Source organism: Lytechinus variegatus, chromosome 2 (assembly GCF_018143015.1).
Source record: "Lytechinus variegatus isolate NC3 chromosome 2, Lvar_3.0, whole genome shotgun sequence".
Taxonomy (NCBI): domain Eukaryota; kingdom Metazoa; phylum Echinodermata; class Echinoidea; order Temnopleuroida; family Toxopneustidae; genus Lytechinus; species Lytechinus variegatus.
Genome location: NC_054741.1, coordinates 80,006,136 through 80,115,575, shown reverse-complemented (window position 1 = coordinate 80,115,575; position 109,440 = coordinate 80,006,136). Strand labels below are relative to the sequence as shown.

At 35.0% G+C, this 109,440-nt stretch overlaps 4 protein-coding genes across 5 annotated transcripts; 1 reads left to right on the top strand and 3 right to left on the bottom strand.

The window, feature by feature from the left end:
• The first annotated feature begins 11,351 nt into the window (after positions 1-11,351).
• Positions 11,352-22,725, top strand: LOC121409198. Its single transcript, XM_041601051.1, has 8 exons — positions 11,352-11,916; positions 14,384-14,546; positions 15,266-15,400; positions 15,703-15,869; positions 18,560-18,710; positions 19,240-19,431; positions 19,868-20,034; positions 22,121-22,725. Exons 1-8 carry the CDS (start codon positions 11,658-11,660, stop codon positions 22,123-22,125), a joined length of 1,239 nt encoding a protein of 412 aa, XP_041456985.1. The 5' UTR covers positions 11,352-11,657; the 3' UTR covers positions 22,126-22,725.
• A 4,012-nt stretch (positions 22,726-26,737) lies between these two features.
• Positions 26,738-45,368, bottom strand: LOC121409197 (protein rolling stone-like). Its single transcript, XM_041601050.1, has 4 exons — positions 44,551-45,368; positions 29,603-29,785; positions 28,604-28,745; positions 26,738-27,914 (listed from the first exon to the last, which is right to left on the bottom strand). The coding sequence occupies exons 1-4, from the start codon at positions 44,650-44,652 to the stop codon at positions 27,400-27,402; spliced, it is 942 nt and encodes a 313-aa protein (XP_041456984.1). The 5' UTR covers positions 44,653-45,368; the 3' UTR covers positions 26,738-27,399.
• Positions 45,369-53,865: 8,497 nt separating this feature from the next.
• On the bottom strand, positions 53,866-70,245 carry LOC121409195 (cyclic nucleotide-gated cation channel alpha-3-like). Its single transcript, XM_041601049.1, has 11 exons — positions 68,195-70,245; positions 67,553-67,611; positions 65,603-65,664; positions 65,011-65,099; positions 64,365-64,467; positions 61,815-61,969; positions 59,857-59,937; positions 58,918-59,014; positions 57,921-58,048; positions 57,289-57,490; positions 53,866-55,017 (listed from the first exon to the last, which is right to left on the bottom strand). Exons 1-11 carry the CDS (start codon positions 69,112-69,114, stop codon positions 54,832-54,834), a joined length of 2,082 nt encoding a protein of 693 aa, XP_041456983.1. The 5' UTR covers positions 69,115-70,245; the 3' UTR covers positions 53,866-54,831.
• Positions 70,246-75,489: 5,244 nt separating this feature from the next.
• LOC121409194 (cyclic nucleotide-gated channel cone photoreceptor subunit alpha-like) lies at positions 75,490-87,940 on the bottom strand. Of its 2 annotated transcripts, none has more exons than XM_041601048.1 (12): positions 87,081-87,940; positions 85,175-85,233; positions 83,762-83,823; positions 83,178-83,266; positions 82,158-82,260; positions 81,408-81,562; positions 80,316-80,402; positions 79,721-79,817; positions 79,063-79,208; positions 78,574-78,751; positions 77,737-77,874; positions 75,490-75,863 (listed from the first exon to the last, which is right to left on the bottom strand). In XM_041601048.1, the coding sequence occupies exons 1-12, from the start codon at positions 87,512-87,514 to the stop codon at positions 75,732-75,734; spliced, it is 1,680 nt and encodes a 559-aa protein (XP_041456982.1). In that variant the 5' UTR covers positions 87,515-87,940; the 3' UTR covers positions 75,490-75,731. The 2 variants fall into 2 exon arrangements, with proteins under 2 accessions (XP_041456982.1, XP_041456981.1); XM_041601047.1 differs by having other exon boundaries at positions 75,491-75,863; positions 86,676-87,939.
• Between the last annotated feature and the right edge of the window lie 21,500 nt (positions 87,941-109,440).

The following is a 109,440-nucleotide window of genomic DNA, read 5'->3' as shown; positions in this document are numbered from 1 at the left end:
AGGACATGATAAATTGTCTTTTTATAGACGAAATCGTGTTTCGCCCGAAAGAGGAATTGCTTGCACTAATGGGGTTCATTACATGCATGAGAGGGGTTTAGCCTATAGAAGAGTATGTAAGACCGTCGTTTATAATACGAGGATTTACTTTTTTAAAGATTTTTTATATTGCAATTACAAAACAAATGGAATCAATTGAACCTAATCATGTGAACTTCTATGATTCTAAAAAGCGGAAAAGATTGCAGTGAAACATGAGGGCATACCTGCCCCAAAAAAGGAAACTCGACATAAATGGTCTGAAAAAACTTACCCTTAGGTCGAATAAGAGATCATAAACGACAGTTTGTTAATGATGGAGGTGACGGGATGAACTAGCATTTCCGATTTGGTATTATTGGTATAATCAGTGATAATAAATAGTCTTATACTGGCATGAATTTGATAGATATCTAATATTGATTATAATATATATTTATGAGAAAATATTGAAATTAAGAAAGAGCTATTATGATTTCTTTATAAGAGTTGTAATCTTTTTATGCTGCATCAATGAGGTGCCCTGGCCGAGTGGTCTAAGGCGCCTGTCTATGTTATTATTATGTTATTATTATTATTATTACTTATTATTTGTACTGCGCTTTCCCATTACAATGAATTAATTAAATGTAATAGGCCTTTAATCTACCATGCTCTTTTATCCTGCTTTCAAATGAATGGAAATGCTATATGCATTATTTGTTACGAGGTGTGATCTTGTTTTAAAAAAAAATCAACAGCTGAAATTTAAGACACTTGATGAATAACGACACCTCCATTTGTGTTCAAATCAGATGTGTTCTTTTAAAAGCACTTTTTTCTCTAAGACTCCTTGCCACGACCTGACCAAGAAATCTTCCTTTTTTAGTGCGAACATTATCTCAGGAAAATAATTTATGAACAAAATGGACCTTTTAAAACTGCCATGAAATCGTAGTCTACGAAGCTTATGTCATATCAATTGTCTTGTATAAATGTTAATTTTGCTGTTAACCATTGTTAACATAACTTGCACATTAATTGGAGAACGCTTACTTTCAATTTCTTTGCAGGCTTGATATATATTATAAGTGTTTATCGATGGAACATTGTTCTAGTTGAATAAAATAACAAGTTATTTTATGAGATCTTACTGACTGGAATGAATTTAATTTACATGTTTGAAACATTTTTTTCTCATAAAACAATAAGCCGATAATTATATCGGAACACTGTAGGCTGCAATAAGAGAGTGCCTTTTCTAAAAACCCTACTCAACTCATTCTTGGATGGATTTGCGGTGGCCAAGTAGCATACTTGCCAACATAGAAGACTTTTAGAGTGGTAGTAGGCACGGCTAGGGAGCGGATGGGTGGGGGGGGGGGCCTTGGAGGGGGAATTGGCCCCTTCCCAGGGATATTGTATAAAACACCCACCTTGGGGTGTTTCATAAAGCTGTTCGTATAGTTACGAACGACTTTAAGCATGACTGTAACATGTTCTCATGCAGTGGCGTACCGTGGGTCACGGCATTAGGGGGGCACCAGCAAAAATTTTGAGTCACTTAGTGAGCGCGCTTAGTTGTCAGGTATTCTGACCTAATAGAGACATTTTAAGGAAGCACTTGTATAGTCATTGTAATCGTGAATAGCACACACATCTCGGTAATCAAATAGTGCGAGCGCGAAGCGCGAGCTGAAAATCTTTTACAATCAGACCTAAAAAGGGATTATAATCGAATTTTTAAAATCATGATACGTACCTGTCTCGCTAAACAATGCGAGCGCGAAGCGCGAGCCGAATTTTGTATATATATTGACTTCAAACAGGGAGATCTTATGGACTATATTTTAGGAATCCCTTATAATATTCATATCTCACCATAGTCATCTAATGCGAGTGCCAAGTGCTTGCTGATTTGTTAGAATTACATTTGAAGCACTTGTAGTCATTGTAATCGTGAATAACATACGCATTTCACTAATCAAATATTGCGAGCGCGAACCGCGAGCTGAAAATTTAGGAAATTCAGACCTGAAGAGTGGTATTTTAAGGCTTGTTTGTAGTAATTCACGAAACCATACGTATTCCACTAACCAAATGATGCGAGCGCGAACACTTGCTGAAATTTTTGTATTTATTGACCCCAAACAGGATTTCTTTTATAGAAATCCACTAAGAGTATACATATCTCACCATATAGCCATGTAATGCGAGTGCCAAGCGCTTTCTGATTTTGTTATAATTACATCTGAACACATGAAGCACTTTTGTAGTCATTGTAATCATGGTTATCATACGCATCTCTCTAATCTAATATTGCGAGCGCGAAGCGCGAGCTGAAAATTTAGATAATTCAGATCTGAATCGGGGCATTCGAAGGCTTTTTTGTAGGAATTCACGAAAACCATACGTATTTCACTAACCGTATTATGCGAGCGCGAAGTGCGAGCTGAAAATTTTTGGAGATAATGGAGATAATCAGATGAGAAAAAGGGACATTTTAAGGACTGATTTTAGGAATTCATGGAGAGCAGACATACCTCACCAATCCACTGATGCGAACGTAATCACGGACAGGAAATGTTTTATATTAAGACCTTAACATGGGGCAATCACTTTAAGTAGTCATGAAAAAGAAGCATAATTATGTCACTACATAAAACAATAATATATTTGGTGTATATTGACTTGAAAACGGGAGGTTTTCGTACAACAGATTTATATATCTCGTTAAACAGACAATGCGAGCACCAAGAACAATGAAGGCATAGGCCCTGAGCGAATTATGCTTCATGAAGTTAAGAAAAAATGTTTCCCATGTAATATAACATTACATAATTATAATATAATATACCATTATAATGCATAATAATTTCTTCTTTCCCCACTACGTTTCTCTTCCTTTCTCCCTCTTTTTCTCCTTTTCCTCGTTTTTTTTTGGTCAGCCGATGGGGGGGGGGGTACGTGCCCCCATGCCCCCCCGTAGTTACGCCACTGTTCTCATGTAACGACTCAATTACAAAGAGATATCACATAGCGTAAGAAAGGATCACCAGTCGTGCGTAAAGTCATCGTATCTTACGAACAGCTTCATGAAACACCCACCCGCTGTACATTTCCTGCAATGACCGTTTATTGTAGATATCCCCGAGAAATCCAGAATAAAATACGCGCATCTAGTTCCAATTCTGTTCAGGTTCATTTAGTTCAGGTATAGACTGCATCAGCCAGATAGTACAAAGCAAGTTATCATACGGCATAATTATACGGTATTTTCAGGTTTATTTATAATAACAATATAGGATATTCATATTGCGCACGTATCCACCTTGTTAAGGCGGTTTTCCACTAGGGCGCGGACAAGACCAGGAAGGGTTGCGGAAGCTACTTTTGTCATTTCGGCACCCTGTCCGCAACCAAATTCCGTAAAAGATTATGCAAATGATCTTGTCCTAGGACACAACCAGGACTGTCTGCGTATTGTCGTAGGTCATTCCTGGGACTGTCCTAGGACAAGATTATCTAAACAAATTTGTCGGCGTTCGGTGCGGACAGCATGCAGATCGTATTAGGACAGAACCGGAGACATTTAGGACAACGTCACGAGTGGTAAATTCAAGGACTAGGACAATCGGACAACTTGCGAATACTCCATGAAAATTATCATCCATATATTTTTTTTTTATGAATTTAGGGGTGTTATTTTGGTTTTATTCGACTACAAAGACTATATAGGATTTTCTTTTATTTCAAATCAAATTGCATACATTGGTGGACATCCCAGGGGGACAGGGGCGACGCGTCCCCTCACTTTTTGGAAGGGGGGCATTTGATATCAAATGCCCCCCTCCCCAATATTTGGAACGAGAAAAAAAATAAAAAAATGGAAAGAGAGGGAAAAGAACCAGAAGGGAAAAGAGAAGAGAAAACGAAGAGGAAAAACAAGAGGAGAAAGACGAGTGAATTATATAAGATGGGGGGGATTTCATGTCACTATGTTAACTTTTCGCTCAGGCTTTGTGCCCGCATTGCCTAATCTATGAGATGTATAACTTGCTCAATAGACTTATATTGAGCTTAAAAGATCAAGTTTTGGGGTGATTCCATACGTGTCGTACGAGACATTTAGAGAACATTTGACAGTTTTTGACAAGAAAAAACAAAAAATATTCCAGTAACTATAGATGATCATCAAGTACTACCGGAGTGTTAGAAAAACCAAGACTTAACATGACTTGAAAACACATCCTGTATAATACAGATTTAAAATAGTAATGTGTCGTACGGACGCAGAAAAAGTGTCTTTTTTAGAAACCTAAAGTTTGTACTAAAAAGTCTGTGAGTTGGGCAGATAAATTTCATAGAAACTGAACTCAAATTGACACTCAATTACCCAAAAACAAACACATTTATAAAAGAAAGCAAATTAAACATTCATGAATAAATAAAACAAATTATAATTTTCGAGAACATTGTGGCGTACGGGACATTCAAAATGTGTCGTACGGGACATCTCTAAATTGAAGCCAAACTTTCTTACTTTATGTCATTTTGACTTCTTCAATCACATTATTTGGCTGATGATAATGATAATCCTATCAAACTAAGACATTCATTAGGTAAGAAACCGCTATTAGCTGAATATTTCTGTCAATATATCATAAACAAAATAATGTGTCGTACGGGACAATTGTGTGTCGTACAGGACACTTCTGTGTCGTACGGGACACATGTGTGTCGTACGGGACACTTGTGTGTTGTACAGGCACTTGCATGTTGTACTGGGCAGCCTGAATAAAAAAAAGAACTTTTTATCAATCAGAAGGAGCATTGCCCCTAAATTCTTCATTTTTTATGAAAAATCTTTTAATAAGTAGTCATTCAGGACAATATAATTAAGTAACCTCAATATATACAATTTGGGAGCAATATGTTATAATTTTTTTCATGATAGGAAATGTACAAGTGTTCACAGCATTTAGAGCTGAAAAACTTGAGGTTTGTGTGAAGTTTTTTTAAAGGTAATTAATTGATGATTTCCAAACAGTATTTAAACAATGAAAGAATGAAACTTTGTGTAACTTATGGGGCTAAAATGTTATAATTTTTTTTATATAAAATGTATATCTACATGATATATGTTACAAACGTCACTTGTAATTCCACAAAAAAAATTCTAAAGAAATGCGGTTCTACTTTTTCAAACCCATCTGCATTTCATGAAACCATATGGTTTGTCTTATTTTCAAGATTTTTTTACAACTTGAAAAAGGTAAGGAGTTTCAATACTGTATATAAAAAATAGTGATCATCAATGGAAGTCCAAATAGATGATCATGGTGATTGATATGTATTTTTTTACATCTTATAATAATTCTACATTAGCATACAAGAGGAAGTCATCTTCCAGGCTAGGTTGAAATAATTATAAAAATTTTCTTTTCATGCTCAATGAAAAGAAATTAACCTGCTCTGATCAGTGAAAATCACCAGTTTAGCTGAAGGGATTCACAAAAGAATAAGCCTACATGAAATTAATTAAAATGTTTAGAATCACCTATTTCATGTTCTATGGAGATAAACAAAGTACTTTTTCAGTTCATTTTATGTTAAATCAATTAAATGAATTTAAATATGCCTACTATTTATGGTTTCTGAATCAAAATCCTGCAATTAAATACATTATTATATTGTGTGTCGTACGGGACATGTCCCGTACGACACACGCTGTGTCGTACGGGACAACTTTTAATAGGACAATAATTGAAAAATGAAGGGGAGTAATTAGATCTTTATGGGATAAATCGATCACCCATGGGTCAAACAAAGAGAAACTGATTTTATGAAATTGCATCATCAAAAATAAAATTGTAGGAAAAACTTTTGCATTGTCATGTGTCGTACGGGACATTGCCAAAAATAGGTTCAGAAAAATCAGGGCTGCCCCTATTATGGATCATGAAAATGTTGTAGATATTATTTTGAACCATCAATGATATATTATTATATTGACCTGCAATATTTTCAATCTTCTCTTGCTTTGCAAATAATTGTTTCAGGCGGTGTTTGTACTAGACTATTCAATTAGCAAAATTATTGAAAATTTTAAATTCCATTGTTTCCCGCAATTAAAACTATATCTGTCTTCACTTTCGGTTAAAACTCTTAATTTTCATAAAATTTAGGTATCATAGTAAAATATTACACTACTTATGACTTATTGAAAGCATGTTAAAATTTATGATATTTTTGAAGTTCTAGTGTGGAATCGCCCTTTGAAGTAAATATACAAAACATTTCTCGGAAATTAAGTTTTCAATTTGTTTGATTTACAAATAGATTTTATAGTTTTCTATAAGATGACTATATTTTATGGTCTAAATATGTACATTTTCCGCTCGCGCTGCGCGCGAGCGTTATTTGATTTGTCAAAAAACTATTCTCTTCGTGTATTCCATTTTTTTTTTTAAATATCCCTTTTTAGGATGGTCTGATTGTGAATAGTCAGCTAAAGCTGCTCGCTTGCATTTTGATTGGGGAGTTATTTATACCTGTATCAATTGTAACAAATTATTTTAAATTCCTCTTTTATGACAGTTTATTAAAATTTTCGGCTCACAGTTTGCGCTCGCATTATTTTTGTTAAAAATATATCAACCCATGTATCCTATTCATGATTACAAAATGTCCAGTTATCTGACCTTAATATAAATTTCGAGCCCTCATTTGATTAATAAGTCATGTAACAATATTTTCATGATTTCCTAATAATCAGAATGGAATATCGACAAGTTTCATATCTCGCTTAGGAAGATAGTCATCATAGTCATTTGAAGACAAAAAATGACCTTAAAATGTCCCGTTTGCTACTCAAAATATATGTAATGATAAAAATATAAACTTGAGCTTCGCACTCGCATCATTTATTAAGCGAGATCAATATCCAATTCGTAACTGCGCTTAAATTCTTTTTTTTTAGATCTGAAAATCAAATATATTTAGCTCGATCATCGCGCTCTTATTATTGATATTATAATAAAGAATGTAATTGGAAGTTCCTGATTCTAGGTCCGGATCTAAACACACGCACGCATGTTTATTTAGATACGAATCTTGTGCCAGTTTCAGATCAAATTACCAAATATTATTATTAATGTAGGAATATTATCCATCTATCCAATTATCCATCCTTTTTCTGATTTACAAAACGTGATATGTCGAATTTCGTTTCGGCTCGCGCTTCGCGCTCACATCAAGTGTATAGTCATACTCCTCTCCTGTTCATGCTTTTAAAAGGTGCTTAGAATGCCCAGTATTTAGGTAGGAATGTAAAAAATGTTCAGCTCGCGCTTCGCGCTCGCATTATTTGATTGAAATGTGGAGGATAAAGGAAAGTGTGTTAGCGGTGTAATGTAGTATTCACTTTTTGAAAGCAGATTTTTTGCATTTTTATACATAACAATAAATTATCTCGGATCTTGATTTTTTTCAACTAAGGTAACTTTAAAAAGACTGCATATGTTCATAGCAAAGTCGGGGCTCTCTTTATAACATTACTTTCTTATAATTTTTTTACAATTTAATACATGATTATATATTACAACAGAGGAAGAAAGCAGGAAGTTAGGATGCAAATTGCATTCGACAGGCACATGCGGATCAAGGGGTGAGGTGGTCTTGCTCCCCCTTTAAAAAATACAAACAGAAGAAAAATAAGTGAAATGGAAATGGAAACTTAAAAAAAATGATATAATGGAAAAGAAAAAGGGGGTGCCGTGCTGATGCGGCCCTCCTCTCCCTGCTGCTGGCTTACCCCTCCCAGTATTAAATAGATATACAAACAGCACAAAAGAAATAGGAATAAACGAAGGAGATGAATGAAATAAGGTGAAATAGAATCGAGGAAAAAAAATCGCGATACTGAACAGAAAATAATTGGTCGAGATTATGAAAGTGTAAGATTAGAAATATCAGTTTTAATTTATAGACGAAAATGTGAATCCAGTGTCTAATCGCCTTTGCCTCCTCTTGTACCAATTGAAATAGACTAAGTAAGAAAATGTAAATGGGCAATTCCAGGAGGCCGAATGCGAACGCTACTATTGACTGCGTAAAAATAGGAAAAATGGAGTAACCAAAGAAGAGGGGGAAAAAAGGAAGAAGAGTGAAGAAATTGACAGACCTGCAGACGGGGAGAATATCTGTGTTTCAGCTAGTTCAATTTGTAGAAAATAATGGTCCATTTCACGCTTCATACTTTCAATAGTTTAATCATAAGAAGATTGTGCACGCTGTTCATTTTTTACGAAAAATACTTAGGTCTTTTCTTTTTCGTCCTTGATGTTTGAAAGAAGTGAGTTCGCGCTTCGCGCTCATATTTCATGTTTATGAGAAACATGCTCTGTGCACGACTTTTTTTCAGGAAGGCCTATTTTTTGTAAAGAGTCGTGGTGTAGTGGTTCTGACTCCCGCGGTCTAAACCGTCCTTTGACAAGACGTATTGCATACCTTGCCACTCTCCACCCAGGTGCTAAATGGGTACCCGGTTGGAAGCGAAAGTTATTGTATGCTTGAATTTGCCAGCGCAATTTTTAGACCGGGATAAATGCAAGGAATGCTTCCCAGGGTGTGGAAATTGTGCACTTTTCATGCGGGATTGAAATGAATCCTGGGGTAAATCGTTTTGCCCCTGCTGTAAATCGTTTTGAGCCGTTCTGATAAAAGCGATATTTATAAACTTGCTACCATTTATTATTATTTCTTATTAATGACACCTCATTCATGATCAAACAAAGTGCTTAAAATGTAATAGGAATATACACTTGAATTTCAGTTTTGAATCTACACCTGTATTATTAATTTTGTTATGATATTTGTCCTATTTGTAAAGTCAAGCGCTGCCTATAAGGTCCTTTTTTTCAGTCGAGTACATTAAAATAATCTAGTTCATAATCAAACGTTGCATGAAACATCTTTTTATGTTCAGTACAGAATAAAATAATCTGCTCACATCATTGCCAGTTTAACTATTGCAAGAAATATTTTAAAAGTCCACTTTTCAGATCAGTAGAAAATGCTTGAAATATCCTTCTTCAAGTCTGTAACCCCCCCCCAAAAAAAAAAATCAACTCGTGCTTTGCGCTCGCGTAATTATGTTTAAAACACTGCTTGAAATACTAGGTTCTCAGGTTTGTTTAGTATATACTAATTAGGCCCCTTGACCCCGTATTTCTTTACTTTTGTAATTTTCTTGTCTTGTATTATCCCGTTGCCCCATCTAGTGCTTTTGCAAACGGTTTTTGCTACTTGTGTACTCGTTCCATACATATTAGCATTGGATCCACACATTCCTGAATCACTCCGCTTGCCTTCCTATTCCAGTCCGAACGTTCCTGAAACAGTCCGCTTGCCTTCTTATTCCTGTCCGCACGTTCCTGAAACTGTCCGCTTGCCTTCCTATTCCAATCCGCATGTTCCTGATAAAATCCGCATGGCTTCTTCTTTCCTTCTTGAAGCTGACCTGATTGCGGATGGTTTCCGGAAGACGCGGAAGGGTTTAGGAAGGGCAGGACATCATCAGGACATCGTCAGGACAGGGTCCCGAAGATGTCAGGAATTTATTATCCGCGTCCAAATTTTGGTCTCGACCAAAATTTGGATGCGGACAAATTTTGATTTCCCGAACACCAGGAAGGGTTTAGGACAGCGTGCGGACACTCCTAGGAATGTCCGGACAGGTTGCGGAAGGGTCGCGGATTGTAATCATTACATTCCGCGCCTTGTCCTGACGCTGTCCTGGCCCTAGTGGAAAGGGGGTTTTAGGTGCTCAAGGCGCTCCTATATTACCCGGCTAAGCTAGGCGTTCATATAGCGCACACAGCTTCAGGCTTAAGGAATTACTTCCTACCGGTACCCATTTACCTCACCTGGGTTGAGTACAGCACATTGTGGATCAGTTTTTTGCTGAAAGAAGTCATGGCTGGGATTCGAACCCACGACCCTCTGTTTCAAAGTCCGAAGACTAATCCACTTGGCCACAACGCTCCACAAGGATCATACTTAATATTTTCCTGTATTAAGTTTGATAATATTTCCAGCCTACATCTTTCAATATTGTTGGAGGTGAATCAGGGCCCTGGGAACGATTTTTTTTACTGGGGGAGCTGAAGTAAATTTGACAAGCAAAAAAAAAGGGTTTCACTAAAAAATATAGGTAATTTTGGCTACATTTTTCATTTTTATCACCTACTGGATTTCCCGGGCTCTGCTGCCTAAGGAAAATAATACATGCAACACCCTAAGGCAAATTTAATCTTGGGGGTGCCTCAGCACCCCGCTTCCCAGGACCATGGGGGTAAATCATAACTGATTATCCCTCATTAAATAACCCCATCTGACCGGCTTTTGTAAAGGAATTTGATTGAGAGAAAATTTATAAACAAATGTGGACCAGAGTGTGTAATGGAGGAAGAATTTTCCTAAGTTTCATCAAGCTTAGAGGTACTATTGTCGACTCTGCGACTGCATTAGTGTGTAATCAATGTCATAGAGTGTACTTATTAAAGAGCGCACTGACGAAAATATGTATTTTTCATACTTTTCTTTCTCCCAAAGTCTCGTCTTCCTCATTTTTGTCCAGCAAATGGAGGGGGATAACCCTTCAAGAAATTGTTTTGATTCATATTTTGATCAAAATTTTCATTTTTTTTGTTTGCATTATTAGTCATTCAGATTTTTTTGTGATTGGTTGATTATTTCGTTCCTTGATTTATTTATTCATTTATTGGCTAATTTTTGCTAACCTATCTGCTTATTCATTATGTATTTATTATTTACTAATAATTAGGCTCTATCTCTTTACCCGACCCCAGATTCAACCTCAAATAACACGATGATTTTATCATCGAAATCGATGCATTACACATTTTAAAAAAATGTTATGCCTGGTGTCTATCTCGGCTTATCTCATTTGAATGTTTTGTTTAGTTTTGTGTTTATGTTGGTTCCATTTGTCTAGCTTATTTAAAAAAAAAAATTGATACATATTTGTTCTTCATGCTGCGTTTTTAATATGTCTTTATTGATTACATCGCTCGTTATCGATCATAACACCCTGGTGAGTGTTTCGTGAAAGGACTTGTCGGACGTTTTATCGACAGTTACTATGGTAACAGTGACTCTCAGCCAATCATTATCAAGGAAAGTTGTCAGATCTGACAGCTTGTCGGACGAAAATGTTGATGAAACGCTCCACTGGTCAGCTGACTCAGCTCGACAAACAACATGGTCAAGGGGGAAAAGGGGGGAATTCCCTTCAGTTGTCGAAAGTCTATGGGCAGCAGTCTTACGCTGCGAATACTGTGTTTTAGAGATCACCCAATATCATTCATATGAACACATTAATCAAAATATTGGATTGATAAATAATCTATAAAAATTAATTTAAGTGACGAACATTATTTGAAACCTAAATCAACTCAATATTTTCATTCGACTACAATATTTTTTATCCACTAGCGCAACTTGAAAAACATGCAAGCGTTCCATACAAGATCGCAGGCGAATTGCTGCCCAAGTCACATAGGATTAAGGCGAAATTTTAGGTGATTTCCTCAATAACAGTTAGATAAATCACCATGGAATTGAGTTCTTTAGAAATCAACGAGATAGCGAGTCTAATCGACATCAATGTTATTCGAAAACTTGGATTGCATTTTGGTTTTGAGCATGCAGAGATACAACGTTACGAAAAGACGAATAACCAAAACCCTTCACAATGTATTGGCACCGAGGATATGCTGGTTGCCTGGCACAGAAAGGGCGGGACAAGGGAACAGCTCTGCAGGGCACTCAGAGCAGTTGATCAAAGCAGATTAGCCATCAGGATTGAGAACGGTGAGTAAAATAAATGCTGCATGATGTCTTAGATAAATAATAATTAAAGTTGGCCCCACACTTTATTTTTTAAAAATCAATTTTACATGTATGACATAAACTAGAAAAAAGGGAAAGACTTCCATATGTCCCCTCCACTAATTTTAAAAAATAGTTTCCCAAAACCCCCTTCTGTCTTTCTCTTTTTTCTTCTTTTTTTTTCTTCTTACTTCCGGTGGGAACTTGGATTCGAACCTCTCGCTGCAGAACGAAGCATCTCCAGTCTGTCGCCTTACTCACTGAGCTAGCAGGAATAGTTGAAAGCCATGGGTTTCATAACAATTATCAACCGATATTTCCATATTTTTTTTTTCAATTTTAGTGGAGGGGACATATAGAAGTCTTGCCAAAAAAAGTACTTGGAAAGACCACTCATTTGTTGGGCCTTACCTAACCAGTAGCCAGGAGGCTTCTAGAGAGTAAAAATCATTTACTAACGTAAGCTTGCTCTTGCTCTGGGGCCCTCTGTGCAGGTGAATAGGAAGGAAGACCTGACTTCGTTGAGAGTAAGCTTACGTTAGTATTTAGTAAATGATTTTTACTCTCAATGAAGCCAGGTATTCCTTCCCATTCATCTGCGTGTACCGCCAAAAAGCCTGAAACTTTCGCCCCCGAGATTTCTACTTTCCTTCTAAAAGATCTAGCCCTAAATCATGTACATGGGATACAACTTCATTTCCGACATTTCTACGCTATCAATTTTATTTTTAAACATGTTAAACAAGAATTCATAAAAAATTGAATAAAATATGAAAAGACGGAAGAGACTTGCCCGATATTTACGCCGCCATCTTGTTATCTATTGTTCTTCCCCGACGTTACGCGAGGCAAGCGTCCGTATCCTGTATTTGTTTAATAGTTAACTCCCCCAGAAAGCCGTAGGATGTCCAGAGACAGAGAGAAAGAGCATGAGCCTTTTTTAGCCAAGTTTTAGAACTCCCCAAAAAAACTTTATTTGAATAAATAGAAATATGTGTTATATAAGAAAACAAAGAGATGCATTAATGAATAGAACAACCTCCCCTTATGTGGTAAAAAGGTCATCAGTAATTGTTTTAAATACAACTTGTTATAATTTTGGACTTCAAGGAAAGAGATTTGACCCAGGAGATCCTTTGATCCTTTGCTTGTCCTTGTAGTTGTACTAATACAGCTGACATCTTACAAGCAATTTGTATATTTGATAATAAACAAGTTCTTGACTAGATAAATGATGTTTCTACTTGTTCAAGATAAGTTCAAATCATTCTTAACATTATTGGAGGAAACAACTAAAATAAGTTTATATTTTTGAGTAAGATTAACAAATTATATTAACTGGCTTTGAGGGGAACATCAAATATATTGCCCACAACAGAATCATATTGGCCCAAGTCCTTAAATGAGGGCAATATGGTTCTTTTAAGGGCAATATATTGATGTTCCCCGATAGAAAAGCCAGTCAATATTATATAATTATCCAATCATACATCTTGAGCAAAAATTGCTCAAGAAGCCAGGGTAATAATATCCAAGTCCTTTGGAAGCGCATAGAGACGTTATTTACAATGTGTTATGCGCTATACAAGAACTGTCTATTATTATTATTGTGAAATTCTGATCTTTATGGATAGCATTCTATTGTGTTGTGTTTATATCAGGGTCAAGGCTCTGCACATTACCATTATTACATACTTGTAACTTGGAAGTAATAATCGTGTTCCTTGGGGTGCATGCATTATGACACGTATCTCCTTCCTCGCATCCTCAAATGCCCGGGGAAAATACGTATATTTTGCGTCATCTCTGCATGCAAAGTCAATACGCACATATAGATCAAGCAAAATGCAAACAATATACCTATCCCTCCCTGATATTCATGAAGAGCAATGCTGTTTTTTTTAATGACCAGCTCAGATGTCTGATATGGTTAATAATTATAATTATCCATAAAATGTTAAGTATTTTTCTTTTTTTCCTTAAATTTTTTCCACCAAATGTAAATCATGAGGTAACTCTCTCTATAATAATACAGAATTGCAAATTATGTTTCAATCAAGAAGTTAAAAAGTAATTTATACTGCCATGTACAAGTACATGTAAGCTTATAGTGATGATGATCACTTTAAATTCAAGCAGTGAACATATTGTTCAGGTGTCACCCCCCCCCCCACTTTAATAGTATGATATCATGTATTCACAGTGTTTTACACCTGTGATGGGGTTGCAGCCCTGCACACCTATGAGATTGGATGTCTGCTCGAGTGCTAGTTTTAAACCCTGCATGTATTGCAAAAAGAGTGATTGATTCTTTGGCTCAAGCCCCTCTTTCTTGGGCATGCATAGAGAACATTCAAAGCTTATTGTTTGGTACCCAAACTTTCAGGAATGAAGTTTGCATTTTATTTTATCATTCTCTACAACCTGGGGGATTTCTTATACAATGCAGGTGAGTTTCGGGTTGCACCAGTTGCTGCACCAGCACCAGCTTTAGTATCAGGACCATTACCTACACCTTCAGATATGCCCAATCCTCTATGTACAGGCTTGAAGCAACAGACTGGAGAGCCTGAGGCAGCTTTACACGCACAGTCTTCCAATAACAATGATAAGTAAGTGAAACAGTGTGTTTCATATGATGTTACTGTATTTCCAAATTTTGTATACAGTATGCCAGAATTAGTTAAATGACCCTGCAAGCCAGAACAACAATGGACTTACCAATGTCAAAGTATGAAAATGCTGGCTATAATTTTCTTTGTACCAGCACCAGTTTTGGTACCAGGACCAGTACCTACACCTTGTACCTCGACATGTCATGAGAACAACTGGGAACTTCTGCTCACAAAAGTTTTTTTATGAACTTTTGTGGGGTTTCTCTTTTATCTAGTACATGCCGTTTCTTTTCCCTGTACATTATACCACTTTTACACTGAGAAAATAAATAGGCCTACATTTAACTTCTGAACTCAACAGCAGAGTTTAGTCAGTAAACATTGAATGGTAGCAAAAAATTGCTTACAACTTAAAAATTTTGTGCAATGTATCCACATTTGAAAATTGGAACATTCCATTACACCTGGCAGATTTTCAGATAATGGTACACATATATAATATATCCAAAAAGGAATTCAATTATTAAATAGTTAATTAGCTGAGTAAGGATTAACCACATATAGATACATGTACATGTAGTACAGCTTATTAAATATTGTCAATTTTCATCATGTTATTAATTCTAGTAAACATGCCATAGGACTAAAAATGCTGTATTTGAAATATATTATAGAGTCATAGGCTATTAAAATTCTATATCTTCTGCACTGTACAGGCCACATAGAACAGGAAAGGTAGCAGAAAGTGTTGATCTTGAAAAAGTTATACCAAATATTGCACTGGATATTCGGCAAGATCAAATTAACCAACTTGGGCGTGCTCTTGGTTTTAGACAAGCCGAAATAAAAAGGTGAGGAAATATAGTGTTCGTAGAAGAAAAATAGAAATAATAATGATAATATTAATGATAATGATAATAATAATAAGACTCAAATCATGCTAAATCCACTTTGTAGAGTGCTCAAAGAAACTTTTTTAAATGATTGCTAGATGTCTCTTCATTGAGACTTAAGAGTTATAACGGTAATGTTAGAAGAAATAGCATTCTACTTTGCTGACGTTGTTCTCTTTATTTTTCATATATGGCTTATTCAATATATTACTTTTGTTATTGCTGTTATTATCATTACCATGGTTATTTGAATTACACAGATATGAATCAACAAACATCATAATGGGCAAAGTGACAGTGACAGGTACCAGAAACATGCTCCATGACTGGAAGTCAAGAACGTCGATAGCAAAGCAAAAGGATGAGCTAAGGCATGCACTCGTGGAATCGGGGTTGACGGAAGTTGCAGACGAGCACCTACCACTGGGTGAGTGTTGAGATGGCATAGCTCAGATCTATTACATAGAGTAGTGTGGCACATTTTATTTGATACTGTACCATACATGGGAGAAAAAAAAACCTTGACACAAATCCCAATTATATGAAAAAAATATGTCATGAACATATATGGCCTGAAAGATTGAAACACCGAACGTAGAGATGTAGATTATAGACCTAGGAAGGACAAGGAAACTATACCAGACAGGGTTTTAACAAAGAGAAAACAGTAACTTACGTTCCGGGGGGGACTTCCATTGATGAGTGGGTATCATTTTAGGGAGATATTGTGCACAGGAGTTCTTTGCTTGTCCATGTACTAATTCTGTAAAGTGCCATTAATACAGTGTTCCCGTCAGAATTCTCCATCAGATGTTAATGAGAGCCAATAAGTTCTTAAATTTGAAGGGAAAGTAAACCTTGACGATAAGTTGGTTGAAATTAATAAAGCTGAAAAATTAGAGAAAAATGTTGTTGTAAATCAGTTTTGTAATGTCGCCCATTAGCAGCGCATCCATATATGATATGAATTCCCTAAATGCTGTTTTCACAACAAATCAGTGGTCATTTTATTTGTGCAGTAGATCATCAGACACATCATTTCATCTTGCTAACAATTCCCTGCATCATGTTCTGTTAAAAAATGGAATTTATTGCATAATAATATAATGTGTATTATCAAGGAGATATCACCTTTAAGAGGTGATATCTCCATGGTATTATATATGGTGGAGCTGCTCTCATATTCATCAAAACTGAAACATTTAAAAAATCAAAATTTTCTCTTTTTGTTGAAATTGAACCCCCCCCCCAAAAAAAAAATTGAAGACCTTTTATTTTTGTATTTTTGCTTGTCAATTTTTTTGTGGGTAGGAAATGTCCAGACTGGTAGGGAAGACGACATTTTATTTGTGTTTTTTTTTTGGTGGGGTGTCAGCATTTCATTCAGCTTGAACCCCCCCTTTAAAGAAATCCTGTGTACACTACTGCTAGAAAGGCTACATCGAAGGTACACAACTGACATCACATAAGGCTCACTATTTTCTTCTTTTAAAGTTAAGTATGATAATAAAGAAGCTCTTGATTGAATGATGTTTCTACATGTTCAAGATATTAAAGCTAAAACCATGCTTCACATTATTGGAGGAAAACAACTGAAAAAGTTTTTATAGTAAGATTAACAAATTATACTTATTCATTAAATGTGCAGTTCATTTTATCCCCCCAAATAATGTAAATCATGGGTTACCTCTCTCGTGAATACCGGTAACACAAAATTGCTAATTTTGTTTCAATTAAGAACTTGAAAGTTATCTTAATCTATACTACCATGTACAAGGAAGCTTTAACCCTAAAGAGACTGGGCTATTTCGACACCTAAGAAAACTGGGGGGGGGGGGCTGATTCAGCTCCCCCTTATGATCTCGGCCATCGATCGTATGATCGCGACGAAAATTGGCACACGCCTTACCCATGGCATTATCTACAAGACTATCCATCAAATTCTGCAAAAAATCTCAGTCTCATTAATTATGCTAATTTATGCGTAAAATCATAAGTTTGCTCTAATTAATAAAATAATGCCCCTGAAATGCTAATTTTTGTTTCACATACTCTAGATAGGCATCTGATCAAATTTATTCAAAAAAATTTCAAACATCACATTTATTTTCTTATGTATTCTATTGTTTTCTAAATTTCTTATGTATTTCTTTGTTTTTTATTGTTTTTTCAATGGAAATTGTCGGGGACTTTATTTTGACCATAAAAAAGATAAAATTAATTGATTTTAAGCAGTAAAAAGAAAAATAATGATACATTTATGAACTTTGGCTAAAAACACTATTTGCATTTGATTTGTACACAAATTCACGTCTTTGAGTAATTTTGGAACCACGTTCCCGGGTTCACAATTTCGGTCTCAAAAGTTACGCGAGACTTGAAAGTAAAAAGTCAGCGAACGACACGGTAAAAAAATTTCGCGCGGCGGATTTATCGTGGAAAATGTCGAGGGGGGGGCTGAATCAGCCCCCCAGTCTTTTTAGGGTTAAGTATGATGATGTTCTCTTGCATAAATCCATACAGTGAACCTACATGTATTGTTCAGAAGGGATGAACTATAGTATTGTGTCATCCCACCCCCCTCCCCCTCTTGAATAGTATGACGTCATGTAATTATGAACGTGATGATGGTGCAGCCCTGCATACATACATTTATGAGATTGAATGTCTGCTCTAGTTCTTAACCTATTTTGCAAAGAGAGTGATTTATTTTCAAAAGAATGACACAATACTAAATTGAAGACAAAAATAAAGAATAGAAAATAACATTTTAATGAACAGAATATGTTTTGAGGTGTTGCACCTCATCATCATCCTGAAAAATTATAAACAGAGTAATTGGTATTTATACAGTTAGAATGTCAATTAAAATTTCAAGAATGTAGTTACATAAGATTACAAGGAATGAATTCAATTGTAAAATGGAGTGATGACTCCATTTAACTTAAATAACTCTGTTAATAATTTTCAGAGTGATTTATTCCTTGACTCCACCCCCTCTGTATTGGGCATGCACTGAGAACATGGTACAAGGCTTATTGCTTAAACTTTCATGAATAGAATCCACATTACAGTTTATCATCTCAACAATCCTGGGGGATTTCTGTTCCAATGCAGGTGAGTTTTATGTTGCACCAGTTTTGGTACCAGGACCAGTTCCTGCGCCTTCAGGTAGGCCTATGCCCAATCCTCCATTTACAGCCTTGAAGGAACAGACTGGAGAGCCTGAGGCAACTTTATATTCACAGTCTTCCAATAGCGATGATAGGTAAGTAAAATGATGTGTTTGACAAGCCTGGTGTTTGATATGTTTTTTTTTTTTTTTTAATTCAAAGCCAGAATTAAAAGGTCAATTGACCGTACAAGCTAGAACAACCATGGACTTTACCGTAAGAAAATGCTTGGTCACAAAAGTTTTTTATACACTTTTCTGGGGTTTCTGTTTTTGCTAATATCTTAAAGTTTATATACTGAGGGAAAAAAAATGAATTTCACTGAATTGAACAGCAGAGATTAGTCTGTAAATATTGACTGGTAGCAAAAAATTGCTAACAACTTAAATTTTGTGCAATGTATCCAGATTTTTCTTATGAAAATTGGCACATTCCGATCCACCTGGCAGATATTCAGATAATGGTACACATATAAAATATACATGTATATCCATACGGGAATTCAATTATTTTAGTTAATTATCTGAATAACAATTCAATTATAGATTAACCAGATAGATACATGTAGTACAGCTTATCAATCTTTTATTATGAATTTTATTCAATTCATTCTTAACTTTGCAGCTGGATGGAAAATACATTGGCCAAAATGGAGTCTTTGAATACTTCTGCACTAAACAGGCCACATAGAACAGGAAAGGTAGCAAAAAGTGTTGATCTTGAATTAGTTATACCAAATATTGCAAAGGACATTCAGCAAGATCAAATTAACCAACTTGGGCGTGCTCTTGGTTTTAGACAAGCTCAAATAAATAGGTAAGAAAATATAGGGTTCGCAATTTCATCACCCCTTTCAAAAAGTCATTTTTTTTGTCAATTTCAAAACATATTTCATATTTTGGTACCATTTGGCTCTAATTACTGTAATATGTAAATCTTTTAGTTTTTTTTAGAATTACCTTTAAGTGGTTAGGCATTTAAATGTTGAAGCTTCCAGTCTATTGATAGAAAGTCTGTAGAGTGCTCAAGATGCTAATCAAGAAACTTTGGGTAATATGAGTATTTACAATGAGTCGCAAATCAGCATTTAAGCTACTTTTAAAATGATTGCTAGATCTATGTCTCTTCATTGAGACTTAATAATTATAATGTTAGTGATAGCAGAAATAGCATACTTTGCTGTCCATATTATGGCTTATTCAATATATATATTCAATTATATATATAAATATATCTTATTGGAATTACACAGATATGAATCAACAAACATCATAGCAGGCAATTTTACAGTGAAAGGTACCAGAAACATGCTCCATGACTGGAAGTCAAGAACGTCGATAGCAAAGCAAAAGGATGAGCTGAGGCAAGCACTCGTGAAATCGGGGTTGACAGGAGTTGCAGATGAGCACCTACCTTTGGGTGAGTCTTGAGAAGGCATGGCTGGGATCTTACATAGAGAAGTGTGGCAAAGTTAATTTGATGTTATACTGTGTGAGTAAAAGAAAACTTGACACCTCACAAGTCCCCAATCAAGGAAAAAAATGTCATGAACACAAAGGCCGGAATTCGCAAAGGTGGTTTTGAAAACCCATGATTGAATCCATGGTGTATGCAGATTTTCTGTATAAATTATGCTTAATATAGCGCGTATCGGGTGCGTGTATAAAAAATGTCCAATGCTAATGCACGCTTTTGTCAGTGCGCCAATTTGACGCCGTTACCATGGTTAGATACGGTACTCTCTGAAGATAGGACTCATTATTCAAAACAGTGGACTCCTGAATAAAATAGCGTGGATAACCATGGCAACAGGCGTCAATTTAGCGCACTGTACAAAAGTGCACACCAGCATTGGAAATTTTTCAATATATATGGTAAAATAAGCGTACTAGTAATTTTTACAGGAAATCTGCATAAACCATGGACTCAACCATGGGTTTTAAAACCACCTTTGTGAATTTGGTCATCTTCGTTATGTTCGGCCGGAAAGATTATCTTCTCCCAAATAATCCAATACCATATTTTTGTGGTGTTTTTTATACTTGGATAATAAGGAGGTTTTTTTACTGTGATATAAAATTTGATTTGTACCAAAGTTAAGCAATCCAGATGCCAATGATGTCATTATCCTATATGAGTTAGTAAATGTATTTGCGAATCCCTTTTCAATGAATTTAACTTGAGGATCGATACTAAAAAATTTTAATTGAATAATTCTAATGTTAATTATTGAAAAGGTTTTTAACTGTTTTGCAATGGATACAAATGCGACCATTGTAGGATTATGACATTATTGTCATGTGTATTCATTCATTGCAGTCATGTCTTACTTTCACACAAATACAAATTTACGTCACTGCAAAGAATACCTAATTATTTTCCAAGCGTTTTTCACATACCACATATATATGATATCAAATTATTTGGGAGAAGATACTCTTTCCAGCCATATTTTATCCTCAATGCAAGTGTGCAATCTTTCAAAGAATGAGACAACAAGAAAAAACAAAATTTACCTTTTTTAACGTTTTCGAGCAGCAGCAAACCCTTTGATTAGTCTTTTCGATGCTCTTCTTGGTTGGCAGACAACGATGGACGGTTGTTTGATTTTTTATGCACCATTTCATTTAATTACAATAAATGCTCAATTTAATGTGGTCTTGATTGAGTTCTTGAAAGTTTTTAAGTCATTCTGTATGCAGCCTATAATTAAAGGACAAGTCCACCCCAACAAAAACTTTATTTGAATGAAAAGAGAAAAATTCAACATGAATAACACTGAAAATTTCATCAAAATCGGATGTAAAATAAGAAAGTTATGAAATATGAAATATATTTATTTTCTCGTCATTGTCATGTGAAATAAAGTTTCATTCTTCCCTGAACACGTGGAATTCCATTATTTTAACATTTTGTGCTTCAGGCAAGGAGGTCCTAATCATCAAATTCATAAAAATGGAAATACAAATTGTATAATTCAAACAATAAAAAACACAAGAAATAGTGAGTGAGTGACATCATCGACTCTCACATTTGGATGTAACTGGCTTGTTCATTTAACTAATTTGTTAGAAATAGGCGAAACTTTGAAATGTCATAACTTTCTTATTTTAAATCTGATTTTGATAAAATTTTCAGCATTGTGCTTGCCTGATTTTTCTCTATTGATTCAAATCAACATTTTTCTGAGGTGGACTTGACCTTTAAGATAATGAAATTTGGCTAGCTAAAGAAATTGTTTCAATTGTCTTTACTGCTACATGGCTGCACTGATGTTGGATTTCACAGTTGCCTTTCCATTCCCTATTTTTAGTGTTTACAGAATATTGAAGATTAGAAGAGTTCTCAAGCAAGACTTCTGCTGAAAGAAGTGGATGCAAGACTGACTTTCGATAAATATATCTTACAATATTACATACATGTAATGCGACATATTGTTTTGATAAGACTAATGCCTACTTGTCAATTATTGTTAATCTAGTTTTATTACTTTTTTTCATTTCAGAATAAATGCTCGTAAGATCAGAATCAGAGACTCTTCTCAATGGCTACCAGCAATATTTGACAGTCATGACCCATTGGAAGATCTGGTCACTAGGTACACCCGCAAATATCCAATGTAGTCGTTGCTGACAGGCTCGTCATGAAACTGACCAAAGACATACTTGGAGACTTGAAAGAAGACAAGTATGGTTGAGAATCTGAAATATTGCACGGGAAGTCAACATGGATCTTCACTCGTTTCCTTCCAGTTGGAATGAACCGTAATATTTAAGCTACTAGTGTCAGATGAAGGATCCATGTATTATTTGTGAGTTCTACAAATTTGAAGAAGCCAGAAACACTGTAGACTAAAAAACTATCTTTACATATTTTTAGTTTTATTATTCTATTACTGAGTATCGTCATCATAATCTGAGCATTGCATTTGCATGATTTTTAAAAGACAAAACATTTAACCTGCCACGGTATGGTAACTTTGATCTCATATTGCAACTCAATGAAAGTGATGGTATAGTTAAACCTTTCGTACTGTACCTGAATATATATTTTATATAAGACTATTTCAATGCTCTGTTATCTCAAATGATTTTTTTTTTATATTTCATTATAGCCCAATGAACCAAAGGTTGTGGGTTCGTTGAGTTCACCCTGTGCAGATGACTGAAGCATGCATATGTGCCCCTTCTCCTATTTCATAGATGCAGACTATGTTACAGTTGAAATCACTCCATCCGTCGGATGGGACGTTAAGGAACCCCCTTTTAAAGGAGAGTAACCACCTTTGCAATGTACTATTCATATAGAGTAGGGGGAAACCCTGGTGTATTGGTCCACCTGCACAATCCCAATCAGTTATATCAGGAGGAGAGACCTGCAGGTCATAATGATTCGGTTCACTTTCTGCCTCCCTCGCATGGATTATGCCAAACAAAATGATAATAATAATTCAAAGTGTTCCGTCTGTTTTACTATGTGTTACAGTTAGGTTATGATGAGTTCAGAGTGTTTTTGCTAAAAACTCTCAAAACATATTTAATACCAAAGCTTGTCACCTGCCTCGTGGTAACCTAGCAATTAGACCATGTTATTTTAGCTTTACAGAAGAAAGACACAGCTCTACTGTTTTTATTCATGAGACCACTCTTTAAACAGTGGACTTATGAATAAAATAGCGTATCTAATCATGTTAACAGGCGTCAATTTGGCGCACTGTGACATAAGCACGCATCAGCATTGGAATTTTTTATACACGTGCCCGCTACGTGTAATTTATACAGGAAATCTGCATAACCATGGATTCAACCGTGGGTTTTCAAAACCATCTTTGCGAATTTGGGCCTTTAGGTTTGATGGAGGAAATGATGAAAGTAAAAACTACTTTCTTCAACATACGATCCTGTCTTAATGCTGTATGATTGTAGCAAATCATGCATCATTAACTAAATATCCTAAAAGGTCAAGTCCACCTCAGAAAAATGTTGATTTGAATCAATAGAGAAAAATCAGACAAGCACAATGCTGAAAATTTCATCAAAATTGGATGTAAAATAAGAAAGTTATGACATTTCAAAGTTTCGCTTATGTTTAACAAAATAGGTATATGAACGAGCGAGTTACATCCAAATGAGAGAGTCGATGATGTCACTCACTCACTATTTCTTGTGTTTTTTATTGTTTGAATTGTACAATATTTCCATTTTTATGAATTTGATGATTAGGTCCTCCTTGCCTGAAGCACAAAATGTTAAAATAATGGAATTCCACGTGTTCAGGGAGAAATGAAACTTAATTTCACATGACAATGACAAGAAAATCAAAATATTTCATATAACAAAATACAAAAGAAATAGTGAGTGAGTTATGTCATCACTTCCCTCAGTTGCATACCGACCGAGATGTGCATATAACTGTTTTGTGAAATGAAGCGAAACTTTAAAATGTCATAACTTTCTTATTTTACATCCGATTTTGATGAAATTTTTAGTGTTATGCTTGTTGAATTTTTCTATTTTTATTCAAATCAAGTTTTTGTGGGGGTGGACTTGTCCTTAAATGTCAATTTCTTCCAAACTTGATTAAAGTGTGTTAAGTGCCTTTTACACAACTGTAGATACATGTCATAGGTTTCTTTAACAAATGCTGCCCTCATTAGGAGGATAATGTACTTGGCAAAACCTAGAATGGATGTTAAATTTCTTGACAAGGATGTATCTACCAATTACTTGAATATAACCTTGAAATCATGATCTAGAAATTTCTATCATTTTAATCAGATTTACAAACAGAGCAGAGGGTATTTATCATTACTGTCATATGTACTGAAAATGATATACATACATGTATATTTTTTAAAAATGTCTTTCAAAAATCAATATATTTTTATATAGAAGTTGTTATAAAGTGAATTATAATCTGAAAATCAGTGGATGAAAATATTTCCCTTTTATCAGTTTATATTCCTTAGGAAAGTGCATTTATTTTTTCTTATTAATTTTTAAGGAAATCATGGTTTATTTCATTTTATTCTTAAAGAATATATTTTTTTTTATTTTTTTTATTTTTAAGGAAATCATGGTTTATTTCATTTCATTCTTAAAGAATATATATATTGGTATTTTGTTATGTGTTTTTAGATTATTGCTTTCCATTGCCAAGCCAAGGTACTCAATTTAGTGTTGTGACTGTTGTCTGATATTTCAAAATGATGAGTATTTTCTTTTAGAACAAAATTTATTCTAAATTGTCTTTATGCGTTTGTACTCAAATCATGTAATAGTACTTGGGATGGATATCTGTATTTTTATTACAAACGATTTTATACTGTGCTTCGTATTAAATTTATATTTGGAATATGCAGGAGGAAACGCTTATCCATTCATGATGCAATAAACTGAATGAATGTAAAAATTTACTTTATTTTATTGCTTTCTATCTAATATTTGACAGAAGTGGTATATAGCAAGCAAACAAAAAAATTATCTGAAAATATTTTATTACATACACTTGACAATATAATGTATACCTGTATACAGACAATACATATGGGATACACTTCATAATAACATTAATCACTATAGTATTATAGTGCAAGAAAGTGAGTATCAGCCAGCAATACTAATTTATAAAAGATCAAAACGATAATTTATGAAGCCTAATGTTGATGAAATAGATGCATTGATTGAATACATTTAAATAGAATGCGGTTGAAGCATTGGTATTAAATACATGGGGTAATGTGAATATTATAGAAATGATGATGAAATTTAATAGTAATGACAAGTATAATCATTATGACAATGACGAGCTTTGTGAAGGCGATGGGGAACAGGCAGAGCAGAGAATGATGGAGAAGAAAGAAGGGGGTGATTGAATGAAAGATGAAAGAGTTTAAAAAACCCAGATATAATGCCAAAGGAGGAAAGGTAGTGGATAAGCACGGGTGATTATGACCTTGATTGCGATCATGATTGAAAGATAAACAGTATGATGAAAGGTTACAATGTCGAAAGAGACGATGCTGGTGACGATGAGAAGGATAGCTGTAAAAATTCTATTATATTGTACATCCAATTTTTCATTTTCTAATTCTGCTGTAATGATAGTGAAGCAGTCTAAGAATTGATTCCTCATTAATGTTTTCAGCACATCATAAAAAAAAACTATGCATCATACTTACTCATAGTAAATTTCAAATCTTTAATAACTATAATTGGTAGAAAATATATACATTTACATTAAATGATCCGAGCAAGGCATATTTGCAGTATAGTTTCACTCGATGATATACAAACATGATAAAGGTGAATGTTTCCGTTATAACGGTAAAAATCCTAACTAGTTTAATTCATTAATGTGAGGATATTGATGAGGGAAACAAGTGACGGCTAACAGAATCATCAAATTCCAATTGATATCATAAAAGACCTTTGTTGTACATCTGATGAAGACTTAGTGCTTGACATAGTGGCCCGTATTCTGAAATCGTGTTTCATTTAAACTCTGGTCTAAAGTTGTAGTTTATCTATGGATAGCCAATTATGACAGGTATCCTACTAGTACAAGTTCAATTTAGTTTATCTATGGATAGCCAATTGTGACAGGTATCCTACTAGTACAAGTTCAATTTATCAGTTCATTTGACATCAAAGCATTCATAGCTTTCTGGGAATAACTACTAAAATAGTTTTCTTCATCATTAAAACATGAGGAAAAAAACACGTAAAGGTAGGAAAGAGGGAATGTAAGTATAATTTTGAAATATTTGGCTTTCCATAACTTTAACTGATAGACCATGACCAAAGTGAAACCGGACCTCGGAATACGGGCCAGTGCTTTTCCCTTGTTATAAAGTACATGTATTTCAAGTTAAGTCACGAACTGCCACACATTCATGCAGATCAGTAAAAAAGGATATAGATGCCAATGAATTATTATTATTATTATTATCTCATTATATGTAGAATAAATTTGAGAAAATTTGTTTAATTATTATATAGCACATTATAGCAGAGGCGGATCTTCAACAATAATAAGGTTACCGCACAGGCACAGATTTGCTGCAACCAATGTTTAAGACATTGAATTTACTTAGATGATGATGAATAGATTTTTGTGAAACTGAGGGTCACTATGAACATCGAGTATGACCCAGTGAATTAACAGAGGTTGTCTTCAAAGCATAGCAGATATGACACTTTGCGACTGAGCTTAATTTGAAGTAGATGATTCTAATCCCTCTAGCTTACTAAATACGCCATATAGTATTTTCCAGAAACTAGTATTGGATATGGTTCTCAAAACCTCATCCTACCAATTCGAAAGGGTTACTTGGTGCCTGTAGGTCGAGTTAATGACGAAATTGCCATTTTCATTACACTTGACATATTTGTGATTGCCTCATTTCATTGTTACCTTTAAAAAATATTTAGAATGTTACTTCATAATTATTTTTATGATTATGCACGGACAGTTTGTGCTATTTCAAAGATATTTCGCAGCATTATTATATACACAGAATCATACCCTAAGAGCGTTTACCCTCACTTGATCACGATACCTGTGCCATGCAAACACAGCAATCCAGCGCAAGAGCCATTCTTTTTTTTCTTTGGAAGCTGATCTGCTTTAAGTAGAAGCCATGTAAACTGTTAACTCTTTAGCAAGTATATGTAAACATACAGAGTCATCATTCCGTTACTTATGGTTCGTCTTCTCTTAACTCCAACAACAGAAATTATACAAGCGTTTCTTGTTTCCTAAATTCTATGAATTGTCGGTTGTTCAACAGGGTGACTCGACGAGCCCTTGGACTAAGCCATCTTTCTCGTTTCCGACCAGGTCCAGGTCGGGGTTCATGCCGCATTTGCTGGCCAACCAACATCGAAGTCTGTAAAACCCATACATAATACCCTGAAGCACCAGTAGGGAAAGGATCATCCCGAGTGACACTCCACCAGCGGTGCCTGGCTCGTTGCCGTAATCAAGGAATGGCCAGATATATGGCTCGCCCTCTGCGTTGGTTCCTCCGCAAGCCCAGTAGATGACGGAGAAAAAGTCAAAGATGAGGTCGAAGGCGATCGGGTAGATGAAATGCCAGAAGCGCACGGGTGTGGCTGTTATGAAGAGTTCAGTGAAGCTGAGAAGCATGGTGATGGCATGGACTTTAGCTTTGTTGACGAGATCAGGGTCATTTGGAGTCATGTAAAGAGTCGTCCAGTAGATGATTGTGACTAAGATAGACATTGGCACGGTGGTATTAAAGAGGAACCATTGAATCTTGTAACTCAGTGGTGTTTCTGTTGACAAAGAAAGGATATAAATGAATGAAACTTGTACGAATGCAAACATGATTTTGGCAACTCTTTCATCACAAAAGTAATCAGACGATTTTATGAAATAGGAGATCTTTGCATATGCCTGTGCTCAAAATTCCTCGGGGACTGTCATCTATTTTTCTTTTGTAGAAGATGGCAGACATCCTATTTCACTAAAATAACCGACTCTATGCATGTCGTTGAAATACAGAAGCCTACGGAAGTAACAAACTTTTTAATGACGTCGTATAGTGCACCAGCACTTACGAAAAATGTTCAAGTGAAAACAAACCAGGCAACACAGTAGTCACTACGCTCGCTCGCCGAAGTGTCCAGTCGATCCAGTCATCCCCATACACATTATTTTCTTCTTCCAGTTAAGGAAATTTGATAGCTCGCTTCACGCTTTCGCATATTTTTGACATGCATGATCAGCCCAACATTAATTTAGTAGTCTAAAACCATTGCAACAGTCATCGAAAAACATCCGTGATAGTCCTTAACTGTCAACACCAAAAGCATGGACCCTACCAAAAGTAATAGATTTACCGCGCTTTTCACAGTCCTCGATGTGCCCCCCCCCCCCACTGCTTGGACCGGATTTACACCACTGTTGCACTTTAATATCATAAAGCTATATGTAATAGCTCTATGTTAATATAATTTCATACCATCTTCCTCGTCTTTCTTCTCTGCGATGGTTTCCTTGGGTTTCTTCTTGAACTTCTTGATAAACCTTTGGAAGACACCCTGTTTCTTTCGCTCCTGTTCCTGTTTTAATCGTTCCAAATGATCCTTTCGCAGACTCACGACCTTCAATGAAGATAGATCATTTCTTATATTGGATTATTTTGTTTATAGACAAATAAAAATGAAAAAAAAGAAAACAAATGAATAGCGACAATGAATGGTAAATATGTTTCCTAAAATGATGTTTACGACTTGAGATATCTGAGGAGATGATACAGATAATAGCCGAGCTCATCAGGCATGTCAGGATCAAATAAATCAAACCTTATTCAGCCAGTAATCAGGGGTCGGTATTACTTATATTAATATGCTTTATAGTGAGTATCAATCGAGACTGTATGATATGCTTTTTTTGGAGGAGAACTCAAAATTTTATTGCGAAAGAACAATTTGATACACCCCACCCCCGCAAAAAATAAAAATAAATAATGGCCATCATTGTATGCACTAAAACGTCCATGCCTATTAGGATAACGATGTTCACTACCGCTAGCACTACGATCTTATCATCATCGTAGTCGTCATCATCAGTGACCATCAATTTATCGCCGCTCTCATCACTCATGATTGTCGTGATAGTCAGCATAATCACTATCATCGTCACCATAATGTTTATCAATTGTCGCTCTAATGACCTGTGTGGTCGACTTGATCGTCACCATCATAACCACCACCAACATCAACATCAGGATCGTTATCATTATCATCATCATCATCATTATCATCATCATCCTTATCATCATTATCATCATCATTATCATCATCATCTTCTTCTTCTTCATCCCCATCCTCATCAACACCATCTTCACCATCATCATCTTCTTCGTCATCGCCGTCATCATCATCCCCATTATCATCCACCACCACCACCACCATCGTCATCACCATCATCATCATCATCATCATAACCATGCACTCACCAGGTTAGCAGTAGCGACGGCGAAGTAGCAATCAAATGCAAAGTTCTCCCATGTGGAGAGATAGATGAAATGGCGGCTGCCATTCTTGGCGATCCCACACACCAAGTCGTATATGAAGTAGGAGATGACGTAACAAGTGGAAACGATCCGGTAGCTGAGGAAGAACCAGACTGGAAGACGCCACTGCAGGGGAGAGGGGCGAGAAATGTAAAGATGTGTTAGGATAAAGTCAGGAAGAAATTGTGCTTTAATTTGGAAAAAGAAACATTACTTCAAAGAGAATGAATAATAGATTTTATGCACTTTTAGGGATTTCAATGATGATTTCTTTTTTTCTATCTTTCGGGTTATCGCGCATACAAAAAAATTAACGGGCGAACTGACAGACAGACACCGAGCGTGATTCCATAATACGTCCCCAAGGACGGGCGTATGAAAATGAAATATTGTATAATTCAAACAATAACAAGGAAAAGAATAAGTGAGTGTGGGACATCATTGATTCTCTCTGTTGCATGTGACTAAACTGTGCATATAACTATTTTGAGACTATATTGATTCAAATCAATATTTTTCTGAGGTGACCTTTAATCAGTTGTCCTGTAAACGACCATACAAGTAATAAGAAAGGTATATTATCTAGGGCAAAATGCAGGAAAGATTATTGGTAATGTTGAGGATCGATGATTCATCTTGAATCTCTCATAAGTACCAATAAAGTTAATGGCACCCTGGGATCCATTGCTGAATCGTCGATATACCTTCATAAATTTTGACACTTTTTGCATGACACTTTACGGAAATGCTCCAATATCCTAAGACCATATACTGAAGCCAAGCGGAGAAGCGTTACATCCTCTGCAGGTTAATCAATTAGGTGGCTGGAAATTGATTGAGTGTGCTATACTTCGCAAGCATCCTCAGTTATTATTTGAGAAGTTGCCTTGGTATGATCTATGTTTGAAATATTACAGAAAGAATGTGTAAAGATGTTGATAATGTTGAAAAATGAAAAATTTTGAACACTATAGATTTACCGATTATGCATGGTCGTGTGACTTTTTCTTGTCTCATTATATCGTATTTTTCTTTTTACTATTTATTCTTCTTTCCATATCACAGTAAACTATTTTTTTTAATGTTATCTAAAGTGTCATTACTCTTTAGGAACAATACTTTAATATCATGGTATATTACAGAACGCAACTTATTTTCCCAGGGTAGCGAGGTATGATCTGTTCCCCAGCAGGCCCCCTGCATAACACAATAATCAGCATCCTTCTCCATTCTAATAAGTCGGGCGCCTGACAATGAAACAGATGGTCCCATTTTTAACATGTTTGGTATGGCACGACCGGGGATCGAACCCCTGACCTCTCATTCGTAATGCTCATTCGTAATGCACTGAGACCATGTTTGAATACTGTCTTCATATTTCGACATATAAGACTCAACCTATTTCATTCCCACTGGACCACTCAGTTAGACCAGTATAATTTTAACTGGTAACTCTGGAAATTGGAATATCTGTTTACTGGTCTAACTGGTCATACTGGTCCAGTTAAAATTTTATTGGTGCATGCAGTTAAAAATTGTTTTCTGGTGGTTGTTACTGGTCTCACTGGTCTTCATGGTATCCAATTTCAACTGCATTTTACTGGTATTTTCTACTGGTCCTGGTCCTCAAACTGGTCTTCGTACTGGTCTTGCTGGATCAATTTATTACGTGTGTATGTGTGTGTGTGTGTATTTGAGTTTTGTCAGACGTGTATCAATCGGATATGATTATTTACGTCTTGGACCGACCTTTAACGTCACCATCCGAAAGACGTGACCAGGGCTCGAACCTCTGCATCAATTTGTAACTTCCCCACAGCTTGGATTACAGGCGCACGCCACAACGCCCAATTACATGCATTTGGTTTGTTATATACCATGGTCAGTGAAATGTGATGGAAAAGATGGTTAGTAAATTAATCTTTTGCTGTTATTTTAAATGTGATGTATGAAATTACACATTTTCATTGTGCATTAGTTCACACACTTATTTAGAAAGTTATTAAACAATGATTAGTGTCATTGCAAGGACATATTCCATTCTAAATCCTGATTTTCTTTTAAAAAGAGGAAATATGCAAATGAGGAAAACCACGTGATCAGCATCATCAGAATTACTGGTCTTGACCAGTTCAATTTCATACAATGAATTACTTTAGACCAGTCGACTCTATCAGAGGAATATATCTTGCTTTGATCTCAATTATTTAAAAAAGGAAATAATTATTTTAATGATAATGTTAATACTTGATAATTATGATCATATTAATAATAATAATAATTACAGTATCAATAACTATGATAACAGTAATGAGAATGATAACAACAATGATCATAATATTCATAATAATTATGATAATTATATAAAAAGAATGATAACAATGATAAATAATAACGGTAATAACTTTTTCTGAATTGCAAGATTCATTTTCCATAATCCTTCATGTGATCTGACTTGAAATAATGTAATTATTTATTGGACCAGTACAACACCAGTTTGATGAAAAACAATTTAACTGGTATTACTACTTTGTTTGAACTGGTCTCCAGTTGATTTTTACTGGTCCAGTTAAAAATCAACTGGTCCAGTAAACATATATTGATAACCAGTAAAAATCTATACTGGAAACCATTTCTTGGACCAGTAGCATTATAGTTTGATGAAAAATAATTTAACTGGTATTACTAATTGCTTCAACTGGAATGCAATTGTTGGAACTGGTCTCCAGTTGATTTTTACTGGTCCAGTTAAAATTCAACTGGCCCAGTAAAAATATACTGGAAACCAGTAAAAATATACTGGAAACCATTAAAAAAAATACTGGTCTAACTGGTTTTTCCTTCTGGGTTGATAGGTTTCATTTCATCTGTTCTCTCTTTTTAAAAGGAATATTTTATCGAATATTCATGCTGTTGCAGGTGTACAGCTTTCCCGTTTTCTTGTCGTTTTATTCTCTAGATTTTCCAAATTTCCTTTTTATCATTTTCCTCTATCAAAATTAATTCCGTTGCTAATTTAATCGATTATAATACACAACATTACTTTTCATATCCCTATTTATTTCCATTGTTCGATTCATGAACATGTAATAGTCAGTTAATTGGAATATATTCATTTAAGGTTGAAGGTAGGTGATTTTACAGCCAATCATTTTCTATATTAGGATGCGGATATAGGCTAATTTGCATGAGATTTCAGAAATTGAACGTCCGGAGGAAGGGATAGGTCTACACCATGTCCACGCTGTCTGCTTTAAGAGGTACTCGGGGCTGAAAATAATCATATTCAAATAAATAGAGTAAAATTCAATGAGCAAAACACTGAAAATTTCATCAAAATCTCCTTACAAATAACGAAGTTATTGCATCTTAATATTTAACCATATGATTTTGAAAATATTTAAACGGGCCTTTACACGGCGTCATGAATATTCAACAGATGCGCTCAAGATGTTATGTCCCCACCCTCTCTTTACATGAAACCATATTTCCATACGTGCGTGTATGTCTCTATAGGAAAAAAATAAGTTGCAGCAATAAAGGTGTTTGTTCTTGGTCATGTTGGTGGTCCAAATTATAAATAAATATCATTATCTTATGAAAAACAAAATGACTAAGGATATGACATCATCAACTAGCTCAATGCATATTCATGAAGATATGCATAACCGACCTAATGCAGACCTTTGAAATGTCAAAACTTTGTTACTCCTCAGCAGATTTCGATGAAATTTTGTTTGTCTGGTTTTACTTTATCTGTTCAAACCATATTATTTTCAGCCTTTAGTATAAGGCCTGAACCCGGACCTAAATGGTTTTGATATCTTATAAACCTTGCCTGAATTACATCGTGATTTTACAAAGGGGGCAACACAACTGATTTACCACAAGCTGTACGTCCAATGAAAACGAAGGAAACCAATATTTCATATATTTTTCGTGAGAAAAATATTCGATCAGTGACAATAAAAATACTATATGCTTTCACAACTAATAAGCATTTCAATCATACTTTTGCATAACATTTTCGGAACTATTGTGTTTACTAATGCACATTCCTATATAGAGAACCTAATTAGCATGATTAGGTTACCTTTAAACTGCAAATGAATTGTTATTTCAAGCAACATACTTTTTATTTTCTCTGATGTGAAATTCGTGTTCTCTCTTCTTCGATACAACCTGTACATACATATCAAGAGAAAAATCCCATGATTTAGCTGCGTTTCTTTTAATTTTCTAAGGGAAAAAATGATAATAGAATAAATAATAATTCTGACAACGATAAAGAGATGACCGCGAATGAATATTTTTCCCTCAAGTAACGAACAATATGATGAAAATCTCTACCACCTGAACTCAATTCAATCCTCTCTAAGACAGAAATAGAAGATGACTAATTTCAAATCTGCTCATGGGCAAAAATCTTGCTTTCCTGAGAAACCAGTGAGCTGAGGTTAGATGTTGGATGAAAAACCCCAGGAAGTTTGTGGTTAAGGGGAAAGGGAAAAAAGTTGAAATATATTAAGGAACTAGATTATTTAATGTACAATTAGGAAAATAATTGCGTCGTTTTTATTTACTCGCGTACCTAGGAATTTATTTTAAACGGCTGGGAGGGGGGCAAGGCAAGGGAGCGAAACAAGGGATCATGAAAAGAGTGTGGACCGGGATAACCCTGTCCAAGGTAAAGCTATTTTTAACATTGCGTGGAATTTGAATTGTCTGTAACATAAAATGCAGAGTAAGAATTAGGAAGACAGGTATAGGCATACAACAACCTGGAGGGAGGTTTTTGGCATGTGAGGGAGCGTACTGATTACCCGGAGCGATTATTATTATTATGACAATGTACTATAGGTCAATGCAGTGAAGGGGCGAATGAAGGCTATGTGTTTGAGACGGAGCGTAATGACCTAACAGCATTTTTATTTATTTGTACTCCAAAAAGGTTTTTTTAAAAACGGACACAAGACCTTAAAATGAAAGGTGCATTTTTTTAAGTTTTCGCCGATGAAAATGAAAATAATCACTTTGAAGCAACAAGATTATATAAATTACGAAAATCCAGTAAATTGATTATATTCCTAGATGACGTATTAGGTATAGCGTAGCGATACAAGATTATTCGACTGTTCTTTTTTTTCCAGTGAAACTTCAACTCGTTGAGACCACAACACATTTTTTCTTCGTATTATACTTGTCTTTTTTTAAATAAAAAAGGGAGAAGTCACGCCCCGCCCATGGCTACTTCAGTGTTTATTTTACCGATCTACTATCATGTTAGAGTCAAATCGGACTAGAATTGTTTCAATAATCATGAATAGAATAGAGCAGTGATATCATCGGCGGTGTACCGGGTGGGGCGTGTCTCTCTCCTCGATTTTCAAATTGTGTTCAACATAATTATGAAAGAGCCCCCCCCCCCTCCCGACCAAACATCTTACGAAATTGCTGCCTATGAGTGATATTAATACATATTTCACTGATGCCAATACGACAAACCTGCCTAAGTGCTCATAACCGATACAAAATAGCAACTCGACATTTAACTTGGAAATCGTATATGTTACTGAAATACGTCATAATAAGGACCCCCTGCGGGCATATCGACTTGTAAATGACGACAACATATCAATTTGCCATCATATGCAGGCTCGACTTAAAAAACAGCATTGAAGTCGAAGTTGCCAAAAAAATTTGGTCAGAGAAGTTACAATAATTAGCTCCTTTCCTTACGTCCAGGACAGGTAATAGGTTTCCTGATGACTGATATGGTGATATAATATAAAGAACGGAATGAAAAAGTAACATTCAGCTCCTCTTTAAGAAAGAGTCTCTTCCTAGTGTTACAAAAAACGGAACCGGATATTCTCACAGGGGAGGGGTGGTACAAGAACTCTTCGATAAATGATCAATTGGTAAGAAAATTAAATCGAAGGGGGTCATCTAACATATTTTTAAGGTTATAATCTGTAAAGCATTAAAAAAAAGTAAAAAAAAAAAATAATCAACCAATCCAAAGAGCATGCCAAGAAATGCACAAAATTAATGGGAAAATGAAGGTGCCCTCGGATTAGAATGCAACCCGTAATAAACAGAAAAAAAATTAGAAGGGAATGACCTTTACACAGAAGTATTCATGGGATTGATGTATCGATAGACCAACGAAGAATGTTTGACGGTTTATCTACAATGTTATGTTGATAAATTTGAACTATCATTTTATAATAGCATACAAATATTAATTTTGAACGGTCGTCTTCCGGTATTTTCTTTTTACAAAGTATATGGAAAAGGGGAGTGAGGGAAGAAGAGAGAGGGAAGAAAAAAAGAGGGAGGGTAAGGAAGAGAGAGATAGAAAAGGTTGCGCGTGTGTGTGTGTGTTAGGGAGAGAGGCAGAGATAGTAAAAGAGAGAGATATCATGAAGGGCGTTTATCGTATTAAAAATTATGCCTTTGGGCAAGGAGATCCAACCCTTATATTCAATGCATCCCAACTATTTAGGGACTGCACGTGACGACAATTGCCACAATGAAAATTACCCAAAATAGGTTTATAGATCTCGAATAGATCCTTGACCTTAACGTTCTACTGACCGATATCGATCAACACTTTCAAAACACGAGAAAACAAAACTTGTTTGGACTCTATGAAATAAGATTACACGAATGTCAAAGAATTAGGATATTGTAATATCAACGATGGTAAAGTGGTTGGACGTAGTTACTTGAATCAATGGTGTTGTTGCTTATGTTTTGAGGCCCAAAGGAAAGAATATCCGCAATAAATGTCAAATATAAATGATATGGATGAAACTTTGTTATTTTTCCATTCTTTTTTAACCCTTTCCATGAGGGAGGGGTGGCGTGCAGCCAATCTGTGCAAAGATAGGTGACAAAAACTGTCCCCATTCACGTGCATGACGTGAGGATATATTCGAAATGAACAGATAAGCAAAAATGGCGGACGTCGTCAGACCATGCATCCTATGTTCATGATAAAGGTTTGTTTAGTTACGATAGTCATCGGCGTGACACCATTTTCGCAATTTTGACTACAATCTATTTCCTTTCTACTAGCTGGCAAAGAGACAGTGAAATGAGGTAAAGGTAAAAAACGTAGAAAACACGAGAGAGAGAGATAATGTTTTCACCTAAGCCATGAACATGTTTTAAGCTCTAGTGCCATGAATCATAAGGATGAAGGGAGCGAAATCCAGTTTGTATTTGGTATTTCATGTTGAATAACTAAATCGGCCCCTCGTTTTGACCCCTTAAACCAAAATGATTAATTTTCCCTTAATAATAATAATAATAATATTAACTAACTAGCATTTAGTACTCTCTCCATAGTTAACTATATCACAGCGTTTACAAACGAGTTTAAAACAAAAGTACATAATAATTACAATACAAATACATGCAAAAGAAATTAATCGGAAAAGAGGTATGTTTTTAGAAGTTTCTTAAATTGATCTGAAGAGTTTGATGATTTAATGAAAGTGGGGATGTTGTTCCATTCTTTAGAAGCAGTAACACTAAATGTGCGATCACCTGTTTTTGTTCCCTTGAATTGGCCTGAACATGATGTGTTATCTGAACACACATAATGTTAGATAATTTGCTCCCATTCCCCATGAACTGCAATCTGGCAGTTTTCATCATTTTACATTGGCATGTCGGTCCGGTCATTGTGACGTAAGTCGTCAAGATGTGGCGTCAAGATTTCGGATGTCATATCTACTCCTGAAAATGTCACCATCGTGAAAGATGAAACGCTTTGTTATGAAAACTGGGAATTGTGACCAACTTATAGGGTAAGTTTATTGTGAAATAGCAGAAAAAATAATTTAAAAATATTGGCGAATGTTTGAGAAAATTCCATCAAATAATAAAAAAAAGAATATCAGAATTTTTATTATTGGATTTTTGACGTCATATGCGAGCAGCTTTTTTACATAATCGTATGGTAAACAAAAATCAATGAAATGTCATTTTTCTCAGATAAGTTAAAATGTTTTTTTATTGTGCCTTCAGTATATCAATAAACAACTTATTTCAGACCCACTCCTAAAAAGAAAATGAAAAATAAGTCATCACGAAATATTTAAAAAAGGTAAATTTTTGCATAACATATTACATAACATAAAGGGCAGCTGCTTGTTTATGACGTCAACAAAAAAGAAATTATAATAACTTAATCTTCAATGGATTTTCCTCAAACCTTCACCGATAATTATTCGCACACTGCATGTGTGTATGTTGGAAAGCTCTGATTACGTCCTATCTTGTTCCTATTGGAAGCGATGTGGCTTATACTGTGTAATGTGATATAGATTTGACGAAATGCCTTTAAAGTCCTTTCCACATTATGCTGCTAATTTACTTTTTGTGGTCTCTATCTCTTCTGAGATGTTTCATGTCATGATATTTCATACTTATTTTGTAAATATATATTTCAATAGAATGATACCCCGGTCATACTTACAAGAAAATTGATTCATCCAAGCCTGCAAAAGTACCAGCGTTTCAAAAGTTGCAATGAGATGCTTAAATCAATGTTACATTACCTTGATGTGAATCGATTTTTCTCTAATAGTGATACTCATCATAAACGCTATAGGAACATCATGAAAATAGAAAAGTTATGCAGGTTTCTTTTCCGTGATAAATAGAGCAATAATATAGGTATTTAATGAAAGCAATAATTTCAAAATTGATTCATTGCCCTTGTCTGAGATCAACCAATCATACACTATGAGACATTCTAGCACTTTAAACATTTTTTTTCTTAATTTCATTTCTTTTTAAATTCCTTATCAAGTTCCTTCAGAATATCATAATGTCGTATTACCATCGCCATCATGCTCTCGGTTCGATGGAAATTTGAAAGAGCAAAGAAGAAGAGTTTGATGGCCCAAGGAAACATTAAAACTCTCGCCAGAATTATATAGATTAAAATGCATACCGCAGAGTTGGCTGATGTCATAATGGTTCACAATATATTTTCATTTTACGACCACCATACCTTACTAAAAATACTCCCGAATCTGAGAAATCACATTTTGATTGACTATTTTTCATTATCAGACAGGATAACCTGTGCTAAGCATGTTCTAAACTTGGCCTCACTTAACTTATATTTCATAAACTTCTGACAACCGCAAGTCCAATGGCCTGGTAAAAGGATTATAGTTCTTCTGTGACCAAGCAATGATTTTCAGCCAGTGGACAGTGTCGCTATAATTTAATTCAACAACTCCTCCATAATTCCAATCAAGGATTCACAAAGTGAGGTTTTTTCCCTCAATTTTTTAAAGTGTCTTCACTTGACAGAATTACACCACATTGTTGAACATCATTTTTTAATCAGAGAAGAAACTGTCTCAAAATAACGAAGTATTCTGAGCAATATAGGACCCTTTTAATAAAGCTAAACATTGTGCCTTTCATCTCTGATTTGGTGGAAAATTTGCAATGATCTTTTTCTCCCAATGATATTCCCTCCGCGAAGCCCATTTAAAATAGTGATTGATTTAAATTATATATAAACGAATAGCAACATTCCGAATATTATGTTCGACTTGTATCTTATGGCCAGATGAAACAGCCTCTATTATGGAGTGATTTTGTGTGTTTTGCTTTTTTATTTTTTATTTTTATTTTTTTAATTATCATTATCATTTATCTATTATTTATTTGTTTATTTATTTATTCATTAATCTGTTTATTTTCATTATTATTATTATTTTTTTTTTTTTGGGGGGGGAGCATTCCGTCATTCCTGATCAACTGTTACTTATCATTAATGATGATGACACACCTACATTGGCCCTTACCCCCTTCCATTTACCCCATGGTTTCAGTTTTAAACTTTCAGTTCATGTATAATATGGCTTGGTGCCCCCAGGCTTGGTGCCTATTAAAGAGCACTCCAGTATTTTTTTGTTCAGCTTCAAATATCGACTATGCATGGAAATTGGAGGAAGTTTGAGCGCGGGAGACTTGATCCATCGAGGGTGTGCCGATGTGTGGTGCTCTGTCACCTATATCGTCTGATGACTCAAACATGAAGATGAACTATCTATCCAGTAAGATAACACCTGCCAATCAGTATGTACTATATGTCTACAGTTCCAGATCCTGGTGAGAAGGGACAGGGGAGGGGGGAGGAAGGGGACAACGGGGTGCTTATTTAGCCCGTTACACTTTCAATGTTCACCGGCTGTGACCTAAGATATTCCGGTCATAGAGACTGAATATTACAGAATTAGATTACTCTAGGGTGTAAAATAATGGTCTGACTTACTTTATAGCATTTATAGCAAGTCCAGATTGACAAGAAAAGAGGAGAGGGCGAAAGAATATTGAAGTAAAAGTTTATAAGGGAGAAGTTATCGCGAGAGGAGGGTAGATGAAAGTCGCAGGAATACGGAAGGGAAGGGGAAAGGGGGAGGTATCGAGGCTAGACATGATGTAAGAGAACGGTTTAGAACGGGAGGGGGTATCACTGATCTACATGACTTCCACAAGTTCTATTTTAGGTATATATCACTGAGGTCAAAGTTGTTTTACAATACACGTTCAATTCGTCTGTATTGGCTTAACAGTACAGAACGCCTATATATTTATCGAGAATTAAAAACAAAGCATTTGACAGAGTGATTATTTTACAATATAATAAATAGGCCTACACAAATGAATGAATGATAAATATCAAAGGCTGACTGGTAGGAGGACATAAAGAAAGTAACAATCTCTGATAGAAAACAGAATGATTATTATTGGTAACTGTAATCCCTATACGAAAGTCTAGAGGGGGAAAAATCGAAATTAAACTTCATTCGGGCAAGCCGGGCAGGGTCCTCTAAAATGAATAAATATTCAATTTAAAACAATAGATCTTTCCCTGGGAAATGCGAGAAGGATCGATAATACCTTTTTGGTATTTTTTTAGAAAGAGAAATATACTTCACGCTAAGAACAGTGCGAATTTTATTTCAACATCTTTCCTAAAATCAAAATTATTATCTATTTCTTTTTCATGTTTTTACTATTCTTGCCATCAGCCTTTTTCGATGCTGAACAATACGAATTTGGCTTTCTCTATATCTTTTGTAAAAAAGACCCCTGATTCACATATAGTCACTATTTGTTGGTGGATGTTATTTCAATATTTTAATGATTGAATGGAAACTTTGATAAACCTAAGTCCGAAAGCATTTTTCAATATACTGATTTGAAACTTTCTTTTTGGATACAAAATGACCTATCATTCTGAAACACAGACATGTAAAATTTGAGCCAAAATTACACAATTCTAGTATTTGACTAGATCCAATTTTACCACCTAACACAAATGTTATCTTTGTATAAAAAAATGATAAAAACATTAAAGAATTTAAAAATGTATTTGACACGAAAATTGTTAATATTAGCTTGAGTGCTGATGCCGTATGGTTACCAGGTCTGTAAAACCCAAGTTGCAATGAAGCATTGTAAGTCTGGAAATAGATCCACAATAATTTCTTATCAGATTTATGGTGGTGTTTTGAAAGTTTACCAGTTTCAGCACGTGAATCCGGAACCAGCCAAAAATAGACTGATTTATTTTAAGCGGATTGTGTCACTCATGAGTACAGGGGAAATACTATTTATTTCATCGGCAAGATTTCAAATCTTATAACTCAACGTCATGTGTCTCATTATTTGAGTAAAATAGGTATTGTTCCATAAGATGATATTGCTCACATAGTAAATAAAAAAAATGTATTCAATCATGTCTTTATATTATTTTATTACTTTTGAAATTTCTCCCGCCATTTCCCCCCATCATTGGATAAGAGATTCGTTTCAGTTTACACATGTTACACGCATCGTTTCGTTATAATTTCTTTACTTTCAGCGTCTTCTATAAATGATACAAGAGCTCTATATCATGATGTTAAAATACTTTGTTAGAGCAATTTCATTTCATTTCACGCCATTTTTTCATATTTCTCGTTTGACATTTGTTTCACAGAAAAGAAAGCAACAACAATAATAAATAATATGAAACTACAGACAAATAAAAAAGTATACTATTATTATGATACAATCAGTCAAGTAATAATTTAAGTCAAAGAAACGTAAAACCAAGCCTGTAGAACTGCGGGGCCCTGCAATCACATAACATTTCTACCTTACCATGAACTAACCCTTATTTACAAATTGAAGTATAAATTTTACAATGGAAATATAATCAGTACAGTTTTTCTTCTGTCACTTTACCAAATGAAACCGTAAAGCAGCATGTCTTAGTTCTGATTTCGTCAAATTTATTTCGATATTTGGTCGATTTTTTTCAATCTTTAATTCCACTCTGGAATTTGGAACCCTCCGATTTAAGAGTTTAAGCATGTTAAAGCTCCTTTATGATTTTATTGTTTTTTAGCTAGTTCGTCATTGAAGATATTCTCCAGAAATCACCTTACTGGCAATCTATCCTCACTCTTTATATACTGTACGTATTATAAAAAAATGTAGCGTAATAGATATGTATTTCATTATCTGATGAATTTCTTGTAACCTTGGGCCAAACTTCATCGCACATGATTGGTCTGTGGCATCTATTCATTTTTTTATATAACAAATTATGATGTAAACACTGGAAGTTGGCACCCTCAGTTCTCACCATACATTAATACTACAGTTAAAATCAATTACTATTTCATTTTTCCTTACACTGTTACAAATATAAATAATCTTTACGTCCAGCTACAATTGGAAACCAATCATGGCCTTTACTCCAAATTCAAAGGTTGCAATTCCGACAATTCCGAAATAGGTAACTAATTCTCCAATTAAGAAAATCATATTCGTTTATATTTTCAGAAAATTTGCCAAATGCGATTTTTTCCCCCCAAAAAAACTGGATCATGTAGATAAGTCGCAATGCAGAGGCCTAATACAGCACAAACTACATGGCCTGGTGCATGGTGTTTCATAAAGCTGTTCGTAATGCCCCTTTCACGATTGGTGATGCGACTGCTTACAACCGTTGCGATTGTGTGCAACATATATTGTGACATGATCGTAAACGATCGCACTAGCAATTATTGTGAAAGCCCCTTAAAGTTACGCACAACTTTACGCACGACTGAAACATGTTCTTAGGTCATACATCCATTTTATATTCGATATCACATAGCACAATCATCAACAGTCGTGCGTAAAGTCATTCGTTAAGAACAGCTTTATGAAACACGCATCTGAACCTGTATACCAGGGGAGCGTTTCATGAAAGGACTTGTCGGACGTTTTATCCGACAAGTCCTGTTTTATCCGGCAGTTACCATGGTAACAATGCCTCTCAGCCAATCAAAATCAAGGAAAGATGTCAGATCTGACAACTTGTCGGACAAAAATGTTGATGAAACGCTCCCCAGGTTTTTTTTTTCGCGCCAAGATAACGTGGTTTTAATGATTCAGAATGAACATTGTCTTGAGTCAGACGACAACTGTCATGGTAACACAACCCTGGGAATAATGTTTTTCAACATTTTAGAACAGAGGTTCCAACTAAACTTTGAGAAACTCTTCCTAAGCATCATTTAAAGTGTTGAAAATTTTCCATGAAATAATTTCTCCAACAATCAATATTATTGGCGGAGTGTGAGCTGCTGTACCAAGGAATTTGACTGGCTGAGATAAAAACAAAAAGGATCTTGTCATTAAAATATTTATCATCAATAACAATATTACAAGAAAATGAGGAATGGTAAACAAATAGGAGATGTAGGGTACGAGGAAGAAGGTAGATGGATAATAAAAGAATACTATACAAAAGAAAATAATCATCAAAAGATGACGGTGTACTTCTGATTGTTCTACTGAAAAAAAATGAAGAAGCAAGATCGGAAAATAGAGTTGTCGAAAGTGAAGAAATCTATCTCAAATATCACCATCATCCATCAATGGCGTTGATCACGTGATTGTTTTGTTAAATGATTCATTTTAATCCTCTTCACAAGTTTGATGTAGGGCCTATAGTTGGTTATAGGCTTATAGATGGATGAATGTAATAATGAGTGCAATGTCAGTGGACATGAAATAGAAACAAAGTGACCTCTAATCAATTGTGTAAATTCTGTAAACATATAAAATTTACATTTATAAAATTTACATTTAAGTATGACATTAAATGACCCATTGTATTTTTTTTTACAAAAGTAAGAAATTAACATGATTAAGACATCTAAAACATTTGAAAATCATGATTAAGGAATGTAATATCAAGACATGACAGTGGACTATTCATTAGATAAGCCTAAGTTTAAAGTATGTGCTATCAAGCGTAGTCTGGTAACTTAAAGGACAAGTCTACTCTAACAAATGATGGAACTAATGGCATCACTTACTATTTCTTTGTATTTTCTTATATAAAATATGTATTTCCTCCTCATTGTCATGTGAATCAAAGTTTTATTTCATCCTGAACATGTGGAATTACCATTGTTTAACATTTTATGGTTCAGTCAAGTTCGTCCTTATATGTCAAATCTGTAAGAATTGATATATTGTATAATTCAAACAATAAGAAAACAAAATAATGAGTGAGGGACGTCATCGATTCTCTCATTGGCATGTGGCAAAATTGTGCACTATTTTGTGAAAAATATGCGAAACTTTGAAATGTCACAACTTTCTTATCTTACGTCCGATTTTGATGAACTTTTCAGCATTATGCTTGTCTGATTTCTCATACTGATTCAAATCAACATTTTTCTAAGGTGGACTTAGCGCTATAGTATCAAGAGTAGTTTCGTTAACCAGAACTATAATAATACAAAGAAGTAGGTCAAATTCCATATTTATGAACAAATGAATCAGAGTGATCTTGAACTTACTTGTGGCTTGTAAAAGACCTTAGGATTCTCGTGTTTCAAACCAAACCAAGATTTCTTCACAGGAAACTTCTTGGCAGCAAAAACTTTAATAACAGCTTCCATATTGGCTGGCAGAGTTAAGTACAGTCCTTGAAGATCATAAAACTCCCTGATCAGGCCGTCTTCATTCCGAACCTAGACCATCAAAGATAAACCGTGTTCCAGTTTCAAGTAATCTTGATAGATGGTCCACAAAAGTACACTTTCGATGATCCTCCAAGCTCTCAACAGGCTTTCCTAGTGTGCATGGAATTAAATTGAAATCCTTCGGTTGGAGTGAGAAGAAGAGAAGTAGTCAAGGCTCACATCGTATTCAGCTCGGATTCTGGTTAAGCGTGTTAAGCAGGTAAGTAGCAAAAGGAATCAGGTTCAATTAACGCCTCCTAACCTTCACCTCTCAAAGAATGAATGCCTCGTATATCACGTGCTTCGTGGACAGTTATGGCCCTTGTGAAGCCGTGGATAGATGCCGTTCATATCACAGGCAGAGGTGTGCTCGTATCGTGTTAATCCCCCTTGCTAATTCTTAAATCACTCCACCTGGTAGACCGGACGGGTATGCAGCAATGGGAGCTCACTTTCTTTGTAATGGCGGTTCAATCAACGGCTTGACTCTCCAGGCCTCTATACATCCAAAGATTAATCGCAAAGTAAATGGGGGAAACTTGGGGTGAAGTAATAGAATGTGTGTCTCTTGAATAAAACAGTAGCACTTGTAGGAAGTAGTGGGTGCCCTCAACTATCCTCCAGAGATTGTGGTCGGGGAGAATGAGCATCCCGGTAAACCACCATAACCCATTTATATCCAACTACACCCCCTCTCAGATTATATAGGAGATTGTACCTATTTTATACTTTCAGAGTTGAACGTAGCCTCCTGGACAGTCCGCGCTGGGTGAATTACTCATCGGTCAATCCTCGGCTTGATTCATGACAGGATTAAAGAACAACTGGTCGAAGAGACTACTTGGAGATGATGGAAGTGACTTTGGAAAATATTACCCACTTCGTACCCCCAAAACGGTTAGTTCTAATTTGTTCACTGGTGTTTGGATGAATTCCATGTCTACCATGCCAGGCTAGGTTTGAGATTGATTTTAAATCCATCTAGTTCTGAAAATAGCTGCTCTTCTAATCCCCTCAATTATTCCTGGTTGTGTGAAAAATGACATTTCAAGCCAAGCTTTATCCTTTCGCTTCAATCATTTGAACAGAGATCTAGGTCTCAATGAACAATAGGATTCCTCATCATTTCTACAGAATAGTTCATAATGCAAATTCTTAATGTGGGTTTAGATTTAACCATTGTTTATTGAACTGATATAGGAGTAGATGAATAAATGACTAGGGTTGAGGTCAGTAATGTTTCAACGTAATTATTTTTTAGTCAAAGCTCTTTTTTTTTCATTATTTATTTTGAACGATATCCCCCGATGTCACATGATCAAGAACCCTGGTTGGTCAATTTAACAAATAACTTTGACGCCATGATACAGGTCCATTTAACTTAGCGGACAGAAGAGACTGCAAAGCAGAGACGTGAAATCAGTAATCTTCTGAAGAACTGATTTTATTTTTATTGTAGAGAAAACCAAACTGAGAAGTCGAACTAAAAATCTTGATACTTACCAGCTGCCCATATTAACAGTAGTATAGCTGTATGGTGTTTTAACAGGGGATTTTTAAGGGGCACCAAAACAAATTCTGGAGTAGTCCTAATTGAATATTTTTCGTACACCTTAGCTTTATTCTCTTAAAAAGATAGAAATCTCATAAGCCCTAAATAAATAATGCAACCACGAAGTCTAGACCTGAAAGTTAAACATTTTCAGCGTTGTTTTTGTAACGGAATGGATTATTCGATTCAGAAAATAACCGAGAATCTTTAACTGAACAGCTATCCATCCAATCACGACGTTAGGCTGTACAACCTTTTTTATTGCACCGATTCTACGTCTCCAAGGTGATTCTTTTATGTGTGACGGTGTGTGTGTGAGGGGGGGGGGAGAATTGATTTCTTGACAGAATCTAACGGTTGATCGATTGATTTCATTTTTTATTTTCTTCAGAGTTTGATTATGAATGAATAAAACAAAACCCTATTTCCAATAACATTTCAATACACTTATTTCCCTAAACGAACAATACAACAAATTTGTCAATAATTAGGATGGAATAGAATATGGAATAAATGAACAATAGTATTTAATGTAATTTGACATGACAATTGTCAGAGGCCCAGCAATAGTCATTTTTCTTTTGGAGAAATTTTGGACATCTGCTGATACACATCCGGTTTTATAACCGAATTTGTCAAAGGATGATCCAAAATAGTAACAGTTAATCTGTGGATATGTAATTTGTCAGCTGCATGGTAAGGATTAGTAAATATCAGGACAGCACTCAGAAAAAAATACATATTGTTCGACCATTTATTCGTTTCCGTTTTCAATGTTTTCGTTCGTTTTATGCCAGTATTAAGTGTTTATCATTTCAACGAAAATGTGCCATCTCCTCCCAATATCGGTAGTGCTATTAGTCAGAGAGTTAGCTCATGCAATTCAGCACTTATCGCTTGCTTATCACAAGCAGGTTGAATAGGATGGAAGCTGAAACAATAGATTGGGATTAATTTGCATTTTTTAAATGTATATCACTGTCTATCTTTCTTTGAAAATCAATTGAATTTACCACTAAACCACTGAATACAAACATATCATGATGATTTCATGATATTCATGTGATTTTGAGATTTCATGTGTTAAACAATACAAAATTCCAGGTGCATTGATCTAATTTCTCTCCAATATTAATTCAAAATCTATGTCTGTATAAAAGCTTGACGCACCTAACGGACGTGTATACTTATCGGTTTATATTAATTCACTTGAACCACACACTCTTAAAAATGTTGGGCGACACACTCTGTCCACCCAACAATTGGTTGATATTATCCAATTCTGGGTAGTTTTAAACCAATAATGCGTGCTTTTGATGAAAACTACACAGTATTGGTTGAAAACTACCCAGAGTTGAATAATTCTTTTACCGATTGTTGTGTGGACAGCATGCTGCTCAATCAATTGGACCACTTCTCATTGCAGATAGTCCAATACCACAACAGGACCAGGGCTAGACCCATTTGGTCTACTATCAGTACACTTGGTATACCAACTTGGCAGATTAGTCTTATCAGGGAGTTGGGAGGGTCTAATTCTCATAAGTGTAATTCAGTCGGTCTATAATTTCCACATATAAAAACTATACTAATAAAATAAAATTTTATTAATTCTATTAACCCCTCTACTGTTATTAGAGTATAATGATATTTAACAACATCGAACATATAAAGCATAGATAAAATAAACATGGAATAATAATTGAAATAAACTATCCACACATGAAGAAAAGGTTAATTCCATTAAAATGTAACAACCTTGACACAATGGGTATTTTTAATCACCTTCTGTGCAAAGTGAAGCATGATTATTTTACAAATTGCACAATGTCTATAACATACGAGGAATTACAGGGGTTGCTAAAGAAGGTGACCGCCCTGTAATTTCTCTTTTTAATTTGATGGCGAGGAGAAGAAGGAAAAGAGAAACAAAATGAAGAATTATTTGATTAAGAACCTATATATACACTGGAAAACAGCTTAGTCTTTTGATCCATCCATCAGTATCCATCAAGCTGGCCCATAGAGGAGTCCATCGATGGCGGAAGATGGGGACTCGTCCGTGGTCACTGCGAAGTTCCTCCCAACGGACAACCAACAAGTACCTAAAAATATCATATCAACAAGGCTATCGGAAACACTGAATTCAAAGGAAGATAAAGACCCTAAATAGAAACAACACTATCTGATAAACAAAAACATATTTAGACAGAGGTATTTTCAAACAGAATCTCTTTCAGCTGTGTTGTGTATCAACATAACACGTACTTAACACGCTTAAGATGACCAACATATTAATCGAAAAGATTCGCTTATGCCTTAGCTGTTGCCTGATAATTTCTCTTTAAAGTGTTTGGATTTGGTCAATTTTTTTTAGTCCAAACAATGAAATGCATATTAATTAGAATATAGTATCTTTTAGTTTAAAAAAGCAGAATGCATGAAAAAAATCTTTTCCAACGGAACCTATTTGGACTTGGCAGTCTCAAGCATTTGACATCATTATGAACTACATGTACCCCCTTTCTTTCATCTTTCATTATTCATACATGCAATGCAAAAACTCCGGTGTTGATTTAACACCAGACTGGAATCTATATATGTCCACACTCGAGAAGTGTTAAACAGCACCAGTTTCGTTTTGGTCCAACACAACACCTATTAGTATTAAAACAGCATCGGTTTGATTCTCAACTGGTGTGGACATAGATTCCGGGCTGGTGTTAAATCAACACCGGAGTTTTTGCAGTGTGTATACTTACATATTTTTCTCTGACTACCAATCTTTGTCCTCTCTTTATCATTATAATTATAGTGTTTATCCTTCCTCAATCATTCACTTCTAATGTTTCTTTACCTCCCTCTTTCTTTCTCTCTCCTAACCTTCTTCACTTTTCTAGCTCATTTTCCCCTCTTAACTAGCAATTTAAACTGGGACATGATAATACAGATTTAACAAGAGCGAACATTTTGACATTTTGAGAACACTTATTCAGATTTCCTCTTGCAATAATGGGGGGGGGGGGGGTAGGGATGCAGTAGTCTGTTAAGATGGAACAGATATAGGGTGAGTCAGACACACTCAAAGAATGAGCGGAAAATCATGTTTTCCTAAATCAAGCCGAAAATCAGATTATTCAACGAAAGTTCACCTGAATGCTGAATGTTTATGAATATCGTTTTTACCTTTGTCTTGGGACATATACAAAGTCACGGGATAAAATGGAATTTATTTCCGACTGTCTGTACATTCTGAATAATGTTTTATGCAAAACACGAAAATAAAATAAATAGTAAAATATTCTATTATTGAAAGTATGTACTTATTGTCTCCCCCCCTTACAAAACCGAAATAAGATGATAAAAATGAAAATTAAATGAGTCGCCTTTTTTAAATATGTATTATTTGCTTATTTGACTCCTGAGACAAGGAAAACAAAATCATCTTTGTTTTCACAAAGATGTTTTTACTCTGAAAACAATATCGATGATTGACCTTTTACAACAGCTACGAAATAGCCAATTAGCTTAATGTATTAATAATTATAATCATGGATGTTTAAATTTTGCTGGAAAATTAAAAAATTGCTAAAGTCATAAGACCTAAGTATGTTCGCTTTCTACGGGTAAAATATTGTGAGAGTTGTAAAATGTATGTTTTCATGCATGATTATAAACTACAGAACACACCGAAAGTCTAAACGGCCTGCCCAAAGTTTAATTAAAAAAAAGACTTTGAGCAGATTGTGATTTCGACTATCTGCAAGAGTGTAACGGAACGCTAACAGTACTATAAATAATTTATCTTTAGAGGGAGAGGAATAACAGAGAAGTCAAATCAAGATGTACTAATTGGTTTGATGGTTTCCTCTGATGGGTGTTAATTGGTTAGAAACCAATCGGGAATCCTATGACTTCCTACCAAAGCCTGACTGTCAAAATGGGGGAAATTGATCTATTACTGAGGTGGTATTAAAAGGGTGTTAGATCTTTACTAATTGGTTTATAATTCGTTGAGTGATCATCATTTACACCCTCTCAAAACAGTGGGTTAATAAATGACAGGTGTATTCAGGATACAGGTGGCTGTGTTCAAGTCGTCGCATTATAAAAATCCTTCGCCCATAAATCTTCTTTTCCGCCCTGATATCAAATTGGTTTCAATAAATAAACAGAAAACTATTTAAAAAAAAATGAAAGGTTGACGAAATTCATAAAAAAAAGAAATTGTTTATGTTAATTCGTTTCCCATAGACCTATCTAAACTTGATTGATGCTTTTTTTACGTTAACTTTTGTTGACCATGTGAACTTGGTGTACAAGTAGATCTATAAAATAAGTGGTGTTATAGACCAATTTGATATTAGACGAAATTGGTACAGCCTAATTGGAAATTAGATCACATGGTAGTTGAGCTAAATGACAATAAGACAAAACTGGTTTAAACGGAGAGTATATAAGCGGCTACAGACCAATCATCGATACCTTTCATGATTCGTGATGACTGAATATATTACTCTCACAGAAGCATTGGTGGAAAAAACGTATCTGATATCTAAAACCATTGAACAGGATGAATGGATGTATAAAATCAATTTCAATTTTCTCAGAAAACTGCTTTTTATGGAATTTATAATTTTATCACAAGACTTATTATGTAAGCAGCTCCAATATGTGAGGTCATAAATTTGACCTTTGAGATGGATTTTCACCAACAGATGTTGGTGAAATAGCCATGTTATAGCCATGTTTCTACTTTTACTTGACGTGGGTGATGGGGATGCTTCAGCATCCAATAAGACAAAGGGGTGCAGATATGTTATACACTATAGGCAGCATGCTAAAAAGGATAAATTTGACCAAAATTACCATATTTAGAGCGAAACACTTTTTGCGCTTATCAATTTTTTTTTGGGAAAACCAGCACCCCTCTGCAAAGAGGGGTGCTGGTCAGTGCCCTGACGTTAACTGTCTCAGACTTGTCAGAGCAATGAAAAGAAAACTGAATCTGTGAAGCGCTTATAGAGACGTCGTTCCGATGTCATAGGCTATTCAAAAAGAGGAATATTATTACATCTTATGTTTATGTATATTTCATTTCTACGAACATATATTTATTGAATTGGGACTTTAACCTGTTGAAAAAGCTGAACGCTTAAAAGAAATAATCTCTCACTAGAGCAGAGTCCTTGGTACCTGGAGGAGGTAAAGAAAGACAATACAGCTCTGTTATTCCCCGACTCGGATATTGACGGTGATAGGTACATCCTGATTGTGTTTAAATCGAGAACCTAAAACACTTGCACTAACCACAATGTTATAATAGGGATTCAGAAATGACATTTCTGAGATACTGACATCAGGTTATGAACATTGAGTTTGAAAATACCATACACCCTCCTTTTTGTCATGTTTGTAATACCAAACAAACTGCAAAAAAGTGGATTTAGAGATTCATGTAGCACGTAAAATTTACATGATTTGTTTACATTTTAATCATATTATAGCGGTCTACCCTATTATAAGTAACCCTTTAATGAATTTATAGAATTCAGTTGATTTGCCAAATTAATGGATAAAAATAGAATCAATAACTGAAGCGAGAAAAAAGCGAGATAATTAAAAGAAATAACAATAAATGAGAAAATTCGTTCAAATTGGATTATGAATTTTGCTAGATTTTCGCTATTTGAAGATCCAAATAATTTGATATCACTTGTTTTTCCTTATTATATCTTCATTTAGCTCGATGTCTTCCTTCCGATGATGATGGTATTTTACTTTTTGGCGATTTTATTAACTGCAGCATACTAGCGCCCTCATCCAAAAATATGTCATTGCTTAATGTAGTGTTAGTTGTGAAATTGAGAGGAACAATCCAGTAAAACGCGTTAACTGCCAAAGTCTATCAGTTTCAACTTGTACAGATCACACACATTAGTCTAAAGTGTTAACCAACTTTCATACAGAAAAACTCAAACAATATCTAGTTTTTGTATTTGTATTTAATTACAAAACCCCAAGTTTTGCGTAACCTACACGTGTTAGACCTATTAACAATAACAACAAAACAGTAAAGAAATGAAAGGATGATCGAGGCAGCACAACAAAGCATAGATATTAAGAAAAAAATATTAAACAACAACATAAAAACAAAGAAAATACTATTTCCCTAAACAAGCATAGGGTTTCTGAAAGGACGATCTAACAATCTAATATATACATTACATTGGGTGGGCTGATGATGTCATATCCTCACTTTCCTTTTTCTTATGTAATTACATGAAATCATAATTGTTTCATTTTTTCATGAATGTGTAAATGATGCGTTTCCATTATGATGAAGAAAGTTGCAGTAATGAATAACTAATGCACTTAATCAATTGTCAATCCAATTATTTCTGTTCTTGGTAGAAAATTTTGAATAAACCTGATCTCATACATTAATAAAATACAAAAGAACAATTGGGATATGACATTATCAGCCAACCTTATGAATATTCATGAAGACATGCCTAGAACAGTGTCACTGGAATAATGCAAATCTTTGAAATTCAATTACTTCGTTATTTTGTTATCCGATTTCGATCAAATTTTCAGCATTTTGCTTTATGAATATTCTATCAGCCCGTAGCATCTCTTTAAGTTTATACATGACATGTCGATCCTGACTTGACACAATGTAAAATTCAAAATAACATGGGAACTTCTACATGAAAATCCCCTCTTATATACGATACCGAAGAAACGAATGTTAGCATTTTATGAGATTTCTGAATTCGACTTTATCTGGTTTGCAGAGGGCGGTAGTTTGAATTCACTTAGGGTAGACATGGTAGATGGAAGTGGAAGCGTAATAATGATAATGGCTTTAAATGGATGCTCCGGGCTGAGAATATTATATCTAAATAAAATTCACAAAGCAAAATGCTGACAATTTAATCAAAATCGGATAACATTCAAATAACGAAGGTTTTGAATTTTTAAGTTTAGCAATATTGTGTGAAAACAGTTATAAACACGTCGTAATGGTGACCTGATGATGTCACATCCCCACATTCCTTTTTCTTATGTTATTAACATGAAATCATAATTGTTTCATTTTTTTCATACATGTGTGAACAATGTGTCTCCATTATGATGAAATAAGTTGCAGCAGTAAATAACTAATGCATTTAATCAGTTGTCAGCCCCCCCCCAAAAAAAATGAATAAACCTGATTTCATATAATAAAATACAAAAGATTAAGTGAGGATATGACATCATCAGCCCACCTAATGAATACACATGAAGACATGCCTAAAACTGTTTCACTGGAATAATGCAAATCTTAAAAATTCAGTAACTTCGTTATTTGTTATCCGATTTTGATGATTTTTTTCAGAATGTTGCTCTGTGAATTTTACTCTACATGTATTTATTAAGATATGAATATCTTTCAGCCCGGAGCATCCATTTAGCATCCCTTTAAGTTTATACATGACATGTCAATCCTGAAATGTCACAATGTGAACTTCAAAATAACATGGGAACCTCTAGAAGAAAATCCCCTCTTTCGATAACCGAAGAAATTTTATGAGACTTTTTTTAACTTCGACTTTATCTGGTTTGCAGAGGGCGGTAGTCATTTAAAGTTTGAACGCACTCATAGCTGGAATTAGAAGCAAAGCTATGATGAGGGTTTAAAGCACAGAAAATGTATGACCTTTTTCGGTGACTCGGCATTTGCTCCTGTGACATTTTCTCCGGTCTTAATATCTCAGAAGGCATAGGATTAGAGTTAGGATTGTATTATAGTTTTTGGTTCAGAATAATGCAAAGATATGGATTATGGTTTATTTAGTTTTTGAGATTAGGTTTATGCTTGGCTTAACCTGCAGATTTTCCTTCGGAGCAATTGTCGCCGGAGCAAATGTCATGGCACCTCTTTTTTACACTAATAGTATCTGCGCTCTATCAATAGTCTGCGAACACAGACTCATATTCGACACGTTAACGATAACAGTTCTAGAGTAAAGACTAGACTCAAAGACTCTGTCTGTTACAGCCAGTCACAATAAATAGTGAATCTAGTCTCACTAATTCAGACTCTACATTGTGCACTATGTGAATTGCGAAAACCAATTGGTCTGTGCCTACAGACTACTCTATCCAGGTGGAATATTTAATTGATGAGATGCTGACGTCACCAAGTGGTATTAAAGCAACATACAATCCTTTCACTTAATGTTAAAAAAATATTATCTGCTGTGTCTGCAAACTTGTCCTGGGTGTTGTTTTTCGTTGGCCATGACACCTCAGTGAACCTGGCCATTATGCAAACACATATAGATTTGTGGATTTTTTTTCTTCTTTTTTTGCATGGAAACTCGAGTTCTATTTCATGATACGAAGTGTCACTATCTTTGAAATAAGTGTAATAACATGAGATGATAATATCCATTTAATCAACGAGAGAGGATGTGTTCGTGCATGGTTTGTTGATAATAGGCGTGGGGGTTGAGAAATGTTCGAAAGGACACAACAGAGAAAGATTGAATAAGTAAAATAAATAAAAACTATCGCTATGCATCAGAAGTTTGAAAGGAACTGGTCGCTTTTAAAAGAGCTTCTAATTCTTGATTTCGTTTCTCCAATGCTTGGATGTATGATGCCTTTGATTCGTTCTCTCGTCGGAGTACTGATATCATCTGGACGTGGGTGTCGACCACTGTCTCTTTCTTCCGAGCGACCTCACCAGCTGAAGAAACCTGTAGTGTGAGATATATTAATCATAAAATTAGAGAATGAGAATGTCAATGATGAAGGTGGTGATGATGATGCTCGTAATAACGGAGATGATGGAGATGCTGCTGATGATGATAGTAATGATGAGGATGATGATGATGGCGATCGTGATAACGGAGATGATGAAGATGGAGAAAGAGAGGTGATGATAAGGGAGTTGACGAATATAACGAGGACGATGATGATGGTGGTGATGATGGTGGTGATAATGATGATAATGGTGATGAGGATTAGGATGACGATGATCATGAATATGATGATGATCATGATGATGATGAATACAATGATGATGATGCTAATGATGGTAATAATCATGTCGGAGAAGGAGAGGGCAATGGTGATGGCTATTACGATGATCATTATCATCATGGATATGGTAGTGACAGTTATTTTGATCGTGGTGATGATGATGGTCCTCGTGACGATGGTGACGTTGATGTAAACTTAACCCATATTCATTTATTTATTTATTTATTCATTTAAAAACAGGGAAGCCCATTCAACAATGTGTTGGTCTCCCATGGGGCCCTGTGACAATGTTCATAGCATAACATAACAATTATAACAATTCTTTTACACAGCAATTAGTAAGTACATGTGAAGGAAAAAAAAGAAACATACAATTAACAATAAAAATACAATGACTTAAAAAGCAGATGACGTGAAAGTAACAAGACGTGTATTGCTACAGTTACAATTAGCCAAAATCTGTAAAATTAAGAAAGTAAGCTGAAGTTGTGAGTCGAACAAAAATATCAAAATAGAGGGCCGAGTGTTAATTATGTAAGTAAATGAGGTACAGCTTGAAAAGAATATGGTCGGGAAATTTGTGGTACAATTTTAAAGGGCCAGTGAGAGAAACCTTTTTTGAGCATGTCAATAAATTGCACAAGCCTTGGACATAGAGAAGTTTAATAACTTCTTATCCTTGTTAACCTACAGGTTCATTGAGGTTACCATCCTGATTGAGTGCGTGTCCTCACACCATTCCAAGCTAAGGTCACACTCTTTGTTTATATCTAGGGTCCCGCTCGTCAAGAGGGATTGTCCTTCTTACGTAATGATAAGGAAAATCTCTCAGTCGCGTGCGACCTCACCCTGCGATGACAGATCTATCGCGTGCGTCCTCGTCTGACCTCTAGCTGACGACATGTCTGTTATTTTATAAACCCAGGGTTTCCCTCGTCACAAGAGTCTGTCTGTCCTTGTGTTACATAACACATCAACGACGCTCAGTCGCGTGCAGCCCCTGGCTGAAGCTGAGGACAAATGTTGTTCTTGGGAGAAGGGTAACAGATGGACATGCTACAGTGTACTACGTCCATGGGTAACACTGTGACAGCCATGGACCCTAGGACAACTTAAGGATACTTTGCTCAATGGCAAGCAGCATGGAGTTGGGGGATGAGCTTCCTAAGCTGGTTAATTCGAGTACGAAAAGAAAAATTCTCTGGACCTGCAGTTCATTCCTATATTTCATTACAATCGACTGTTGATTTGTGTCTTTGAATTTCTAATGAAACGTCGGAAAAGGCATGTTTAACTTTAAGAAGTAGTTTAAGTAATTTCTTCTTATTATTTTATACCTGCTGCCATGTGAGAGCGCAAAGATGCATGCGGAGAATATTTTTTTACATGACTAGTGCAACTTGGTGGGACTTAAATTTTGAGAGAGCAAGAGAGGTAAAAGAAACTTAAAACTTGGAGATTTGCAGACACAGTGCAATGAGAAGTGACGAATGAACAATGATGAAATCATTATATTTATATTTGTGCAAGCTTATACTTAATACCCCTTTTCGGGGTAATTTTTAACCCTTAGCAACAGCATGTATACCCTCTATCAAATCTGTCTTTGCAATTATAAGATGGCTAAATGAAAGGGAGAAAGCATGCTTCCATTTCGCCTAGTGTCTCCCATTTCCTCCCCCATTTTCTCTTCTTATTCTAATTGTTTACTGGATAGATTTTTTGAGGGTACTGGTGCTGTTTTGACGAATGTTTCATAAAGCTCTTCGTAACTAAACGGATGACTTAACGCACGACTAATAACCATTTTGGGGGCTAAATGATAGCATTCTTAACTATGTAACTAGTTTAATCATTTTACAAACAAGTCATGCGTGACTTTATAAACAGCATGTCAGGATATGATTTTTGAGGAGCGCTGCCCCCCCCCCCGTTGATCTGCCCCTGATCTTATTTCAACTGATTTCCAGTGTCCCAGTACATACTATTTTCTCCAAAATAACGCCTTGGTCGTCTGGTTGCCTCTCATCTATCACGATATCGGATAGAGTCGAATAGCGAGCAGACGAATTCCGGTTCTTTGCTTTGATGTATTTGACCGTCTTGAGTATCCGTCTGGTCTCGTCGGGTTGGAGTGAATCATTCTGAGCTGAATCTTTCCCCGCTTCTGGATAAATATTGGCACCTCTGCTCAGTTTATGAAAAAGACAAGGAATTTAAATAAGACGATTTACTTGGTACCTTTCAACGTTTCAAGTTAAATCCGAGTCAACTGTAAAATTTTACTTTAAAATCTGAACAAAATATTGGCTTCCATTAATAAATAATTGTATCTTGATAAAACTCACTTAAATCAATATCACGTTCGTCCCTCATTCATGTCATTACGATGAATCACTAAATTTTTTTAAAAAGTCAAATAGATTTTCACAAGCTTATATAGGCCTAAATAAGTTGGCTTTTTAGCTATAGAAAAAAAAGATAATCAAATCAGAAATATATACATGTAGTATGAGAAAGTACACATCCTTTGTAGTATTGCTTTCAAATAAAATCAAGTTAACATCTCCAGAATTTGTTTTCTACACTGTTAATAAAAAAGATGTATTTCATTTACCTTCTTTGAGCATGACTTTCGGTTCTGGTACGGTATCTTTCGTTATCCGTTCCATTGACACCGGTACAATCAGAATCTTTCGGTTGTAATTTGCTAAGTTTGATTAGTGCTTCCTCCTCAAACATACTCTGTAAAAAACAACAAGGCTGACTTAGTTTATTTTTTTCATGTCTCCATCATCTAATGCATCGAAATTTACACTCATATACCAAATGATTATCCTGAGAAAAAATATGCAAAAAAAAAATCAGACCGCTCAATGATAACAATTCTGATAGATTCGTACAAGCAATCAGATAATAAATACCTTTCAGTTTTATGTCGTACAAGCATTTCGAGGGGCGGGGTGGGGAAGGGAGATTAGAGGGCAGCGAGAAAAGATTCTCGAAGATAATTCATGACGGAGCAATGATGTACACTATCAACTGGTGACAGTGAATTACACGTTGTAGGTCTATACTTGGAATACCCATCATTATAATTTTTTCTCTGCAGCTTCAAGGGTAGATCCATGATGTCAGAATGAGGTGGGGGCACAAAATGTTATTGATATTGAAAAAAATTTTTTTTTCTAAAGGAGGTACTAGAGGGGCGCACTCTAAAAATATATTTGGTTAGAAATGCTCCATAAGGGTCATTATGTGTCCAACCAACATTGGGCATTTTTATTTATCTAGTGTGATGAAGATTTTGTCAATTCTATTTTTTTTACCTTAATATGCTTCCCGCATTGGGTAAAATACTTTCCCAAATTGGTCGGAAACATAATTACCCTTGTGTTGGTTAAAATTTTACACAATATATTTTTTACAGTGCAACGTACCACATAGCATCGTCGGTGATTAAGTTTGGAGTGAAAAGTGGGTGAAATGTGCCCCCGGTGCAACACCCCACCCCCTGGACCACCCTCTGTACACATTGTTCAATGAACTGGGAATAGTGCATATCCGGGCCTATTGTTGTTCATAAATTGCAGAGTATTTATCATTTTGGTTACCTTCACAGTCGGGTAATCTTTCATTACACCCAAGACGTCCTCACGAGAGAGAGAAAAAAGCTCGGAAAATCCAACAGAATATACATCAGCTATTCTCCTATACCAACGATAAAAATGGGAATCCTATAATTGTTTTTTTTTTAATTAACAATGACATGGATAAAATAACACGTTATAATTATTGATATACAGACAGTAGAATAGTTTACATTTATACAGAAACTAAGTTAAAGAAGATGTGCGACTGATGTGATAAGCACAGGAGTGGTGCCATTCTATTTTGATATGGAGTAAGATGAACTGAAGTTGATGTCAGTTTTTCACATTAAAACAGGGGCAATATACAGTTGCACGATCCAGGCCTCTCCTGTTTCGTGTTTTCATACCTATCTCTCTTCTTTCATCTTCTTTCTTCCTGGCTCCTTTAGATTTCTATTACTTAGATAAATAATGCAAGGAAAATTCAATGCTGAATGAAGGGTTCATTCCTCCGGAAAACCATGAGTGAATATAAATGTTTTTAATTAGACCTATAATTGTGATCGAGTGTTTTATATAAATGTGTGTGGATGTAGCCTAGTATGTTAGGCCTAAAATGAATTGTAATATAGCCGTGGTTTATTCACGCCTTATTGTTTTGTTGAGGCATTTAGTTTACAGTGTTACTTCCTGATATGCTGATTTGTGGTACATATGTCGGTGTTTAATAAATACACAGGGAAAACCCCTGTTGTCATGGTTACAATTAATGTCAACACAATAGGACGAATATTAACCACAGAATGATGACTATTATCATGCAGGCCCTATACATTAAAAATAGCATTCATTTTTTCTCCCGGAAATGATCTAGCATTGCATTAATATAATTATATGATTTTGATAGTTAAGTGCAAATCCTTAACTACTAAAAGTCCCCGGTTTTCATTTTTAATTTACCTGTTTCCCTCCAGGTTGAGAATACCGTCCTCTCCAAAATAGTCACCTGATTTGAGCGTAGAGATCACTTGACCTGCATCACTATATTAAGTGAGAAAACAAAAGTGAATTAAATGTGGTAAATGATAGATAAAGCATTCCAGGGGAGATGAAATCATCCATTCCATTCAAAGACAAGGCATAAGCGATGGTGTGTCTCGCCCACTTGTGTCAGTGAAAGTAACCAGAAATATACCAGTTTGTGACGGACGGACGGCATTTTGATCCCTTAGTCTGGCCTTAACCTCTGTTGGGCGAGACAATAAATTAATGCAAATTCAGAAAATAATAATGAATATACCCTGACATAGCAGCCATTGCCAAATAAGCGGTCAAAAAAAGAGAAAATAAATGTAGTTTCGAGCTACAGGGTGCCGTATACACCAGCATGACCAATGCACATGTTCTAAGTCAATTGATAGGTCTTGGTCTAACTCTGTGCTAAAATCTTTGGAAAGCCAAAATGTCACAATTTTATTTACCATGTTTACATTGTATGATTCTCATGATCACTTTTCTCTGCCTCACTGTACAAAGTTGAAAACAAGTACTCACTGTCAATCATGCACAAAGGAGAGGGAACCTGTTTCACAAGCTCTGCTTTCACAAGGTTTCCTCCACATGACAGCTTTTAAGTTACATGATCATTAATAATTATTTAATTGCTTTCATGAATGTATTGTATTGTTTTATTTCAATCTACTTTAACTTTTATCTTTTCCATAATGATCTTGAGAAGTACAAAATGTATTTACTTTGCTGTTAATGTGGATATAAATGAAATGAAATGAAGCAATTAAGAATGATTTGAGATTAAAATGAGCCGATGAATTGAATTTATTGGCTACACTGTTAGAAAATAAAAGAAGTCCCCGCAGCAGAGTCTCGAGAACACCTGTAATCTTACCGGATTAGGTAATCTTACATTATATCATGTATAATTACAGGAAATTAGTATTTGGTGAATAGAACCTTACAAATTTCCTTAAATAAAACATCCTTTCCCTTTTTTAAACAGACCTGTCCGGTTAAATTGTAGAAAACTCCTGTTTTATGAATTTACAGAATGATTCTGTTATTGCTTTCTGCAAAATTTTCTCTTTTTTCTGTAATATCAGGGTTTTTTTTAACAGCATACTATACATTCTACCACAACTGACTATTCATTAATTAAACCGCAAATTTAGACCAGTTTTAATCAGAACATGTTCAGAATATGGGCCAAGATTTTTTTTATACTTTTATTTTTAGTCCATATCTGACCCGGAAACAAGAAAACAATATAACTTTTTATGAATAGACCTAAAATTTAATTACAACTCCTCCCACATGACATGACGTCACATAACTAAGGCTTTTTGTGGACCAATTTTCGGCAGTACTCCTTAATTATAATTTTCTCCTATTCAAGCTTCTTTATTTACTACAGTTAAGGCTCTTTGAGAAGCAATTGAAACCAATGATATGATTTACGAGGATCATTATTATAGTGTTTTGAAAGCAAATACTGCAATGTATAAGCAGTGAAAATGCATTTGATATATAATAGCTAATTAACTTTCGATTTTCAGTGATATGTTCATTCCATATTCTTCTCCTTCATTTCCTTTTAATAATTAAAATGTAACATAAGCGGGAGTACCCTGAACAATGTCCCATTTGCCTTCAAGATCTTTATTTCTTAATGATTTACTATGATAAAATTGATGTTTTCTATCATACCGAAGCTTAAGTACGTGTTCATCACATAATTATGATGTATGTTGTATTCCTGTAAAAATCATCAGTTCAGTTTTTCACTTCCTTTTCTATTTCCCTTTTCATTCCTGGATCCCGTGACAGGAGAGCAGTTTCAAGATAGGTACAGCTCATAACGGAAAATCCAACCATACTAATGATATCAAACATTATAGTCTTACTCAGTAATCTTGAAAAATCCATGGGACACAATAAACATCTCCTTTGCAACGGCACCTTTCTTATAGACGATATCATCAGGAGTAAAGATACATAAATGCATCTTAAGAACAAGATCATGAAGGAATTCAGGAGGACAAAACTTCAGAATCGAAACCTGTATAATAACACACACAAAATACAATTCAAAAGATCGTTTATATGCAATACTTTGTTTAGTGGCAAATTCATATTGATAATTAACAATGTGCATAAGAATATATATAATAAAACATAATATTTTCATTTCTATATGCTTGTGAATATGGATACAATATGCATTTAAGAATATGTATATCGCAAATGGGTTTATTAATTACTGAACATTATACACGATACAAGTGAGAGGGTATTTATACATAATCGGAAGTCTGATCAATGTGATTAAGTACTCTATCATAATCATGATTTATGACCCACTTGGGCTGTATAGTTCTTTATAATACAGTGACATAAATCATAATCAAACATGACGAACGATGATTGGCTGAAATCTATCACGTGATCATGGTGACAAGCCAATTATTTCAAATAACATGAAAATTTGCTAGTGGTTGCACTATTTATTTGTTTTTTTTATTCCCTTATATAAAATTACACATACAAAATACATATATACAGAGAATATTTGTGTTCAAAGTCACATTATGAATAAATAGTAAATAAAACATGTTGCTGATGGTCTTACAGAAGTTATATTCACTAGTAACTACTTCTTTGGATTAATATGTAGTTCTAATGACCAGTCATGGTCTTTAGATGAGCATGGTATAAGACTCCACAGCACTCTCTTGACTATCTTGTAAAAACTTATAGAATAATTACACACGCTTGTTACATGGAACCAGTCTAAATGCCATCGGCTATGCCTCGCGCGTGTCAGAATTCTCTCAAAAGGTACATTATGCGTGTAAAGCTCCCAATGGTGGGTATATATGTATTTTTATTTATAATGTACATGTTTACAAATCATTAAGTAATTGTATTTACTATCACTTAATTTACATTGAATGAAATAAAGAACCTTACAAACAAAATGTAAAAAACAAACCCGAACTATGTCGATGGTAGATTTTATGAAAATGTTAACCAAGAGCGATGAGAAGGTGATTTATTTTTATTAGTAAAAAACTTATATGAACATCGAAAAGAATCACGGCATAATTTACATAAAATCAAGAACTGTTGATAAACATTTTGGTTTGGTTATTCACTACTCATGAAGCCTATAAAATATACTTCAATAAAAATGAAATATTAAAGACAGAATGTTTATTATAAATATGATTAAAAAATATTTATGTAGATTATACATCTGGCATGCTACTTGATTTTCACCTCAAAAAACCAAGGAAAGAAAAGTTGATGTCATTTAGATTATATGACAATGAGATCGTCCCATAATAATAATAATAATAGACAGTTCTTGTATAGCGCATAACACATTATAAATAACGTCTCTATGCGCTTCCAAAGGACTTGGATATTATTACCCTGGCTTTAGCCCCGCAGCCTTTTACAGCGCGGTGGCATTTCAAGGAATAAATTCCTGCCAGGTACCCATTCACCTCACCTGGGTTGAGTGCAGCACAATGTGGATAAATTTCTTGCTGAAGGAAACTACGCCATGGCTGGGATTTGAACCCACGACCCTCTGTTTCAAAGTCCGGAGACTAATCCACTGGGCAACAACGTTCCACTCATTTCATTTCGTTTATTTTCTTTTCATACTAATACAATTAGTCGTCCCTGTCCCACATATTTACATTATAATTAGACAGAAAAAAAAGGAAAGAGCGTACAACGTAGACAAGATATTTCTGCAACAGGTTGATGAATGGAGGATGCTGCTAAAAAAACTTGTAGAGTGCAGCCTCCGGTTGAAACATTCTTTTAAATAGTATATATACCCAAATAAGAACTTAACGATACAAAATGACAACGACATCTATACATACGCTGTAGTGCATAATATCATTTAAATTGATAGTGTAAAAAAATGAAGAAGAAAGATAAGATTAGAAAGAGATTGATATGAGATCCTGACAATTTTACCCAAGCCATTACGATCGACGAAACCCATATGATTGATCAACATGACAATGGACCATATTTTTTCTCCCAAAATGTATGCAATGGCGTCCACTTTATCAAATATATGTGAGTGAGTGATGAAGAACTAAATTAATTGAGAATTCTTTACATTATTTTTTTTTCAAACTTCAATTTAACCTTAAACTCCGACAACCAAGCAAGCAAATAAACAAATATATTTTCTGATCTTTGTGAATAAGTTGTATAATTCATTAATGCCTAGTCGTGAATTCCCACAGAGAATACTTGTTCCCCGATGATGTTGACTGATACATATTCAGGCTCCGACATTCTGGAATATTTTCAACTAGTTGTATGCACCCAAGATTTCCCTTTTAAACAATCAGGATGGTATAACTGTAACTACATCAGTGTTGATGCCCAAAACCTCTAAAATTAATATTACATACTACACATACCTTTTTCAATGTTTGTAGATTGACATGAAGAGCGAGTTCCGTGCGGTGTGTCTCTGGGAGAAGACCGAGTGAATTAACGTCACATTGACCACGAGTAGCCCCACTTAAAACAAAAAATACAGATATTTAGAATTAAACAAAATAATTAGTACATTACTATGTGCCACACCCTCACAAAGTATATGTACCTTTGAAAGTATTTTTTGGGGGGTCGATATGGCGTATCGCGTAAAATTAATAAGTTGCGAGCGAGCGAAGCGAGCGGGCAACTTAATAAAATAATATTCGGAAAATAACATCATATTTCACCCCTATCCCTTTCCTTTTCTGTCTTTTTTCTTGGTCGTAAAAAATAGGGGGGCAAGAGCCCCTAGGCCCCCTACTATACGCTTTACATGTAAAAGAGCTAATCTGATCCCAAATTCCACTCCTCTTATAGAGTGAGACGAAGGGTCAGTCCTTTTGGAGTTGGATTCACATCTTTTGTCAGTGCATTATAGCTCATTCTGGAGTGAAAATATCTAAAAATTTACACAGGTTACTACTAGTACTACTATACTACTAGTACCACTACTACTGCTCCTATATTGCTTCTACTACTGTAAATACCACTTACTACTGCTATACTGCTACTGGCCCTACTTACCGTTCCCATGTGTAATCATACCACCTAAGTATCCGAAGTTGAACATCTCTTGGAACATTATTTCTTCTCATGTAACCTTTAGCATGATCCTGATATAGTAATACAAAATAGAATCACAAGTAGAATGTTATAATAATAAGAACAAACATGAAAAACTGTAACAATAATAATATCATAACAATAACGATATAGATATTGTGATAATATAATAATAATAATAATTATAATAATGATAACAATGAGAAGCAGAAGAAGAAGGAGAAGGAGGAGAAGAAGAAGAAAAAGAAATACTTCTAATGATAATAATGTTTGTTATCTTTATCATTTTCATCATCATCATTATAATTAGTTATAGAGTCCCCTACCTTTTTAAAGAGCAAAGAATTACTGGAAAGAAACGAAATTGCATGCAGCAGAAGTATGCATACAATTCTCTGAATTCTATTAAATCCTGCATTTGATATTAAAATATATATATATATATAATTTTCTCTCTACTTGCCTTCAAAGAAACACATGATGAAAGTAGATGGGTGAATGTTAAAAATGCTATAAAAACTAAATATTTAGTCCTCATGGAACATATACTTACCACTTCCCGTTCAAATTCCATTCGGGTCAAGTTGCGATTTCCTATGATATTTCCGACTTGTCCTGTAATTCAATGGCAGTGAATACAAGGACCAAAATAATAACCGTGTTCTCTACTGAAACCTCTACTTGTATTCGAAAGAAACCCCACATAGTAACATGGGCGGAAATCCCAGGGGGGACGTGTCCCCCCTACTCAAAATAGTAGGGGGGACACAATAGCAATTGTCCCCCCTACTATTTTGGGTCTTTGGTGATGCTAAGAAATATATAACTCAAAATGGGAATAAAACGTGCGTTTTGGGACGAGATGACTTTTTTTTTTCGTCGAAATGACTTTAAATTTTAGGTAATAGCCTTTTCTTTTTTTTGCTTGTCAAATTTTCCAGACCCTTGTACCCCCTACCTTTTGGGAAAGATTTCCGCCCCTGCATAGTAAGGACTATACATGCTTCTCGAACTTTGCAATTAATAGTTCTATGTTATACAGGTATGCTAAATGATGTCTGATCGAAATTCTGTAAGTGTGAAAATCAAAAATAAATACATGACTTTTTGTCACATAAAAATAATAATAATTATGTATACAGGCCAAATCATGTAATGATGATATGCCCGTTCTTCTTCTTCTTTGTTCCACCAAATACGCAATAATATGACATTTCCTGTTTTTATAACATGATTGTTTTTGCTTGTTTTTATAACATGCGTTCGGGTTTGTGATTTAATAATAAAACTGAATATAACTGAGCTCTACTAATGTTGAAGAATAATTAACAGTCATGTGTGCATAATAATGATAATAATAATAGGCATTTATACAGCACCATCTATCTAGAAATAATCTATTCCGAGGCGCATTGTTTATTATTATCATTCCCCGGTTTTAGCTCGAGCTGCCTTTCAGCTGCCTTTCATGGCGGGTACCCAGTCACCTCACCTGGGTTGAGTGTAGCACAATGTAGATAAATTTCTTGCTGAAGGAAATTACGCCATGGCTGGGATTCGAACCCACGACCCTCTGTTTGAAAGTCAGACGACTAATCCACTGGGCCACAACGCTTATAACAGGTACAGACTTAGATAAAGTTAAGGGTGCAATTTGATCCTTTGGAAAGGTACAACAATGTGCAGCTGAAATCGAAAAAAGACACCTAACATTTTCGCCACTAATTTACCCATGGACAAAATATTTTTGTCGGTTGTCATTTCTTCATATGACTTTCTAGTAGTACTTTATCATTACCACAAAACAAACTGAAGTTCCTCATTTGTTTGGACAGTAGGTTTAAAAATTTTGCGAAAATGGCTGATTTTTCTAGCATGGAATCGCCCTGCAATGTTGCAAAATTTTGATACTGTATAAAATTATGACATGGATTGACAATTGGGTTGAAGTATCATTCTAAGGAAGTACACCTCTCTTCCCATTGATTTTTCTCACCTTTAATTCACCCATAATCCAACATTTTTTGTTGGTAATCCGTTTTTCAGATGACTACCTGCTATAACTTCATTATTGACAAAAATAGTTTTCTATTGCTCAAGCAGTCAGCTAAGAGACTTGAAATTGTTGTCAAAATGTCCCGTACGACACGTATGGAATCGCCCTGCAGATGTTGGTACAACTTTGGGGCAAGTTTCACCCTAAAAAGTATTCCAAGACTTGCGATTTCACACCTATAAGGCGTAAGATCGCATGTGTTCATGATACATGTTATGTGTAGACGTATGATTGAAAATCTCGATCTTTCAATAACGAGAAAAAAGTAGTCACTGATTACTTTCGAAAGCATGGTGATTTATGATTCATTTTAGAGGTATACCAGTTTAATAACGTATACAGTGCATACTGAATACGATAATTGACGACCTTATCATAAAATTAAGAAATAAATAAACGAATAATTGAATGAAATAAAAGGGGTCTTGGTTTAAACTTGAATCTTACCAACAACCGTTGCAAAGATGAAAATACCAATCAGGTATCCAATAATTTGAATTACATATCTGTATAAAGACAGAAAATCAGAAAATATGTTTTGAATTTAAAATACGAAATTAATTACCGAAACCATTTATCGCGTATGTACATATTATAAAATTTTATACAAAATAATATAATATCAGTGAGATTGGGTATATCAGTTCCAGTAATTACACCTTGTTTATTGATGTTGTAGCTTATTTATGAATGAAATTATATATCATATCATTCATTTGAAAGGAAATATCATATCGTATAAAACAAGAAAAGGCCAAAATATAAATTCTAGATTTAAAGGGGCATGATGTATAATATAGATGGCACACTGTTGAAACGCTGTTTAAAATCTTAAGCACATTGTTTCGGCCTGTCGCTCTAACAAGATGTTAAAACTCTTTATAAAATTGTTTGAAGTTTGTTAATTAAATTGCTTAAACCTTTTTTAACAACTTGTTTAAATCTTTAAATAATTGTTAGATTTACTGGTTTAAACAACAGTTTTACTGTGCAGAGTGGATTAATGAATCAATCTCGATTAAAATCGAATCTAACTACATATATCTGACAAAAATAAAAATAAAGTTGAGACTTGAGATTTGAACTTACTCGACTTCAGTGTGAGGAGAAGGTAGTTCACCAATCGTTGTCAGTGTCATGGTTGACCAATAGAAAGAAACAAGGTATTTCAATGCTAAAGTAGCGTTATCCCCATCAGGTCCATAAGTTATATCTGGTGCAAGTCGATGAACTGACTCTTGGCAGATAAGATGATAAGCCGCTGCTGTCCAATGCAAGCTAAGTAGTAAGATGTGTGTTAGATATAGGACACGAAAGGTATTCGGAAGATGTGTTCTTGTTTCAACCTTGGTATACCATGTGTAGAATCTGTAGGCCCGAAGGAATCTTGGAAACCTGATAATTGTGTGCAGATTTTCTGTATTGATGAGATAGAACAGATCTGTTGGCAGGAGGGAGATGATGTCAACAATGAATTTCTTTGACTTAACGTAATGGCATAGTAGAATCTTTACGTCAGTGACCAGAAGACCTTCTTCCAAGTAAGCAGTACGTGCCTGAACCACGATGTCAAGAATATAGATAAAGTCACAGAAGTAGTCCGCAAGGAACCATCCAACGGGACTCTTATCCTGGAGCTCTGGCCAGGCCTCACGGGCAATCAACACCCAGAGATTATACACCACAGCGATGCTGACCACTGTCAACCAGTAGAGAAGAAAATCACCATCAGGAACAAAGATTGTTTTCATTCTGTCATCGTCCCCGTTACTCTCATCTTCTTCAATGACCACAGACATGACGGTCGAGCCACATTTCGATGTGTGGTTACTTACATCAAGGTGTCTTCTTGTGGTAAATCTCCTAAGAAACGAATCCACCATTACTGGTTGTCCACTCGTCATGTTATTTTTTCGATTTATCTTTTTCTTTTTCCTTGCAGCCGCAATTGGTGAAAGCACAAAACGGCCCTGAGTCACCATATTCGGCGCTGGTTCCTCCGACATCATTGCAGAAATTGTCCTATTACAATACCCCAGCTGTAGATTTATGTTTGGTAAATGCTGGCTAAATATCCTTTACAATAAGTATAATCATGTTTGTATTGTTTATAGTGGTTAAGCAGACGCTCGTTTCCTCACTGGAACGCACATATTTCAGTAGACGGATCATTTCCAGAGTCAACAATCCTTTTCTCTACCTATGTCGGCTTTTAATAAGCGTGATCATTTGAGTTGGTCTGTACTAGAAGCTGTGAAAGCAAGAAGTGTATCCGTCAGTTATTCATTAGGCCAATCACATCTAGTAAGTTACATAGGGAAATGAAAGTCTCGTGGATCCGGGTCATTTTGTGTATTAAGTACATCAATCATATTTTTAGTCGTTAAAATTCTATGTTATGTTTTGATATCGTTTTGGTCGTTACGCTTCCGAAACCGGTGAGGGTACTCAGATCATGGAGATATCACCGCTAATATCTCCTTGCTCAGATGAGAAATCCGTCCCTGAATACTTAGAGTTGAGCAACTGATCGAACTTCTTCTTCTTCTTATATTGGTTTGAGTGGAGATTAGTCACATTTGACTACTTGTTGTCATTGACTCCCTTTTCTATAAAATCTCACTGCTCGTTAGACTAATGATATATATATATGACCAATATACATGTATACATAGATCTATATATATGTTTTTTTTTTCTTGTGCATCCTTTCAGTATAAAAAGAAAATTACACACAAAGTTAAGTATTAACTCTTTTGTCTCAAATGACATATGAAGAATCTTCACCAAAAACAGACCACTATGATCTTCAGCCCAGTTCCAACCAGTGACCAAGGTAGTATGTCTTTAAAAAGACTATCACTACCCAGGTCGCATTCAGATCCTGTATCAACCACTGCTGTAAAGTCGTTCAAAGTTTAGAAGATGTATCCAGAATGTCAAAACCCATGATGAACTATTAACCTTGTAGATAGAGAGTCTTCTCGTCCAACCGCGATAATGCTTGTCAATTAAATGCCAGAGCTTGAGAGTACGGAATCCTTCTCGCGATTAATTTAATTGTTCCCTGATCACTGATGAAATATCATCAATATTCTATGAATAGGCTGGGAAATTCCAGTTGGTACAAAGCCATCGCTTAGTAGGCTATCGAAAAAAAATGTCGTCATGTTTCCTTATGATGGTATAAGCCCTAGTCACACAAGTAGCAGAAGGAACCAGAATGTGATGTACGAACTTTATTTAGTTATTATACATGTATATCTGTGTATTTGACATTCGTTCGGAGTAGTTCAACCATGCTATAACAGTTCGCTCAAGTTCGTGATACCAGCATGAATAATTTACTTATGAACAACACTTTCCTTATAAATAATATACTATATCCAACTTTGAATACATGCTCTATCGCATTTTAGAGAGAACTGTAGGATAATCAACTTTGAAACGACAGCAGCGGCTACTGAAATCGAAATTGGTATTGCTCGGTCAATACTAATATAACCACATAAAATTTAAAACTATCATTCGAACCTTACCGATTACTCTTTTTATTCATTTTGGTTGATTTCTATTGATTTTGAATAAGTGTAACAGTGGCAAATGATATATCATTTGCTCTTTGAACTCCAACCACAGGAAACTAGGTAGCGGAAGTTTGTTGCTCTGGAGAGGATCGGACATAAAGCATATTGAAAATGACATGTTTTTTTGTTTTATTTTCGTTTCTGGAACTATTATGTCTGGCTTCTCTTCCTCATATGAGATTTATTGATATTGTGATTTTACAAACTATATGCACAATTATTAGCAAACATTACTCATTGATTGGGGCACGGGGGAATGCGTTTCGGAGAGGGGGGGTGGCATGTTCAATCATCCCCCACTTTTCAAAATAAAAAAAAAATACCACTGTTAATGTAAGGATTCATCTTTAAATGCAGTCAAAGTGCTTCAATTGTCTTAATTTTGCAATTTAAAAACACAAAATTTCGTGCGCGGTCGCTCCGCTCCCGCGCTCATCAACCTATTCTTACAATAATCTGGCCATGACAAATCCCTACGTTTAGCTTATTGGTAATGTTATATCCACTTTATCATGGAAGTTTAATTACAATAAGTCCATTAATGAATATGATTCCAATGACTTTCAAATATGATTATAAATTTTACCAGAAACGAATGAAAACATTTTTTTTTATTGTGCAGGACCCCTTGGTAGAGCAGTTTTGTAACTGAAAGAGCTACCCTGCTGAAATAAAACGGAAATAAATAAAATAAATAACACATACACTTTCGTGAATATGGGAGGGGTCATCTGGTATCTTTGTGGAAGCGGTATTTTGTACGAAACATATTTGGCCTACCGTATTCTTCAAAAGTATACGATGAGTTACTGATGACATTGATCAAATCAATTCCGTCAAGTACCGTTTTATCCATCTATATAGGGGACTTTAAATCACGTTAATTAACACAACAATGTAACAACTATTTCATAAATGAATTTTGCTCAGAATTTGGAATGTTGAATCATGTCTCAATATAACCTTAAAGATTATTCGAAATATCTCATTTTCATATCCATCATTGTGATATTTGCACGTTTTTTTGAAGTTTAGATTTCGTAGAAATTTATTATTTCGTACAATCATACACATAGAAGTGTTTTATCTATACTCCAGGAATCTCCAAAGAAGTGGAAGGATAAGCTCATAGAGAGAGTTGCACGCGTCACGCCTTGATTTCCCCGTGCATGTGGCATGTAATGAACCCTTGAGTGGGCAGGTACGTCAGATAAAAGGGTTATGTACACGGTATACACAGCCCTAGGTGTGGGGTTGTCCCCCAAATTTTCAATTTTCAGGTCAATATATTGCTTTAACCCCCCCCCCCCTGCTCGAACAGGATTTACGCCAGTGGATTGGGACAAAATTACACTCGAACAATCCAAGAATGCACATTATTTTGACCACAGTCGTCAAAATTGGGGAGCCCTCCCATGAACTGATATGATGAAGAGGATCCGAAAACGAAACAATTTCAAGCGTAATTTGTTCATTACCTTTTATTCATTTTGTTTATATCCAACCCGGACCAGATTCAAGCTCGCCAAAGCTTGCATGATTTGGAGAATTTGATTGATTTGGCTTGAATGTAAATTCTTGCTTTTGGTTCTGAAATTCAATTTAGTAAATTCAACATGTTAAATATATTTATTTCTATCTCTAGCACCAAAAGAAGAGCCGTGAAATCTTCGAATCGCATCCTTTTCATGTGCACCTCTGGAAAATCATTGGGAAAAAGAAAACATTTTGCTCATGCCGGACCAATTAACCCTCGTTTTCACAGCTTCTTAAAAAAAAATATGGAATAAGAGATTTTTTCAGAGAAAAAAGATTTTTCCGCATCCTCCTCCTCCCCCTCCCTCCCCCTCTCTTTCAATCCCATTCTCTCTCCCCTTCCTCCCCCTCTCTCTCTCTCTTGATATCTTTCTGCTTGTTTGTTTGCTTCGCTCTCTGCTTTCATTTAGAAGCCGTGAGTATTGAATTGAAAATAGAAATAAGAATTTTGTCATTCATATATCGCCACACCGCGCATGTCGAGACGACCGAGTTGTCATAATTTTGGTCATTGCTTTATTCAGCGGAAGAGCGAACTGGATACGTATTACGACCCTAAATCTATGAGCAGCAAGTTTTTGCGATTTCTACAAGGTGCTAACGTATAATTGTTTTCAATTTCAATGGCGAATAACAAAAATCAATTTATTGGCACATTCTGTTCTTTTCCTTCGAACATGTAAAATGCAAGTAATTCATCAATAGTACTGTTCAAATTAAATGACTGCTAGAAACTGTATAAACATGACAAAGTACTGAGCAAAGGAAGAATTTACATGATAGTAAAAAACACACACATAATTATATAATTACAATAAGGTTTGATGCTACACATACAGTATTTACACGCTGCCCCGGCCCATGGGTCTCCCCCTCGAGCCGAGTAGTCTGCCAGGGGAGTGTTTCATCAACATTTTCATCTGACAAGTTGTCAGATCTGACATCTTTCTCTGATGTTGATTGGCTAAGAGGTACTGTTACTATGGTAACTGTCGGATAAAATGGGACTTGTCGGATGTAACGTCCGACAAGTCCTTTCATGAAACGCTCCCCCGGTGGGTCTTAATGGGCAGCCTACTCATGCCTTGCCTGGTGTACTGAAGGCTCTCTCGCTCAGGTATGTGCCAGTCTTTGCATGGAGACACACCTGTTGATCAAAGTTCCAATCAGGGACTGTGCCTGCAGTCTACGAGCCGAGGCAGCATACAAGGTAATAGGGGTGTAACTTTACTGACTAACAAGGTCAAGTGCATCAGGAGGATAGATTGGCATCACAAAATACCATTGACGTATTAGTTTCGGGGCTCGCTCGCATTCATCCAAAATATAGGCTAACCTGGTATTTATTTATTTATTTTTTGGGGAGGGGTTAATTCAATATTTCAGCGTTATTTGATATATGGCCGATCGACTCTCTTGCTTCGTTCGCTCGTAATTTTAGAAAAAAATCATTAAAAAACCCCACTTCTCAAAATTGTCTAACACTCACAAATTCTTAAGAGCTAATATTTCTCTTATTACGTTAACAGGCATCCGGGGGCAGGGGACACCCCATGAAGATATTGGGGCAAATATTTTTATTAGCCTCAGCCTTATAATTTTAACGACTTGAAAAATGCATAATATGTAATGAAAATGTATGTTTCAAAAGGCACTGTAAAGCACTGTAAAACCATGAAACAAAAAAAATACTATCAGAGACACAAAATTATAAACTTTTCGGCGCGCTATGCGCGCGAAATTCTTTACCATAATTCGATGTGCAAAGCGAGCCGAACATGTTTGGACACTTTTTTCACTTTGCCTCCCCCTCCCCCCCCCCCCATCTTAAACATGGGTCGTCAGGCCGAGGGGCCAATGCTTGGAATAGTGTTTCTGTGTAAACGGAATGAAGATTGTGATGTTTGAATCTGGGATTTCATAATAATGGAGATGGGAACTGAAAGTGGATCAATTTTGTTTAGAAAAAATGGGACTCTGACAAAAAGATTCGAAACCATCCTTTCTTCCAAAATGGCCACTTCTCGTCACGTACAACCGGGTGTAACTTTTAGCCAAAGGGGGGCACATTCCCCCTCATCCAAAGCCTGGATCTGTGCCTGCTTTATTTTCATTTTTTCAAAGCATACTTTGACTTTGTAAAGCAAACGGTGTTTGTTCATTTGCCAATCATGTCTATAATTGCGATATTTGACAAATATGGAAAATAATTTATCTTTGGTAATAAGGCATATTTGAATAGTAATTTCTCAATAAATTATTTTTTCTCAGATAAATTGTTATTGTTCATAGCGACTAAGAAAAAAAGAAGAAAATATTCAGTGAACCATTTCGTGGAATTAATATCAATCTACTTAATTACGTAAACAAGTGCCTCAGAAATCTTCATTTTCAGATATAATCGACTGAAATGGTCAATCTAGTCTCATATTAATCTAATTTTTCTATCGGTACTACATATATTCAGCCACATGTGTACACATCAATCTTCGGCCTCCCAGAGACATTAACAAAGTAAGCATTATAATTATGGTAATAATAGCGAATTACATGGAATGTTTAAATGTCGAGACATAACACGAGCAATTTTGTAAACTACTACATCGTGAATATCAATTAGCATTATTCAAGGCTGAGCTAAATATATGAAAATGGACGGCGATATAAACTAAACAGATACATACCACTATACAGTCGTTTTTTTTTCTGAATCCACACAGACGTAGGCTATAAGAACTCTTCCCAATTTCTTTGGTACAATAATAAACATGATAAATAAGGTTTTTGACAACGATGGAAGGGAGAAAAAATGGGAAAAAACACACAAGTTGTTCATTAGATGAATAGATTGAATGAAAATGAGTTTAGTTTCGATTACAGAATGAATAAAACAAAGGGACCAGACATAATTATATTTAGTTAGATTTAGGTAAAGAAAACAATCCGATAACTGACCTGAATTACAAATACCGTTACCTAATCACATACATACATACGTTGCACTTTCCCAAAAGTCGCACCTTATTAGCACATATATATAGATTCCGGGCTGGTGTTAAATCAACACAGGAGTTTTTGCAGAGTAGACGAAAATAATAATCAAGAAAGTATATTATTACAATGAACATCAGAATATATTGAAAGAGATAAAAAAAAATTAGAGCTGATTTGGTTGTTTTTTGTATTGTTTTGTTGTATTTTTGTCATTCTTAATTGATTCTTGTTTGTATTTTATCATGTTTTTTACATTGTACAATTTGAATTTGAATATAGAAATAAATGAATTGAATTGAATTGAAATTGAATTCCGGACAAAGAAACCTCATGACCATTTTTAACTACAAATCTTCGAAGATTCCAGTATTGAAATTTAGATAAAGGTTGCATGCATGCAGCTGAGTAAGTCACTTTAATCTATTCCAACTCATTCATTTTACAAAACAATTTTTTGTCTCAACGGTCTTCTAGTAATAGCTGGAACAGATTCAACCATAGGTAAGATCTTATGGCATGTCATTGGACTCTGCATCCTCTAATAATTTTATTTGTTTCTTCAGTTCTTGAATGGTTGCTTCCTTTGACTCGCTCTCTCGTTCGAGTGTCTTTATTCTGTCCGTTGTTGTCCATTGCATTTCCTATAATAATAAAACAGAATTTCATTCAAATCTTCTGTACCTCCTCACTGAACAAGTCATAGTCAAGGAAAGTTTTACTTAGCTGATGAAAATGTGTGGTGTAGATATGTAATTTTGTAAATGCCACAAGGGAATTGTTAGTGAGGTGATGTTACTTATACATTGTTCTCGTTCAAAAATTGACTGATTGATTGGTTGATTGACTGATTGATTGATTGACTGATTGATTGATTGATTAATTGATTGGTTGATTGATTGATTGATTGATTGATTGATTGATTGGTTGATTGATTGATTGGTTGATTGACTGATTGATTGATTGATTGATTGATTGATTGATTGATTGGTTGATTGACTGATTGATCTATTGGTTGATCGATTGACTGACTGAATGGTTGGTTGATTGATTGAATGGTGGATTGGTTGGTTGATTGATTGATTGGTTGACAGGCTGGCTGGCTGGCTGGTTGATTGATTCATTCATTGGCTGGTTGGTTGATTGATTGGTTTGTTGATTGATTGATTGTTTAATTGTTTGATTGATTGATTGGTTGGTTGATTTATTGGTTGATTTATTAATTGGTTGAGAATTTAGCTTTCTTTTATTTCAAATTTCCAACAAAATTACAAAGTAAGACGAAATACAATACAACATAATGAAGTGAAATGGCAAGCATAGCTTGTTAAAGGACCAGTTCACCACAACAAAAACTTGATTTGAATGAAAAGAGAAAAATCCAACAAGCATAACACTGAAAATTTCATCAAAATCGGATGTAGTTATGACATTTTAAAATTTCGTTAAATTTCACAAAACAGTTATATGCACATCCCGGTCGGTATGCAAATGAGGGAACTGATGACATCACTCACTATTTCTTTTGTATTTTATTATATGAAATATGAAATATTCTAATTTTCTCCTCACTGTCCTGTGAAACAAAGTTTTAGTTCTCCCTGAACATGTTGAATTACCATTGCTTAACATTTTATGGTTCAGTCAAGTTGGTCCTTATTGCAAAAATTGAAATAATGTATAATTCGAACAATAAAAAAACCCAAAAGAAATAGTGAGTGAGGGACATCATCGATTCTCTCATTTGCTTGTGACTACGCTGTTCATATAACTATTTTGTGAAAAATGAGCGAAATTTTAAAATGTCATAACTTTCTTATTTTACATCCGATTTTGATGAAATTTTCAGCATTATGCTTATCTGATTTTTCTCTATTGATTCAAATCAACATTTTCAAAAGGTGGACTTGACCTTTAATGAAGATCCCTTTCAAATATGAGTATAAATGAAAATATTGAAAATGTCTTTTACAATTCATCACTGGTTTATTTAAAATCAAACTCAAATGTCTTTTAAATGTATTGATAAGGCTTTTTATCACATTCTTCCAATAACAGACAAATGAGGTTGGATAATAACAAGATATGACAGGGCAAGTGAAAGGAACAACACGAAGTAAAACGTTACAGGAAGAGCACATAGCAGAACGTTACAAGAACAACTGAACATGGCATGTTAAGAAAACGATACAAGAACAAGAAAAAAATAATAGAAAACAGAATAAAGAATACAATTAAAAAACAAAACAAAGCTGTACAAGGAAGGGAGATAGAAAGGAAGAGAGAGAGAGGGGGGAGAGTGAATGGGGAGGGGAAGAGTGAGTGGGGGAGGGGCTGGAAACGAGTGCGGAAGAAAAGAAGATCGTCAAAATATCCTTAGAAAGATGCACTCACGACTGCCCATAATGATATCCCAAAATATAAGAGGACAAACAAGCTAGTGAAAACTGATTCCTAATGGATTTTACTATGACGAAATGTGGAAAGTGAACCGATAATTATTTTGTTCAACCTTACCTCGAATTCAGCTATTCGATTTTCAAGTGCTAGAATATTTGCGTGTTTAGACTCGTTATCTTGTTGCAGTGTCCTATTCTTCTCTCTCAGAGTGTTTCTTTCTTCTTCCATAATCCTTACCACTTGAGCGAATGGACCCTGTGAAAAACAAACAACAATGTTAAAACTTCTATAAATATAAAAAAAAATCAGCCAATTATTGTCAATTAGTTACATGACGCATGTTCGTCACCGGCTTCGAGCATGTTAACTTCATAGTATATAAAGATGTAAAATGTGTGATTTTCTCATTTTTTTTTCGGTTATTTTTATTGAGGGCGGGTGTCTTGTTGCGTCTTTATAGACCGTGTGGTTAGAGCATTGGACTCATAATCGCAGGGTTGTGTGTTCGAATCCCACTCTGTCATTGTCTCCACTTTGATAAAAAGGCCCGAGAGTAATATCTGTCGTTTATAAGGTCAGTCGCAATAACTGATTAAACTAGACGTAAAATGTTTAATAAATAGGTAATTGCTTATAAACCAGCTTGGCGTTTACCAGCAGAAAAGCTGTCCTGCCGAGTTACCATTAACAGAAACAGAAACCGAATATTCCGTTGATCTCGATTGATAGGTGTGATTTCGGTAGATTTACTTATTATCATGAAATTGATTGATTGATTGATTAAGATTATTTCATTTCAAAGTCAACAATAAAATTACAAAGTAAGGAGAAAGATAAGACAGCAATATGACATAAAATGGGAACCTTCTGGAAAAGCATGTTAATCTTTTAGGTTCCCTAAGGATCGATGCATACCACGAAACCTCTGATAAAATGCATTAGTGATTTGCTTACAATTTGGTCCGATCGTGTTTCCTCCAATCCCAAGGTTGTTGACGATGTCATGTTTTTGGCCTGTACTTCGGTTTCGACTACGCTAACCCGTTGTGTTCCTAATGAATTCTGGCCTTGGTCATGTACTTCTGCTTTATCTTCTTGGTGTTTGGTGGTTCCCTCTGGTGGATCAAATGCACTGATAAGAGAAGTTTGTAATTGATATAGGATAACTCTGGTAATGAAAATCTACATATTTAAACAACCTTTAAAGTTCATGAATATGGGTATTGGTATGGTTTGTGTAAAGTTCTACCAAGGTCATTGGTATTCCTTGAATACTAGAATTTATTTTTTTTCATCCTGCCTACTGAATGGTTTATATTCCTTCTGCCTCATTACCGATGTTTTGCAATGTATGATATGCTTTAAAAGGATCTTCAACATACATCTTTCTAATTTAAACTGGCGTCCATATTCATGATAAAACCGATCTAAAGATTGACTTACAGAATTGCTGTGTCTTTACTGACTTGATCATCAGTATCGTCATCAACATTCGTTTCAGAGTGACCATCACCGGCGTCATTCTCGATTTTGTTGGGCTGTGGCCTCAATGTCTCGAGTCTTCGCATCCCTTCTTCTTGTATCGTGTTCTGTTCTCAGTCATTATGTAAGAAAAAAATATATTGTTGAAGGCAATGAGAATCAATAATGGTGGCTATATTTATCATTACTGAATGATATGACATGAATATGACGACGGTGGCGATGGTGTCGGTGACGACTCCGAAAACGACTATGACGATGAGGATGAAAACGGTGATAGTGGTTAATAATGATGATCATGATATGCCTAATGATGCAGAAGATATTGAAATAATTCTATTCGATTATGAGCCTTGGCTAATAATCATTATTATTGATATTCGTATTGATGATTTGGTATTGATCGGAGGTTATCGGGAATTCGAAGGAAAAGGAGATAAAGATAAGTTATGCAAGGGCGAGGGGGGTGGGGAATGTTGTCATTTTCAGTGCAGTTAATATTTATCAGTGTGCTGCATGATTTCCCTTTTTTGCGACGGAAAATGATTGCAATGGGGACCAATCTAAAAGCAAATCTCGATTAATATGCCTACCTCCATGTCTTTACCAGTCTACATACCATAACTGCTGGGTAATCTTTAAGAACGTCAATGATGTCATCTTTAGACAGTGTGAAGAGCTCGGAGAATCCCACCGATTGCACGTTAGCCGTCCTCCTGACAATTTCAAGGTTATGATTAAGTTGGTATAGCGCCCACAGAATTCAGTATCAAGAAAGTTATAATTTCTTAACAAATTTATCATACAGATATGGCTCATATCAAGTTACAGGAAGAATAAATACAACAATCATTATTTGGTGGGGCATATATCATGTATATAGTGCACACTGCAAAGTACAATTTAAACCTTTTAAGGTACAACATTTTTAGTCCTGACACATTTATCTTAGTTTCGAATATCTTTTTGTCCCAAAATGACCAGTTCAAACGATAATCTCTTTCTTTCCAATCACCTTAACTGTCCATTTTAAAAGCGATTTTTTTTTTAAATAGCTGTTTAAACACCTCTAATAATGAAATTGCTTTGATCGCTGAAATAGGGAACAACGATACAATTAGTATAACGTAAATGATGCAAGTACTTTCATTCTTCTTTGATTTTTGCCCATCTTACCCCATATTTTTTATTGAGTTCTGCTATCATTGTTTTACCTGTAACTATTTTCTTTCAAGTTGAGTATGCCGATCTCTCCGAAGTATTCACCAGAAGCCCGAGAAGCTACTATCCGACCTGTACCACTTGAATGTACGTGAACAAAAATAATAGGAGATAAATCCAATTATTTCTTGATATTATGAATACCATCTACCTTTTAAAATTCAGTATGTGTCTTGTTTCTGCCCTTGACTATAATTATGGAATACATTGTTTCAATCAATGTTTGGGCATTAATCCATTTTCTAGTTTGGGAGCCGGGAAAGGGTTGGGGGTACCATAATTGTATGGAAGGTACCCGAGAAGTATGGAGCCCCCTACATCTCCGTATTTCTTTGGGGTCCTGACTTAAAAAAAATCAATGGCGATTCTGTACTTTTTCTTTCCTTTTCTTTGAGGAGGGGGGGGGGTGCTTATTGGGCCTGAACCATGTTCAAAGATAAGCAATGGATCAGCTGGAAATGGACAGGGTAATTTTGCCAGCTGCCAAATTTGACACCTAACTGGTCTAAATTCTTGCTTCCGATCTACCTTGATTCAAATTTAGTCAAAATCATGATCTATATCAGATATACAGTTATGGCCCCCATCATTCTGACTATGCCAAACCCATATATTATACGCTCTGGCGGAGCGAGCGAGAACAAAAAAGACAATGACTCTTTTTCGTTGTAAAACTCATCATAGGCCTAAATAAATGCGATATTCGACCATCCCAATTGCTCCAATTCATTTGGATAAATGTGAACAAAGGTACACTATGAACAGATGAATTCAGTTTGAATTATTTTTTCCTGTTTGAAATTAATATATGCGAGTTTTTAATTTCAGTTTGAATTTCTTAATTCATCTTGCATATTTCCGTCTATATAAAGTAAGGAAAAACAACTAAAATACCCTTCGACTACCTAACCAAGAATGTGATGTATGCCTATTCGATCGTAAATTATAATTAAAGAGTGTTTTTTTGGGGGGAGGGGGCTGTCATGTACTACGTAGAGCAGTGTTCATTTATTTCGGGTTTTTTTTATTGATATTATCATTAGTAAAGCATAATAAAATAGATAATAATTTACGAAGATACTCACTCAGTAACTTTGAAAAGGCCATCCGATATGAAGAACATCTCCCGTGCGATCGCCCCTAGCTTACAAACTATATCACCAGGGGTACATATGCGGAATTTCATCCGAAGAACTAAATCAGGCAAGATTTCTGGTGGACATACCTTGAAAAGAGAAACCTGGATAATGAAAAAAAAATACATAAGAGACCCGTGGGTTAATTTTTTTGTTCTTTTCCCTTGTATTTATTTCCCTTTTCTAATTTTCAAATTTCTTCTCAAATGTTATTTCTTTGTACTTCTTTATACTTCTTTTCTTTTCTTGATGCTGTTCTTCTTCTCCTTCTTTATCTTCATCATCATCACCATCATTATCGTCGTCCTCTTTATATTCGTCATGTTCCTAATCATCATCTCTTCTTCTTCTCCATCATCATTTATCATCATCATCTTCATCATCACCGTTATCACGATCATCATCAACACCATCATCATCATCATTATTAATATCATCATTATTAGTAGTAGTAATAGTAGTAGTAGTTACTATCATTTGGTCATCTGTTTTTCTTCCTTTGCTTCTAAACTTCCTTCTCGCACTCAATGTTTTGAGCCATGCGCATGTACAAGGCTTCTTGTTTTTTTGTTGTTGTTTTTTGCAGTTCCCCGTTTCATTTTAACTGTAACTTTTGCTTCCTAATAATTTTGTATATTTTATATTATTTTTTTTAACCGAGAATGAAATAAATGCAAATTGAATGGAATTGAAAATTACCCTTTTAAGTGTTTGTAGATTGACATGAAGAGCGAGTTCTGTGCGATGTGTATCTGGGAGAAGACCTAAGGAATTAACATCACATTGTCCATGAGTGGCCCCTCTACAATCAAAACCATACAAGTTGTTAATTATATAAAAAATATGATTAATATTTTGTGAATACATGATTTTTCAATACAGTTTTCTTTGTCAAAAAATTGTTAATATGTGTTCGTTCGCCAAATTGGTCAAACTCACCCAATTTATTGATAAGTGCCAACTGGAATTTGGATTGATATTTTCCATTTTTATCCGTCAGACACATACTATAAAAACACTGAGTAAAATTTTACTCAATATTGGGTAGAAAGGGAACATGCATGTTTGCTTGGTATTATTTTCATACCCCATATTGTTCTATTTCTACGCAACATTGCATTAAGTTCACCAAATATTTTTTTTTACCCAACCAACATGCATGTTCCCACTTTACCCAATATTTGGTAAATATTTTTTAGAGTGCAATATTCATAAACAAATTTGGTTATTTTGACCAATCCTTTTTAATTGTGCGTATTAATCCTTTCTTTGAATCCATGCCCCTTTCAGAGTGATGAAGTCCCCCTTTCTCATAAAACTGATGGTGAATGAAAAGATCTGCGGGGGGGGGGGGTCGGAGGAGGAGTAACAAAATGAGTAAAAGAATGGATTCGAGGCGATAGGCATATAGTATTAGCATCATCATGTAATTCATGCCATCGATATATCAACAATATTGATATGTTCAATAATGATATGTGTCATCAATATTAAGACCATTATTATCATCATTATCATTTTTTTTAAGTGACGAGGTCCCCCGCGTTTCCGCGAGCTCTATCATACCCCCTTCCCTATCACGGATAGTAAGGATAAGGCGATGTGGGGGTTATTTCGTAAATTTAATCTCTACACGTATTAATTTTACTTGGCTTATAAAAATAAGAAGTTATTGTCCATATTCAAAAACAAATCTTCAGTCTATACAGCCTGTCTTACCTTGACCATGTGTAATCATACCATCTTAGTACTCGTAATTGAAGTGATCTCGGAACATTGTTTCTTCTCATGTATCTCTTAGCATGATCCTGTAAAAGGATGGGTAAATATACAAGAATCGTGGATAGATGCAAATAACTTTTAATGAATAAATTTTAAAAGATTTTTTCAATGGTTGGTTCATAGAAATACAGTGTTATTTTAGCTTTGGTTGAATTCTTGTCACAAAAGCGATTTGCAACAATCCGGGACAACAACAATTAAAGGAATGATCGATACTATTCAATGGAATCTTAGTACATGAGACTACTGAAAATTATCAAACAATTACATTGCTTTATAATCAACATCCTCTGTCGTAATATTAAAGACAACGTGGTACCTACATACCTTCATAGACATGATTTTGTCTTTTGTTTTGTTTGACAAAAAATACTATTTTGTGTTTGTTTATATATTTTCTTGTTTTTCCAGTGACGTTCTGTAATAAATTCAATTCAATTCAATTCATGATTAATGTTACGAGAAAAGCACATGATTATAACAAGCGACAAAACTAAAACCACTTTTAGTTTTCGACTTACTACTTGGCGCTCAAAGTCCATCCGAGTTGCATTACGATTGGAGATGATGGCACTGACCTGTCCTGGTGATTTAAATCAGAGAATAATTGATTAATGTCAATTAAATCATTAATTTACCCTACCATGTCCAATTATATTGATATATGAAAACGTGTGCTAGTTACTTCTCGACACAAACATTTCAGATTACACTTTATTGTGAAGTGGTGACATATCATGATAGAAAATGTAAAGTAAATCCCAGATTTGACATTTATATTATTCATTTTATATGAAACGATGTTTGAAAATATAATAAGCAACAAAATATATTTGGCACGAACATTACTTTTTTTTCTTCAAAGAAAATTCCACCTGAAATATATTTTAATCCCAACGGCATGCCAATCATGTGAAAGAGCTTATACGCTCTTTCATTTGATACCAAATTCGTCTTGGTAGTATTTATATTTCTGAAGATATATTTGATTTTACGATGTTTGGCAAGCGAACAAATTTCACTGAATTCCATGGGTGTATGTAAACTTTTGGCCTCAACTGTATATATATGAATTTATGATCAACATATAAACCTGAAAATTGTAATTTATTCACCTCAAACACACATTAAAAGAAACGAAAAGAAAAATCAAAATATAAAACTTTGATAACATAAAGGGCAACATAGAATTGTAAATACTTATTTCAAACTCCCCTGATAAGTAGTCAAACACTCAGCTTGAAACAATTGAATTTAATTATTTTTAAGCTCGATAGGCCCTTAAAATATAGTTCAGGGCGTAACCAGATTATTTTCCGTGTGAAAGATTATAATATGAGAAAGAAGGAGGGGGTGACTTCTTGACGTCAAGTTGGTTTAGAAAAAGCAGGAAAGTAATGGAAACACAACAATGAATATTTGGAAGAAATCCATCAAAGATAAATTGATGGTTTATTTAAATTGTGATTTTGAGACTCATGCGAGCAGCTCCTCCATTAAGTGATATGAATGTTATTAAGTACCATGTTATTCCATTTTTTTCACAATACAAATACATTATTTCATACAAGTTGCAATAAAACTATTTCCACTCCTTATGAACAATAAAAACATATGAAATTATATTACATGACATTAAAACTCGTAAACTCTAATTTTTTGATGGTTTTTAAAAAATAATATCATTGACAGAAATCCCTCCTTTCCTGCTTCATTTAAAACTAACTTAATGTCGGAGTGAATTTCTCATTTAAGGCTGTAAGTCCCAATATCAACATTCCACGGAAGCGGGCACAATACATCTGAAAAGGATCTTGAGCTATCCATGACTATCATTGATAAAGCAAAGCAATAAATAAAAATTAATCAGAATAGGTTGACAAACACAAATCTACTGCATATAGAAGAGAGAGATTAGAAACATTATTTCGTACCTACAACTGAAGCGAAGATAAAAATACCAGCCAGATAACCAACTATTTGCACGACATACCTGAAAATTAATATTTGGATAAACATTATAATGATTAAGTTCATGGTCTATTTTCCGCGTGTACTTATTCGAAAAAAAATTATATATGTAATAGACCTGATAATTAGAACAAAATATGAATTAATGACCGGAAAATCACTTATCGTTTTTTTTCTGTTTCAAAGAAATATTTACTTTTCCATTCGATCAATGAAGAAAGTATATAATCATGATATGACACATTGAAGTAACATAAATTCTCAAACACGTATGTACTTTTTCGATGTAATGACAAAGTGAGTTACTCATGTCATCAATAACTTATACATCGAAAAAGTACAAACATTAATTTGTTTATCGCATGGTATGTATAATGGAAAGATACAGTCTAAGGGGGGTGTTGCAAGAAAATATTTGCGATCAACTGCAAATATTCTGTTGCAATTTTACAACTGATAGATCAACGTTAGCTTTAGCAAATCAGATTAAACTTCTTGTTTCAAGGACCTAAAATTAGCAATCAATCACTAATTTGCAATTAACTGCAAGACATATTATTGATTTAGGGACCAAAATTGACTTGCAATTGATCGCAAGTTTCTTGCAACACCCCATTAGAAACATACAGAAGCTGAAGAGATACATGCAGTGGCGAACCATGGGTCACTGCATGGGGGGGGCACCAGCAAAACATTTGTGTCACTTAGAGTGTGCGCGAAGCGCGCTCAATTGTCAGGTATACTGACCTAATAGAGAAGTTTTAAGGACTGTGCCATTAAAAGGATATGTATCTCACTGGTCAAATAATGGGGAAGCTAAACAAAATGGTAGAAAGTGGTTCCCTGATACATCAATACGATGATAAAGGTGAGGGTATGAATTTCGACACGGCTGTGAAATAAGATAGCTCTTGTCAGCATATCTTTATATGAGCATGAGGAGGTTAATATTTGCTTAAAGGGTATGTGTAGCTACTTTGAAGCAAAGATCGACGGTTGTGAAACCAATCAAAACTGGGTTTGATAAGTTCATTTGTGCTTATAAATTCTCAAAACCAATATAAGATAACATTCATCATGCGCTCTTAAGAGCCAGGGCATTTTATTGACATCATTATTCCCCATAATTCACCGATAGAAACATTACCATTAACAAAAATATATATTATAAACGTTAGGCTCCGGAAGTAAAGTATTTTTTATCACAGGGTAGTTGTTACTATTAATAATCTCAAAATAATAATATATTATTACGGACAACAGTACACGTACATCACCAAAGCTACTCAAGTCAACTCTGCATACCCTGACGATTTACTCAGCTTATGATGGCATACGATCCAAATGGTAAAAGATCAGTTTGAATATGTGAAACTATAGAATGATATTATTCTCCTTTATTCAAAATATCTTGTTCCTTAGATGACAACTGATGCATGTGAATCGGGTGGAACGATTACTCACTCAATCCCATAGCTGGGAGACGGGAGGTCGCCTATAGTGGTCAATGTCAATGTTGACCAGTAGAAAGATGTTAGGTATTTATGAACCAACGTTGCATTCCTTCCGAGGGGATCCGACAAAACCCACTCATTTGGTTGTGAGTTTGCTCCTACAATTGCGTTACTTGTGCTGATAAGATAATATATCGCACCAGTCCAGTGAAGACCTAACAGCAGTATGTGGATATGATTTAAGACACGGAAGACATTCGGAAACTGTATTCTGTACTCGACTTTTACATACCACCCATAGAATCTGTAGACCCGAATAAATCTTGGACATCTAACAATAGGATGTAGATGCCTAGTGTCCAGGAGATAGAATAGATCGGTTGGTAGGAGAGAGAGGGTGTCTATGATGCAGTACCTGGATCGGACATAATGTCTCAGGAGTTTCTTCTCATCTACAACATGGAGACCATGCTCTAGGTACGCAGTACGGGCCTGGACCACGATGTCAAGAATGTAGATAAAGTCACAGAAGTAGTCCGCAAGGAACCAACCAACGGGACTCTTATCCTGGAGCTCTGGCCAGGCCTCACGGGCAATCAACACCCAGAGATTATACACCACAGCGATGCTGACCACTGTCAACCAGTAGAGAAGAAAATCACCATCAGGAACAACGATTGTCTTCTTTTGTTCATTCTGTTCCTTCTTACTGAGTTCGATTATCACTGACTTGGCTGACTTGCCATCGGCGTTATCTGTCTGCTTATCATAATTTTTGTTCCTGGAGCTTAATTTCCTCAAAAATATTTCAGTCTGCCAGTTATTCTCTTTTTGACAAGCGGCCCCCATTGCAAGTGATGTCTCGTCGTCGTTATCATATATCACTGCAAGTGACTTTCAGATTTGGACATGTCTAGTAAAAAAAAATGTACCTGCATTGGGTAGGCCTATTCTAAATGACGCACTGATCGTCATCCAAAGCACGTTGACATATCGCGAACCAACATTTTCAAGAGTATCAAGTGGTAGAATCAACCCGGAAGTCCAAAAACTTTGATTACCAACACAAACTCACATGATCAGGCCTGCCTCGAAGCTTGTATCTCATATTAACGACAGAAAGATCTCAAATTTCACGGATAGGCCTACAACATATTAAAATATCTCCATAAAGTGATATTGAAAGCGAGACTGGGTTATTACAGTGATCAGAAGCAGACAACAGTCACACTTCGTTGATTTGGGGGTGAAGAAAATACAGTATACACGAAACAGACTGAGTATATGGAGTTATTGTCAACCAAACTCTATTTACTATTTTCTTTTGTCAACTTCGTCTCCCTTCGTCTATAAACGCGAACATGCAGCATTGCTCACTCTACTGAGACTAGCAGTTCAATATGTGATCATATTTTAGCTCATTGTTATTCAAAAACATTTTTGAGCAAAGTGAGTGACACGTTTGTGCTAGGCCAATCTCACTGATTTGGGAGGGTGGTCACCAAACTCCCGAAAAGGGTAAAAAACAACTATTGTTATCATACTCATCCTTCGTGATATTTAGTTAGTATTTTGTCTCTGTCCACCCCCTCTCTCTTCTCCCTTTCTTCTTTTTTTTCTTTCTTTCTTGCTCCTTTTTCCGTTTTTTTTTTATTTCATACTTTATTTTTTTTTTATTTCTTTCTTTCTTTCTTCCTTCCTTCCTTCCTGTCTTTCTTTCTTTAAAGGAAAAGTCCACCCCAACAAAAAAAACTTGATTTTGATAAAAAGAGAAAAATTCAACAAGCATAGCACTGAAAATTTCATCAAAATCGGATGTAAAATAAGAAAGTAATGACATTTTAAAGTTTCGCTTCATTTCACAAAACAGTTATATGCACATTTCGGTCGGTATGCAAATGAGGAACTGATGACATCACTCACTCACTTTTTCTTTTTTATCATATGAAATATTTATATTTTCTTGTCATTGTCATGTGAAATGAAGTTTCATTCCTCCCTGAACACGTGGAATTCCACTATTTTAACATTTTGTGCTTCAGGCAAGGAGGTCTGTGGAGCCGTGATATGTGCAAACGCCGGGATATGTGCAAACAACGGTATATGTGCAAAATTTCGCCGGGATTTGTGCAAACAACGGAATTTGTGCAAACGCCACGCCGGGAAATGTGCAAATCTGTCAAAATTTATCAACGGCATCTGTGCAAACGTGACGACGGGATATGTGCAAATGAACAATTTTCACGGGAAAAGTGCAAACCTCCGGGATATGTGCAAATCACTGCATTTATCCATATAAAGGCTATTTCTAATGAAATGTTTCATAAAATTACTGTTAAAAATGAGAAACATGCCTGCATAAGGGAGAAGCTATACAGTGACATCGGCAATGAAAAGCTATTCAGAGAGGCGGGGGGGGGGGGGAACTGTTGCACCCACAAATGTAATAACGCCCATAAATGTAATAACACTTTACCCACAAATGTAATAATTTTTGATCGCCCACAAATGTAATAATACCCACAAATGTTATAAATTTGAAGGGCTTTTTGGCAAATCCGTTCTTAACTAAAATCCTATAGTAATGCGTTCATATAGCACACAAGTGCAAAGTCTCTTTTCCTGACCCGGTTATTTAACAAATTATAATATAAATCCAAAGTCTTTATTCCAGACCCGGTTGTTTCAAAAATAATAATATAAACCCAAAGTCTCTTTTTCCAGACCCGGTTGTTTAAAAAATAATGATATAAATCCAAAGTCTTTTTTCCATACCTTGTTGTTTAAAGAATTATGATATAATTCCAAAGTCTTTTTCCAGACCCGGTTATTTAAAAAATTATAATTTAAGTCCAAACTAAGATACAATAATGATATTCCAGTGGAATAAAAATGAGAATCGAGCTTAGTCTTTTCTTCAGCCGCTAATAGTAAATTGAGAATCAAGCATAGTCTTTGCTCCAGACCCGGTAACTAAAAGCTGAAACCCTATAGTAATGCATCTATATTGCACAAAAATGCGAAATCTTTTTTCCATACCCGCTTAATTCAAATATCATAATATAAGTCCAAAGTCTTTTTTCCAGACCCGGTTATTTCAAAAATTATAATAATTCTAAAAAAACAAAGACCCATGATCCTATTTATGCTAAATAACGTTGTTGTTGTTAGCTTGGGTTTTGAGGCGCGTGTCATTCAGATATGAAAATATAGCGTAGTCTTTTTGTCAGACCCAGATATAGAAATCATTAAAAACACAACAATAACAACAAAAGAACGACCCTGCAAACCATAAAAAATAATTTCTTGTATATTCCTTCCTTTTTTCTATGAAAAAGCACAAATAACAGAACTTTTAATACATATGAAAAAAAACTGAGAAATAAGATATCAGTAACCAATAGGGGGATTACTTCCCGAAAACGATAAGGTTGTTGATCAACGATCTATGATATAGTATATAAAAGAAAAACATTCGATTAAGAGGGGATAACCATTCCATTCCATGTTTTCATTTGCAATAAGTCATGATTGACTATTTTTGCCACCCACTGTATGAGAAGTAGGGTAACAATTTTAATTAGTGTTATTTTTATTACTTCTTTTTTATCATTATTATTTCTTATATATTCATTCCTTTTTATTCTATGAAAAAATAAAACAAAACCTTAAAATATAAAACAAAAAGCTGAGGAATAAGATATCAGCACACAATATGAGGATTACTTCCCCAAAACGATAAGGTTGTTGATCGACGATCTATGAGATATTATATAAAAGAAAATGATTCTAACAATAGGGAATAACGTTTTAACAAGTTCTTCGGTACTTTAAATTTTCAGTGGGCAAGCACCATTTGTAATATATTCAGCATTTTTTTTATTAGTTACAATTCCAATAATCTCAGAGGCCTAAGATATATTTTCTGGGGTTATATTGACCCGTAAAGTAAAGAGAGAGACAGAGAGAGAGGATTTATGTGATCAAGAAGTGATAAGATAGGGAAAAATTGATTTTAAATGACTGAAAGAGAGACAGGCAAAGAAAGAGGAACCCCCTCCCACACCCGTACCAGAGTTACGGGGTTAGGCTGTCCCGTCGATGGATTCAGGTCCATCAACATCTTAAGGTTTGATCTTTCCAGGGGGACAAACGTCTTTAAATAGTCTTTGCTCTAGACCATGTTATTTCAAAATAGGAAATTATCAGAAAGGATAAAAACAGACAAACAATATTAACAAAGACGCCACAATATCATTAATGTAGAATAACGTTGTTATTTTGGGTTTTTAAGGCGCGTACCATTCAGATCTGAATATTTACGCCTTTTGTTAATTTGTCGTTTTTGTGGTATGCGTTATCACAGGTTTTTTATAGTTTGGGAGAGGCTGGTGTCTAAATTTTCCTGATTACTCTTTTGCTTAATTTGTATTTTTAAGAGAACTGGGTGTGGGGTAGAGACAACTCTCTAAACCCAAGCATTTTAACTGGGTTTAATTTAAAAAATTGGTCTTAGCTTTGTTTTTTTTTTTCAATATTTTTTATCTTATAAATAACTGGGTCTAGACGAAGTCTAAGCATAATATCCATGTTATTCAACAGGAATAAGAATATGACAAAGTCTAATGTTTTTAAGAATGTTTAAATTAATTTCTTAATGACTGGGTCTGTAAAAGAGACAACGCTCTAAACATGTGCTTTTCTACTTGGTCTTAATTTGGAAGATTGTTTGTTCTTAGATTCGCTGTTGGGGGTTGGGTTTTATTGGGTTATTTTATTCATGAAATAATTGTGTCTGGAGAAAAGTCTACAATCGATCTCCATGTTATTCCACAGTAGTTAGATTATTGGGTATTCGTTTTAGAATATGGGTAAAAACTATTAAAAAAAATAATAATAACAAGGTCTGGAGAAAGGACATTTGCTATATCCATGCATAATTACAATGTTTTGTAGGGGTCTTAGTATTATTATATAAAAAAAACTGGGTGTGGGGGTAAAGACATATTTTTTTAGTGGGTGTAACTTTTGAAAATTGGTTTTAGATTTGATTTTCTTTTTTAATTCATTTTTTTATATGACCTGGTCTGGAGGAAAGAGAACGTTTTAAAACTTGTGTTATTCCAAAAGAATGTGATAGGGTCTTATGTTAGAAGATTCTTTTTCGTAATTTTTGTAATGATTAGGTCTGGAATAAAGACAACGTTCTAAACTTCTTTTTAAAAACAGGTCCTTAGGTTCAAGGATTGCTTGGTCTTAGATTTCGAGTTATTTCTAATTTTACTATTAGCGTTATTTTGAAAAACAAATGACTGAGTCTGGCTGAAAGACTACGCTATATGTCCATGTTATCCAGCATTAATAAGATTATGGAGTCTTTATACAGTTCTTGTTGTTGTTGTTGTTTTGTTATTTACAATTTTTGATTAACAGGGTTTGGAGAAAAGGCTAAGCTCGATTTTGTTTTTTCCCCACTGGAATATCATTATGGTATCTAAGTTTTGACTTATATTATGATTTTTGAAACAACCGGGTCTGGAAAAAAGACTTTGGGACATATATTATAATTTCTTAAACATCCGGGTCTGGAAAAAAGACTTTGGACATATATTATTATTTTTGAAACAACCGGGTCTGGAATAAAGACTTTGGATTTATATCATAATTTGTTAAATAACCGGGTCAGGAAAAGAGACTTTGCACTTGTGTGCTATATGAACGCATTACCATAGGATTTTAGTTAAGAACGGATTTGCCAAAAAGCCCTTCAAATTTATAACATTTGTGGGTATTATTACATTTGTGGGCGATCAAAAATTATTACATTTGTGGGTAAATTGTTATTACATTTGTGGGCGTTATCACATTTGTGGGTGCAACAGTTTCCCCCCCCCCCTGCCTCTCTGAATAGTTTTTCATTTCTCGATGTCACTGTATAGCTTCTCCCTTATGCAGGCATGTTTCTCATTTTTAACAGTAATTTTATGAAACATTTCATTAGAAATAGCCTTTATATGGATAAATGCAGTGATTTGCACATATCCCGGAGGTTTGCACTTTTCCCGTGAAAATTGTTCATTTGCACATATCCCGTCGTCACGTTTGCACAGATGCCGTTGATAAATTTTGACAGATTTGCACATTTCCCGGCGTGGCGTTTGCACAAATTCCGTTGCTTGCACAAATCCCGGCGAAATTTTGCACATATACCGTTGTTTGCACATATCCCGGCGTTTGCACATATCACGGCTCCACAAGGTCATAATCATCAAATTCGTAAATATTGAAATATTGTATAATTCAAACAATAAAAAAAAAGAAATAGTGAGTGAGTGACATCATCGACTCTCATTTGGATGTAACTGGCTCATTCATATAACTATTTTGTTAAAAACAAGCAAAACTTTGAAATGTCATAACTTTCTTATTTTACATCCGATTTTGATGAAATTTTCAGCATTGTGCTTGTCTGATTTTTCTCTATTGATTCAAATCAACATTTTTCTGAGGTGGACTTGACCTTTAATACCGGACTTTTATATTTTTCGTTCTGTTTTCCCCTTTTTTCTCTCTCTTCCGTTCGTTCTTTTTTATTCTTTTGTTTCTTTCGTCGTGTATAATAATATATAGTATTCAGTAAAGTATGTATGTCAGCGAAAGGCTGAATAAAGGATGTGTGCAATTCGAATAGATGGAAACAATACTTTAAACCACATAAAGCTAAGTATAAAAATTCCTTTTTGTAATATATGGATTTATATGGGCTTGTCTGATATCCATTCAACTCGACCCCCCCCCCCTTTCAAAAATCCTGCGTATACGCTGAAAAGAGAGATAGACCAAAAGAGACGGTTAAGCCAAAGTTGTGGGAGAGCAGAGCTAAAAGACAAAAGTAATTATTGCATCATTAAAAGTAATGATAGTAACAAACAAAATATGCACATGAACATAATATAACGACAAAGTAAAGCACCCATACATTTACCACTGAGCCTAGCTATCTTTCTTTATATCCTACACAAATTAAATCCTGTATGCTGATTGGTTTAAATAGCATCATGTGACCCAACATATTCTCACTCTTTTGCGATGATGTCGAAAATGAAACGCCCATCAAGAAAATGTGCTATTCCGTGACGTAAATGATGGAATAATCGATTTATTCCATCACTGACGTCACAGTTTGCGCAGCGCGTTATCTACATACGAAAAAGATGAACTACGTGTACAAGAGTGTAGATAGACTACTGTTCTACCTTATTAAAAATAAACAAATATACCAGGCCTTGTTTCGCATGTATAGAGGGAATTACTCTCCTCGGTTGTACATGCCAAATTACTATTTTTCCCTCGGGGGTTCACCCTAGAGAAAAATGCCAGTCCAACCTCAGAAAATAATTCCCGCTATACTTACTCAAAGCCTGGTATGTTTTGTATAATATATATTTCCTTAATCCGTTATTATATATTTTTCTATATAATCTTCTTTTTGTTTTTATATATTCATTTCTCATTCATCTTTGTTTTTCTTTCTTTTACGCTTTTGGATTGCAATAATATTCAATTAAAATGAGCATGCTCCATGACCCAAAGTTACAGTAAAAAGCAAAAAAAAAAAATGTTACTAAGATGAAAGTTGTAAAGGAAGTTTGCAGTTGTAAAATTGATACAAAATTCCAGCAATATGCTTTTTGTTTTTTCCACAACAATGGACCTTTCTAATAAGAGCAATTGTTAGTTTCGGTTAAAGGAAAATTGTTGAGGGATTATACCAGGATACAAATGGAAGCTATGTGATTTTATTACATTCTTTATTTTTACTATTTTTTTTACAATAATTCATAGGAAAAATGTGGTAAGATTTGATCACAAGCAAATCCAGGCACAGATGCAGAATCGAGCTATTACGGGGTGCGATTTTATCCGGGGAAAAAATGCGCCCATATTTCCATCCACGCCTGAACTTGAATACGGGATCCTCTTGGAATTATTATAAATATTTTTTTACTCTCCCCCTCCCCTTATTCTTAATGTCTTCATCCCTTTATTGCGATCCTCTTTTCTCATTCCATTTCACTTCTTCACCTTTTTTCTTATTGTATTTTGCGCCGCGGCTGCCTCCCCCCCCCCCCTCCCTCGGATTCGTCTACACTATGTCATATAAAAAGAATTATGTGTACGTCAGAGGGCCGTGCCATATTAAGCACCCCCAAAAAATGTTAAGGTTAAGGTACCAATTAAACGAAAGCTTTATCGATTGAATTTTGACGAGTTTATTGGTCAAGCTCAAAGCAAATGCCTACTGCACTGTATCCGATCATTGTCATAGTGGGATTATTCCCTGGTCGATCATAGGGTATTCCACGAAGAATCTTCACAGTGATCTTCATTACAACCGTGTTACAAGCTATGAATATCCTTGCATCTGATTGGTTGGTACCAACTTTGTCAATGTTAATCACTGACAATGTACGTGTGTTGTGAAAATTCTTACAACCGGGACTTTTGAATTGAATTCGGTAGACGTATAATAGGCTCCTATAGGCTATCTGTACAGCTTCGATAATTATGTGAACGTGATCTTCTGCTCTCTCTCCCCCTTCATTAGGCTGAGTGTCGTTATCTATGGATATGGTGGCAATGTAAGTCAACTCTCTTTCATGCACTGCATACAGTAGTTTGAAAATATATACATTCATTTTTAGAGAGAGGGGGAGAGGGGATCCTGCATTATCAAAACACAGTTTTGCAGTCTCTCATTTCATCATCACCATTGCTAATTAATATAGGCCTACGTATAAATAAAGGCCTATGTTTAGTTTTCGAAAATAATGAATTTCCCAGGATTTTAGGCATTTCGATATTTTTTTTATATTGTTATATACTTTATTGCACATTATGATAATTAAGTTGATTTTGCATTTCATTTAGACAGTTGTTTTTTTATATACATGTAGGCCTAGATACAAATAGGCCTACACTGTAAAACGTTGTTTAAGCCGGTCACTCTACCACTGTTGTAATGTTTAGACTCTTTAAACAAGTTATCTGAAAAGTTTAATCAATTACATAAAGTTTAAACAACTTTTTGTTAGAGTGACAGGCTTAAACAACGTGCAACTTTTTGTTTTACTGTATGGTATTTAAAAGTCCTTGTAATGCGAAATTATTTAATTTCATAAAATATTCATTCTTGTTATGGTTTCAGAAAACAATGTATGGAGACCAAAGTGATAATATTTTCCAAGAGTTACTAATGATGAACATGTAATGTCAGTTACAGTCATTGAAACAGTTTCCATTCTTTTTTTTTCTTCAAAAGTATCATGAATGTATTAATTTTTGTTGGCGCAGTATAAAAAATATGCACATTTGTTGTCGATTTTTAGGTATTCATCTGTATAAAAATGTATCAGACAAAAATAACACTTATATATATATTTTTATTATTATCAGATGATCTTTGTAGGTTTGCATGGTGGAGTTTATAACGTGGAGAAGGTTTACGGTTCACCATGTGTAATATGAATAAGGGAAGGAAATACAGGTAGAAAGATTTAATTTGGAAGTATTCTTTTCTTGAAAGTGAGTGAAGTCTTGAAAAGGACTGTAAACCAGATAAGATGATCTTGATCCTGCTACTATATACCCATACCATCTCATCTGGTTTACAGTCCTTTTCAGGACTTCACTCATTTTCAAGAAAAGAATACTTCTAATTTCCCCTCTTTATCCTATCTCGTCTTTCCATTTAAATCTTTCTGCCTGTATTTCCTTCACTTCTTCAGATTACACAAGTCATTGTGGACCGTAAACCTTATCCACGTTATGATTATTGTTTTCTATGGGATTACTTAAATACAATACATAGGCATAAACCCCAGAAGATGGGAATATTAACCCCCTCCCCCACCCCTCAGAGATGTCTTGTAGGCCTACAACCCTACACTTCTCAAGACAGAAACGACAATTTTTAAAATCAAATAATTCATATAACTGTAAGGCGTAGATTAATCTTTATACTGCTTAAATTAGTCCAACTTTGCATTATCCGATCAAAAGAAAATTATCTGGCGGTCTCCGATTTCGGCAATTGCAAATTGCATCGTGTATGTGGTTTGAGTAATTAATGAATAATATGATTTAAACGATTTTTTTTTAACCGACGCACCCTTTAAGTAAGGGAGATCCTATCATGGTATCTGTATATAGGAAGGCACGGTTCTGAACCCCCCTTTTTGGTGGGGAGGGGGTTTGGAGGCTCTAGGAAATTTTGACATTTACAAGATAAACTGATAATACCAGATCTCCCCGTGATTTTTCGAATTCACCTTTTCATTATTAAAATCGCACACAACAATAATAAAAGCAACTAATTCTAGCCTTGGAAGTGATGGAGTCAAAGGGGTATATTTTCAATGTTGGAGGGCTGTTCGTGCACTCGTTAAAGGTATCAAAAACACCAATTTTTTAAAGGTGGTTTGGAAAAACTGGTCAATGATCTATGGTCAATCGCGGGGTCAAACGTATTTTGGGCATGTTTTTTTTTCAAACTTATTTTTCTAAGACTATAGCCAAACGTGTGTAGGGTATGTATGAATACATAATTAGCACTGTATGGGTACATCGTGTGGAGCGTTGTGGCCCAGTGGATTAGTCTTCGGACTTTGAAACAGAGGGTCGTGGGTTCGAATCCCAGCCGTGGCGTAATTTCCCTCGGCAAGAAACTTATCCACATTGTGCCGCACTCGACCCAGGTGAGGTGAATGGGTACCCGGTAGGATTTATTCCTTGAACGCTTTAGCGCCTATTAATATGGCCTATATGCGCTATATAAATGGACATATTATTATTAATATTATCTGATAAAAAGAAATACAGTGTAGACATCTTCACACTTGCTTTTACACCAAAAGTGTTCATTTTAATAGAACATGTCGAAACATGATGATATAACTTTCAAAGTTGAAAACACAATCCTACAATTTTTTTCATCATTTTGGATAAGATTAACAAATGAATCCTTAAATGGGGGCCCTTATGATGATAACAAAAAAAATTAATCCTATGATTGTTACGAGTGAATGTTCAGTGGTTGTATCAAACCAACTTACCTATTTTTACTTTTAATATATAGCGACACAAATTAGTTTTTAATCAAGAGGCCTCATTTGCCCCACTTCGATGGGGGAAAATTATTAAGGTCACCTGACAACAATATCTAAGCTCATCAATATGCAAATGAGATTGATTAGTTCTCATATTTCTCTTGGATAATGTACATGATTTAGGTCTGCTGAATACCTTATATTAGACATCTAATCACATTTCTGCGGGTATGCATTAAAAAGATATGAATGGAATTATGAAATAGGTGGGCTTATTTACCCCCACTCTCCCCTATCATGCCTGTATGCATGCTTGCTTCGCTTGCTCGCAACGTTAGAACTCTTGCTTCATCCGCCATGTCGCTGATGGTCCCCTCAAAAATTGTGCTCATTACGCCACCGATTGTGAGAATTATAGAGATAAATTCTGTCTTAGAGATGGTGTCCTATGAATGGTAAATTACAAATTCCTCTATTGCCAACACTCGTTCATTCATCACATGATTTTCAGTGTTATATTAATTTTTTGTATTTGTAAAATGTTAATTTATGTCTGGGAGATGGTATCATGTGAATGATGAGCCTACGGGACTTGCCCATTAAAATGTAGAACGGAACACCTAGACAGATTATTATTATTATTTTATTTTTAGGATTTATAAGAATGTAGTTAACTACTGTCTAGGAGAAGTTATCCTGCGAATGATGAGCCTTCTGGGCTTGCCCCTTAAAGTGTAGGAGAACGGAACACCCGGAAAGATTATCATTATTAATTCTAATTTGTTGTATTTGTAAAATGTAATAATTTCTGTCTGGGAGAAGGCGTCATGTGAATGATGAGCCTACTGAGCTTGCCCCTTAAAGTGTAGGAGAACGGAACGCCCACATCATCATTATTACTAGTTTGTATTAATAAAATGTAGTTAATTCTTATCTGTGAGATTTTATCCTGTGAATAATTGGTGGGCTTGCGTCTTAAAGTGTAGGAGAACGGAACACCCAGATAGATTATTATCATTTTTTATTTATTTTTTAGTATTTGTAAGAATGTAGTTAAGTTGTTTCTGGGAGAAGGTGTCCTGTGAATGATGTGCCAACTGGGCTTGCCCCTTAAAGTGTAGGAGAACGTAACGCCCGGAAATATTTTTGTATGTATTTTTTTATTTTTTGTATTTGTAAGAATGTAGTTAATTTCTGTCTGAGAGAAGGTATCCTATGAATAATGAGCCTACTGAGCTTGCCCCTTAAAGATCTAGTCCACCCCAGAAAATGTTGATTTGATTAAATAGAGAAAAATCAAAGTAGCATAACACTGAAAATTTCATCAAAATCGGGTGAAAAATAAGAAAGTTATGACATTTTACAGTTTCGTTTATTTTTCACAAAACATTGATATGCACAACTCGGTGACATGCAAATGAGACAGTCGATGTCCCTCACTCACTTTTTTTTCTATTGTTTGATTAATATGATATTTCATTTTTTACAAAATTGACAATAAGGACCGACTTGTCTGAACCGTATAGTATTGAACAATGCTTATTCCACATGTTCAGGGGAATATAAATCGTTGTTTTACTTGACAATTAGGAGAAAAATATTTCATACAATAAAATACATAAGAAAGAGTGAGTGTATGACGTCATCAGTCTCCTTATTTGCATACCGATCAGGATGTGCATATGAAATTAAGCAAAACTTTAAAATGTCAAAACTTTCTTATTTTACATCCGAATTTGATAAAATTTTCAGTGTTATGTTTGTTGGATTTTTCCATTTTAAATCAAATAATTTTTTTGTTAGGGTGGAATTATCCTTTGACGTGTAAGAGAACGGAACGCCCGGAAAGATTATCATTATTATTTTTTTTTTATTTGTAAAATGTTAATTTCTGTCTAGGAGATGGTATCCTGTGAATGATGAGCCTACTGGGCTTGCCCCTTAAAGTGTAGGAGAACGGAACCCCAGACACATTATTATATATTTTTCATTTTTTGTATTTGTAAAATGTTGAGTTCATCCTCCAACGTTCACAGCATAAGTCTTACAAATCTCTTATTACAATCCATAACGCACCAAAAAACCAAAATACACGTTATTTTGGGATTAGCCTGCCAAGCTACTAGCACGATCGAGCCGGCGAGGTCTTTATTCAGTAATATCAAATAATCAATACATTTGACAACACAGTTGTCATAAAAATAAGATATGTCACAAACGCGAAAACAAACCAATTGCTTCTTCAGTATGTGTTTTAAGGTACATCATCTTCGTAGGTTTTATCCTTTTTAATCCTAACACGGGAAATTTGACTCTAACATTTCCCTATCCTATTAGCCCGGGCTGAAAAAACAGAGATAAAAACTAATAAGCGCAAAAACTCTGAAAAACCCTAGGCTATTACAAACGTTGTTACCAGACATAAAACGAAATAATGGATTCTTAAAATATTAACTCGGGTAACTAATTGGTCTTTTTTAAAAAAAGACGTGCTAGTTCTATGCTGTAGAAGGCTAGAATGATCCTCGGCGTTCTCTACGCCCAACTCAAGAATCTACTTCTTTTCATATACAAATTACCCTATACGTCACATTCAAATTACCCAACGTCGTCAAGACCGCTACGCTTGCCTGACTTAGCATTCATACGTTGCCGTCTAAACAAAATTTACCAGCTATACTCCGTAACGCTGGAAAATAAATTTTCTGTGGTCCTGGGAGAAGGTGTCCTGTGAATAAGGCTTACCCCTTAAAGCGTAGGAGAACGGAACGCCCAGACAGATTATTATTATTATTTTTAGTATTTGTAAGAATGTAGTTAACTTCTGTCTGGGAGAAGGTATCCTGTGAATGATGAGCCTACTGGGCTTGCCCCTTAAAGTGTAGGAGAACGGAACGCCCAGACAGATTATTATTACTATTATTTTAATTTTTAGTATTTGTAAGAATGTAGTTAACTTCTGTCTGGGAGAAGGTATCCTGTGAATGATGAGCCTACTTGGCTTGCCCCGTAAGGGTAGGAGAACGGAACGCCCAGACAGATTATTATTACTATTATTTTAATTTTTAGTGTTTGTAAGAATGTAGTTAACTTCTGTCTGGGAGAAGGTATCCTGTGAATGATGAGCCTACTGGGCTTGCCCCTTAAAGTGTAGGAGAACGGAACGCCAAGACAGATTATAATTATTATTTTAATTCTTAGTATTTGTAAAAATGTAGTTAATTTCTGTTTTGGAGAAGGTATCCTGTGAATGATGAGCCTACTGGGCTTGCCCCTTAAAGTGGACAACGGAACGCCCAGACACATTATTATTATTTTAATTCTTAGTATTTGTAAAAATGTAGTTAACTTCTGTTTGGGAGAAGGTATCATGTGAATGATGAGCCTACTGGGCTTGTCCCTTAAAGTGGACAACGGAACGCCCAGACACATTATTATTATTATTTTAATTTTTAGTATTTGTAAAATGTCAATTTCTGTCTGGGAGGTGGTATCCTGTGAATGATGAGCCTACTGGGCTTGCCCCTTAAACTGTAGGAGAACGGAACGCCCAGACACATTATTATATATTTTTCATTTTTTGTATTTGTAAAATGTTAATTTCTGTCTGGGAGAAGGTGTCCTGTGAATAAGGCTTACCCCTTAAAGCGTAGGAGAACGGAACGCCCAGACTGATTATTATTATTATTTTAATTCTCAGTATTTGTAAGAATGTAGTTAATTTCTGTCTGGGAGATGGTATCATGTGAATGATGAGCCTACCGGGCTTGTCCCTTAAAGTGTAGGAGAACGGAGCCCCAGACACATTATTATATATTTTTTATTTTATCTATTTGTAAAATGTTAATTTCTGTCTGGGAGATGGTATCATGTGAATGATGAGCCTACTGGGCTTGTCCCTTAAAGTGTAAGAGAACGGAACGCCCAGACACATTTTTTCTTTTTAAATTTTTACTATTTGTAAGAATGAAGTTAGTTTCTGTCACGGAGGCGGTATCATGTGAATAGTGAGCCTACTGTGCTTGTGAATGTTGATTTGATTAAATAGAGAAAAATCAAACTAGCATAACACGAAAATTTCATCAAAATCGGGTGAAAAATAAGGAAGTTATAACATTTTACAGTTTCGTTTATTTTCCACAAAACATTGATACGCACAACTCGGTGACATGCAAATGAGACAGTCGATGATGTCCCTCACTCACTATTTCTTTTTTGTTATTATTGTTTGAATAATATGATATTTCATTTTTTTACAGAATTGACAATAAGGACCGACTTGTCTGAACCGTATATTCCACATGTTCAGGGGGATATAAATCATCTTTTCACTTGACAATCAGGAGAAAATTAGAATATTTCATACAATAAAATACAAAAGAAATAGTGAGTGGATGACGTCATCAGTCTCCTTATTTGGATACCGATCAGGATGTGCATATGAAATTAAGCAAAACTTTAAAATGTCAAAACTTTCTTATTTTACATCCGATTTTGATGAAATTTTCAGTGTTTAATTTTTTGTATTTGTAAAATGTTAATTTCTGTCTGAGAGAAGGTATCATGTGAATAATGAGCCTACTGGGTTTGGCCCTTAGGGTGTAGGAGAACGGGAGGCCCAGACAGATTATCATTATTATTTTATTTTTAGTATTTGTAATAATGTAGTTAATTTCTGTCTGGGAGAATGTTTCCTGTGAATAAGGCTTACCCCTTAAAGCGTAGGAGAACGGAACGCCCAGAAGATTTTTACATATATTTTTCATTTTTTTATTTGTAAGAATGTAGTTAATTTCTGTCTGGGAGATGGTTTCCTGTGAATGATGAGCCTATACTGGGCTTGCCCCTTAAAGTGTAGGAGAACGGAACGCCCAGACAGATTATAGTTATTATTTTAATTCTTAGTATTTGTAAAATGTTAATTTCTGTCTGGGAGAAGGTTTCCTGTGATTGATGAGCCTACTGGGCTAGCCCCTTAGGGTGTAGGAGAACGGAACCCGAGACACATTATAATGTATTTTTCATTTTTTCTCTTTGTAAAATGTTAATTTCTGTCTGGGAGATGGTATCATGTGAATGATGAGCCTACTGGGCTTGGCCCTTAAAGTGGACAACGGAACGCCCAGACACATTATTATTATTATTTTAATTTTTAGTATTTGTAAAATGTTAATTTCTGTCTGGGAGAAGGTTTCCTGTGAAAAAGGCTTACCCCTTAAAGCGTAGGAGAACGGAACGCCCAAAAGATTCATATATATATTTTTCATTTTTTGTATTTGTAAGAATGTAGTTAATTTCTGTCTGGGAGATGGTATCCTGTGAATGATGAGCCTACTCGATTTGCACAGACAAGTGCAGGAGAACGGAACGCCCAGACAGATTATTATTACTATTATTTCAATGTTTAGTATTTATAAGAATGTAGTTAATTTCTGTTTGGGAGAAGGTTTCCTGTGAATAAGGCTTACCCCTTAAAGCGTAGGAGAACGGAACGCCCAGAAGATTTTTATACATATTTTTTATTTTTTGTATTTGTAAGAATGTAGTTAACTTCTGTCTGGGAGATGGTATCCTGTGAATGATGAGCCTACTGGGCTTGTCCCTTAAAGTGGACAACGGAACGCCCAGACACATTATTATTATTATTTTAATTTTTAGTATTTGTAAAAAGTTAATTTCTGTCTGGGAGATGGTATCCTGTGAATGATGAGCCTACTGGGCTTGCCCCTTAAAGTGTAGGAGAACGGAACGCCCAGACACATTATTATATATTTTTCATTTTTTTGTATTTGTAAAATGTTAATTTCTGTCTGGGAGAAGGTGTCCTGTGAATAAGGCTTACCCCTTAAAGCGTAGGAGAACGGAACGCCCAGAAGATTTTATATATATATTTTGTATTTGTAAAATGTTAATTTCTGTCTGGGAGATAGTATCCTGTGAATGATAAGCCTACTGGGCTTGCCCCTTAAAGTGTAGGAGAACGGAACGCCCAGACAGATTATTATTACTATTATTTTAATTTTTAGTATTTGTAAGAATGTAGTTAACTTCTGTCTGGGAGAAGGTATCCTGTGAATGATGAGCCTACTGGGCTTGCCCCTTAAAGTGTAGGAGAACGGAACGCCCAGACAGATTATTATTATTATTTTTAGTATTTATAAGAATGTACTTAACTTCTGTTTTGGAGAGGGTATCCTATGAATGATGAGCCTACTGGGCTTGCCCCTTAAAGGGTAGGAGAACGGAACGCCCAGACAGATTATTATTATTATTTTTAGTATTTATAGGAATGTACTTAACTTCTGTCTGGGAGAGGGTATCCTGTGAATGATGAGCCTACTTGGCTTGCCCCTTAAAGTGTAGGAGAACGGAACGCCCAGACAGATTATTATTACTATTATTTTAATTTTTAGTGTTATTGTAAGAATGTAGTTAATTTCGGTTTGGGAGAAGGTATCCTGTGAATGATGAGCCTACTGGGCTTGTCCCTTAAAGTGTAGGAGAACGGAACCCCAGACACATTATTATATATTTTTTTATTTTTTGTATTTGTAAAATGTTAATTTCTGTCTGGGAGAAGGTGTCCAGTGAATAAGGCTTACCCCTTAAAGCGTAGGAGAACGGAACGCCCAGACAGATTATTATTATTATTTTTAGTATTTATAAGAATGTAGTTAACTTCTGTCTGGGAAAGGTATCCTTTGAATGATGAGCCTACTGTGCTTGCCCCTTAAAGTGTAGGAGAACGGAACGCCCAGACAGATTATTATTATTTCAATTTTTAGTATTTGTAAGAATGTAGTTAACTTCTGTCTGGGAGAAGGTATCCTGTGAATGATGAGCCTACTGGGCTTGCCCCTTAAAGTGTAGGAGAACGGAACGCCCAGACAGATTATTATTACTATTATTTTAATTTTTAGTATTTGTAAGAATGTAGTTAATTTCGGTTTGGGAGAAGGTATCCTGTGAATGATGAGCCTATATACTGGGCTTGTCCCTTAAAGTGGAGAACGGAACGCCCAGACACATTATTTTTTTTATTTATTTTTACTATTTGTAAGAATGAAGTTAGTTTCTGTCACGGAGGCGGTATCCTGTGAATAGTGAGCCTACTGGGCTTGCCCCTTAAAGGTCAAGTCCACCCCAGAAAAATGTTGATTTGAATAAATAGAGAAAAATCAAACTAGCATAACACTGAAAATTTCATCAAAATCGGGTGAAAAACAAGGAAGTTTTCACATTTTACAGTTTCGTTTATTTTCCACAAAACATTGATATGCACAACTCGGTGACATGCAAATGAGACAGTCGATGATGTCCCTCACTCACTATTTCTTTTTTGTTATTATTGTTTGAATAATATGATATTTCATTTTTTACAGAATTGACAATAAGGACCGACTTGTCTGAACCGTATATTCCACATGTTCAGGGGGATATAAATCATCTTTTCACTTGACAATCAGGAGAAAATTAGAATATTTCATACAATAAAATACAAAAGAAATAGTGAGTGGATGACGTCATCAGTCTCCTTATTTGGATACCGATCAGGATGTGCATATGAAATTAAGCAAAACTTTAAAATGTCAAAACTTTCTTATTTTACATCCGATTTTGATGAAATTTTCAGTGTTATATTATTTTTTTTGTATTTGTAAAATGTTAATTTCTGTCTGAGAGAAGGTATCATGTGAATGATGAGCCTACTGGGCCTGCCCCTTAACATGCTTAAGGTGTAGGAGAACGGAACCCCAGACACATTATTATGTATTTTTTATTTTTTCTATTTGTAATATGTTAATTTCTGTCTGGGAGATGGTATCATGTGAATGATGAGCCTACTGGGCTTGTCCCTTAAAGTGTAGGAAAACGGAACGCCCAGACACATTATTATGTTTTTTTTTTTTTTTTACTATTTGTAAAATGTTAATTTCTGTCTCGGAGGCGGTATCCTGTGAATGATGAGCCTACTGGGCTTGCCCCTTAAAGGTCAAGTCCACCCCAGAAAAATGTTGATTTGAATAAATAGAGAAAAATCAAACTAGCATAACACTGAAAATTTCATCAAAATCGGGTGAAAAATAAGGAAGTTATAACATTTTACAGTTTCGTTTATTTTCCACAAAACATTGATATGCACAACTCGGTGACATGCAAATGAGACAGTCGATGATGTCCCTCACTCACTATTTCTTTTTTGTTATTATTGTTTGAATAATATGATATTTCATTTTTTTTACAGAATTGACAATAAGGACCGACTAGTCTGAACCGTATTTTCCACATGTTCAGGGGGATATAAATCATCTTTTCACTTGACAATCAGGAGAAAATTAGAATATTTCATACAATAAAATACAAAAGAAATAGTGAGTGGATGACGTCATCAGTCTCCTTATTTGGATACCGATCACGATGTGCATATGAAATCAAGCAAAACTTTAAAATGTCAAAACTTTCTTATTTTACATCCGATTTTGATGAAATTTTCAGTGTTATATTAATTTTTTGTATTTGTAAAATGTTAATTTCTGTCTGAGAGAAGGTATCATGTGAATGATAAGCCTACTGGGCTTGCCCCTTGAAGTGTAGAACGGAACGCCCAGACAGGTTATTATTTTTTTTTATTTTTAGTATTTGTGAGAATGTAGTTAATTCTTGTCTGGGAGAAGGTTTCCTGTGAATAAGGCTTACCCCTTAAAGCGTAGGAGAACGGAACGCCCAGAAGATTTTTATACATATTTTTTATTTTTTTGTATTGTAGTTAATTTCTGTCTGGGAGATGGTATCCTGTGAATGATGAGCCTACTGGGCTTGCCCCTTAAAGTGTAGGAGAACGGAACGCCCAGACAGATTATTATTACTTTTATTTTAATTTTTAGTATTTGTAAGAATGTAGTGATTTTTTGTCTGGGAGAAGGTATCCTGTGAATGATGAGCCTACTGGGCTTGCCCCTTAAAGTGTAGGAGAACGGAACGCCCAGACAGATTATTATGTATTTCTTATTTTTTCTATTTGTAAAATGTTAATTTCTGTCCGCAGATGATATCATGTGAATGATGAGCCTACTGGGCTTGCCCCTTAAAGTGTATGAGAACGGAACGCCCAGACAGATTATGATTATTATTTTAATTTTTAGTATTTATAAGACTGTAGTTAACTCCTGTCTGGGAGAAGGTATCCTGTGAATGATGAGCCTACTGGGCTTGCCCCTTAAAGTGTAGGAGAACGGAACGCCCAGACAGATTATTATTATTATTTAATTTTTAGTATTTGTAAGAATGTAGTTAATTTCTGTCTGGGAGAAGGTATCCTGTGAATGATGAGCCTACTGGGCTTGCCCCTTAAAGTGTAGGAGAACGGAACGCCCAGACAGATTATTATTACTATTTCATTTTTAGTATTTGTAAGAATGTAGTTAATTTCTGTCTGGGAGAAGGTATTCTATGAATGATGGGCCTACTGGGCTTGCCCCTTAAAGTGTAGGAGAACGGAACGCCCAGACAGATTATTATTATTATTTCATTTTTAGTATTTGTAAGAATGTAGTTAATTTCTGTTTGGGAGAAGGTATCCTGTGAATGATGAGCCTACTGGGCTTGCCCCTTAAAGTGTAGGAGAACGGAACCCCCAGACATATTATTATGTATTTTTTTGTTCTATTTGTAAAATGTTAATTTCTGTCTGGAAGATGATATCATGTGAATGGTAAGCCTTCTGGGCTTGTCCCTAAAAGTGTAGGAAACCGGAACGCCCATACAGATATTATTATCATTTTATTTTTACTATTTGTAAGAATGAAGTTAGTTTCTGTCACGGAGGCGGTATCCTGTGAATAGTGAGCCTACTGGGCTTGCCCCTTAATGGTCAAGTCCACCCCAGAAAAATGTTGATTTGAATAAATAGAGAAAAATCAAACTAGCATAACACTGAAAATTTCATCAAAATCGGGTGAAAAATAAGGAAGTTATGACATTTTACAGTTTCGTTTATTTTCCACAAAACATTGATATGCACAACTCGGTGACATGCACATGAGACAGTCGATGATGTCCCTCACTCACTATTTCTTTTTTGTTATTATTGTTTGAATAATATGATATTTCATTTTTTTTACAGAATTGACAATAAGGACCGACTTGTCTGAACCGTATATTCCACATGTTCAGGGGGATATAAATCATCTTTTCACTTGACAATCAGGAGAAAATTAGAATATTTCATACAATAAAATACAAAAGAAATAGTGAGTGGATGACGTCATCAGTCTCCTTATTTGGATATCGATCAGGATGTGCATATGAAATTAAGCAAAACTTTAAAATGTCAAAACTTTCTTATTTTACATCCGATTTTGATGAAATTTTCAGTGTTATATTATTTTTTTGTATTTGTAAAATGTTAATTTCTGTCTGAGAGAAGGTATCATGTGAATGATGAGCCTACTGGGCTTGCCCCTTGAAGTGTAGAACGGAACGCCCAGACAGGTTATTATTTTTTTTTATATTTTTAGTATTTGTAAGAATGTAGTTAATTTCTGTCTGGGAGAAGGTTTCCTGTGAATAAGGCTTACCCCTTAAAGCGTAGGAGAACGGAACGCCCAGAAGATTTTTATTTAATTTTTAGTATTTGTAAGAATGTAGTTAATTTCTGTCTGGGAGAAGGTGTCCTGTAAATGATGAGCCTACTGGGTTTGGCCCTTAAAGTGTAGGAAAACGGAACGCACAGACAGATTATTATTGTTATTTTAGTTTTACTATTTATAAGAATGTAGTTAATTTCTGTCTCGGAGAAGGTATCCACTGAAAACGGATCGCCAAGACAGATATTATAAATATATATGTATAAAAGTTTATAAAAGTTTAATTTCTGTAAGATTGTGGTTTATTTCTGCCGCTGTGATGGTGTCCTGTGAAGGGCCTGTTGACAGAGTAAAAAGCTGTTTACAGGTCAAGTCCACCCCATTATCAATTTGATTTGAATAACAAAAAAGAAAATCCAGAAAGTGTAGCACTGATAATTGTATAAAAATTGGATTTAAAAGAATATTAATTATGGCATTTAAAGTCTTGCTTAATTTCACAAAACAGTTTTAATTATGCACATCCTGGTCTCTATTCAAATGAAGAGACATAGACTTTTTTTATTTAATTTCCTTGAAATATTCTGATTTTCTCCTAATTGTCATGTGAAACAAAGTTTTTATCCTCCTTAAACATATCGAATCTGTCGCCACACTTCATGGTTCATATAAGTTTTTCCTGGCTTATTGTCAAATCTGTAAAATTAGAAATATTGTATTATTCAAACATTAAAAAAATAAATAGCGAGTGGGGGACATCATCGAAAATATCATTTGCATTCTCAGCTGAGTTGAGAATAAACTATAACTATTTTGTAAAAAATATACAAAACTTAAATCTTAACTTTTTTAGTTTACATCCGAGTTTGATGAAATTGTCAGCGTTATGTTTGATTTTTCTCTATTGATTCATATCAACATTTTACGTGGGTTGACTTGACCTTTTTTATTACTCAACTCTGTTTATCATGAACCCTCACTAATTGTTTAAAGTTGGTTTAAATAAGTGTTAAAATCTTAAAAAATAAAGTTTGATTTTTAATAGTTAATTTTCAATAAATTAAGCCTGTTTTTTCAAAAC

Bases quoted from the DNA above. Each gene is read 5' to 3' on its own strand.
- LOC121409198 (XM_041601051.1), top strand. From the start codon at position 11,658: ATGGAATTGAGTTCTTTAGAAATCAACGAGATAGCGAGTCTAATCGAC. The intron at 15,401-15,702 runs GTGAGGAAATAT...TGAATTACACAG, and splicing joins AGACAAGCCGAAATAAAAAG to ATATGAATCAACAAACATCA. The intron at 15,870-18,559 runs GTGAGTGTTGAG...GTTCCAATGCAG, and splicing joins AGACGAGCACCTACCACTGG to GTGAGTTTTATGTTGCACCA.
- LOC121409194 (XM_041601047.1), bottom strand. From the start codon at position 87,514: ATGGGGGCCGCTTGTCAAAAAGAGAATAACTGGCAGACTGAAATATTT. The intron at 82,261-83,177 runs GTAAGACAGGCT...TTTTGATTGTAG, and splicing joins TATGATTACACATGGTCAAG to AGGGGCCACTCATGGACAAT. The intron at 77,875-78,573 runs GTAAGCAAATCA...TGTTTTTCACAG, and splicing joins AAACACGATCGGACCAAATT to GGTCCATTCGCTCAAGTGGT.
- LOC121409197 (XM_041601050.1), bottom strand. From the start codon at position 44,652: ATGGAAGCTGTTATTAAAGTTTTTGCTGCCAAGAAGTTTCCTGTGAAG. The intron at 28,746-29,602 runs GTGAGTGCATGG...TCTTCATTGAAG, and splicing joins CCGTCGCTACTGCTAACCTG to GTCGTGAGTCTGCGAAAGGA. The intron at 27,915-28,603 runs GTATGAAATTAT...CTTTGTCAACAG, and splicing joins GAAGAAAGACGAGGAAGATG to AAACACCACTGAGTTACAAG.
- LOC121409195 (XM_041601049.1), bottom strand. From the start codon at position 69,114: ATGATGTCGGAGGAACCAGCGCCGAATATGGTGACTCAGGGCCGTTTT. The intron at 64,468-65,010 runs GTAAGTAGGGCC...TTTTGTTTTAAG, and splicing joins TATGATTACACATGGGAACG to TGGGGCTACTCGTGGTCAAT. The intron at 55,018-57,288 runs GTATGTACTGGG...CTCACACTACAG, and splicing joins GCGTTATTTTGGAGAAAATA to GTTTCTTCAGCTGGTGAGGT.